Source organism: Xyrauchen texanus, chromosome 41 (genome assembly GCF_025860055.1).
Source record: "Xyrauchen texanus isolate HMW12.3.18 chromosome 41, RBS_HiC_50CHRs, whole genome shotgun sequence".
In the NCBI taxonomy this organism is placed as follows: domain Eukaryota; kingdom Metazoa; phylum Chordata; class Actinopteri; order Cypriniformes; family Catostomidae; genus Xyrauchen; species Xyrauchen texanus.
The window spans coordinates 8,516,718-8,632,888 of NC_068316.1; the positions used below are offsets into that span (position 1 = coordinate 8,516,718).

The 116,171-nt window shown below is 37.2% G+C and overlaps 2 protein-coding genes across 3 annotated transcripts; one reads left to right on the forward strand and one right to left on the reverse strand.

The window, feature by feature from the left end:
• Positions 1-6,258: 6,258 nt before the first annotated feature.
• On the reverse strand, positions 6,259-78,731 carry plppr5b (phospholipid phosphatase related 5b). Of its 2 annotated transcripts, XM_052113564.1 has the most exons (8): positions 78,642-78,731; positions 77,397-77,464; positions 60,400-60,588; positions 37,114-37,246; positions 27,099-27,349; positions 18,437-18,613; positions 12,355-12,489; positions 6,259-6,883 (listed from the first exon to the last, which is right to left on the reverse strand). In XM_052113564.1, the coding sequence occupies exons 2-8, from the start codon at positions 77,442-77,444 to the stop codon at positions 6,854-6,856; spliced, it is 963 nt and encodes a 320-aa protein (XP_051969524.1). In that variant the 5' UTR covers positions 77,445-77,464; positions 78,642-78,731; the 3' UTR covers positions 6,259-6,853. The 2 variants fall into 2 exon arrangements, with proteins under 2 accessions (XP_051969524.1, XP_051969525.1); XM_052113565.1 differs by lacking the exons at positions 77,397-77,464; positions 78,642-78,731 and having other exon boundaries at positions 60,400-60,777.
• A 4,983-nt stretch (positions 78,732-83,714) lies between these two features.
• Positions 83,715-107,563, forward strand: LOC127634439 (phospholipid phosphatase-related protein type 4). Its single transcript, XM_052114008.1, has 7 exons — positions 83,715-83,792; positions 93,999-94,184; positions 97,842-97,971; positions 100,985-101,180; positions 102,425-102,482; positions 104,086-104,259; positions 106,163-107,563. The coding sequence occupies exons 1-7, from the start codon at positions 83,715-83,717 to the stop codon at positions 107,561-107,563; spliced, it is 2,223 nt and encodes a 740-aa protein (XP_051969968.1).
• Positions 107,564-116,171: the final 8,608 nt, after the last annotated feature.

Sequence of the window (116,171 nt, forward strand, 5' to 3'; positions counted from 1 at the left end):
GCCTGCATTGCACCAGACCCGGTGTTGTGATCCGGAGAGTGGCAAGGCTAAGTGGAGGCTATAGAGGGACCCAGGTGCAGGACAGCCATGCGGAAAGGAAGCTCAGCCCCTTGTACTCCCACAGACTGGTAGCAAATCACAAAGACCTGCAGAATAACTATTACAGCCTGTCAACCTCTGGAAAATTGACTCCCAACCAAAGAGTGTATGAATGCCTCTGTAGTCCTTTGCCACCACAGATGAGAAACAGTCCAGGAAGCGACCAAAGAGACACCACACAGATGCTTGACTGGAAAAAGCAAGGACAGCAAAGAGAGTTTTCAGATTCAATCAGGATGATGGTAATAGTATATATTTTGCTGTTCTCAAACTAAAAGGTCAGTCCTAGTATCACTCGTTCACTTGTTTCCCAGCCAAGCCATTCAATCAATGTCCTTTCTTGAAATCTCCCTTTAACGTGAAAATGCCAAATTTTATGATTGCAAAACAAACACAAACGGAAACATTTTGTGACACAATAAGGCTGATTGTCCTTGCTGTGAAATCTACTGTGCAGATTGATTGTTCCATGAGGATATTGATCCGTTTCACGGTAGTCAGAAATGAATGATTTCTTTATACTATCAGTCTCCATCTTATTTCAGATGAATGCTGGAACATATCCTGGTAGCTACTGTATTGTTAGATTGTTTGATGTGACAGGACCAATTTTAGAGTCTAAATTGCTCCTGTAACATCAAACAATCTAATGGATGGCTTGATTTTTTTAAAACTCATGATAACTTCAACAATTTGTGTGCATGTTTGGTAAGTACACACTAGTAATAGAGGTGTAAAAATGCAGCAATCTTACAATGAAAATGTAATGCAATGATTATGGAATTTAATAATTGATCATTACTATAATAGTACCATATAATAGCACCATTTAATAGCATATTACAAATTAATTTCTTATGCAAAATTCAGTCCTTAATCTTTTTTCAAAACAAATCTACTTCAAGTGTAGACTGGATAAGTATTAAGAAATTATGAGGTATTGTGTATTGTTTGTTTTTTCACCATTCTAGTGTAAAGTTTCCCTTCAGTTATATTTGTTTAATTGAAAATAATTATGAATTGAAAAAATTGTGATCAGATCTATTACATGATGCATTGCATCTATTAAAAGAATTGTAATCGAATCAAATATAATCATTGTCAGAGCAAATATTTACACCCCTAACTAGTAATATCAGGAATTGGCTTGTTATTGTGTCACTTCAAGGTCTGCTTGAAATTGAGGACACTATGTGAACATATTTTACACCAATGCACCAATGCTTTGTTGTTGTCAGTTCTTGTCCAAGAAAATCTGTTAGCAGTTTTTGGAAAATCAATTTGCACTCTTTAAGGCAATACATTTAAAGGAATATTACAGATTCAATACAAGTTCAACTCAATCGACCGATATGGGTTATTCATAGGCCGATACAATGCAGATATATCACACAATTTAATATAGTATATAACAAACATTAAATTGCTGATAAAAAATATATAATAAACTCTTATTTAGCACTATATTTACTCAGTTTCACACAAAACTAAAAAATAATACAGCATGTTAATGGTAGATAGCAGTTTCTTCTGATTTCTGTTTATTCATTACATTTTAGTAATTTATTTGCACATGAAGAACTTGTTAATTTATTAGAAGGAAATAACAGTACACACAGAAGTCCAGCAACCATGGATGGCACGTCCACATGAGCATTTACTAAAAAATCTTGAATCACACCAATTGTACATACAGTGATAGTGAATATGACATTTTCTCACAGCACACGAGAAGCATTTTTACCTTGGGCTGCATCCGAAAACGTAGGCAGCTGACTTGCTACCCTAATCAGTTAATGGCTTAATTGGCTTAACTGACAGCTGTTTTGAATGAATGGATCTTTTAAGGAAACTAATCTCCAAAAAGTTTGAAAAGCACCTTATTTTCATCCTATCTCCATATACAGCCTTCAGAGGTAGCATTTTCCTGGTGTCGGACGCAGCGTGCGTGCGTGCAGGATCCACTGCGAGCCTCAATCTTCTGACAGTTTAAATGGCCTGGATCGCCTACTTGGATTGTTACAGACGGACCATCATGATTTGTGAATAAGAGGAACTGTTGATCCTGAGGTTTTTGATTCTGGCTGATGGAATATGCGCTTCAGAGTAATATATTAAATGAGCACTCGATAGGAAGAAAACGCTGGATTTTCTTGAGGTTCGTGAATGACATCTTTTTAAATGAGATATCTGCATATTTTCAGACGGTATTTAATAGAACTTTTATTGATATTTTCCTTTTATCATTAGAAAAGTTACAGGGAACCGTTACGGAGAGGCTGTTAGAACACGTGCTTTAGAGGTAAATAAATGAGCACTCCACAGGATGCTGGATGTGCTTAAGTTGTGTGAGGTCGGTTTATTACATCTGTTTAAATGAGATTTGCACACATATGCAGACAGTATATGATATTACTTTTATTGATATTTGCCTTTTTCTCATTAGACAGTTAAAGTTACAGGGAACTGTTGAAAAGAGAGAGGGAGAATGAAACAGGCGAGCACTTTAACATTATGAGCTCAAACGCTCATAATGTTTAAATGAGACTGTGTTGCACACCGGTTTATTATTTTAGTAACACGATGGCACGTAACAACAAAACGAACTATGACTGGACGTTTACATGTCTCAGACGCTTCATATGCAAGCAGGTGATTTTCGGCACCCTCAAGAAAAAAATCTGCCAAGTGGGAACATTTATCTCCCGATAATTAAAAAAGCCAGAATATCGGTCGACCACTATTGTTTACATCTTGTGGGTATACTTTTGAAACAGTGAGTATTTTAACATTTACGGATTGGCCCCATTCACTTACACTGTAAGTACCTCTCTGGAACCCAGATTTATTTTTTATTTTTTTTAAAGAAAAGGAGGGACAAGTCAAAATGTATTTTTGTGGTAATCACCATACAAATGATGTCGATTGAGCTTAACTTGTATTGAATGCAGTATATTCCTTTAATAGTAGAATATACACCGATTAGAAATACCATAGATTAAAAAAAATTTTTTTTTACATGAACCATGGTGATACTATTGTATTCTTTGAAGTACCTGGAGAACCATATAAATACCATGGTATATGCATATGTTAATAGTTCACATCAAAGTACCATGCTATTACCATATGATATCATCAATATACCATGGTACAGCCACAGTACATTTTTGTAAGGGTGGTTAAGAGTTAGCTTCAAACAGGCTTTACTGAATCATGAAGTGACCAGACCAAGTAAAATATCCCTCTTAATGTGGCACAGAAATGCCTAATTAACCTTTATTAGTGTGATGTTTGTACACTGCTTTGGAATGAGCAATGATGAAACATATTTTTACATGTACCATTAAAAGAAAGCTCTAAAAAGATGAGAGCCTTTGTGAAGCCTGAGCAGTCCGTTTCTCAGTGTTTTTCTGTGCTTTCAATCTGCACTGTGAGAAACTGGGGAGATCAAGTAGAAGGGAAGCTGAGAGCAGGAGAGAACATATTTCCCTTTGGAAAGGAATCCATCCTTGTGATGTTGGAGAGTGCGGGGAGGAGAGAGAAATAGAGAGACTTTCCACTATGTACCATAAACAGTTATAAATGTTGAATGGTTGAATCGCTACATCTTTTTTGATTGCTTGTTTCTTTGTTTGTTGCTCCTCAGGATATACAGTGTCAGTCAGGATGTTTGAGTAACGCAGAATCCCCTCCAACTCCCCACCAGGTCACCTTCTCTCACATTCTACAGGTTCTGCAGAGGAAACCAGACAATTTTCCAGAGGTCAGGGGCCATAGACATCAAGGGCTCTTTAAACGCCACTGAGAGCCTTCAATATAAGATGTCTTTCATTTTATAGTCTGTACACATTGGTGAAGTGCCTGTCAGAAAATGTGCCACAGGGGTTTAGAATATATTTTTTATTAAAACTTTAAATTTCATCATCTCTACAGTGTAAAAGGTCATGAATTCAAGAAATCCCTAGAAGCACACAGAGATGGATTCATGTAGATTCAAAACGATATCCATCTGCAATATTCAAAAAATCCAACAGTGTGATGAGGAATGATTTTTGATGAAGAAAATTATAGAAATCAGAAGCTTCTTGAGGTTCAAAGAACATCTTTGAACAACCCAAAAAATCTATGCAAGATATACAACAGTCCATGATCGAACATGACAAAAATATAAACACTATTAAAAAAAAAAAACCCATCAATTTTGTAAGTAGTAATCCAATGTAATAATACAGCCAAGATTTAAAGAGTATTAATCATACAGTACAATATGTACTTACAGTTTGCCATTGTATACCCATACACTCCCACGCACACATACACGAACAGCACAAACATACGAAAATAAACATCAATAATCTGTCAAAAATTATATCATGTGCATTTACACTGTACACACCATGATTTCATTATAATACTGTTGCAAGTGCTGTGATAATTTTAACGCTTGTTGTTTCGCAGGATTGTAAGAAATCCTGATTCTTTTTCATTTTTACATAGCATGTTTTATTTTTTCCTTTCTGCATTTAAAAGTTTGCATTTTAAAGTGCTGCAATCCTTGTGTCCGACGTAAAGACCTCTGCGATAAGTGCTTTAGCGTTAATATACCATTTTTCACACCAATATACGTAGCTACTATATGACAATAAAAAAAGAAATGGATAAGTTTCTCATGAGATATAGTATATAGAATCAAATGTTATTGCTCAAGTATTGGCCACATCTGTGGGAAATTCATGCTTACAAGAGGAATACACCGTTTCTAAAAACTACTAAGGAATTTAAAAAATAAAATGCAGAACTTCAAAACCTTTAATTCTGGGTTATTTTGAACTAAATGTCTATAGACACTATATGTGGCATGTTGTCTCTTACCACAGACAAAAAGACAGTAACATACTTCACGCAAGTATTCGTACACAGATGTAAGCGCTTAGTCAGCACATTGCCAATACATGGCCCATTTAAACACACATCTAGTGCGTTCTCTTGACGGTAACCTCAGTACTCAAGGGGGCGACAGAGCTACCTTCAAAAGTCTGTGCCATTATACTGGATTTATTATTCAGTTAAGTTGTTATAAATTTATATACTTTAAATTACTTGCTCAGCAATATGCATTTCAAACTGTTGCTCTGCCATGAAAGTAGTTGACTTGACAGGAAAACTCACATTCAAGCAGACCGTCCACTATAGCTCCCCTTGTGGCAATGTTGAGAATGCAGCATGTACTTTCCTTTTTTTATGAATTAATATTGGAAAGCAACTATGCATGAAACAGAGCTTGCGTAGCTAGAAGCATCTGAATTTACGTACTTGTGTAGAGTTTGCTTTGGCGTAGACTAGAGTATGTTTAAAACACTGGACCAGAGATCTCAACAATAAATATGTATAGCATTGTATCTTTTGTATTTTCCAAAAAAAAATGATATTGCTGACTAATAGCACTCTTCAAAACACAGGAGGTATCACGGTTTGTTTTAAAGATCACAGGTGATCAAATGTGGCTTTCTAAATTAATTTAGTCCTTAACGGTTAGAATATTATTAATAAAATTAATAAAGTTAAGATATGCTGGCCATTAAAATAGAATGGACTGTTGTAAAAAACATAATGCCTATGAGTATCTTTATTATGTTGAGCTCTAGTTAAATGGACCCATCTGAACTGACCCATTATTCTACTGAAATGGCTGGTGATTTCCTTTGCAGATTACTCTATCCTTCACATCAGACTGATCTAAACTCCTTAGGGTTCACACATAGCTTTAATGTGATTGCCCACAGTGAAAAATTGAGTCATGGCTCATGAATCATCTAACCAATGTATTTTCACTGAATGTGTGAGGCCAGTACTGCAATGAGTTGACTGTAGTTTTCATCATGAACTTTGGTAAAAGTTTTTTGGTAATAATGTTCTATACATTAACATTAGTTGATGAATTAGGTATCATGAACTAAAAAGAACAATATTTTTTTACATTTATTAATCTAGGTTAATGTTAATTTATTAATGTACCATTGTTCTCAATATATTTACTAATGTTAATCTATTCTTATGATAATACATAGCTATAACTTGTAATGATAAATTAAATTTATAGTTATTAAATTCAAATTCTAATAGCACACAGTATGTAGAAATTAACATAAACCGAGATTAATCAGTGCTGTAGAAGTATTCTTAATTGTTAGTTCATGTTAAATATTGTGTTAACAAATACATAATTGTAAATGTATTGTAAAACAAATGTTATGCCTTAGCGGATATTAGATTGCAGACACAGTGTATTTACGTGTGTAATCATCCAATGTAAGCACTAAAATAGAAACAAATGAATACAGGAATTAACACTTTGCCTGGAATATATGCATATGAAAAAAACACATAGGTTTAGTCCATTTTGAGTTTCAGAGGTGGATATTAGCATCAATCTGCCAGATACTCCTCCAAAACTCAAATGTGCCCTCAGGATACACTTGAGAAGTTCTTGCAGAACACTCTTGTTGTGAGCAAGTAGAATCAGTCATGAAAAGGTATAAAGAAGATTCAGTCATTAGTTGCGTTATTGTACATTAACAGTTGACAGGACAAACATTTTTGCGTACACACACACACACAAAGCGGGGGCAGGGCAATCCAAAACAACAACATTGAGCGTATGAGCACTGTGTTAATGCAGAGCCGTGATTATCGGGACTGGATGGTAAACAGCGTGGATGTCCAGTGTGTCTGCCACACCGGCGACTCAAGGTCACGTGATCTCAGCGAAGGTGATGTGATTCTGTTGACGAAATGAGAAAGAGCAGAGGAAGAACATCAGCAAAAACATGAGGGCATCAAACAGGTCATCTCACCTGTATGAATCTGCTTTGAACTAGAGAAAACTTTGGTATGCAAAGGTTTTTCAACACCTTGAACACCTTGGTTGAGGAACCAAATTATTGAAGTTTTCACACTTGGTTCAATTACTTGTTTTGAACCCAAGTCTGATTCCACCCCCCTCCCCTGCATCTTATAGGTCTTTCAAATTGTATTTTTGGCCCAAAACCATGGTACATTTGCATCGCCATTGTGAAAGCTAGTGGCAGCGGTTTATAATTGTAGCTAGTTAGCAAGGTGTTTGCACCAATAATGGAATGTGCTGTTTACTTACTTGGTCATGTTTTGTCCCTTTGGTTTTACAACCAAAACTTAATACACAGAAAAGTAAACGGTACCTGTATCTGACTAACGCATAAGACCCTCGTTTTCAAGCAGACCCGCATCCCTTTGACATCCCTTTTTAGGTTTAGTTTGTTTGTTTGGTGTGAGTGCAGTTTTCCAAACACAGATGTGCATTGGGAAATGTATTCTATGGTCAAAGAAAAATTTTACATCAGTAGTTCATTTTCGTATTTGACAGCAAGGAACCACAGCCGAGACACCCCAACCAAACAAATCAAACTGATTTGAGTTGGCAACAAAAGCTCTTGTTCTCCACAAATCACTTTAGAAATGTAATGAAACACATACTGTCATGCACGAGGGTAGAGGGCTGTGTCTTTATTAGGTTCTACTTGGTGTAAGCTTAGGTAAAATATCCATCTGCAGATTTGCTTGAGCCCAGTTTGATTGCCAACTCCACTTGCCATTCTACAAGCAGTCAATAGTTTCTGCGTGAGATTGGACAGAGGAACTAGGTAATAGCAAACACTGATGGCTTTGTTCAACCTTGATATATTTATGATTTATGTTATTTACTCCATATCCAAGTAAATGAGTCCCTGTCAGAGCCGATTATTTGTACATAGGGAGATCAAGGCAACATATTGAGCTAGTCAGGACTGATTTAGTTTTAAGGATTGATTTAAAGACATCAAGGGTTTGAGAGGATCTTATATGGAGCGGCAAATTATTCCAAAGCCGTAGGGTTGCAACATACATATAAATGGGTGTTGAAAGGAATTTAGTTGGAGTTGTGGTTGAATTTAGAGTGATTTAATGATAGGCAAGTACACAAAGTACCTGTACTGTGCTGAAACAACATAGTGCATTAGAAAATTCATAAATAATACAGCTGGAAATTAAGTGAGTTCATCAGGGATTCATAAAACCATTTCGTGGGTCATATCACTGATATAATGTGACCTCAGCAGAGAATGCGGTGTGGCTTTCGTCAAACAAATTACTTCATGCTTCTAGTGATATTTGCTGTGATATGTGAATCTCTGTGATTTAAAGAGACAAAAACAGATCTGTATTTTCCTCGTCTTCTCACTCTGCTTTTTGTCAGGCGATATGGGTTGTGACAGCAATCTGTCTAGGGCATAATTAATCAGAAATCTGAGTGGAATACTCAGTCCTAGAAGCCACACGGACATTATAACATCTAACACTTCATCTACATAGACTTTGTCATCCAGGATGAATATCGTTCTATTTTAAATCAGCACCCTTGACTAAAGAACATATAGGACATTAGCATTTTTATTGGTGGAAAGAGCATTTTATTTGATGCATTCCAATAAAGCATTTGTGCAACTAATACAAGTCCCAGACCACAGTTTGTTTTAGCTGAATAAGCAAACAAGACTAACATTTAATCCCTCATATAGAAGGCACATACCATGAATATGGTACAAGTTGGTGTCACATTACATTTATAAAAGCCTTAGGAGGTACAAATTCCATGTTTTTGTTGTGAGAACTATTGTCAAATGTCTAATATATCTATCTATCTATCTATCTATCTATCTATCTATCTATCTATATATATATATATATATATCTCTTCATAACAATCGTGAGTCTCATGGAATAATTTATTTGACTTCTGAATTATACTTTTGCATTTTTTTGAAGCTTGAATAGGAAGTCACCGTGAACTGCCACTGTATGACATCACTGAGCAAAACATTTATTTTATTTTATTTTACAATTTCTCCCTTTGTGTTAAGAGAAAGTCATATAAGGTTATAACAATGCAGGGGTGAGTAAACAATGACAGAATTTTCATTTTAATAATCTTTTAAGCACCTCCTTTCACTCTCCCTTTAATTTTAAACATTTCAGGCCCTATTCTATACCATATTCATGGAACGTACCAGAAACAAATCAACACTGCAGACTGGTTTGCTTTCAAGTAAGACCGTGAATTACTGTAATAATTCGTAAAGGTATTTCAAGGCTATGACATTCATATTTGCAATGTATTAATGAGTCTAACGGGCTCAGTGGTGGCTTGTGGTTAAATTAAACTGTAAATACCAGATATAACTCTCAGTTGTAGAAGGATAGTTTCAACCAGGGAACTAAATGCAGACAGTAGAGTCAGGAATTGAGGATTTTCAAACCTGTTTCAAGTCTCAGGAGGCTTAGTAGTGTGTTTTGACTTATATTTTAGGTCACACAGCTCAAACACCAACACCAGGTTTCATTTAAGGTTTTAAAATGAATTCAGGAGCTTTAGCTATGAAAGAAAGATGTCTAGAAGGAAATATACGTGCAAGGAAAACTTATTTGATCACAGAATCTTTGACTTGACTGGTGCTATCAGATAGATTAAAGGTCTCCTGTCACAAAAACACAACAACAAAATACCTTTAAAATGACCTGATTGTCCTACCAAAATTACCTGTTTGATTATCTGTTTTGTTTTTTTTGTTTTTTACTTAGTGGTCATATCAACTATGGTTTCCAGCAAATACATGGTTGCAATAATACTATAGTAAAACCATGGTTTCTATTGGACTACCCATTTTCATACGGCTTAGTCTCACGAGACTTTCGCGCTCAATCCCGAGTTCCAGGAGAAAGTCATCACTCCTATCAGCCCAGAGGAGAAAGGGAACGAGTGCGATCGACAGACCCCACTTACCCGGAACAAACCCTTCCCTCGACTCCCGACCTTTACTGTGACCAACTCACTTTGAGGATTTCAACCTTTATATGAATTTTTATTTAGAATTATAAGTATTATTAATACAAAATATTAAGAGTGGTGACCGGAAACAGGATGGGGAAAAAGAGTGGGACAAGGGGCGGATTCGAACACAGGTCGCTGACATGAAAAAGCACACACACACCATTGCACACACTAATGCCACTGAAGCTACACTTACAAGTAAAAGAGTTTCCACCAGACTATTGAAGTGCAAATAGTCCCTACGTTCTTTTTAACAAGATCCCTGATCATTTTAGACTGACTTAGGGGCCTCTCACACTGAACAATTTTTCCAGCCGCTTTCCTATGTATGGAGTGGTGGTGGTGTAGTGGTCTAAACCACATAACTGGTAAACTGGTAATCAGAAGGACGCTGGTTCAATCCCCACAGCCACCACCATTGTGTCCTTGAGCAAGACACTTAACTCCAGGTTGCTCCAGGGGGATTGTCCCTGTAATAAGGAACAAATAATAATAAAATAATAAAAGCGTCTGCCAAATGCATAAATGTAAATGTAACATGGGCTAGATGGACGTCTAATGTCACTATTATGTCACGTCTCTCAGAATGTTTTTTGGACAAGTATCAAGTTAAAGTATCGTGTTTCTGCATCTACCTTTTTAGCACAATGACACATTCAGTGTGAATCCATTTATGCAGCACATTTCAGCACAAATAATTGTTTTACAAATCTGCCACAATGTAATGAAGACTTTGCAAAGAGGCTGTCGTTTAAAGATAGGGGAATAAAAAAACAGTAGTCCCAACAATAAACCCGCAATGTGTGTGTCCTAGTGGAACAAAGTGCTGTCATATTTACAACACCATTAATTTTGCTAACAATATAGGTGGACATAATGGGGGGGAAATATTTGAAAACGTATGATATGACCCCTTAAATTTTATGTTTGACTGAGAAAAGGATAAGGGCATGACAGGAGATCTTTAAATAAGTTTGAAGTTCAGAAGATAAGATATATCAATGTAGAGTGAACAGCACTGGACAAAAACCACTCAGCCGGTGATGCCAATGCTCTGGGTACACTCTAATTAGGTACAGGTAATTGGTCTGTTCAGGCTAAATGAACATGATTGGGTTTTAACTGGGTTTTGAAGACAAGGCGGTGTACACCAGAGGTTTGGCAGGCTGAGTTCATCACACAGATGTGCATACGTTTATTGCCTTGTGCTCTGCAGGTGTTGGAAATGGCTGTTTTTGCCAGCGATCCAGCTAAAGAAACTCAGCAGACGTTCTTTCAGAGTTCTTTCCTCATCGTCCATTCTCAGATCTGTCGCCTGAGGGACAGGAACGCACAAATATACTAAGTGTTGAAGGGTCTTGATGATAGGAGCGATCAAACTGACACATTCAGGACCCATGAGAGCTGAATTAACAGACTTGCTCTTCAAACAGGACATGTACAAGGCAGTGCAATTATCGCTAAACTGAAACTAGAAAGACTGACAAAAAAATTAAAGCTAACAATGACAGAGTAAAGAACTACCAAAAACAAAATGGCATTAAAATGGACAAATTGAAAATAAAATATAAAAATGAAATATATATATTTTTTTAAACTATGATAACCCTGTTATGAGAAACAGCCTGGTTCCACAGGTGTCAGGTGTTTTTTTTAATTAATTAATTGTTTTATTTCCCTAAGGATAAGGTTAATATACATACTGTACATTTTTGCTTAATAATATTTATGTGGCTCTTTGTACATATCATGGCACTTTCCTAGTGAAATAAACACTAGAGGTGCTACAACAACAATAACTAATATACCCTTTCACCCGAATCACCAGTAAAACGGCAGATTTTAAATTCCTCCCTGCCCAGGTGGCGATATGCTCAAATAATGTGAATTGCCAAAAACAAATAAATAAGTGGAGATTTATAATAAAAAGGATTTAAATATTGATGTGTTTCTCACCCACACCTATCATGTCACTTCTGAAGACATGGATTAAACCACTGGAGTCATATGGATTACTTTTGCCTGTATATGCTTTTTGGACCTTCAAATGGACCTACAGAGCTGAGATATTCTTCTAGAAATCTTCGTTTGTGTTCAGCAGAAGGAAGAAAGTCATACACATCTGGAATGGCATGAGGGTGAGAGAATTTTCATTTTTGGGTGAACTATACCTTTAAATCCTCATCTGTCTGGGAAAATCTAACCTGCTTTTAGTGCCACATAGTGGACATTTCACCTCAGAACTACTGCGATACGTGTAAGAAACCACCTGATATCGATTTGCAAAAATGGCCCACAGTCACAATTTTCATGAAACTAGGCTGGTTTTTGTCCAATGTGCGGTTTACCTGTGATGCGATGTACTTCTCCAGTGGACTCTCCATCCTGGGTGAGCTGACCATAGGATTGTTAATTAGGTGATCCTGCGGGGGGTCCTCGTTCAGGAGCTGTTTGCCTTTGAAGTTGTGGACCACGCACACAACCTGAAATCATGAAAAACAGCAATAATGCGACATCATTATTTTTAGTTGAAGCATGTCATTTAAACAATCTCAAACTGTAAGCCATCTGTAAGTTGATTTCCTCTTAAAGTGCAAACAATTTGAACCCCTACTTATTAATAATGATTGATAACTCAAACCTCAAAGTATGAATATTTTTTTGTCATTTTTAAAATCAATTCATTCAACTCAGTATGCAGCTCTAAGATCTAATATGGCGCAGATTTGATCATGATGGTTGGTCACAAGAAATGCAAGAACAAATGATGTTTGATAGTATTGATGTCTAACCTGAAACATAATTTATTTGAGAACTGCATAAGGAGTTGCATGAATGGTTTAATTTGAGAGTGAATAATGACTTACATTTTTATTTTCACATACGGCTTCAGAAGACTTGGAATATGGTGCACTAGTCATATGGACTACTTTGACCATTTTGTATCTTGATAGAATTTTGAATGTTCAAAATTTCTCCTTTTGTTTGAAAGGGCATGAGGGCAAAGCAATCACAGAAGTTTCCTTTTTGGATGAACTATTTCCTTAATATAAACAAAAAGAATAATGAATAATAAATCTAAGCAATCAGACTTGTGATGTTCACTCTCTAGATGATAAAACAGGCAAAAACATCTCACAGACATACTGTACAATGAAAGAAGGGAAGGAGCTATATATAACATCCAGAATAGAGACTTGTCAGAGGGCTCTTCTGTCTTGAGCCAGTAAACGACCTCCAAGTAACCACCTAGAACACCTTAGCATCATGGGGGCGGGTTTTTTAATGGACAAGCACTACACACTACTAATCTAGTTTAAATTATACTCTTAATTTGGATTGTGCATTTTGCTGGCCTCTCAACCTCTGGTCTTGAAAGTCAAGCTTCTTCAATCCTCTCCAGTGAATATTGTGATTTATGTTAGCATTTAGCCGCCGTTTTGCTGGAGCAAACACATAAAGAATCATGTGATTAGATGACACGTGGCAATTATTGAAATTGCATGTGCAAAGCATTTTATCACATAAGGAGCCCACTAAAAAAAAACTTATATCTGCCTTATTTATACCACTGTGGGTCTATGATTCGAAGAAGCGCTGCATACATGATGGATGAATATAAACTACCAATAGACTATGTGACCTACTTTGGACCCTGTTTGCTGTGTAGGAGAGCTTTTTATTAACAGCAGCAGCTTTCACAGACAAGTCTGATAAAAGTGTAGCTCTGAAATATGCATGCAATTACACATTTTAATATATCTAGCTAGCAGTGAGAAGGAACAGAAGCAGCTTAGTTTGTCTTTAAGGAACCCTGACATGCCTACTTACAAAATTACTGTTATTTTCCTCTCTTCCCACTGTGACACAAGATTCTCCCTGACTGTGCAGCACACAGTGGCTTTGTACTAAGTTTGCATGCTTTTATATTGTGTGCTCCATTCATAGCACAGCTCATACCTATGCTACATGTTTACTGCACATTATACTCAAGAACTTCTCAAGTTCTAAAGATTGTGCATTGTCTCTGTCCAGCTCTGTGATCAATTTCTACAAGAGATGTTCTTTAAAAAATGCCCCACTCTACACTTTATTTTTCTCAAAGTCAATTTATATTGTCAGACAAGGTTTCTTGCACCAAACAGTCATAATTTAGTTACTTTATAACTCTCTCCTTTGAATGGCCATTAGTGTACCTATTATCCCTATTGTACCTTTAAGCTTGTTCGACCCCATGTGCATTTGCATAGATGATGTATTTTGGCTTTGATATATGCAACGCATAATTTTAATTCATGATCTCAGATCAGAAGACTATGTCAGTAAAGGGTTAAACGTTCGACATATGGAGTCATGTGACAAAACAACATGGCGCAGATCACAACAGTTTGTCTTTGGGAGAAAAGACAACAAAACTACATCTAGTAAGAAACCTCATTAAGTTTGCAAACTGAAACCTTTTTTAGTCAAATGATTAGAGTCTCTAGATTCAGCCATTTTTTAATTTTAGCAATTTGGAGGGCCTGGGTAGTTTAGCAAGTAAAGATGCTGCCTACCACACCTGGAGTCGCTAGTTTGAATCCAGGTTCTACCAATTGGCCTGGTTGCTAGGGTGGGTAGAGTCACGTTGAGTTAACCTCCTCGTGGTCGCTATAAATGTGGTTTTCGCTCTCGGTTGGGCACATGGCGAGATGTGCGTGGATGCCACAGAGAATAGTGTGATTCTCCACACATGCTAGGTCTCCACGGTAACGTGCTCATCAAGCCAAGTGATAATATGCTGAATTGATTGTCTCAGATGTGGAGGCAACTGAGATTCATCCTCCACCACCCTGAATGAGGTGAGTCACTATGCCGCCACGAGGAATTAAAGCACATTGGGAATTGGGCATGCCAAATTGGGGAGAAAAGGGAAGAAAAAAAAAAATGGAGCGATATATCGTGAAACGCAATGCTGCTAACCACAATGTACACTAATATGTACTTTAGTGCATTTTTTTCCTTAGAAATCCTATATTTACTGTGTGTAGTATCACATTGAGAATCAATTGATCTAGGGTCTCAGGAGGTTATGACTTGTAAATCTCTGTTATGATTGGCCAGCTTCCACCTACTGGCATTATTGTATTGCTGGCAAGGCCACACTATTGATATTCCTCAAACATTGTAGCAAAAGTCTTTTTTTTTTTTTTTTTAAACCTAAAGGGCAGATTTTGATGGGCAGATAAATGCCTTAGCATGTACTGCCTATAATCAAGTGTATTTATTTTGTTGTTGAAACAAGTTGAAAGCTGACATCCTCCAGCAATCTTGCAGATTTTAAAATGCAGCTACATCAGTTCAATTCCCTCCTCCCTGAACTCACATGACACCAAATTAAAATCCTCTGATACACAAGGCACGAGAAACACATTTTCACATTGTTTGAAGAGCATCAATACTGCCTGACCACAGACAAATTAATTGCTGAAGTCAATCAAATAATCATTAAAGAGCTCAGTGTGACAGTTTATTAAAACAGACATCAACCACTCTCTGGGACCACTCAGTCCTTATCTTGACAGGGGCTGAATTTAATTCAGACAGGAGTTATGCAACATTTTTAAACCATTTATTTATTTCATTTTCTGTTCTTAAATGAAGTCACATGGGCAAAATCTCTCAACAGAGTATGTTATTTAGAGAAATGTGAATCATTGCTTGAAATGACACAAAAAGTGTCACTCTTGTAAGGTCTAAGATGCCTTTCACAATGAACATGGAGTTGTGCTAGTTGAAGCACCACGAAGAGCAGAACGCAGGTGTCTCGAGACACGTTTTTGACAACTGAAGTTCTTTTAACTTGGCACGGCATCTAAAAACATGCTGCTCCAGCACAAGATGCTGAGAAACAGTGAGACGAGGAATAATTGGTCAAACACGTCCATCTAGCACACATTTACATTGTGTAGCTTGTTGAAGAGAGGCGTGCTTTTAATTTTCTAAGCGATCTGACTTTCCATCTGTAAAGCATATCGTTCCATTTTAAGTGTCATATATGTGTGCACACACACATCACATTTTAAATCATAAATGTCACAAAAACATGCTGAATACTTTGCTATCATCTGAACATTGAAGCAACGTATTGCAAACATTGTAAAAATCATCTAAACAAATGAAAATGCACACATCAAATATATGCCTTGCCAATGTATGAGTGCTTTTGAAGTTTCTTACTCAAGTCCAGAACTTAATAGAGAAGTTGTTCCATTGTGGCAATCTGACCTAATTAGCAGCTAACATGAAAAATTCAGTCTCCTGGCCAATGATATTCTGCTTTGAGTGCCAGGAATCGCAACTTGCTGAGGTTTCTGCATACTCAGGATGGAGGTAAGAGCTTAGGAACTGGTGAAATCGCATGCTGCATTTAACACATGTGAGGTTGGATTTCATGTATTTCCCTTCATGGCTACTTTTTCTCTCAAAATGTTGCATCTTTTTGGACCTCAGCATTCTGATATTCTAAAAAGTTGATCCCAAATGAATCCCTACCCAAACAAAGTGTCCATTTATATCTTGGGTAAATAAACTCAACCCCAAGCCAGCATGTTTTGTTGTAGCACTTTGGAACAGGTACCTTTAAGGGGTTAGACTCAAGAGGACACGAGCCATGGTTTCTACAAATGCAATACCATCTGCTCTTGTGCCTCAAGAGGAGTGCTATATCATAATGTGTCATATGTGGGTTGCAGAATGAGAGGGAAATCCATTTTCCTGCATTTGGCAGCTACACAACACAACTAGCTTTAAGGAACAGGAGGCCCAGAGCAGAGGTTTTTCAACACGGTTGATAGTTGCCATGAGCTTGGCTGGCCGTATAGCGCGAGTGGCAGAATCTGAGTGGCTTTTCATCTAAGCTTCCCACTAGCCAAAATTCCAGCTATAATAGGGATGCACTGATATTAAAATGTTTGGCCAATATTGATCTTCACAAAAAACTATACGCCAATACCGATTTTTTTGCCACTTACCTTATTTTGTCATCAGATAACCGTTTTACAGAGTTGTAACGACTTATTGTGGTATGATACATCACGGTTAAAAAATGTGACGATGTGCATCATGGAAATCAAGGACTTTTCTTTTATTATTTTAGCGTCTGTTCTATCCATTACACGCAATGCCCTAAACCTGCGTAATGCGTGCCTACAAATGGGAATCACTTAATTGCACACAAGGAGCAGTAAAATAAGACTGAACACTACTGTTCTTTCCCTGTTCTCGGCTGATTATTACCCCCAGCACATCTCTGATGGATCATTTAGCACTTTTAAGAACAGTTTTAAAGTAATAATAATTAAGAAATTCACTCTTAACTTTTCTGGATTCAGGTTTAGTTTAAAGAATCGTGAACTGAACCATGAGTTCAGTATCATGAACCGAACCATATCGTGAGATGAGTGAATCGTTACACCCTTAATCTTTTACTTATGAATTAGATTAGATATACTTTATTGATGCTGCAAGGTAAATTGTTAAAATAGCCTATGCTTTTTTTTATTGTTCCAACAATAAATCATTTTCATTGAACATGGATTAGATCTGTTGAACACATGACAGGTCAAAATATTAAAGAGAACAACAATGAAAGATAAATAGAAGATGAATGGATTGGTATAATGGATAATGCCGTCCAGAGCACTAGAGGGTGTCACTTGCTCCCACAGCACTGACTGAAGCACTGAATGCTGACTATATTTTAAAACACAGCCTTTTAAGGTTTAGTAAACAAGCAAAGGCCATATTGAGATTTCAATCTTAATTCAATCAATCATGCAGTATTAATGGATATTATACAGATGTCTCAGAAGTCAAAGTTTGCTGGTTTCAAAGTGTTTTGGATGGTTTTACCTCATCATGTAGCTTATAGATGTAAGTGTACTTTCACAACAGTCACGTCCATTTATGGTTGTTTTTCCACATTAACGTCAGATCAAGAAAGAATACAAATGTAATATTATATGTTCTTAGGAGTGCCAACGTTTCTACATATTGTGGCAATTATTATTTCTGAATTGTGCATTTTGAATTCACAGAGTTTTTACAAAGTGTGTTACTAAGTGATTATAAAACAAACCATAGTTTTTTTTCATACCGGCATTTTCATGCTCATAACCGATGGTTTTAATTTGGTCAATAATTGACAGATAAATATCGGCAGCCAATATATTGATGCAACCCTAGTCTCTAACATTGCTGTGTTATCCTTGCTCTCTACTCCATGTTTGTCACTCCCACAAAGGTCTTAAAGGATTATTTCAAGCAGAAATAAAAATTCTGTCATCATTTATTCAGCCTCACAGTCTGTGCCTCACACAAATATATTGTTTGGCATTTCAAGAATTGGAATATAGTGCACAAGTAAAATATAGTAAATTGAAAACTTACTAGAAAGGTAGCAATGGCCACTCCGATGATGAACCCGGCGATAACGTCAGACCAGTGGTTACGGTACTCTGCCACCCTGTTTATACCCGTGAGAAAGGCCAGGCAAATCAGGCCCAAAGACATAACTGGTTTAGCCAGACGAGTTCCTTTGGCTTTCACTGTAAATGTGATGTACATCTGAAACCAGAGATAAACAAAACACAAATAAGCTGTAATATTCTTCTTTTATTTCAGAACAGAGAATGGACCCTTTTGACAGACTGAAGCATTCCAGCTTTATTTTAATTATAAACTATTTAATTTTAATCATTTTAATTAGCAAATATTTAAACGGGTCATGACATGACTAATCAAAAATGTATTGATCTTTTGACATAAAAACTTTCTGTAAGTTTCAGAACTCAAAACGTCTTCCTCACTGTAAAAAGTGCATTTGTTGAAACCAAGCTGCCAAATGACTCGTTCTCTACTTCCTCCAAATTGTGATGACACACTGTGGTAGACCTTTGCATCTGACCATCTCAACAACAACACATCAATGCCTAATTTACATTTAATCACTTTCGTAGCCTGCCCAGTAGCATTTACGCCACTACAGTTTACTTCTGCATTCCAAACCAGGAAATGTGAAAAGGATCCACTGATATAAACATGGTGGTGGATTATTGCGTAACAGATATATTTTTTATGGATAATTTTCAAATGATTTGCAATAAACTGACATTAATCTTGTGCACCCTAAATTGTTTCATTTACTTTTTTGTGATTAACTTGTCATATGTAAATCTATTTGTGATGCTGATGCTAATGCTAAGGGAAAACGATTGAGCAGCCTCCTGTTGTTATGGTTACCTCCTCAGGCGAATGTGGGCTGTGTTCCATTCAGAAGTGATCATCCCTATGCCCTATAGCCTTCAAAGTCTTTACCTTCCTCTGTGAGAGTTTCAAACTCACTTATTTAATCTGTTTGAAACGACCCTACATCATGGACTATTAAGATTGTTCTCCCTTCAAAGTGCCTAGCGAAGGCATCATTTATACTATATGTATTTGGCCTTACGGTCTCTGAACTCTGAGTCAATTAATGCATTTTTACTTAGAAAAGCAGTATGAACAGAAATTTTAGGCTGTATACTGTATTGAAGTAAACAGCTTTTCTTCACTGTTAATCTGGAAGGCAAACCAGAGTTCCCAGTGGAAGCCTCTCCATCAGGAGAGAGATTTGTGTTATGACTTTGAAAGATAATTTAATGCAAAGTGAAAAAAGTAAGACAAATGTGGGACATTCCTGTTAACTAATATATGCGCAAGACTGAAGGTCATTGAGGAAATAGCATGCAAAGAAAGTAATCGTTACAGTGTGTGAGTCTGAGATATTATACAGCACGGTCTCACTCTTTTTCTGTTTATTTCTCTTTTCATTTAAAGATTCAAAGGTTGTCATCACACTGTGACCTAGTTTTCTTCCGTCTCCAGAGAGAGTTGGGGTGAGCAGACCATTTCTGTGTCCTCCAATCTCAATATGTACAGTATCTACTGTATGTGTGTTTTTGGAACATAAACCAGACAGATCTCGTCTCTAACGAGGCTCAAATCTCTTAAAACGAACCATCAATTATTTTCGGTGAATGCCACAAAAAATGGCTCAGAGATTTCCTTGGCCTGCTGTTTTAAAAGGAAGATATTGGATTTTTAATTTAATACAAATTTTACAAGAATATCAAAGAATGTGTACAATGAAAGTCTATGAGGCAAGGCAACTGCAGAAATATTGATATTAAACAAAAGGCGTTATGCCACTCACACAGTCCTTTTAATAGTTAATAGGAATAGTTCACCCAAAAATACAAATTGTCATAATTTACTCCCCCTCATTATAACCCATTATTATCTACATAGTCAAAACATTGGCTGTCAAAAGTGCCAACATAGTATAAAGCTTAAAACGTTATCCTACCTCTTCTGCATTACATTCCCTTGCACTCTTTTATTTTGTATTATTATTATTATTATTATCTCTGTTTTGTTGTTGTATTGTTTGTGCACTTGAAGCTTCTGTCACCAAGAGAAATCCTAGCATACTTGGCAATAAAGGTCCTTCTGATTCTGAAGTTTGATGCATACCTGAAACAGCAGTGGCAAAATCTCAGGCCAGCAAAGCCTTCTCTGCTGGCCTAACATGCCAAATAAATAAATATTTTTCATCATTTCATTCTCAATCACCTTTTTGCCAATGTATTTTTAATCGCTTTCCACTCTTAATTAATATTCAAATAGAGAAAAAATAAACGTTTATCCAGTCAGAAATTATTCCTTGATGCTTACAAGTAAAGCTTGACAACTGTTTCACAAATCACATGCCCAAAGCCAAGCTCATTAGCCAAAGCAACATGTGAGTTTAAGCTCCACCCCCTCAGGCCATCAGAATTTCCACAGAATCCCTAAACAGTGCAAATGAATGGGCAATTAAAGTCAGATTGACACTTGGTGGGTGTGATCTTTAGGATATGTCCTGGTCGGGGCCTTCTAGCTGGCCTTGAGTGACGCAGGTAATTTGAAAGCAAAGAGCGCGAGATCTTGCTTACGAGTCGACTGTCATTACTGCCGCTATCGCCATTGAGAAAGATGTCCTCATGGATTTACAAACACAAGATCCTTTGCATGACCGTGTGATTTCTTAATTTATGAGTTGCTAGGAGACATCACTAATGAGAGTCAAACCCCTGCTAAGCTAACGGGAGTGTTGCAGTTTCTTAAGCGTCATCTTCCGAATATCAGGGAATGGAATGCTTTAATGTTCGGAGATATCAAATAGGAATATCTCACATCCAACTTGAATGGAACGCAGCATAACCGTGTACCCTGACGAAACGAAATTTATTGCAAGCAACATTTAAAGCGCCAATAATATTAGATCGATTTTTCCAGGTATTATAGACCTCCTTAGTAGATTCATATGAAAAATTATGATTTATGAATGTCTGTTTGGGAGGCGTTCATTTCACAAAACAGTGATGCTGCAATTAAAATTAGGCTTGCTTGAGCATTAAGTGACTTTTCAAGTTCTGGCTTTTGTGCGTTCGATGTCTTTTTAAAATGTCAATTGGTATTATTAGTTAGCTGCGACATAGTGTATGATGCCCAAAGGCATAGTGTGTCTTCTTCATTGTGAAACTGTGTTTTCTTAACGGCATGAATCACACTTTAAATGCACGACCCACCACTGTGAAACAGGCATGCATGTAGCTAAAATTGCAGATGTTTCAGTGTTTTACACAATAAATGTTCATTGCTTTTATGTGTCCTACATTCTGCGCCCACGGTTTAGTAGCTGATTGAGGCATCAGTCATCTCCCTTTAGGGCATCTGTCAAAAATCATGTACAATGGTCTCTGTCAATGCAACAAATCGTCATCTCTCAGGTCAAGGGCAAAGCTTATGAAGGCCTGAAGGCTTCAGAGAGTAAGTTGTCAAAATATACATTTTACACTCTGTTGCACAGTAGCAAAGTTTTTAATGGAGAGAAACTGTATGTCCTTCCTGTTGAGTGGAATGGAAATCAGGATTTACTTTGATTTCCATCATCTGACACTGTAAAATGCCCTTTTAACTTTATTGATGACAGCCATTGTGATTCAGAATTGAGAACATCACATTAAAAGTTCAACCACTTTATCAAACACTAAGTTTTCCTAAATAGTTTTTGGTGAAATCTCATCACATACAAGTCTGGCAAAGATGTGAAACACTGAAAATGGATTTACTGACTCAGAATATCTTAACAACTATTCTGACTTAATTTAACAAACATCTGAATATTAACCAGAATGATTATGATTTTTATTACCATACTTTTGGTTTTCCTGTATTATTATTACAATGGTTTTACTACAAATCAAGGTAACTGGTACTAATATGGTAACTGTAGTAACAGCATTGTATATTTTGTGGTTATGGTTTTAATACCATAGTTGAACTATGGTTACTGTAGCATAACATTTTTTAATTTTCGTAAGGCATGGATAAAGATATTGCAAGGGAAAACAAAATACTTGCAAGGGAACACAAAACGTTTTGTGAGGCAATGCAAAAACTATTACAAGGGAACAATAAATTGTGAAATCCACATGTAGGGAAATAAGTTTGAGGTTATTTTAGCACAACAGAACAACAAGCCTCCTACACAAAAAATGAGAGTGATCCGATATTCTGTGTGGAGGAATTAATAGAGATGGTAAAGTATAAAGAAGAATCAAACTAACTTTTGTTCTTCAGAAACAAGATTGTGACTGACCTACACAAGTGATTGAATGGATGTGCTTCTCCAATCAAATTAGCAGATCAAAGACAACTTTCAGGAAGTCAAAAATTCAAAGCTTCCTATCATAGTAAAGTAAATTGTAGACACTAATCAGATTAGTCTACACTCCTCTCGAGTCTACATTAATATGATACAACAGTACATTCAGGGGTCTAGTCATCAGGGCCCAACTCGACTAAGGACTTGTTCAGACTGCCACTTAAAATCAGATTTTTTGCATAACAAGATTGTATCCAGATGAGTTTGTGATAGTCTGGACAGCAAAAAAAACACATGTAATTGGATTTTTTCCAATCTGATTTAAACCACTTAGGGAGGTGGTTTCAAATGAGATTGAAATCAGAATTGTTTAGATGCGTCTCAGTCGGATTTCAAATGGTCTTTTGCCTCACGCTTAACGCGACAAACAAAGATGACATAAAAAATTGGTGACCGCAGCACGCAACTTCACAATATTTACTCTCCTCCATCGCTGAGTTTTTCTTGTGCGACAGAGTAGTTCTGCACCGCAACTGTACAGGGCGCTTATTTGGAGAGCGAGATGATACACCTCCATTTTACCCACATGACAAAAGCATTGTCACGTGGGTACGCCTATATCGTTACCAAAGCGACCCATGCAGATAGGTTGGTTATGTCTGAACACGCAAATCTGATTTGATCACTTGCAATTAATAGTGCGGACAGTCTGCCTGAAAAGATCTGATTTGAGAAAAAATCAGATTTGCCTGCAGTCTGAACTTAGCCTAACAGCCTGGTGTGAAATATTCTCTCCCAGCGGAGAGGGGTTCCTCACAGGCCCGGCGCACATCTGGAGTGGCATTACAGATAAGAAAGAATGCTAAAACAAACCAGATGCTCATAACTGGATTTTTGGGTTGTGTCCTTCACAGTCTCCAGTGTCTGTGCGATACGTCTCATACCAAAACCAGGTCGTGGTGGCTAATTAGACTGAGGTGAAAAATGAAGAGAGGCCATGAAAGTGTTGATTATAATGTTGCCATGAATATTCAAAAACGCTTGAATAAAAGCTCATATGTTTTACAATTTTTGGGATTAGTGCTTGACTTATGGCCCACATCCAAACTGATTTGTGAGATGTACAATTAAATATAGCTTGATAATTAAGTGTCATTTCAGAGTTTTCTACTGTGTGTTTGAGAGTCATTGGGAGAACCAGTGTTGCTGTGTAACAATTTATTTAAAGCGCCACAATTCTGATAACTCCACAATGATCATACTTTTCGGGGAAATCAAGCTAAAGTGGTTTAATAATTAGGGCTGGGTATCAATACAAATACACGGTTTGATTCAATTCCAATTCACAAGACTTAGATTATATGGCCTCATGATTCGATTGCAATTCAAAGATGCATCTTGTCCTTCAATATCTTTCTTTTTTCAGTTTCTTCAAAATGTATTTTTTACTCTATTTTTTCCCTTTCAGCGTTTTAAAAAATCAGAATGAGTCACATTACATAAACTGGCCTTTTACATTCAGTATGAGCTGTGAACAAAGCATGGAGCATCCACAAGATGAACAAGCACAGCATCACTGGTCCAGGATGAGGATATATCTGCTTCTATGAGAGTGCAGCTGCCAGCTTCTCCTCCGCAGTTGTTACTTCAGCAATGTATCAAGCATCCCGTATGCACTGTTCTATCTGTAGAAGATCAGTAGAAGATAAAACCTTTATCAAGTGTGCGCTCTGTCCTGACAAGTGAGTAAAGACTTGTAAGGGGGTGTTAAATGAAAACATCACCAACATCTCCCGAACCCCTGCCTGATCATTATTTTCTTCTGTGTTTTCACCCATTGTGTGCAAATCAGTGCAATTATGGGTGCGAGCTCATCTTTCATGTTGTTTGGTGGCTCGTTATCATGAATAAACTTTCCCGTTGCTATGTGCGTGGGTTTGTGAAAGAATGTCGGGATTGTAGTTTCACTCGTGCACAAATGTTCATCTGTTTGATACAGCTGGTCTGCAAACAGTCGTGTTCGTGCACTTGACTTGAGTGTATGTACTTAACTTGCGTCTTAGTTTCCACATCTGTCTTTGGCATGCACCACTGCTCTGCCGTGATATAAACTGATCTCAGAATTGATTCAGAATCGTTTGAGTATGAATCGATTTTTTTTTCCAACAGCTCTAATTTTCAAAATGATAATAAACAAAAGGGCCCAAACTACTGTTTGCAGTTCAATTGCTATTTAATAGATCAACACAACCAAAACTAATTTGAAAGTAAATGATTGATTCTGGAATTTAAAGAATAGATTTGTCGATCATTCAAATGATGTTCACAATTAACTGGAAAATCTATATTTTTACACGGCTCTATTATAGTGGTTTCTGCATATTAAACTTGAATAGGAGAAAGTATTTTAACACAAACAAGAATAAACTACCTTTAAATAGAAGCCTAGCATAACAAAACATTAAACACTTAACAAGTATCACCCTCATATTCATCTTGCACAAAAACACATAAAATATCACTTAATTTTAAAATTTACTCTCCATTTCAAGTCCCATGCAAAAGCATGCTGGGAAATGGAGATCCCTGCCCAGTTTCATCAATGCTACATTTACACCAAAATAAAGCCCCAACTCAAATGGATTAAGTAAACGTTCATTTTACAAATTAAAAAGGATAAAACACAAGGAAATCAATTTGTGACTAAATGTTCTAGAATTGTGTTTAATTTGAATTAAGTAAACTGGACAAGCAGCAAAAATCCTTTGATTTAAAAGAATAAAAATCAAAGTGGTGCCAAAGTTACAAACTGCAGTGATCATTCACTTCTTCGACCGCCTTGAATTTAGACTCAAGTTTTAATTTGTGTACAATTTTACAGAAATTATTGTGAAAAGTTAAATAAATGAAAACAAAGACACAATTAATTATAACAATGATGAAAATGTTTTCATGTTAATCCTCGCTCTTATTTCCTATCTCATCTGCAGCACTTCCTGTGTGGATTGGTGAGGGTGACAGCAGCGTTCATGGATAAAATAAGAGCTCCCAATTTTCCCTGTTGCACATTACTAGAAAAAAATACTATTTTGCCACAAACAATTGTGTTCGCTTTATACTGCTTTGTGCCATATCTGTGCTCCGTCAGGCTATGGGCAGAATCCAAATGAAGCAACCATGACTCTGCATCTGCATTTCAAAAGGAGCGCTGCGTGGTGCCATCTCCCCTAGATGCACTAGAGATAAGCATGCTCTGTGAGGATCACTTCAAGATGCTAAGATATACATATCAATGCGCTGGCCATTAAAAATGCAAACCTCCTGAACACCACGGAATGAACAAGTGGGGCTCATTGTAAGAGCAGTGGAATTAACCTTCATATACCTGAGGCATCTGAAAAACAAGAGCAGACTGCAAAGTCAAAACCAGAGCTGCAAAGGACGTGCTATGAACATCCTTCTTTTTACAATCAAGTACTGGTAGGACTTTACATTACAGTGTTTATGTTATACTTAATAGAAATGAATATAATTAACTAAATTGTTTTGAAAAATAACAGCACACCTCTTCTTAACAAGCTAATACGTCATACATGTTCTTATAAAAGTGCAAGACACTGTACGTGCCTTAGTTCAACACAGTGTTAGGGCAATGTTAAAATCCAATAGCTTAAGTATGGGAAACAGCAAGAGTCCTGATTTAAGAAACACCAGAAATTGCATTACGAATAACAATATCTTTAACTTCCGTAACGTGGCATATCTACGAATGAAACCGAACATTCAGCAAGAAATAATGAAGGACGGAACTTGATTTTAGCCTGCAGAATTTCGATAGGATGGAAACATGATAGTGGCTGCACAGACGGAATCTGTTTCTGCGCACTTTTCAATTGTTTTCCTAAATAAATATGCACTAGACGAACGTCACTGGTGCATTTTTTAGACGCCGTATCAAGCTAAAAAGAACATCAACTGTTTAAAGTGCTTCTCGAGACACCTTCGCTCTGCTCTATTTGTGGAGATGCATCGAGCATTTTTACATTTACCATTCACCAAAGAACGTGTTCGGTGTGAATGGCCCCTTAGGCTATGATTTTATTGGTGGCTATGATTTTATTGGTAAATATTATTTTTCCACACCCAAGTGTCCTTGGTTAAGTCAGCAGAAATTTAATTTTTTGATAAAAGATTATACAAACTTTTTCTCTCTCTCTCTTTAGAAAAACATACACTGATAAATCATGCACAATAAGACTAGTGACATTAAGAAAGCACAATGGTTCACAGCGCTAATTTCGTGTTGTCTTTTAAGTGCATCTGTATAACTTTTTACTACTTGTAGATTAATGGATTACTCACAGCCAGATAAACAGCAGCGTATACGCTGAGAGCCGCCTCTTTGGAAGGGAAAGTCTTGCGTGCACGCAGAATGTCGTCCTCATTGCCGGTGCAGGCTTCCTGATGGCTGATATATCGCAGAGCCTGCTGGCACCCCAGAGCTGTGTAGTTGGGCCTACAAACAGTCAGGAAATGTGGGGCCAGGTTCCCAGTCACCACCTGACCGGCATTCACAAAGATGTCAGTGGTGAAAAGGCCAAACATGTACACACCTGTGGAGAATGGAGAACATTGATTTTAGGAAGTACAAGTTCACACTATAGTGGTCTACAAATATATTGATCAGACCGATTATTTGGATGATAATAATTAGCATTTTCAGATGATCAGCATTATTCTATAACAATGCCTGCTTGACCGATTAACAAACAAATATCTTTTTCATATTTCGGAGTACATTTTGAGCAAATACTTTGCAAAATATATATGTTCATTTAACAGCAATTATGAATACACCTCATTTAATTGTATTAGTACAGTACATGGCTCTCTAGAATACTTGATTCTGATTGGTCAATCGCAGCATTCTGCAATCAAATATTTTTGTACAACATAGATATCACCATTGGGCATTCAAAAACCCATATCATCTCGACGAATATTGCACACACTTTGTTTGATATTAAAATTCAATGCCTGCTTTAAGAATATGTAATCCTTTAAAGAGAATTCATAAGGTGGGGATTCAAATATGTATTTGACAAACACGGCCTGGAAAATTGGTTCAATAATTGGTGCTTTGCTTGTTTATATGGACTCGGTTTATTACAGGGTGTACTGAACCCAAATTTCCTGCTTAAGAACATTAAGGCGAGGGATATGACTGAAGATTAGGTGATCTCCACAGTGGCACTCATCTCGCTGTTGAGCTGTGAGGACACATTAGAGGAGCTAATGTTCTGAGCTGATGAGGTAATAACCAAATCTCATATAATTGAACTGGAGTATTTCTCGTCGCTGCTCTGTAAAACAAACCATAATACCACAAGGAAAGGAGCTTAATACGCTCCCATTATAGTTGAACCCCACAGGCCACTGGGTTCATAGACTATTTGTGACCAAAATTATCTGAGGGACTTTACTACAAACTGCTCCAATCAAGACTATCTTAGGACATAGTTAGACCTGTAGTTAATTTTCTTTGTTAGAAAACAGGGACTAAAATCTTTCGATGTTGCATTTTGGTTTGCTTTCAGGAGGCTAAATTTCAAAACAGACCAAAATGTGTTAATAAAAGTCACGTGAACAAACTGTCCCCTAACTGGTCAGAATGTTTGTGCACCGTTTATGTTCTAGGATTTAGCTCAATGCAGCATTTTCGAATTTCAAAATGAATGTACAACAGCTCTGCAAGCTTATCGTGGCATACTTTCTGTTAATCAATGTTATTTATATTTATCAGTTTGAGCAGGAATCAAGGCTGCGTCTAGAAAACAATATTGCTCTTTTCAAACTATACTATTGGGTGCTAACCGCATTGCGTTCGCATCATCAAAGATTCCTAACAGCAGCTGTTTACCACTGTAACTAAAAAGTTATTTAAATGAATTGTGCCTTTGAATTTACCAACAAAACATTTATACACACAGAACAAAACATGCATTTGTTCATGCCATTTAATTAGAGCCAATAGTTCCTTTTAGAAATATCGTTATCGGCAAAATTGAATGACATTAGTTCATCAACAGTTCGCCTCCAAGGGTGTTTTAATAACACCTGATTACCAGACTTTTATAATTGTATTTATTTTTGTAGCCTCTGTGTGTGAGCAACCAGTCACAGTTCGGAAAAACCAAGAACATTTTTCAGTGTATAAACAGTTAACACCAATGTTATCGGGAATAATCCAACATCAGTTGACCTCTATTTCATACCAACTAAACATACCGAACACAATGTCATCAAAAGGTCTACAACCAAACCTCTATTGTGAATTATGCTCCCTAAATAATAAAAAGATGCAAAGAGGAACATTAAGAACTTCATATTATAACCTTCTCTTTGAGGAGTTTTGCAACAGCAGATATTAGCTGAAGAACACAAAGTCATAATTATTTTAGAGAAAAGGCTAATTTTTTCTCCTTTACTCCAAAATGTCATGTTCTGCTTCCTTAGAATCATTTTTTCAGCAAAACAGACTGACAGATTTGACAAGGCCATTGTCATTGTATGCTACTGAAAGACTTGTCAACAGAAAGTCATTTCTCAACTGCTGGTAGCGGAATTTAGACAACATGAATCTAACAAAGCACCGCTTAGCACGTTTCCGTGTAAATACAGTCACTCATATCAACACGCCTCACTGCAGTTTTTACGTGACATACAGCAAAATGAGTTTGCCACATGAATTGGATGGCAAATCATGTCTTATTCGAGTTGAGGCGTCGCATTAAAAAAGGTATACTTATAAGGTCACCGCTGGCAACAGATCAGTCCTGTTCTCTGTCATGTTGGCAGAACTGCCAAGTGGCAGCAGCATGATAACTTAATAGAAGTTATAAAATAAATAAAGGGAAAGGAAATAAAAGCCTATTATAGAGCCATTATTTTCAGGACAATTAAGCACTCCCCAACCACCAAATTGTCTTTCTTGTAATGTGTCTGATGTTTTAAAATTGGATGTCTTATTTATCATTATATTACTCTAAAGAATTTTTTTGAGTATTACAATAAAAATACTGTAATAAAATAATTTTTGGCAGTAAAAAAAAATACTACAATAATCTATAAATAATCGTTCAATTTATAAAATTCATTATTAATATTATTTTGCAATAGAATTGAAAAATAGCTAAATTGTTATAAAATTCCATTTAAGAAAAAGCCGCTAACATGTAGACTCATGAACAGAGGTGTTAACCAGTTCCAATGAATTCAAGTCTGTAACTGTCACTCTAGGGTTCTTTTTTACCTCACTGAGCATTCTGCTGGACAGCCACAGTACTAAATCATCTCCATTTACAGAGATTGTGTGTAACTGAACAGATAAATATCGAAGCTCTGAGATAATCTTGTAACCCTTTTTTAAGCAAAAGCAACCATTCTTGATTATAGATCTTCTGTGATCTCCTTTTGGCGAGGCATGGTCCACGTCAGCAGATGCTTGTTTTGAATGGCAAACTCAAAATGTTTGAGTGCTTTTTATAAGTCAAAATGGCTCTAACCCACACATCTTGTTTTACTAATTGGATGCCGGGTTTGCCAACTCCTGATTCTAATTAGATTTTGTCATTAGCATACAGGTTCACATACCTTTTCCAACCTACACTGAATGATTGAATGATGCATTCAATATGTAGTGAACATAAATAATTATTTGTGTTATTAGTTCAATCAGATTGTGTTTGTTAATTATTGTAACTTACATGAATATCAAACCAAATTTTAAGACAATTTGATAGATAAATGCAGGCAATTCCAAGGGGTTCACATATTTATTTCTTGCCACTGAATTCATGTAAAATATATTTTTTTCCTTCTTTTGATTTTGGGGTGAAATACAACCTGGACATGAATGTTTGTGAAAGTTTTGTGAGATTCCCCCATTTAGCTTTTTCTTTAGGCTGGAAAATGCATTTTTACCAATATAAATCATAATTGGCTTAGCTGAATTGAAAATGAAGGGAGAAATGTATCCTATGTGTGCCTATTTTTAATAAGGTTTCCCATTTGTATTTCATTAGTTTCATAATGATACATCCAGCTTGACAAAATGGTTTCGGGAAACGTTTCTTGCATATTTAGCATATCATTTATATAAACTGGAGGTAAGACAGAAGCTATATAACGACATTTTAGGGCACACAGACACAAAGCTTTGAAGTGTCTTCTGATTTCATTCATGATCATTTTTTGGTATCAAGAGTCAACACTTACTAAGAGTTCTTCCCAGGCAGAGATGAGATCTCTGAGCTAAACACGAGTGCACCATGACCCATAGCCATTTTCTAAATTTGATCTCTCTCAAAGAACATTGCTGTGTGAGTCATTATGCAAATAACAAACCAGTGACTTTAGGTCACGAAGCAACTGGTCTCATTTAATGTCATTTTTTTTTACCTTCAACCCTCAAATAAAACAGGTAACAACATCATTTTTCAAAAGGTTTTAATTTTTTTTTAACAGCTAGAAATGCACGTGGCATCATCTAAGTGCTTTATCTTTTAAGTTAAATTGGATTTTTAACCCTTTAATGCATACCTCGGGTCTTTAGTGACCCGGGATCTTGTTACACCGCCTGTACCTCATCTCTTTTTTGAAAGTTTTCCCACACTCCTATATTCCTCAACCTTTTTCTTCTGAATATTGTAACAAATAAATAATAAAACTGCAAAATTGCAACTGCTTAGTTACCATGTGTTTAGGGTCCTTAAAGACCATAGACATGTAATCGTGTCATCCAAATGACTATATCACGTTGATTTTCCGTGTGAAATTATCAGTATTCCATATGCGTGTACACATATCTATTATACATGCTATTTTTCACACAAGGTGGCACTGATGTGTCAGTGATTGACTTAATTTACATTTGACTTTGCTATTTGATGAAGCAGCAACATGTAAGTAAACTATAGCAAGTGTAAAAAATTAACAGTATGATTTGGCTATTGTCATTTGAGTGTACCACAAAAATTGTGTAAGTTGTGCATATTTTTAGCCTCAAAAAGTACCTGAGAAAATACATATGTGCAGCTTATATGTAGATTAATTGTTATGTGTAGCTCAATATGTGTTTGACAGCCAGTTGCATCTCATGAAATTTCAGTCTGGAAGAAATTAATCTTGTTCTATATGCGTTGCAGCAGGGGGTAGAGCAGGTCGGCTGCTAATCCCAGGGTTGGGAGCTTGATTCCCAGCCCACACGACTCCACATGCTGAAGTGTCCTTGGGCAAGACACTGAACCCCAAGTTGCTCCCAATGGCTGGCTAGTGCCTTGCATGGCAGCTCTGCCACCATTGGTGTATGAGTGTGTGTGAATACACTGTGTCACAATCACCCAAAGCGATTTGGTAACCTCTAAGGCTATATAAGTGCAGGCCATTTACCATCATCTTTTTGATATATGAAAGATAAAACATCATATATATATATATATATATATATATATACACACACACACTGTACAACAGTCAGTTCAGGTCCTCAAATCTGATTGGAGGAGAGACGTAAGAGTGCTGATGTCTCAGAACAGCAGTTCTCAGATGTTTTGCTGTTTGTATCACTCCGCTAGTGTTCATGGTGTTCTAAACTAAAAATGTAAGAGCAGCACTCTTATGTGTCTCTTTTAATTTATCCCTGTGACATTAAAGATTTTAGCCAGCAGGTAATGACACAAAAAAAAGTAATTTTTGTGTGTTATGAAGTGTGCAAGTTGAACTGATGTTCATTGGAGTCAGCGAGCGGTCTTTGAAGTTGTCTGCAATTGCCTCTCACTCCATGGTTGCTCGGACTACTCCTAGAAAACAGCTGGGAAATATAGTTAAACTAACAGCTTCAGCATCAAGGCTTATCACAGCTGAGAGACACAACAGACGAAGTAATCACATATACTCAAGATGCTTACCTACCGGAATTTCCGCGTTGGTAGCAGATGTAAACATTCAACATGTCGGAGGAGAGAAACAAACCAGCTACAGCGAAATACTCAGGGAGGACTCCGCATGGACAGCTATTTTTACACAGAAAATACGATGTATTTGAACAATTACATTATCTTCAGCAACTGACTAACACTACAGATGAGGAATAGAGTTAAACAGCTATAGCTTTACTGTTCATCTCTGCTTGGGAGTCGCGACACAGATAATTGCACACACTCAATTGTTCTCTCTCTCTCTCTCTCTCTCTCTCTCTCTCTCTCTCTCTCTCTCTCTCTCTCTCTCTCTCTCTCTCTCTCTCTCTCTCTCTCTCTCTCTCTCTCTCTCTCTCTCTCTCTCTCTCTCTCTCTCTCTCTCTCTCTCTCTCTCTCTCTCTCTCTCTCTCTCTCTCTCTCCTCCAATTACTTGTTAAAAACAGCACAAGCCGTTGTTACTAGTTCTAAAGTGACATTTTCAAATTTGTAACGGAGGATTGGGTACATCGTAAGAAAGTACAAATGCATTGTGACAGTCTTTAGTTTTTATTTATTTAATCGTTGAACTGTTGTATTTAAGCAATATCACCCTCATAATCATGCTGTCATGCAATCGTGCTGTATGGCCCTAAATCGGCAGTCGAATCACAGCCATGCTGATGTGCATACAGCACTCTTGCATGTATCTTAATAGAATATTAAAGCAATATCACACATGTTATTTTCTAATTGTCTCAATAATTTTTTACATTTGATACTCTGGGCATTCTGTAGATCCATTTGCGATAGACATACGTGCTAGGTCTTTAAAGACCGAAGTATGTAATAATGTTTGGGAAACATCTGTGCATTTGTTAATAGAAATAGCCAAAAGAAAATACATTTGTGAAAGCATTCCAGTTGTGCCAAAATACACAATATAGTAACAACTATGACCAGTTATGATGTTAAACTCCTATTCGCCTCGCTGCTGCTTGGTGTATCACTGTATTGTATATAAACTGCTCCTGCAGTTTAAAAAGAAAATTGCCTCAAAGAGATACAATTTCTTCTGGGCCACATTCATTGCTTCTGAAAGGTGACAGATGCTCTTAGTTGAGTAAAGGTGATCTTCTCAGCACTCTGTAGGAGGAACAATTCTGCTTATCAGATTTGTCTTTTAAAACCGCTAATGTAGTCAGATGTCCAACAATACTGCTGCTTGGATGACTAGGCACTGACTATGAAACCCTGACTAAAGCGTAATCTGCCTAAGAAAAAAAATAAGAAAAAAAGGGTGTGTGAGTTGAATAGAAGTCCATTTAATGAGAAAATTCAGAAATTAATGGGATATGGTGGATTTCTTCTGAGGATGAGGCTAATAATCCATAACGGCACTGTTCCCATATCTCTTGAAAACACTAAAGCATTACAGAGAGAACATTTTAGTAAAAGAGCACATGACCAAGAGAGAGAAAAAGAGCACATGACCGAGAGAGAGAGAGAGAGAGAGAGACTGTAAAATGCATTAAGATCAATAGACTTAAGTCAGAGAGGCTTTACCATCATGATTTTGTAAGGCATACGAGGTTATACAAGGCTTTGGTTCCTTTAGTCACTTTTGTGAACAACCTACTACTACTAAACATGTCAATGTGATTCATATAGCAAAAGAAAACCAAAAAATATGATGTCATTTTCTCACCCTCATGTTGTTCCAAACCCATTAGACTTCCTTTCTTCAGTGGAACACAATAGTGTAACAGTCTGATTCAGGAAGTTATAATCCCATTCATATTCTCCACAGAGAAATTAACAATAAACAATAACACATGAACCATTAAAGACCGATCTACTGTGAGTTCCGAGGTTGTTGTTTTTTTTTTATTATTCATCCCCTTTTCTCTCCAATTTTTCGAATGCCCAATTCCCACTACATAGTAGGTCCTCGTGTTGGCGCAGTTACTCCCCTCAATCCGGGTGACGGGGGAAAAGTCTCAGATGGCTCCACTTCTTTATTACCCCATGTGTCTCTACCCTCCCTTGCAACCGGGCCAATTTGGTTGCTTAGGACACCAGCCTGGAGTCACTCAGCACACCCTGGATTCAAACTCACGACTCCAGGGGTGGTAGTCAGCGTCAATACTCACTGAGCTACCCAGGTCCCCCCGAGTTCCGAGGTTGTTCATCAATGGTACATGTAAATGATTTTGGTGAAGTCAACAGTCCACATTATTGAATCTACATTAAAAAAAAATATCCCTTTTTGGAGCTTGATAGCACCTACAGTAGTCAGTATCAGCTCTTTAGTATTTAGCTGTTAGTAACATTCTTCAAAATGTGTGCTCCACAGAAGCAAGTCAAAGTTTGCAACAGGATGAAGGTCAGTAAATAACAGAATTTTCATTTATGGGTTAAATATTCCTTTTAGGAAAATAACCTGGAGTGCTTCTGACACTTCCATAGCCAATTCTAAACTGAAACCTAAAGGTTTTTTGACATCAGTGCACTTACGGTTGCTGCAACCTCTCTCTGTTGATGGAGACAAACCATTTTCAAGTAATTCCCATGGTTTTACTGTAAACTGAATGTAAGAGCTGAAAGCCTAGTTTTTCCCCAAGGTTTATCACCGTTATCTAACATCTTATGGAGTTTTTGTTTCTTGCCATGGTTGCCTTTTGCTTGCTCACTGGAGGCCTTAACCCTCCTATTGCATTCAGAATCTGCATACGCCTTTTGCAGTGGCGGGTCAATTGTGACCCAGTGGAATTCAAGCTTATAAATCATTCATTACCTGATGGTTTTCATCTAAAACTATATTGTAAGACATTTATAAGTTCTTAACTGTTCATACATGACCTACAGCAAAACCAATATGATACATGTGAAGACATCTTTTTTTAATCAACATTTACTCGCATGAACTGCCAAATGTGGATGCGCGAGTATGCTGCATGCTGGTTCGGCATCAGATGGCTGCAGATTAATATGTGGACAATTTCATCTTTCAAGTCCTATTTAGATGAATGTGTCAGTGGTGGCCTGTGCATTTTAAGTCTAGGCCTTCAGAGTGATTCAGAGTGAATAAGACACTGTATTATACATATGGCAGTCAACTAAAAATACCAATTGACATTTTTAAAAGATGTCCACACATGAAAGCCAGAACCATGGAGGTCTAATACAAAGAAAAAGCTCTCTAATAATATTTGTGCTTTTAAATTACACTTGGAATAAATTTTGTTTCATCAGGGTACAGGATTACTTATCAAAACTTGAGCTGACACTGAATGCTCAAGCAGCCTAATTTACACTTAGAAAACTCCTGATGTTGCTATAACAAACCATTCACCAATCAGCCCTCCTTTCATGTTTAATTAATCAATCACATGGTCATGCAGAACATCTCCTGTTTTTAAATCCATAAGGATACATTTTTCAATGGCAATAATAGAAGTGATGACCGCAGACTCATCAGTAATATCTCACGCTCTTCGCTTTCAAAATACGTACATCGTGATTGCGTCACTCAAGGCCAGCTTGATTGCCTGGACCGGGACATATCCTAAAGATCACACCAAACAAGAACAAATAAATCAATCTGATTTGTTGATGAATCTGAAAATCTCACTTTAGATGCCTATTCACTGCAGTGTTGAGGGATTCTTTGGGGATTCTGAAGGCCTGACGGGGTGGAGCGCAAATTCATGCGCTGCTTTGGCTTTGGGCATGCGATTTGTGAAACAGCCATCGCACTTCGCTTGTAAGCATCAAGGAATAAAATCTGATTCGATAAAGTTTTTGTTTTTTGATATTCGTTTGTAGATGAATTAGGACTGGAAACAATTGAAAATGCATAGGCAGAAAGGTCAATGATAAAAAATATTTATTTATTAGGTATGTTACGCCAACAGAAGGCTTTGCTGGCCCTGAGAAATCGCTACTGTAATGTGTGCATTATTGCTCTCACCATACCCCTTTAGAGAATAGTACCTTTGATTTAGATTATCAGTCATGTCTGTTTTGCACAGGAATGTGTGTGTGCAACTGTATGTGTGTGTTTGTAAACAAGATGCAGACCCAGTGAGAGACAAAAAATAAAAAATTGCAAGAGAGACTATGGAAAGGAGGATAAATGTAAGTGAAGTGTTTAGAAGAAAAAATCCGGAGTCAAAAATGACCCGAACGCAATAGGAGGGTTCAGACAAAAACATTAAGGCATGACTTTTCATGAAGTTTTCAATGCAAATGCACAATGGGGACTTTAAGATATTTAAGACATTACAGAAACTAAAGTATGATGTTCTGTTAAGCTGCTTTGAAATTCTGTGTATTGTGAAATGTGCTTTACAAATTGACTTGAAGAGCACAATGTTCCATAAAAAGGATCCATAAAATGTAGAGGAATTGCTGTGACATACCAAGGAAACGGAAAGTCCTCCGCACTAATGGGTTGAGGTAACAGCAGTCCCCGGTCACAATAGTCTTCTCTCGGCTGTCAAGGTCTTTCGATGTGTACTGTATCAAGAACAACACAGTCTCTGTCACTGTGATCTGAAAGAGAGAAGAACACCAGAAAGAATCAGAGATCTGAAATGGAATTAGCAACTAAAGTTTTATGTTTTTAGAAACATGCAAAACTCGCCACCACAATGATAGTGTTATGGATGGTTGCCACAGTGTTGCTTTGTAGTTGCTAAGGTATTCCAAATGGATGTTTATATTGCTAGGTTATTCTAGGTTGTTGCTAGGCGGTTACTTAAAGGTCCATCCCCATGCAGGGTTCCCACTCTTTTCAAGGCACAATTTTCCAGGATATGTTATGCACCCTAGTGTAATATTAAAGCAAAAATGCATGCGTCCATTTAAATCAAGCTTTTATTTTGCCATGTCTGTGTGTTTTTGATAGTAGTTTCTCACCTCCAGATAAGCAGTTTGCCCCATGACCAAGTGTGATTATTAATCCCATACAGCTGTGATTTAAATAAATAAATAGTCTGTATGCGCTGCACACTTCCGAGTGCTCTCTGTCATCTCACACACACACACACACACACACACAAGCGCACAAATACAATGCATTAGTGGAGACGATGCACTGTGAAATGTGGCTGCACTGGAAAGCGACACCCAGTGTTCAGAATATTCATTTCATACTTTCTCAATAGCGAGCCAAAACCTGTTCTATTTCTAAAATCTCTCACGGGCTGCATCAGCGCAGTCGGTGGGCCACAGATGGCCTGCGGGCTGTAGTTCGGACACCCCTGCACTAGGACATATCACAATTGTAATTTGATTAATTGTACATTCAAACATTAATTTTCATCCAAACATGTCCTATTCCATGATATTCTGTGTTTTATTCCCAATGGCATTTTTCTGGCTAGATTCCATGTTTTCCACATACTACATATTGAAACCACGATTAAGGAGACACGATTGTTGAATTATTGAAAATACCTGGAGGTATTAAGGTCGAATCACCAAGCTACCGACCCAGTGTGAATAAAGTTTTTTTTTTTTTTAACAGTAGACCGACTGTCATCATTGTCTAAAGTTTAGACTCACGGGGATGCAAACTCATGAAAGGGGCGAAAAAGAGACAATCACTGATCCATGGACATGTTTTCTGTTTTTTTTTTTTTTAAGAATAAGCTAAAAAGCACCAACTTAAGCTATTATAATGATTCAAGTATAGAATATTATCTGCACAACTGTGTAGAATTAGCTGCAAAAATAAAGTGTATTTTGTTGTGTCTTGCTTCTGTTTCACAAATTTGTTCATTTTCATTAATTGATTAGTTTAGTGATGACTTAACCATTGATGTGACCAATGCGCAGCCCTGGCACTGACAAAACGGCACAAATTTGTGTATTTGACTCCTATTCCGAGTCCTGATCGTTACCATGTTTTTGTACATGTAAAGAAAACCTTGCTCACAAAACACTGTCAAACCATTTTATTATATTTAAATATTTACAAGGACAAATAATTATTTTCCAGGACATATAGGTATTTTTCAAATTTTCCATGACTTTTCCATGACTGGAAAACTGCATTGCAAAATCCCAGGTTTTCCAGGATGCGTGGTAACTCCGGCAAGTCTTTGTGGTATTTTGGTCCACAGACATTGGGTCCCACCTTAACTAAGTCTTTTAAACTTTTTCACCAATATTATCATTGAAAATCCTGTATAATATCATCTTTCCTAAGGTTTTGAAAAGTTGGTTCCTCATTATAAAGACATAATTCAATTGGCTGAGTAATTTCTTCAAGCATCCTGCAATATCCAGCATACTGAGAGATCAGCAGTTTTTCAGGGCCAACACACAGAACTGTGTCTTCCAACACATTTGTCAGGAGTTTGTAGGTAGATGGATGATGAACCGTTAGATATATCCTAAGGCTTTAGACTTTCACAATCAGCCAAGAACGCAGTATATTTTTTCTCTCTCATGCTGAGATGAGTCAAGAGAGGTTGTCAAACAGGCTGTATGGTACATGTGGTACTGTATTAGTTTGATGGGTGTATTCTCATTTTAGAGAGCATTTTATTGGACAAAACTGCGCAAATGCCCCAAGAAGAGACGACGACGACATAAAATGTTTTGGTCCTTAATAAACAACTATTTTAAATGCATTTATTTGCTAAATTATTATGGTCAACTTTTAAGCATACACTAGCATATAGATGGCTTCAAAGCTCATAGACCGATTATAATGCCACAAATCTCTTTAAAAGGTGCACTCAGTAATTTTTCCCTCATTAAAATTGTTTTACTCCTTAAGAAATAAATGGTTGATTTATTAAACAAGGCCACAAAGTTGCATAAATTATATTCACAACTGATTTCATGTTCAGCAATAGAGACAAAACGACAACTTGAAACTTTATTCACAGTGTATGTAAGGTCAAGAATATTTCACGAGAAGTAATGTAGGGTTGTACTTGATTTTATCTTCGCTCCCAGCTAAAAATAATTTTGAAACAGCTGAGCAATGGAATACTGCTTGCGAACATTCAGACACTCTGGCTCTCCCGGGTATGCCACTGGGGGAGGTGTTTAGAGGAGGCATTTAAATATAAGGACATGCAAGGCTACATGTAAAACCTACTGTGTAAACTAATGTGACATTAAAACGAGTTCTCAATGACTTGTCTCATGCAAATTCTACTCATAGAATACCAGTAAAAGAAGTTGTTTTAGCCAATCAATGAGGTTTTAAAGTAGTATTTTGTGGCAAGGAAGAGGGCGGGGCAGGGACGGGACATGCCAGGCCCCTAATCAAGCCCACGAGAGGGATAAAGGTGGCCGGAGTTCGGCAGAGAGAGAGCTACAGGCAGCTGCCCTGTATGTGTGTGTGCTATATGTCTTTTGCTTTAAAGGATTAGTTCACCCAAAAATTTAAATTATCCCATAATTTACTCACCCTCAAGCCATCCTAGATGTATATGACTTTCTTATTTCAGCCAAACACAATCAGAGTTATATTAAAGAAATATCCTGACTCTTCCAAGCGTTATAATTGGAATGAATGGTACCTTAGATTTTGAAGCCCAAAAAGCACATCCATCCATCAATAAAGTAATCCATACGGCTCCAGGAGGTTAATAAAGGGCTTCTGAAGCGAAGTGATGTGTTTTTGTAAGACAAATATCCATATTTATAACTTTATAATCTATAATCACTCGCTTCCGGTAATGGCCGTCTGCACGTTCACTAGAGAGTTGAGTTCCGGCATATGGACATGGCGTAGTATAAGCTCCGGTGACAAGTGACGAAAGCGCAGAGGATATAGGAAGCCAGTGAACACGCAGCCGGCAGTTACCGGAAGCCAGTGATTATAGTTTATAAAGTTGTAAATATGTATATTTTTCTTACAAAACACATCGCTTTGCTTCAGAAGGCCTTTATTGACCCCCTGTGCTTATTTGGGCTTCAAAATCTAAGGTACCATTCATTCCAATTATAAAGCTTGGAAGAGCCAGCATATTTTTTTTATATAACTCCTTGTGTTTGGCTGAAAGAAGTCAGTCATGTACAAATAGGATGGCTTGAGGATGAGTAAATTATGGGATCATTTTAAATTTTGGGTGAACTAAACCTTTAAGTTAATCAGGTTATTTCTATTGTCAAGCCGGTTCTCGTCTCTTCCTTTCCCTTTTACACTGTTACATATTTATGTCAAAGATAATGTGGAATTTGTCATGTTTACATTCTGCATTCGTGGCGCTAATGTGCTAACATGCTATACGCGGCCATAAAATGTGCCGATTATACTCTTTATTATAACTAGTTATTGTATTTTATGATGACACTGATCCTACTGCATAGATTGGTGCATGCAAGAGTGTTGATAGGCAGAATCCAGACAAAAGAATGATAAGAGAATCAAAACTCTGAAAAAAAACATTTTGTGGTGTACTAGTGTTCAATGTTCAATGTTCAATTTATTTATAAAGTACATATTAATACAACAGAAGTTGACCACAGTGCTGTACATAGTATAAAATAAACAATCATAAAATCATAATTAAATGAAAAACATTGTCACAGACACCTCAAAATCTAAGCGGTGTCAATAATAAACTATTACATCACTAGCACAAGACTCATGAATGATCAAAACGCCAGAGTGAAAAAATATGTTTTTAAGTGTCGTTTAAACTCTGTAAGAGAGGAACATTCCCTGATATATTGAGGTAAATTATTCCACAGCCTGGGAGCAGCCGCTGCAAGGAGCGGTCTCCTCTCATTTTCCTGTACGTCGTGCGGGACTACCAAGAGATTTAATGATTCGGAGCGCAATGCTCTCTTTGGTTTATTCACATGGATTAGATCAGCTATATATGTCGGAGCAATGCCATGTAGCGCTTTAAAAACAAATAAAAGTATCTTAAAATTAATCCTGTAGAAAACCGGCAACCAATGTAGTTCTCTTAATACAGGAGTAATATTCTCATTTTTTCGAGTGCCTGTCAAGAGTCTAGCGGTCGCATTTTGGATTAATTGCAATCTGTTTAAGCCATTGTGTTGGACACCATAGTACAATGCATTACCATAGTCCAATCTTGAGAAAATAAACGCATGAACTACCTTTTCCAGGTCCTTCCGTGTTACAAAGGGCTTAATTTTATCGACTAATCTTAACTGGAAGAAACTCATTTTAACTACTTGATTTATCTGTTTATCAAATTTCAGTGCACTATCACAAATTATACCTAAGGTTTTTACTTGACGCATCAGATAAGGGGATAGTGTACCCAATTCAGTTTTAGATGTATCTGCAGACTCTGAAGGGCCAAATAAAATCAATTCTGTTTTTGATTCATTTAGACACAAAAATTTGCAGACATCCAGCTTTTAATCTCCCCAAGACACTCTACCAGCCTTTCAACAGCAGCAGGGACAGTTGGTTTTAAGGGTAGATACAACTGGGTGTCATCTGCGTAACAGTGAAAAGAAACCTCATATTTACTCATGATCTGACCTAAAGGAAGCATATAGAGTGAGAAAAGAACTGGTGCTAAAATAGATCCTTGTGGAATACCGCATGATAAAGTCAGCTGTGTTCGATGTACATTCTCCCATTTGCACTGCAAAACTTCTATTTTGGAGATAAGACTTAATCCAATTTAAGACATTACCTCGAATACCTACATAATTTTCTAAGCGTGAAATTAAAATATTATGGTCGATTGTGTCAAACGCTGCTGTAAGATCTAATAGCAGAAGTAAGGTTGAGTCACCAATATCTGTGGCCATAAAAACATCGTTAAATACTTTTAATAATGCAGATTCTGTACTATGTTGTTTTTTGAACCCCGACTGGAACACTTCACCAATAGTATTGTCAGTAAGGAAGGACTCAAGTTGAATAAAGACAGTTTTCTCCAGGATCTTTGCTAGATAAGGAAGCTTTGAGACTGGTCTATAATTGCACAGCACACTCTTATCTAAATTAGTTTTTTTCAGCAAAGGATGCACTATAGCATGTTTACAATAAGTTGGAACAATTCCAGATAGTAGACTCTTATTAATTATTGATAATACAAATGGACCAATCAACTCAAAAACTTTCCTAAATAGCACTGTAGGAATAACATCTTGTGGAGAAACTGTCGGCTTTAGCTTACAGACAATGTCTAAAAGTGTGGATAAGGAGATAGGCTCAAAATCGGACAGCACAGCATGAGTTACAGGTGTATCCATAGGCTCATATGAACACTGTTGTATATTCCTTCGGATGTCCGATATACGTCCGACAAAGAATTCCAAAAGATTTTCACATAAATTCATAGGTATAACTCCAGGCACCTCTAATCTGGGGTTCAAAAATAAATCAATTGTTGAGAAAAGAATTCTTGAATTTTGACGATTCTTCTCAATAATGTCTGAAAAAAATCTGAACCTGACTAGTAAATATAGCCGAAAAGTATGTGTGAATTTGAAAGTAAATTCAAAATTCAAACATGTAAAAATGAATACTCTAGCTTATAAAGATGATTTATGATTGTTATTTTTTCAATGTGTCATCATGCATTAATCTTAAACTTTTTCATATTTATTTGCTTATGTTAGTCAGTTTCACTGGTAAATTAAATAAGTCAACTTTACTTAATTTTTCAAAGTTGGTGTTCAGCATGCACTGGGCTTAAATAATGAATGAGCTTGCAGGGTTGCACTTGCACATTTATTAACATAGATTTTATTGTTAATTTTGTTTTAACATTTGGTAACTTCTTGTTTGTGCAGTAATTTTCTACTCAAAATAACCCGTTTATGATAAACAAAAACAGATCTGTTGACTGTCACAGTCATGATGTTTTGTGCACCAACTACTTAAAACTTTTATAACTACGAAGTCTTATAGACTACATAACATGAATGGAGTTTCCCTGTGGGAGGCTTCCATATGTCATTTGGTACATGATTAAACATGTTTGAAAGGAAAATTGTTGTATGTTGAAATAAGGTGTTTATTTAAAGTTTTTTCAAGCACTCTGTATATCTTATTTCTAAGTAAAAGTTATTGAATTTACTAAATTGTTTGTTAAATTTACTCACTCACTTTATATACAATAGTATGTCAAAGTTAAGTAGGTTTATTTCATTTCATACCATTATGAATTACTTAAAAAAGCTTGCAAAAATAAATGACCAATACGATTTACTTAAGTGTGTATATCTCACTTTGAGCAGATGTGGGAATGGCTTTCGATACAAATAGCACATAAGTGAGGAGCATTTAACAAACATAGTGAATACTTTAGGCACTTTGAGTATTTGTAAGCAATAAAATAAAAAAACGTTATTAGCAGTAAGAAAGTGTTTAGCAGCCATAAGTTACTGGTAAGCTAATACGAACCATCGAAAACACCTTCGTTTTGGCCAGATTTAGTTCTAAATTACGTAATTTCTGCTGTTCGTTCTTTGCTTTCATATGAAGTATGCTGGGGACTTGAGGTAAGATGGATAGCACAGATCTGAAATCTTAGTGAGAAGTAACACAGATTGGTCTTTTTCTCTGGCCCAGTTCACGAAGGCTGGGATTTGATAAGAAAGACTGAGGCAAATAAATCAGGGTTAGGATGCACATAAGGGACTCTGGGGTCTTTCTCTGGGTTCTGTCAGAGTGATTTATGAAATGGGTAAATTTGGTTTTGAGGCTTAAGCATGCAGAAAGGATCTTTTACTTCAAAAGCTGAGAGACCAAATCTCACTTTCTCAAACACACACATACAATGAGATGAAGAGAGGTGTAAAGTTCAGCAGTACCCATCAACCCCCTCCTCACTTCAAAACAGAACAATCAGTGAAGAGAGAATGATAGGGAAAGACAGAAAAAGAGAGAAATAAAAGGTGCAGGATAACATAACCACTTTAGAAAGACATCACACTCTCCAAGTCAACATGAAATAGAACCACAATCAATTATACTTCTATAATGTGACATATTCTATATTAAAACAGGATATTCAACAAGAAAAAATGTGGGGTGGGATTTAATTTGATCTATTGACAGAAAATTTTGTCTGGAATAACGTGCACAGATGAATCATTCACAGTATTGATTACATATCGACTTTAAACCAATGGACTGTACTTTATATTTCTAGGTAATTAATGCATACAACATATTTATCTTTATCACAGCCAGAAAAACCCTAATCTTTACATTGCATAGCTTTTGTAAATCATCTATGAAAATTAATCTTAGTAACTATAATACAGTCTTACTGATTGATATGATTTTAACAACAGAGGGTAAAAAATACGTCAAGTTGGCTAAGTGAATTTTGTTTAAACTCTGTGTTTATAATGTCAGAGGTTAAGGGCTGGATTAGACCTACATTATAAATGACTATGTACATTAAAACACATTTGACTGCAGATGGATCAGAGCAAACAGCGGTATAAACAAACAACTAATCTGCATTAGAAAACAAGAGGTTAAATCTTTGCAGTTAAGCTCCAAGCACAAGGATACACACCTCCAACTCGTGCCATTACAAGAGCTTGCAACCTGTTGCCTGTTGATCTTAAGAAAAAGGTGTAGAAAACAGGCAGTAAAGCATCCTAAAGATACAATTGAGCTAATTTCTGTAGATTTAGCGACTATTGGAATAGCATACAATGAACTACACTCACCTAAAGGATTATTAGGAACACCATACTAATACTGTGTTTGACCCCCTTTCGCCTTCAGAACTGCCTTAATTCTACGTGGCATTGATTCAACAAGGTGCTGAAAGCATTCTTTAGAAATGTTGGCCCATATTGATAGGATAGCATCTTGCAGTTGATGGAGATTTGTGGGATGCACATCAAGGGCACGAAGCTCCCGTTCCACCACATCCCAAAGATGCTCTATTGGGTTGAGATCTGGTGACTGTGGGGGCCATTTTAGTACAGTGAACTCATTGTCATGTTCAAGAAACCCATTTGAAATGATTCGAGCTTTACGACATGGTGCATTATCCTGCTGGAAGTAGCCATCTGAGGATGGGTACATGGTGGCCATAAAGGGATGGACATGGTCAGAAACAATGCTCAGGTAGGCCGTGGCATTTAAACGATGCCCAATTGGCACTAAGGAGCCTAAAGTGTGCCAAGAAAACATCCCCCACACCATTACACCACCACCACCAGCCTGCACAGTGGTAACAAGGCATGATGGATCCATGTTCTCTTTCTGTTTACGCCAAATTCTGACTCTACCATCTGAATGTCTCAACAGAAATCGAGACTCATCAGACCAGGCAACATTTTTCCAGTCTTCAACTGTCCAATTTTGGTGAGCTCTTGCAAATCGTAGCCTCTTTTTCCTATTTGTAGTGGAGATGAGTGGTACCCGGTGGGGTCTTCTGCTGTTGTAGCCCATCCACCTCAAGGTTGTGCGTGTTGTGGCTTCACAAATGCTTTGCTGCATACCTCGGTTGTAACGAGTGGTTATTTCAGGCAAAGTTGCTCTTCTATCAGCTTGAATCAGTCGGCCCATTCTCCTCTGACCTCTAGCATCAACAAGGCATTTTCGCCCACAGGACTGCCGCATACTGGATGTTTTTCCCTTTTCACACCATTCTTTGTAAACCCTAGAAATGGTTCTGCGTGAAAATCCCAGTAACTGAGCAGATTGTGAAATACTCAGACCGGCCCGTCTGGCACCAACCATGCCACGCTCAAAATTGCTTAAATCACCTTTCTTTCCCATTCTGACATTCAGTTTGGAGTTCAGGAGATTGTCTTGACCAGGACCACACCCCTAAATGCATTGAAGCAACTGCCATGTGATTGGTTGATTAGATAATTGCATTAATGAGAAATTACATTACATTACATTTATGCATTTGGCAGACGCTTTTATCCAAAGCGACTTACAGTGCAATTATTACAGGGACAACCTGGAGTTAAGTGCCTTGCTCAAGGACACAATTGTGGTGGCCATGGGGTTCGAACCAGTGACCTTCTGATTAACAGCCCTGTGCTTTACCCACTATGCCACCACCACTCCGTTTTTGAACAGGTGTTCCTAATAATCCTTTAGGTGAGTGTATATTATGCAGTGTATAGCATATATACTGTGCACAGTTGGCAGATTTTGTTTATGCATATAATACTCAGATGACCAACTGCATTTGCAGAACACACTAGGCCTTGAACTTCCATTTCCATTGTAATGGATATGAAGAAATATCTTCTGCTTAACTTATTGGAAAAATTCTGAATTGCATACTACCTTACTACTCATACTATTTCTGGCATATACGGCAGAAAAAGTAAGAGTAGTATGGTAGTATACGATTCTTAATTTAGCCATTATTTGTTCAGGTGTCAAATTAGCATGCTCCTCAAGACATGTATCCCAGTCCTTTCTTTGCATTGCAAGTGCAACTCTATCAGTTGAGCTACCACGCAATTCCATCGTACACGAACAAGCTTTTTTGGTTATGTAATGCAGACTTTAAAATGTAACACCTACTGTAACAGTCACATGCTGGTTTACCACGTTTCTCTAAGAGAGTTATTCTACTGCTTACCACTAGGAGGCTCTATTGACTGGTGTATAGCAAGATAGGTAGTAGTAGTTGTCTTCTGCATTGCTACAAGCCTCACTGAGTCCTGATTGGTAAACTGGTTTCAAGCTCAATTAATGACTCTTAATACATCGCCTTGTGGATCTCTTGAGAGCTCATGACTAAAGATGTATCTATGTTGGATTATCTACATGATGGATTATTTTTCAATTGGATTCTTTCACAGACTTCAATACCACCATATCTACATCTTGGCCAGACTTTCTTTATAATCATCAGATATATCAATCCGATACATCAATATAAAATAAGATTTTCGAGAATTTCAAAAACCCAGTACAATTTTGCCTTACTGTTTTATCGATTTAATTTATGTGAATACAAATTGGCGGGCCCTTCCCTTAAACAGATTTCTAACATTCGCATACTCCGTGTTGTTGAGGTTGTTATACTACACTTAAAATGTTTTGATGTCATAAGATTGCATTGTGTGAGGAACAGGGCAAAATTAAGTGTTTATGAACTGATAATCTGCTGTTTTATTCATGATTTGTGTGAAAGGGAACAAAAGTCGTTGCTGTTTCAGCACCTCTAGTGTTAATTTCACCAGGAAACTGCCACAAAATGTACAACGAGCAACATTTGCAAAAATGTAGGTATAGTAATGTGTTGATACCATTGTAAACATAACCAATGGCTGATTAAATAACAAATTCACATATATCTGCATAATGCAATGCCAATAAACAACACAACAACATTATTTTGAAAGAATGCCCATTTTACTAATGCCAAACCCTAGACCAGTAAAACAACCATCTCCAGCCTAATAGGTTGAGACTCACAACCAAATCAAACACGACATCTTGATCACTCATAGACCTGAACATATGTTGGTTTCTTGCTGGTATGTATGGACCAGATGATCGCTGTCAACAGAGGAGAGATGTTTGTTTGGACAAGGTTAATGAACAGCTAATTATTTGTTCTCGTGCTCCATTTTCTCCAGATAATTTTTTTCCTATCAGACATTTTAGCATCAGCTCAAGCCTGTTTACCTTCCATTGTTGAGCGACCGAAAGTGCGTTAAATCTGCAGCGTCAAAAATCCAGTTTGAGGTGCGTTGAAACCAGGAAGTAATTGTTACATGATCAGTGTAACTAACACTCCGCTGACGGTTAGGTTTAGGGTTTGTGCTTGGAATTAAAGTATATAAAATATACATTCCTCTTCACTGTTTTACAGCCTGTACAGCTGAAAACAATTAGCTTCACAACTCACTTTTGATGCACCTCTGTGGATTTCAGCCAAACAGCCCTTACCGCATTGGCCACTGGGGGCAGTGTTTCGAATTTTGGTAAGCACAGAACGATTTAAGCTAAATAGACAAATTCTTCATAAAGGAATCGTTCACCCAAAAATAAAAATGTGTTATTGTTTATTCAACCTCATGATGTTCCAAACCCAACACTCGTTGGGTTTGGAACAGATGCGTTACTACTTTGACCAAAATGTTAGAGAAAAGTCAAAATTTCAAAAGACAACTTCCTCTATTTGCTCGGCTGTTTCCTGCTGCATATTAAAATCAGCTGCAGAAATCATGCCAGTTTGATGTGTATACATTCTGCATCTATAATTCATGACTGACTGACATTCAAAAATGTTTTAAATAATAATAAGAGTGGTTTCATCACTTTCAAGTTCTGAAAAGTTTCATCCAAACCAAACTTGAGCACTGAAACATTTACAAGTCTGCCATCTGTTTGCTACACCTGTCAATAAATGTAGGGCTGTGGTAGAAGATGTACATCAAAGTGTTTTTATCGTTGTCACAACTATAATAAATCTTAATCCACAGGGGGAATAAAATATGAAAGACAAAATGTTACTCCTGCACAATGATCTTTGGATAGTACAGGCAAAGTCTCCACACATAATTCGACCACAGCAGAATACGAATGGATTTCGCACTGCACTTTATTAAGTCGCTCTGATCGAAAGCCTCAGCCATATACAATAAATTAAATATAATGATTAGGATTCCTCATGAGTTGTGAAGTTGTATGTAGTTTTGCTCACCTAATGATAACATAAATGAAATCTGAATCCATACACCTATATATAAACCTAGAAATGCCTAATGGGTCTGGTTAAATGTGTTTGAACGCATATCAGTGAATTGTGCTGAAATTATATGAAACTGTTTGTTGACTTGCCTCTGCTGGCTGTCAAAACTCAGTTGTGAGCTTTACTTTGATGTACAAGTGTGTTCCAAGACTTATAAGAAGTTGGGGGTTGTTTATGAGATGGATAGCCTGAAGGAAAAACTTTTCCTGTGCCTGACAGTTCTGGTGCTCAGAGCTCTGAAGTGTTGGCCAGAAGGCAACAGTTCAAAAAGGTAGTGGGCTGGGTGAGTGGGGTCCGGAGTGATTTTTCCAGCTCTTTTCCTCACTCTGGAAGTGTACAGTCCTTGAAGGGAGGGCAAGGGGTAACCAATAATCCTCTCAGCAGTCCAAACTGTCCTTTGTAGTCTTCTGATGTCCGATTTCGTAGCCAAACCAAACCAGATAGTTACTGAAGTCAGGAGGACAGATTCAATGACTGCTGAGTAGAACTGTATCAGCAGCGCCTGTAGCAGGTTTAACTTCCTCACCTGGTGAAGGAAGTACAACCTCTGATTTGCCTTTTTCACAATGGAGTCAATGTGGGTCTCCTAATTCAGGTCCTGAGAGATGATGGTGCCCAAGAACCAAAATGACTCCACTGCTGCCACAGTGCTGTTTAGAATGGCGAGCAAGGTCAGTGTTGATGTGTTCCTCCTGAAGTCAAATATCATCTCCACTGTTTTGAGTGTGTTCAGCTCCAGGTTTGTTTGACTACACCAGTGAGCCAGCCGTTCAACCTCTCTTCTGTATTGTTTCATTGGCATTTTGGATGAGGCTGATGACAGTAGTGTCGTCTGCAAACTTCAGGAGCTTGACAGAGTGGTCCTTGGTAGTGCAGTCATTGGTATACAGGGAGAAGAGTAGTGGGGAGAGCATACATCCCTGGGAGGCACCAGTGCTGATCTTACATGTGCTGGAAGTGAATTTACCCCGTCTCAATAGCTGCTGCCTTTCCATCAGAAAGATGACAGATAGACGTGGAAACAGAAAGTTGGTGTAATTTAGTCTGGGGAATAGCTGAGATGGTGTTGAAAGCCCACAAAAATTATCCTTGCATATGTCCCTGGTCCATCCAGATGTTGCAGGATATGACGCAATCCCATGCCAACTGCATCATCCACAGACCTGTTTGCTCGATAATCAAATTGAAGAGGATCTAGAAAGGATGAAGTGATGTCCTTCAGGTGGGCCAACACCAGTTTCTCAAATTACTTCATGACCACAGACATCAGAGCGACGGGTCTGTAGTCAACAAGTCCTGTGATTTTAGTTTTTTTTTTAGGATAGGAATGATGGTGGAACATTTGAAGTAGCTGGGAACTTTACACTGCTCCTGTGATCTATTGAAGATCTGTGTGAAGATGGGTCCAGCTGGTCAGAACAGGATTTTAGACAAGTGAGTGAAACGACATCTGGGCCCTATGCTTTGCTTGTCCTTTGGTTCCGGAAGACACAGCACACCTCCTCTTCACAGATCTTAAGTGCAGATTGAGTAGCAGGAGGGGGGTTGCAGGAGGTGTTGATGTTTAAATGAATTGAAGGTGAGACCAGGTGTCACTGGGCCTTTCAAATCTACAGTAAAACACATTTAAGTCATCAGCCAGTTGTTGCGGGATGATGTCTTGAAGACTTTTAGGCCTCTCCACTGATGCAGGTTCGTAAACTGAAAACTTGTTTTTCAGCTTATCAGAGTAGCTTCTTTTAGCCACTCTGATTTCCTTATTCAATGTGTTCCTGGCCTAACTGGATCCTCTTTGTCCTAAAGAAGCTTCCCGAGTTTTGCTGTAAACCATGGTTTGTCATTGTTGTATGTTAAATAAGTCCTAGTAGGAATGCACATATCTTCACAGAAACTGATATATGATGTCACAGTATCTCTGAGCTCATCCAGATTGGTGTCTGCAGCCTCCAATACACCATTTCCATTCAAACATGAATGGAAAGCCTCAACATTTTCATCCAGTTGATATGAAGATTACCGGTCACATCTTACTGCTTGAAATCTTTTGAGTTTGAATGCGTTATAAAAACAAGAATGCTAGAAGGAAGTTGTTAATGTTACATTTTTGGTTCTTCAGATCAGCATATTGGTTCTAGGTTAATTATTTAAGCACCAGTGCATAGATGGTTTAAGAACCTAGAATAACAAGTTATTTGTGGGTCAGTCTCACAACACCTGTCAAGAACATGTCTGGGTCAAATTTCAGCCCACAATCAAAAGAAATAAACAGAAAATTTGTGACAACATTGTGAGTATTTTCATGACAATTATGTACATTCCCCAGACTCCTCAATAGCCCGCCCAATCATTATTACTGTAAATAAAGATGTATCATTTACATTTTTAAATATTGATAAAACAGATTTTTTAACATTACAGTAATGAGATTTTGTAAAGAAAACAAGCTTATGTGTCATGAAAATAATGTCACAATGCAAACATTCTTAAAGGGATAGTTCCCCCAAAAATGAAAATTCTCATAATTTACTTCACAATATATGTTGCAGCTTAGTTATAGTTATTAGTCATGTAGTAATTGTTTTCTTATGTGACACAGACAGTCCCCTTGGAGCAATCTGGGTTAACTGCCTTGCTCAGGGGCACATGGTGAGGATGTGTGAGTGTGTAGGAGTATGCATTTGTTACAGAATAAGACACGTTTACATAAAAGTTAACAAATCCACTTCAAATCCATCATGAGCTGAAATGACATTGGTGCTGTGAACTGATTTGCCAGCACATTAAAACTTAATCTAATCACTTCATTTGTCATGTCTATAACACTGACCTTTTGCTATAATAATGTGATCTGCAAAAGCCATCATGAAAAGTCATTAAAGAAATAATTCACTCAGAAATGAAAATTCTGTCATCGTTTACTCACCCTCAAGTTGTTCCAAAACAGTATAACTTTCTTCTGTGGCACACAAAAGGTAAAGCAGATTCTGCCTACGATCTCCTTTTGTGTTCCACAGAAGAAAGTTAAAAGGATTTGGAACAACATGAGGGTGATTTTATGTTTTAATCCTTTTTAAATGAAAATATAATGGGCAAAAAAGTCCAAGCGTTATCCAAATGTCATAATGTCTAGAGGTTAAGGCAGACAATTTTAAGACTGCACATAAATAATGCAGTTTCAAATCATATGCTGTATAAAAAAACAAAACATTCTCCTTACCATGGCATGCACCCTAACAAATAACTGTCCATTTTGCCAATATCAGCTCAAACTAGGTAATATCTCTGTCTAGGCGGAGCTCATATCTTTGCTGCGAGCCTTTCAGACTGCAAATCAGAGTCTGCTAGCTTCAATAGTAGTCTGTTGTAGAGTTTATGAACAGTAGTTTGTGGAGACAGGGTTCACCTCTCTTTGCGACAGCTTTAGTTGGGGTCAGAGAGTTGCTACATGGCGGCTGGATTGTTATTTTTTGTGTCTAGAAAAACATGATCCAATATCTGTCTGTGCCACTCTGCTCTGAAAGGTGTCATGGAGAAAAATAACCAAGCTGCCATGTATCAACACTTTTAACCTGTCTGCACTATACTGTAAATGAAAAATGCTTTATCTTTTAGAGTCTGGTAACAGTCCAGGGGGATTAACTGAATGGAAGCTCTCTTTATTTATACCGTTCTTTTTTCTTCTTCTCACTCTGTACACATTATACTGCATTCTCACTATGGTACTCAAAGCCAGAACCACCTGGACTTGTGTTGCCAGTCTTTACTATTAGCATAAAGTCTGGTCCACATTGCAGCTTATTCTGGCCAAGAATGGCCCAGTTAGACATAAGTAGTGCCCGACCGATATTATCGGCTGATATCAGCATTTCACAGATATATCGGTAGATATATAAAACTTTTTTCACAATATATAATGCAGAAAACAATGCTTAGGGTGATTTAGAATTGGTGGCATGACATAGTTTGTCGCGCAGAGCACGCTCTGACTAGGGTTGCAACGGTATGATATTTTCATGGTACGATAACTGTCTCAGAAAATATCACAGTATACGGCATTACATAATTATTATTATAAGTTACAATTAAGGCTGTCCGATTTGAACTGCGATTATGATGGTAATGTTTTCCACATGTTCAACTGCAAAAAGGCTACTGGGGTTTTCACACTTGAGCCTTCTTAAAAAGACCCAAACTGAGACCTTTTTTCAGTTCAGTTCTTGTACTTTACTTGAGTGTTACCATGGCATTTTCAATTACTTTATACTAACACTCCACTAAATAATGTACTTTTTTCAATGTTGACAATGTTTAATAATAAAGTCAAATATTCTTTGATAAAAATATTTAAGAAAGCAGCCTTCCGAATACCTTTCCTTAGTCATATCGGTGCACAATCCTCATAGAAAAGGTCTGTTTTCATTCCAGCTCAAATTAAATATATCGGCCACCATATCGGTAATCTGTGAATTTTCCCCTCTAAAACCTGTATCGGTCTCAAATCCCATATTGGTCAGGCTCTACTGATAAAACATGCAAACCAACTACAGCTGTCTTTTTTTTTTTTTATGTGACATTTAGAGCAGTGGTTCTCATAGTGTGGGCGAGGTATTAGGGGCACAGAAGACATGATTGTGACTGTAAATGAAATATAGGGATAGTTCAAAATTCAGTCAATCTTTACTCATCCCTGTGTTGTTATAACCCTATATTACTTTCTTTTTCTTAACACAAAGGTAGAAAATGTAAAAGAAATGTTGTGCTCAGTGATGTCATACAATGGCAGTTTATGGTGACTACATCTACAAGCTTCAAAAGAATGCAAAAGTATAATTAAGAAGCCTAATAAATTCTTCCATGAGACACATGATAAGCATAAGATAAGGTTTGGTGAGAAACAAACCGAAATCTAATATATTATTTAGTGTAAATGTTCATGTACAATTGATCTCCTGTGCGCATTAATGATGGGGCACAAGAGCAACAGTTCATGTAGCCCCCTGGCAACATTGGGAGGGGGGGTTCAAGCTAAAACTTGTTTATCTAAAAACAGGTCCGCCACAGCGATAGCAATAACAGAACGCAACACAGCTGCACATAAACAGAGAACAAAACTACCTAATCATGTCTGAAGAGTTTATAGTCGAAGAACTTATGCATTTCTGTCTTTTTTTGTTTGTTTTTGGACCAGTGAAGAGTTACCTGCGCAATGCTGAAAATAGAAAACAAACAATCGCTCCTCACTGCTGGTTAGGACAAAAAATCTGATTACCACACAAAAGAAACCTTTTATAGCATGCTGTTTGTCGTCAGGTTAGTAAAGTATGTTAGTATGTTTTTGTTTGATTTCAGAGTGCTCCGTTCCAAAAAAATAAGGCTGGGCATAGAAATGAATCAAACCTTGGGGTGGCTCGCAACCTACAGTAGCAACCACTAAGAACACACTAGTTACGCCTACCAACACCCTAACAACCGCAACAACCACTCAGACCACTTTAGCCACCACCCAGAACATTGTCTTGATCCCTGTATATTTAGAAGAGACAATGAAACACCAAAATGTTAGGTGGGATCTAAATAAAACGAAAGGATCCCAGGATTCATAAAAAAAATGATAACAGACAGTAATGCGATGTCCAAATATCACATCTGAAGCACATCTTTCCATCTGCTGCCATTCATCGGTCATCCATATTGGGAGGATAAAGAACCAAACTGAGAGCTGACAGAACTGCAAAGGTCGAGCGTGGTGGCACTTCAGATTGAGTCACTGCCCATGATGAAATAATGTGGGCTGGAGAACACTAAATTACAGACAGTGAGATGTGAGGTGTCTGTACAGACAGTTTACTGTTCTGCCTATTGAAAAAAAAAAAAAGTAAGTTTTCAATAAACAAGCTTCATTCAACAACTATGCAGTGAACGGTGACAAGTCAAGCTAATGAAGACATTCAGTGTGGTGCAATGCCTGATGTAATCTAACATCAAAGGCTTCATTTTGAGTTGGATATGGGGAAAGAGGGTTTTTACGATTTGGAGGCTTAATTTATGCATGCATAGGAAATGAATAATCTCATTATGCTTATTTATGAAGATGGAATACATGCAGTAAACATGGCTAGACTATTAGATATTCATAGTCATCCATACATGATAATGAGTGTAAGTCACTTTAATGGTTTTAGAAATTACCTTTAATTAGCATTGGTATGTGATGTTGCTCCCCTGCCCTCATAAATGTACAAATGATGGAAAACAACAGTGTGCACTAAATGCTGTTATGACTTACACACAAATCTTGTTTTAAAGATTCTTGGTGTGCGTTATTTCTGTGCCTCTGACAGCCTACCAACACTGCACAAAATTGTTGCACATATTAAGAAGTTTTATTATTATTATTATTATTATTATTATTATTATTATTAAAACCTCTCCTGTTTGCATCTCTAGCTTGATCTACTTTCAGTGACATACCAATCAATAACCATAAACATTCAAAATCACACAATGTTTTAAACTTTTCTTACATATGTCTGAGCTGCCTTCATGCAATAAATCAAAATGTAGGACTTATCCACATTAAACTTAATATAAACAAACAACATTTCTTAATATAAAATAACTGGTCAATCATGACACATCAAATTAATTATCAACAAATAATACTTTCCCATCAAAAACATATCCACTTAAAAATAGACAACCTACAGGACAGATTGTTATACATAGACTGATCTTCAGTGGTGGACAGTAACGAAGTAAATGTAATTCGTTACTGTACTTAAGTAGCTTTTTTGTGTATCTGTACTTTACTGAAGTATTTAAATTTGGGGAGACTTTTACTTTAACTCCACTACATTTCAAAGTCAAATATCTTACTTTTTACTCTACTACATTTTCAAAATCAGTCGTTCCTTTTTATTTATGAGTGGATAAAAACGTAACTGGTCAAACGAGCCACCAATCACAGTACAACGCGCGCGCTATGTTTTGAACTTGCCTTGGCGGCATCTACTATGCGCGAACCAGGGGTGCATTTCCCAAAAGAATCGTTAGCCAACTATGGTTGCAAGTTCCGTTGTTATCATCATAGTTCAACGAGTCGGTGTTTCCCGAAACCATCGTTCCAACGAACATTCGCAAACAGCATCGCAGAGTTGTGTGGTTGGACCGACAGCTCTCGACCTGTGGTTAGAAGCAGAGTTTCTTGTTATTATAGCATGTGGGCTTAATAAATTATTATCTTGAGCCAAATAAGCAAGATGACATTCAGTACAATCAGTATCATTTATTTAGAAGACATTCAAATGTACTTTATGTCTTTTAGTTTGTCAATAGATTTAAAGCACCATTTTTGAAGAGTGCGCATGTGTGAACGTTCTCTAGTGCGTAAGAACGAGCCTATGATTGAATCTGGAAATAAAGCAAATAACTGAGAAAAATATGAGATAGTCCTCAGATGACATGTCCGTAATTTATAGCAAAACATCTAGCATTAATTCGATCGCAAACAGATTCATTAAAAGTAGTTTTTACTCCACCACATGTGTGACATCATTAACCAACGTGGTTGAACAACCAATTTGCGGTTTCGGGAAACAGTCGTGACTAGCAAGTTGATTTCTTCAACAGTGCATCGTACTACGGTAGTGGAGCAGCAAGTTACGTCGTTGTACGGGAAACGCACCCCAGAGCCGTTAAATATGAGAGTTGCGAACATAGACGGTTGCGACAGTGATCTCTCCGCCGCGCGGTCAAGTGATTCGTGTAGCTCTCAATAGTTCCAAACAAAATGCGTTGCCAATGATTTTAATATATATATATAAGAAACAATATATATATATTCTATGTATGTGTGTGCACGCGTGTGTCTGTATATATATATATATATTTAATGGCATTGTGCAGGTTTATGTGAATGTATCATAACATTAGGATGTTAATAATTATGACCATAGACACTCGAGAAAAATATATACAGTAAATACTGTAAATGTATTATACCTTATGGGAACAGTCCCCTTCCCTCCAAAATTAAACACACAAAAAATTTATTCAATTCAAATATACATATATATATTGTCACGAACCCCGCTCCCTCGCTCCGCCCCCTCGAGCTCGCACGCTCGTTTTGCTCCCTCGAGCTTCCACGCCCTTTCTGCTCCCTCGAGCTTCCACGCCCTTTCTGCTCCCTCGAGCTCGCACGCTCGTTCTGCTCCCTCGAGCTCTCATGCTCGTTAGCAGGTCTCCCTCCTCGGGCTCGCAAGCCCGCTCTCAGTCACCACATTAGTTTCACCTGTACTCGTCTGATCACCCATCATTGTTTACACCTGCACTCGCCCCTATATATATATATCACAACCTTTCGTCTCACTCCTGTTGGTTATTGTGTTTAGTTTCCCGTGTCTTTGCCCCCCGCTAGTCCCGTCTAGTTCCGAACTCCCCTGTGAATAGTTACCCCTTAGCTTGCCAGCTCGAGTGTTCCCCTAGTTCCCCTGTCTTTGATCCCGCTAGTCCCGTCTAGTTCTGCGCCCTAGTTGTTAACTGTTTTCCCGGCTTCGACCTCTCGCTCTCGTTGACCACTCTCTCCCAGATTTGCCCCTTTGTTCCGTTCTGATTCCCCGGCTTTGACCTCCCGCTCTCGTTGACCACTCTCATTGGATTTGCCCTTGTTTGTACTTTTGCCTGCTTTGCTGTAAATAAAAGCAGTTTCCCACCGACATTGTGACTGTCTCGTCTTGTGTGTGTGTGTGTGTGTGTGCGGGTTACATATATACATACATCTGACTAATTAATGTCATTTTATTAATAGATTGGTGTGCCAAGAGTGACATTAGTCTTCATGTAGACTGAGTTAAGCAAGAGTCTTGTGACAAATTATAATAGGACATTATGGCCATAAAAAATCATAGTACTTGGATACTTACAGGTGAAACTCGAAAAATTAGAATATCGTGCAAAAGTTCATTAATTTCAGTAATTCAACTTAAAAGGTGAAACTAATATATTATATAGACTCATTACAAGCAAAGTAAGATATTTCAAGCCTTTATTTGATATAATTTTTATGATTATGGCTTACAGCTTATGAAAACCCCAAATTCAGAATCTCAGAAAATTAGAATATTGTGAAAAAGTTCAGTATTGTAGGCTCAAAGTGTCACACTCTAATCAGCTAATTAATCCAAAACACCTGCAAAGGGTTCCTGAGCCTTTAAATGGTCTCTCAGTCTGGTTCAGTTGAATTCACAATCATGGTGAAGACTGCTGACCTGACAGTTGTGTAGAAAACCATCATTGACACCCTCCACAAGGAGGGAAAGCCTGAAAAGGTAATTGCAAAAGAAGTTGGATGTTCTCAAAGTGCTGTATCAAAGCACATTAATAGAAAGTTAAGTGGAAGGGAAAAGTGTGGAAGAAAAAGGTGCACAAGCAGCAGGGATGACCGTAGCCTGGAGAGGATTGTCAGGAAAAGGCCATTCAAATGTGTGGGGAGCTTCACAAGGAGTGGACTGAGGCTGGAGTTACTGCATCAAGAGCCACCACACACAGACGGGTCCTGGACATGGGCTTCAAATGTCAAACGTCTTACCTGGGCTAAAGAAAAAAAGAACCGGTCTGTTGCTCAGTGGTCCAAAGTCCTCTTTTCTGATGAGAGCAAATTTTGCATCTCATTTGGAAACCAAGGTCCCAGAGTCTGGAGGAAGAATGGAGAGGCACACAATCCAAGATGCTTGAAGTCCAGTGTGAAGTTTCCACAGTCTGTGTTGGTTTGGGGAGCCATGTCATCGGCTGGTGTTGGTCCACTGTGCTTTATTAAGTCCAGAGTCAATGCAGCCGTCTACCGGGACATTTTAGAGCACTTCATGCTTCCTTCAGCAGACAAGCTTTATGGAGATGCTGACTTCATTTTCCAGCAGGACTTGGCACCTGCCCACACTGCCAAAAGTACCAAAACCTGGTTCAATGACCATGGTATTACTGTGCTTGATTGGCCAGCAAACTCGCCTGACCTGAACCCCATAGAGAATCTATGGGGCATTGCCAAGAGAAAGATGAGAGACATGAGACCAAACAATGCAGAAGAGCTGAAGGCCGCTATTGAAGCATCTTGGTCTTCCATAACACCTCAGCAGTGCCGCAGGCTGATAGCATCCATGCCACGCCGCATTGAGGCAGTAATTAATGCAAAAGGGGCCCAAACCAAGTACTGAGTACATATGCATGATTATACTTTTCAGAGGGCCGACATTTCTGTATTTAAAATCCTTTTTTTTTATTGATTTCATGTAATATTCTAATTTTCTGAGATTCTGAATTTGGGGTTTTCATAAGCTGTAAGCCGTAATCATAAAAATTATATCAAATAAAGGCTTGAAATATCTTACTTTGCTTGTAATGAGTCTATATAATATATTAGTTTCACCTTTTAAGTTGAATTACTGAAATTAATGAACTTTTGCATGATATTCTAATTTTTCGAGTTTCACCTGTAAGTACATTTGAAGGCAAATACTTTTGTACTTTTACTCAAGTGAATGTTTAAAGGCAGCACTTCTACTTTTACTTGAGTAATATTTTACCTTGAGTATCTTTACTCTAACTCAAGTACATGGTATGTGTACTTCGTCCACCACTGCTGATCTTCATGCAATCACTCATGTTTTTAATCAATGATGCAAATCACAAACTGACATCAATAACAGTTCCAGTATCAATGAAAATCAATCTTAACTCACACTTCAAACAAAGGCACTGACCAATGAAAGGCAATATCAAGTAATCACGTAAAATCAATAACATTATGAAGTTTCTTATCAATCAGTAACACTTAACACAAGTGTCTTTACTGAACCCATTCCATGCCTCTTACACTCATTATTGTCATTAATGTATTATTCAAGTCACTTGCAAATATATTTATCAATGAAAATTAATATCAAGTGAAAGTTTAACAATCAACAACAATTCAATTTAATATAAAATCACGTATCATTCTCTAGCCTTCACTCCCAATCACATTCTTATCAGTCACAAACTCACCACCAGTGTGGGGACTCCAGTGACCACCGCGTAGAGCAAGGCGGGCGGGATCGCACTCCTATCATCCGGTCCGAGGTAAGGTTTCGTGTAGGCAGTCTCGTAGCAGAAGAAGCCCTGCACGTGCACGTTGAACGTGTCCGTGTATTCGAAGTAGTACGCCAGCATGACCGTGCCCGCCATGATCACCAGCTGGAAATAAAGCATGGTCGTCAGAGGTTGGGGCAGGAACATTTACCAACAATCCACAGGAGAACCTTCAAACACCTGTTTTAGTGCAAGTACAGTCCCCGTTAGACTTCCCGCATCTCGCCAGGGTCTGACGCTCCGAGCGCACGCGAGGTTGTCACACGAAGACGCACGCGCTCGCATGGCATTCCGCTCGAGCCGGAATGAGAGAGAGAGAGAGAGAGCGAGAGGCTAAGCGCGATATGTTCCCGTCTGTGAGGTGCGCGCTCTTCACTCCAGACTGATTATGAGGAGGAGAACAGACGTCAGGCGCCGTGCACGCGCCTTTCATCATCATCATCATCCGCTCAGATAGAAAAACTTTTCCCTCAATCACCAAATGACAACTCTGCTCTTTAATCACGCAAGTAGGGTAACCCTTGAAAACTTGTTACATCAACAAAACTTTGGTAACTTGATATTAGCCGCCATACGAAAACGCACTGAAATCATTCGAAATTATAGAAATATTCTGAAAGCTTCTTACACATCTGTGAAGATGATGTCATATTAATTGTATTATGATGACAGATAGATAGATAGATAGATGGATGGATGGATGGATGGATGGATGGATGGATGGGCAGACAGACGGACAGACACATAGATAGATTGGTTTATTCAGGGCCGTACCAAGGTCATCTGGGCCCTCTGACTGTATATTGCTCTGGGCCCCCTATTAAAAAAAGACTGTTTTGAATTTGTTGTGGGGGTCCCCTGGACCTTTGGGCCCCTAGAATTGTTACCACCTTTCACACCACTAGCTACGGCCCTGGATTCAAGATTAAATTCTGGTGACTTTGAGAGAAGCATTTTTTTATTAAATTTCTTCCAGTAACCGTAAAGAAAAAAAGTGTTCTCGTGCAAAACAAAAGAACGAAAAATGAACCACAACAAATAGAGCAGGTGTTTCTGGCATTTTTATCAGTTGAAGAATTTCTTTTTAACTTGACGCTGCATCTAAAAATGCAGCGCTCCCGTGAGAGATGCTAAAAGTGAAAAGTGACACAGTTGTCAAAGACATCCATCTAGTGAATATTTACATGGAAAACGATTGAAAAACAGCGCGAGCGGACGCAAAAACACTTGTAGTTTGAACAGCCCCTTGTTCACATGACACATCACTAGCTGAAGTTTCTCAAAATTACCTCTCAAAAAGACTGCCTTTTGTTTCAGTTGATTGTAGATACATTTTCACTGTATCCAGCGCTGTATTAGTAAATATCCCGTTATTGTTTTACGGTGTGAGAAACCGCTCCAAATGATTCAGTGAGAGAGCGCTCTGAACGAATTGTACCGAATCACGAATCAATTCAGACAGTTTTGCGAGCCCGTTTGACCAATTCACTGAAAAGAACCAACTCAAAAGATTGATTCATTACTCAAGTATAATTTTGAAACTGTATTTTAACGTTTACAGGTTTGCCCATTCACTTCTATTGTAAGCAAGGCACTTAAAATCAGGGGCGTAGTCCCCCCCCCCCGAAACTACGCCCCTGATTTTAAGTGCCTCGCTGTGCCTTCTTTTTAAGAAAAGGATGGACAACTAGAAATAGTTGTCGATTTAACTTCTATTAAACACAGAATATTCCTTTAAAGGTGCACTTGGTAATTCTCTCAGGAAATCCTATATACACCTGAATTGTAATTTTGCAATATATGTAGGAAATCATGACAACTCACATTCAAATTAAGATATACAGTCATATCTGTAACCTTATATAAGCTGTTTAATTCTGCATGGAGAGGATCCGCTTATGGAGGCTGCCATGTTAGAATCACATGACCAACCGAATACTACTCAATACTTAATCTCAGTAACTGTCCTGTTATTTGACACTTTCACTCATTGATTAAAACAATCATGGCTGACAGTCAATACTACATTTCTACAATGACATCTGAAACTGAAAACTATTGATTATAAATGATGCTGCATCCAAGCCGCTAGGTGTCAGTGTAAGTCCAAGATGACACAAAGACAAAAGTATTTTAGGTAAGAGTCCACCTTTAAGTTACAGAGATCAATCTTCTACACTTATTTTCAGAAAAACTATTATCAAATATGGTCTTATTCAAATTGATGTCTTCTATGATGCACAAAACTGCTAAAAAATAAATTAGGAACCAATTGTGAACAAGTCATTGTGTTTTCTACAGTACTGCATGTGTCAGCATAGCGTTGCTCTCTGATGAAAAACACAGATCTACATAAAAAACATTTTTCAATAGACAGCCTGATTAAACATCTTTTCATTGGTCGTTTCGATGCACAATTCAAAGAGTAGGAAGAGGTCATTCGGCACATTCCGTCTATGGTAAAAGTCAAAACTGCCAAAAGTGGAGTTATGTGTTTTTCATCGGATAGCAATGATAAGCAGGTCACACAGTTGCATTATTGGATAACAGAATAAAAAAGCCCACAATTTCATGACAACTTCCTGATGAACTGCGAAACTGTTTAATTAAAATAACCGTGAACTTATCTTAAAAGCTTTGCCATTTGACCTTCTCAGTTATCACATTCCTTTTTAATAACACACCTCATATATTAAAACATCAAACAGCTGTGATTAAGTCTTATGTGGATTAATGTTTTCTCTTGTCTAAAAACATTAATAAAACGTACATACTTATGAAATCATATCCCCTGCTGGAACCCCCTCAGATGTTCACATTAACAATGAAGAGAATCAATTACTGCGCTGGCATATGTGTGACAGGGTGATGCGGCAGAGCTGTACATCTGTTATAAACTCTAGGAAAACTAATCATGATTATTGGGCAGCTGTTATTTACATTACTGTAACAGCGCTGATATTTTTTGTCTGAGTGCGTCAGAGCAGAAAAATGGCAGCTGCGCTGATAAATGTAGGTGTAGATTCATTTGTTTTTTTCTTAAACGGATCATATTTGTATAATTTTCAAGTGCACTTGTACTGTATTATAAACAGGTAAAACAAACATAATTCAGTTTCACATGATGATTTTCTACCTTCTCTGAGCCTTTTAAGGGAGTATTCACCCAAAATAAAAATTCTGTCATCATCATGAACACCCTCATGTTGTTTTAAATCTTTTAGACTTTCTTCCGTGGAACAAAAAAGACATTAGGCAAAATATTAGATGGAGTCACAATTCACTTTCATTGCATGTTTTTATTTTCATACAATGGAAAGAAATTGTTTCTGTGTGTTATATAGTGTAACATACTGTATATATTACTTATTATATGTTATTCTGCATACATACAGTATCATTTCATCAAAATTGCTATTCATATTTCCAGTGATCCTTTCCAATACAGAAACTATTAGTCTTGCAGAGACCTTTCCTTTAACATGTGAGCTCAAGAATATGATTCATGATCCTAGGGATCTTGTTACTATATACGAGAATGTTCTGTGTATGATGTATCACCGAACACGAAAACCCTATTCTACACTTTTACAGTTTCGAAGCAGTAAGGAACCGACTGACCTATATATTGAGTTAGCAATGACCTAAAGACAATTAAATCAGATCGTATCAAAGACATAATTTACAGTAAAGTACCACATTTACTGTAAGTGGAGTGGTGGTGGCATTGTGGGCTAAAGCATATAACTGTTAATCAGATGGTTGCTGGTTCGATCCCCACAGCCACCACCATTGTGTCCTTGAGCAAGGCACTTAACTCCAGGTTGCTCCGGGGGGATTGTCCCTGTAATAAGTGCACTGTAAGTCACTTTGGATAAAAGTGTAAATGTAAATGCATTATCAAGTGAAGACTAGAAATGAATAAAACCAAATACATACTAAAGATCTAAAATACATACCTCTTAAAATAAAATGCTTCTGTTTGCACATTTGACTTACAGCTTCTAAATAAACAGTATTTATTAAAATGCAAAATAACAGAAAGACGCTTCAAAGCAACTTGTGAGCATTATCCTTTACAATATGCTTCATGTGAAATTCATGTCCTGTCTTCAATGTGCTTGAGAAGATCTGAAGGGCTTCTCTATGCTTTTTTTATTTATTATTATTTCTTTTTTCATATTTGTGTCAAGCTGAGAAATACTGAAATAAATATCACACTAGGAAAGGAAAAATAAAACTTTTATACACTGCATATAAGTAGGGTTGAACAGCTTCTTATTCAGAACCAGTTCCATTTTTTTGTATTATTCTGGAATCTAATGATTTTCATGACTTTGGGTTCCATTAACTGTTCTCGAATGTGCATTCTTCTTAAAATACTCTGACAGTGTTTTCTGCATTAGCATTCAGCAGGACTGCAACGGCGCTATTAAATCAGTAGTAGCAGAAATATACAGCATACACAGTGCAGCCCGATTCCATATAAATGTACTTATTATAAGTCAGTTATTTTGAATCTAAAGCACGAAACATACAATGTTACCTCCTGAAAGAATTAAGAATTATTCAATTAATAAAATATATTAATTAAAATGTTATGTAAACACCTTTTGCATGAATCTGGGCTGTTAAAATAGCTACTGAGGGCAGCAAATCCTATAAGAATTAAATTTTTTATTTCCAAATAATTCTTCCTCAAAAGTATGAGAATGGAACTGTTTAGGAACCAAAATCAGAATCGTTAAATTCCTTACAATTCCCATCCTTACATATAAACTTATAATGGCAACCTTTTATACTGAACAATGTAGGGGGTTGAAAATTCAATTACAGAATAACTTGAACATTTCATTTGTACGGTACATTATGGTAGGATTTTGGTATTTGTACGTTGGTTTTGTCAACATGAAAATCAAAATTGACCGTATTTACTTTAATGCATGTTTCCGGTCTTAAATTTGCATGCGTTATGAGTATCTGTTAAAAAAAACAAACAAAAAAAACAATAACAAGTTTTAATAATAAACAAATTTTTTATTCTGTTATGAGACGATCAATTCCTGGTGGAAAGAGCATGTTTACATTTTTGTCATTTTGAAATCTGTGCAGGTGTGTTACAATATTAGATTTGATTTGGAAGAGTTAGCATGCTGAATTTAAAACTTGTATATTGCATTATTAAAGAAAGGACTCCTGGCAAACAGACAGCAAGAAGAGTTAATTAGTGTTTCAGGGCCACAATACTAACGACTAATTAAATAAAGTTCAACTACGACATCTGCATGTTTAATTAAAGTCATTTAAATATAGTCTGCCTAAACATTAGATGTCTGAAATGTAGAATAACAATGTTTCCTGTTAGGAACAATAGTTATGATGATAACTTCCTGTTGTAATTGCTGTGCGCAGGTAAATAAAGGAGGTATAATGGTTGCGTGTCGAGACCTGTATGTCATGCAGAGAAGATTATTTCCTGGCAAATGATAATAGATAGTTATCACTACTTTGTAAAGATAATTACAAAGTAGATAAAACTCACACTCTTAACCCTAATGTTCAAAGTCATTCATTGTATTGAGCAGGAAGAATTAATGAGACCTTTTAAGTAACATGAATTGTTTGTTGTTTTGAATTTAAATAACTTTTCTTTTTTTAATTTACATGAAATTAAATTGTCCAATTGAACTTAAAGATGTCCAGTATGTCCAGAGTTGGCGAAACTAAACCTTTCTCCAAAAAGCCTTGGTTTGCTATAAAAATTATTTAAGCTATTGGGCATTCCTTGTTCCTCTTTTTTAAGCTTGGCTTAATGTTTTTGTGTTGGGACAACATGCATATTTTTTGTTTGGAAACTGAAACTGGGCAGGGGATTTCTAATTGATGTATTTAAGTTGAGATTACATGTTCATTTTAAGTTAAACATTTATTAGTTAACTTACACATCATTTCAAGTTAAAACCCATTAACATGCATTTGTAGCACATAATTAAAATCTGAAAACTGTATTAACTTTATTAACGTAAAACATTTGATGTAGCTGATTGCCTCCCTTTTTTTTTAATGGTTTACACTGTATCGAAGATCCGCTTAGTCACTATCATTTTAATTAATAATACATGCAAATATGTTCAATGCTACAAGTAGAACCCAGCAGGTTTACCTTTTACCTACATTGTCACATTACTACAGCAAAACTGTTTTCTGGGAACATCCAAAGATGATCTAATTAGTCTGATCTCATGAAATGTATGTGACAATGGCAACATTTTTGGAAACCAAAATTATGTGCTTCATGACATGTTTGACTGCATTTTTCCAGTGAAATGTCCAGCGGGGGCACCAAAATCAAGTGAAATGTTGTTGTGAAACTTGTAAAACCATACAAGGTTTTAAAGGTAAATATTAGATGGATGTTTTAAGGAGTACAATGTACCTACCTAACCTGAAACTTTAACCTAAACATAACCGATGGTGTCCTAAAAGATAAATAAGAGGTGAACAAACCAGACATCCTTAACCAATACCTAAACCTAACCGCTAGTGTTCAAAAAGAAAATTCAAAATGAAATGCATATTTACTGATGCAACCATGTCATATCGTGTCGCTTCTATGGCTTTTCTTTCGAGCCTCCTTGGCGGGGTTCGAGGCTCGGTCACTGAGTCCAAAGTCCAACACTCAATCAGGTTAGCTACCATGAAAGCTAATAAAATTTGAATAAGTGTGTAAATGTACAGTAGGTAAGTCTGTGATACTGTAGTACCATAGCACAGTGTAAGTAATAGTGTGAAAAATAAGTCTTTATATAGTCATAATCAGCAAAGACCAAGCAACATATATATTCTTGCATGTCCTGCAGCTCTAGAAGATAAATTCTTTGTCGGTAACTCAGTGACGATATTATCTTAAAGGCCTGGTCTCCTCTGAGCCTGCAGAATGTTCCAGATAGATATAACTAAGACATAGCATCAAAGCCAACAACACTAGTATTTGACTGTATCGGGCGATATAAAGAACAACGGCTCTCTCTCTCTCTCTCTAATGGGTTGAAACTGTTCGTGAGAGGCTCTATCACTTATTCGTCAATTTTGTGATTCTTTAAACACTACATGGCTTTAAGATAGATGCTCCACTTTAACTATACACTTTTTCCATAGAAAAGGTGCAGATTTAATGAAGCATTAAACTCAATATTAATGGAGATAATTTAGGAAATAAGAAAGAGAGAACCCGGAGGATACAGGGCTTTTCCACTGAATACATCTCTCTCTCCACTCTTCACAGCAGCCTTCCTTGAAGCATTCACTTATTTTTATGAATGTCATTGAGAATAACACAGCCACACAAAGAAGTCTCATTACCTAAGAGGCAGAAATCTCTTGTCTTTTGTTAAGACAGTGGGAGATTTTTATTAGAAAACACTTGGCTATGACATATAGATGTTTGATTGAGAGTTAAATGAAAGGGGATATCTTGTATCTCATCAGGTGATTTATGCATCTATTTCATGAGTGTGTTAATATCTCCTGGGTATCTATTAATATCACAGCATATGTTCAGTACTACACCACTAGACACTCATACATTCATTTTTTCAGGTATCATTTCTTCTGTCATGTTTGTTAATATGAACAAAAATCAACCAAGCAAATAAATAATTAGCAGAGTGTTGCTGTTTGGCAGACTTTGAAATGTTCTCAAAGCTTCTACCTCCAAATATAAATTTTTAAAATCACTTTTGCTCAGTTTGAAGTTATAATACTTTGGATTAATATGCATGTTTTGGGAGGTAAAATAACTGACTAGTAAGTCCATCTTTTTAATTAATTAGATTTTTTAAGAGGATAGTTCACCCAAAAATCGCAACCGTTGCTCATGCTGTTCCAGACCCATCCGACTTTGTTTCTTCAATGGAACACAAAATAAATGTACATTTATAGGTTAACTATTTATCTAAGTTGTTGACTTAAGTAAAAGAGATATTGGATAATGTATAGTCAGCCTTTCATTATCGCAAAGTAAATCCTGACAGAGTTATCAGGATTAGTCTTGTATTACCTGCTCAAGGTTATAAATGACTGTAAAAAAGAGACTGAAATTGAACATAAACTAAGAACAGCTATGTAGGAAACCAGTTGCCATGGACAACAGTCTATTGTACAGTTTAGCGGTCATATAAAAAAATATTTGATAGCAGAATCCAGCGATCAGAATCAAGTATTCTATATGTAGTAAAGTAAGAAAAATTATGGAAACTAAATATCGATATTTCCATTGTATGGAAGCACACGGCTGGCAGACAGCCATGTGCTTCTATACCATCTTAGAAGTCTAAATGATTGCACAAAACATATCATGCACAAATAATTTGCTCAGTACCCTTTTTGATAATCTGTTTTGTTCATGGGTGAAAATAAAAACAATCTAAACATTAAAAATAAAGGATGTAGAAATGACTCTTTCATGTACTTCCTTTTTTTACATCATAGTGCAATGCGGATGTGATGTGCCATCTAGTGGCACTTAGGAAAATAAAAACAAAGTTCACTTATTCACACCAATATGATGGTCAGTGTAACATACAATGTCCCCAAGTATTTAGACACCTACACTATAAAATCAAAATCCTGTTGTTTTTACAAAAAAAAAAAAAAAAAACTGTAAAATTATGTAAAAAATACAGTAAAAATTTTAACAACATTACAGAACAACCTGTAAATATTACAGTTTAAAACTGTTGTAATTTACATGACCACACTGGCACTGTACAAAAAATCTTAAATGTTAAATTTACAGTAAAAACCATTATAATCTTTATAATAACCTTCTGAAACTGAAAAAAATCTGCTTATTACTTTGTAAGGTATTGTTAATCACCGTAAAAATTAGTTAGTTCACCAACAGTGGCTCTTCCAGAGCGATGACCAATAAACATGTGGAGACAGTGCTCCGTGTCACTCACACAAACACTAAACACCATCAGTGTAACACATGGGAAATTAAAATAATGCATTTAACATTAACTAAACTACATTAAATATACCACAGAACACATGTATGTAACGTATATTAAGATATAATGAAATGTGATGGGTCATGCAAAGAATTGTGGGAATGTCTGATTATTGTTTTAAATGTAATTTTAACAAAAATTTACTGTAAAAAGTACATGTACGCTCTTGTTAAACATAATGTACATTTTTACCATTAATTATACAGGAAAATCATACTTTTTACATGTAAAGAAATTGATTTAGATTTTATTGTAAAAACTACCGTATTGTCTTTTAAAACATATAATAAATGTCACTGTATATTTTACAGTTAATACTCAATAATATACATAAATTGTTTCTGTAGCGTTCTTACATTATTTTACCATTCAAATTGCAGACATTTTTTAAAGTAGTAAGTCTAACTTTAAAATATATGAATGCCATTGAATTAGATAACAAAACATCAAAACAAGATGCATCTGTAAACAAATGATGCAAGACTTTTTTCAGACCAAACTCTTTTATTTGCTGTTTTTGCAAGTGCTTTTAACCAACTGGTAATTTTTAAACCTATAAAGCCTGACATACGAAACAATTTTGTACCTATAGATATTATTTATTTGTATTTTTTTAATATGTGATTTTGAATATATATATATATATATATATATATATACTGTATGTATATATATATATATATATATATATATATATATATATATATATATATATATATATATATTTGATATATATAATTGATACGTGTCTCACTATTTTCTCATTATTCTCCTTAGACCCTGCAATTCATTTTGACTGAAATGTTTCTCGTGATCTTAAAAATCTAATAATAGATAAATTGATTAATAATAAATAATAAATTGATGACTTGGACCAAATAATAAAGAAAAGCTGCCAACCAAATAGATGAGAACTCCTTGAATACTGTTTAAAAAGCATCCCAGGGTGATACCTCAAGAAGTTGGTTGAGAAAATTTCAAGGGTACATGTCTGCAAATTCTAGGCAAAGGGTGACTACTTGTTATCAATGCTAAAGTATAACACAGTTTTGAATTATTTTGGATTTTATTTAGTCACAACATTATACCTATAGTTCCATTTATGTTATTCCATAGTTTTGATGAAATTACTATTATTCTAAAATGTGAAAAAAATTATAATAAAGAATGAGTGTTTAAAAACTTTTGACCGGTAGTGTATGTGTTAGAGATAACAAATGTTTGGGAGTTTGGCCAAGACAACATTCTTTTCTTCATCTATAGAAATGTATATTTATTGTTTGTATGCACCAAAAATTATAGTGAAGTTTTAAAAGTTTTTTTTTTTTTTTTTTTGCTAGGTCACAGGAGGTTATTACGGAAGACCTGTACCGCAATGTAAAAAAAAAAAAAAAAAATTGTAAAAAAAAAAAATGCTATTATTTCGAGATTAAAGTCGAAATGTTTCGAGAATAAAGTCGTAACATATATTCTTAGTGAAGTCAAACTGCTTCTGACATGGATCTAAACATAATAGTGGCTTTTTACTTTATGTGGCACGATGACTCGTATGACAAGCTTAAACCGTACGGCCTCTGCATTAATGGATGTGTTGATGGATTCTCACGTAATGTGATGTGGTTGAAAGTGTATTTCACCAATAATGACCCGAAAGTCATTGCAACATATTTCATTGAGACAGTAAAGAATAGAGATGGTTGTCCTAGAAGAATCCGTGCCGATCGTGGGACTGAAAACTTTGCTATGGAGCAGATGCAAATTTTTCTTCGAAGAAATGCTACTGATGAATTTGCTTTTAACCGGAGTTTCTTATACGGTTCAAGCAATCATAATCAAAGAATCGAAAGCTTTTGGAGCATACTTCGGAAATAGAATATTCAGAATATATGTTACGACTTTATTCTCGAAACGTTTCAACTTTAATCTCGAAAAGCTTCGACTTTATTCTCGAAACATTTCGACTTTAATCTCGAAACATTTCGACTTTAATCTCGAAATAATAGCATTTTTTTTTTTTTTTTTTACAATTATTTTTTTTTTTTACATTGCGGTACAGGTCTTCCGTAGGTTATATACTAAGATGACATCATAATAGCTTGAAGTGTAAAACAAAGAAAACTTATAATGACAGAGCAGGCTGCATATAAAAACATACAAATAAATATCAGTTCCTACTTCAAATATATCTTATCAAATTTATGTTTCAGTTTTTTCAAAGCTCTTTCGTATTTATTGTGGTGTTCTGTTCAATTTTTGATTTTTTTTATAAAATAATGTACGAAGTTTTATGCAAGTGCAATTCAGTAAATACTCATTTTAAAATATCAGTAACAATGTAAACGTTATTGTTACTTTATCAAAATCAGCAAAGATTTTACAACAAAAAGACAAAAGAGGCCATTTTGGAAATGAAATTACAACAACATGATCACACAGGATGTCGGCATGTTGTTTCTGAGACTTCCAGTACCCTAGGATCAGCCACATTATGCCGACTCACTGACAAACACCCTCTCCCATCTGGCATTTTTACCTTCCTTTGTTAGCTTGTTGCATCAGCTGCACCCAGGTTCGCAACCCGCATTGAAACCAGGAAGTTATCGCTTTCGCATAATCAGTGACGAGCACGATTCGGAGATTCCCCCAACATTACATTTTCACTCCTCTGATGGTTAGATTAAGGTTTGAGGTTTGGGTTGTGGGGTTCAGTTTAAAAAACATGCATTCCTCCTTTACTGTATTACATCCTGTACAGCTGAAAACAACTCACTTCACAACTAGTATTGGTGCCCCTCTTTAAACATCAGGTAAACACCTGAAAAATGGAGCTCACACATACACATCTACCCAACAACACTTACCAATTTGGCCACTGGGACCAGTGTTTTGAATTTCAGTGAGAACAGTCAGATTTTAGCTAAACAAAAGTCTATCTACCAGGGGCGCAGTTTCCTAGGGGGTGGAGGGGAGGTAACCCACAAAAACTAAAACAACAAAAAGTACACCATGAGATCAATCAACATTTACCAGGAGGCAGTAGGCATCTAATATATTACATACAACAGGTGTTGTTTTTTTTTAACTAAGTATTGATCGTGTTGATTATGTACAGGCTTTAAACATTTCTGTTATTTATGTCAGGTGTCTAAATATGTTTTAGTGAAATTGTGAAAATGGCAACAGTGTTATTTTGTGAGTTTTATCAAGTGGAAATCTGAGCTAGTATGACTGAATAATCACTCAATTGACTCGCCTGTTCCTACATCACAAAAATGCAATTATGCAGAAAATCTTCATACTGCTTCAAGCAAGAGAAAACCCAGAACAGAAATTCTGTCAAATATGCTTCTCTTCTGGGATTGATATTTCCAACCAAAGCCCCTCTATGATCCTCTTCTCCAGACTGATCTCAACAAGGCATCTCGGGCCACTTGCAAATATTTGCAGACTGCTATGTCACTGATTGCTGTCGCACTGCAAACATCCGTTTCATTTGCGCGGCCCTGTGCCAGCGTCAGCCCTTCAGATTAATGAGGACGGCCCTGCGGGGAGCGATGACCAAGCATTTCATTACAGGCTAACAATGAAAGCTAATTCAGCAGGGCCCCCCATAACCCTGATCCCTTCGGACAGCAGTAAACACCGCTGCATCGTTGAGGGATTTTGCTGCACTCCACGAATGAAATTAAGTTCTTAAGACACCACTGACAAGTACGATGTGCGAAAAGCTTCTTTGACAATCTCTGCCACCCAAAAAGTAATTAAGATCTAGGATTTATTGGACAAGGTCTATTGTGATGAATACAGATTTGGCTGCAATAATAAGCTGTAAGAATTATCCCTTTAATCAAACTTAAATCAAGAAGTTAAAAGCACACTTTATATGCTTCCAAATGCCTCCAAACAATACTAATGATAAAGCAGAGAGTCTCCTGACAAAACCTATAAAATGAATAAGAAAGTGCCATAGAGAAATACAGATGAAAAACCTCGATTTGAATATCCCAAAGTAAATACCAGTGCTTGCAATGCGGCAAATAATCATTTTAGGTAAGTTTAGGTTTTAGGCTTTGGCTCTGTGTAAATGAAATGCTGCATCAAAGCCACTGTGCCATTGTCATGACTCAACACTCAGCAGACATTTTGTTTTAAGTCAGCTGTTCATCAAGGAGGCGTTCAAATCAAACTTGTTCTCAGTGTAAACATGTGTCAGATGGACATCTTGGCTATTGCGCTGAATCTCGCCATTTTTGAACGTTGAACATTCAATCGATGGAAATCAATGGCAGAACTTTTATCTTAAATTCCTTTAAAGAGTATAAAGCTTACAAAAACCAACAATAAATAGCACCAAGGCCTGAAATTATCTACACATCCAAGTTTAAAACAAGTTAGATAACTGGTTTGGACTGAATTAATTGCAGAAGTTTAATACTTAGGATTAAGGGTTTAGCAATTCCTAACCAGAATGTTTGAGAAATGTCAATACAGTGCTGCCTTGCAAGCGCTGTGAAAATGGATAAAATGATTTAAAAGAAAATGAGACTTTTAGAAACAAGAAAATTGAGAAACCTGTCTTTCGTGATAAATCTGCCTCCTGTTTTGGAGTGTTTTTCCCCCTGCATTATGGGTGAAGTGAGGGTTGATTGACTGCTGTAACATATGATACAGTGTTAATGACAGATGGACTGAAAATGTTTCTTTATTAACTTTTTATTTATTCATTCATTCATTTTTGCAGCAGTGGAGTTCATAAATGGATGGATCCTCACTCAGTATGATGAGAAATGCTTCAGCTGCCTACCATAAGCCATACAATGCCTCAATATTGTGTATGTGAAAAATCCACAAAGAAAAGTTTTCAAAAGTTTAATGAAATTCAGCTGGAGACATGCCCTCAGGTACAGTGTGCTCTAAAACTATAATAACAAATTAAATGCCTATATACTGTAATGCATTCAATAACTATACAATGCATCTGTGAACAACAATTTTCACTTATATGCGCAGGAGAATATATCACTCTCATAAAGGTATAAAACATTTAGAGGCCCATAAATGCACTGAATAACCCAATTTAGATCTAATAGTCTTGGTGATGGCTTTTTTGCAATCCATCAGCAAATTAATGTGCTAAATATGAAGGCTTTCTGTGCCTTTAGGTCTAAAATCAGAGGGATGAGTACTGCTGTAACTCTGGGTCCCTGTAGAGGCACTAGGATCTCTCTCAGTGAACATTAGTACAACCCACACACACATCAGACTGCAGTAGAACACCTCCCTCTGCAGTGGAGAACGAACGAGTGGGCGCCTCTCTTCCTCTGCCTACTCCAGGGACTTACTGATGTATGTAGAAGAGTATAAATCAGTATTTCTGCTTGTATCATGCTATACTGCACTTGAGTAACATGCATTATTAGTGGTGCTTGTTAAAACTATTGCTCAAACGTAGGGTTAGGGATTAGATCAAACGCCTAACCATTATTATGCAACAAGCATTACATTTTGGCTCATGGCTCTTTTAGCACCATTTGCGATATAGACATAAATGATACCACAAATTGTGCACCTTGTTGAGGAGAGGGGTGCTATTACTTTTTTTAAATTATCTGACTAATGACTAACTTTAACGAGGTATGATAAAATCAGCAAAAATAACACATGGACTTACATTGAAGGAGGGACCCGAACCAAACAGAGACAGAAATATCATAGAGACTTGGAGGCGGGCTCTTTCTAGATACCTTGACATTATCTAGAAGACACTAAAAAGACTCTATCACTCAAAACACAGATTAGTGATGGAAATTTATGCACAGGCATATACCAAAATATTTGTTAAAGGGATAGTTCACCCAAAAATAAAACTTCTTTCATCATTTACTCACCCTCATGCCATCCCAGATGTGTATGACTTAGTTTTTTCTGCAGAACACAAACAATGCAAGAGAATGGTGAGCAGACCTTTCAAGCTCCAAAAATCACATAAAGGCAGCATAAAACTAATCCATATAACTCCAGTGGTTAAATCTATGTCTTCAGAAGCGATATAATAGTTGTGCGGAAGAAACAGATCAATATTTAAGTCCTTTTTTACTATAAATTTCCAATTTCGCTTTCACGTTCTGAAAGTAAAAGTGAAGATTTATAGTGAAAAAGGATTTCAATATTTACCTTTTCCTCACCCAAAGTGATTGCATCGAGTTTGAAGACATACTGTATATTAAACAATTTGAGTTTAGATTATTTTATGCTGTCTTGATGTGATCATATGCATTGATAGAACCTACAAAGCTGAGATATTCTTCTAAAACTCTTTGTTTGTGTTCAGCAGAAAAAAGCATGGACATCTGGGATGGCAAGGAAGTTAGTAAATGATGAGCTCATTTTCATTTTTGGGTGAACTATCCCTTTAAAATGTTTATTTGCAGGTTATTTTAGACATTTTATTTGTTAAGACTGTCCACCGCAAGTTTTTTTTTTTTGCGATGACTGAATCAGACATGCAGTGATGATGGCACAAGATTGTACACTGTAAACCCTAATGCACTGGAAAATCAAGGGCCTGGGTAGCTCAGTGGGTAAAGATGCTGACTACCACCCCTGGAGTCGCAAGTTCGAATCAAGGGCGTGAGTGTCTCCTTAGCAACCAAATTGGCCTGGTTGCTAGGGAGGGTAGAGTCAAATATGGTAACTTCCTTGTGGTCGCTATAATGGTTCTGGCTCTTGGTGGGGTGCATGGTGAGTTGTGTGTGGATGCCGCGGAGAATAGCTTGAGCCTCCACATGCACTAAGTCTCCACGGTAACATGCTCAACAAGTGATAAGATGTGTGGATTGATGTCTCAGTAGTAGAGGCTACTGAGATTCATCCTCCGCCACCCGGATTGAGGCGAGTCACTATACCACACACTGGGAATTGGGCATTCCAAATTGGGGAGAAAATACCCCCCAAGATACCCCCCAAGTTTTAATGTTATTCTATGACCTAAATTTGAGTCCATTCAATTAAAATGATTAAGTAGAAACTTTTGAATAGCATCTTACGTTAACTTAAAAGTTAAGTTCAGTCTAAATTATCATGAAGAAGTTTTGGAGACGCCCATTACTCAATACAGTTGAGAGAACAACTTCACACAATCAATTGAGTGAAGTCAACCTATAAGGGTTTTCAGTGTATTTGACTGTGGTTATAGTTCTGAGGCACACAAAAGCATACCTTAACAGTAATCAAAACATACGCATTTCTCACAAATATCACTTTTCATTGCAGAATATATAGTGCTCATAAAGTAGGTTACTTGAGGTTACAGGGAAAGGCCATAAACAAGGAAACAAGGAAAGAGTCATTTCTCTCCAACATCACCAATACAATCACTGCACACTCAATGCAACAAATACAAGCTGACTAATATTTGTGGTGTTGGAGGATTGTTTGCAAAGCCATAAGTGGCTTTATCTGCTGTCTATTTGTATTCCTCGCACAGTGCGAAAGTATTGAATTATCAGATTGAATTATCAGCTTTTAGCTTGTTGATGATGCTCCTATTTTAGAAGAGGCTAATTACAATATTATTACAGCCATCATTGCTTTCTGCTTGCATTATCAAAAATCGTATCTTCAATAATATACAGAATAGACTTGTTTAATCACCTGTGACATTTCCCCCCTTTTACATTAAAGCATTTTTCACCCTGAAAGCAGTGGAGTTCAAGGGCAAAATGTGTTTAATACATTTAAATATCTCTAAAGAATTTACACATAAGAGAAGGTTCTTTCTGTCAGATGAGTTCAAGGTAGGACAGCTTTTGTTCTTCACTAGTTAAGGCTGTGTATAAGCTTCAAGATTATAACAACATTAACTTGTCATTATTATGCAGATCACTGTAACTGACTTACCTCCACGGTGAGATATTTGTAGAATTGCTTGCGACTTTTTTGCGGCATTTTTTCATTTATTTTGATGCCTGAAAGAAAGATATGTGAATTAATTGAATGCAAGTGCAACTTCATAACAAGAACCACTGTGTGGCGCAAGTGGTCATGTTTTTGATGACTGCTCCTGCTCTCTTCAGGCTTGGTAAAGTGGTTTGTATTTTAGAAGTGTTTTCTTAAAGTGGACTTCACAGTTTTTTCTTTTCTTTCTTTCTTTTTTTTTTTTTTTTTACATTCTTCTATAACAAGCTTGATAAAAATCTTGAGTTCACAAACTTAAAGTTGATAAGTGCACTTTTCCTTCCTTCCTCCTGTTTATTTAGCAAAAATGACCATCTGACTGCTCATTATCCAGCTTATTACAAGACTACTTGACAAATAAATAAAGAAATGTACATATCTCTGTCATATTTTGGAATGAAAATTTTGAGTGAACAAATCATTCTCGTTCACTTCCATTGTTTAGGCCGTGAACGACTTTGTGTTTTTTAACGAATCAGTTGAATCAGTGATTCACTCTAACACATAGCTAAAAGATGCTCATTTGTCGCTGTCTATGTTTACTGGCCAAAAGATGTAATTGCTGAAACATTGACTGAACAAAATCTAAAATCTTGAGTCACTGGGATGAATCAAAATTCCCACCACTTAAAAACACAATAATCGTGTGCCCTATTGCTCTAGGCCCCCACAGGTTAAAACCCCCTGGGCTGCACCACCACTTAGAGTTTAATTTGAATGTATTAATTTGAACATTATTCTTAAATGCAGAAATGTTACCAGACACCAAAGTATGGGTGAATAGTGCAGTAGGCTTATAAGTCTTTAAGTGTAAAATATATGCACACTGTTAAATGACTTGAGCAGCTTTAGCCAGTCCAAGTCGTTGATATAATAGCCTATCATTTACCTTCTTGTGCTTTAGCGATTCCCTGAAGAAATCAACACCTTAAAGTTTCAAAACTTTAACTTGAGTCGACAGGATATCTTTACTGTCATAAAATCTATTCAATGCTATATCTACCCAACACTCTGTTCTGTTCTATGAGCCGCAATTACTCCATAGACTCTTCTGCCTCTATCCATGCAGTAAACAGTGGCGAGGGAGTTCTGCGCAGTGCTGTATTATAAAGCCATATATGAAATGAACACATTACAGGATGTTCAGTGCGTGCGTATGGTGCGACACAGTGAAATATAGAGTCCTACCTTTGCCAGTTTGATTTTATAACGGCATCAGTAAGGACCCTCCTGGAGGAGGAAGATGACATTTATTATGCTCTGCTTCTCGCCGCTCGTATTAAATCGTAGTTGTCTTCGCGTTTGTTGTAGGCTTCAGTGAACTTTTAACCTGTTAAGCTGCAACCCCACTTTTGAAAAATCCCCAGAAATGGCATACCCAAACTGAAACAGATACAGTTCATAAACCATTTGTTCTAAAAGCACAAGTATGATCCCATTTGAAAGCTGACACCTGGCAGTTTATTGTAAATGTAGAATTAATTATTGTCATAATGAAAAAAATAGTTATAAATAGCTTCAAAGTTTTGTCAAGTTATTAGAAATTTATTTTTCATGAAATATTTTCATGAAAATAAAATTGAAGTTGGCATTGCAGCAATCTAGAAATGCACTGCAGCTAAAGCCACATGTCTGACCATGTTATATTTAAAATCTGAAGATGACAAGTCTAAAACTCTGTATTTAGTTAATTGTTTTTCAAGATCATGTCATACGACTTTATTTTGATTAGACTCTAAAATGCAAACTGATGTTTATTTTCATGTTCTAAGCATCTATTCAGTCTATTGTCTCTGTTTATTTATGTGGTGTAAACGATCTCCATTCAGTCTCAGTCTCCCCTGCACACATTCACACCTCTCCAGCCTGGTTATGGCTCTAAATATGCTTTTCTTTTGTCTGCATTATAATTACTAACGACTGGCTATTCACACTGTTTCAATCCCTAATCTCTTTAAGGGAAAGTTTCAAAGTTCTCACCTTACATTTTAAACTATATAAAATGACCTTCTTGAAAAAAGAAACATTTCAGCAAGCAGTCCAATTTAAAAATATTCATAAAAATAACAGCTAGGTAGCAGGCGCACCAAGCTAGCTAGCATATTAGCTTAGCACAGCATCAATACACGACAATTTATGAGATTAAAACCATGTTTGTGCTCTAAAACTTACTTTATAGCACAAGTCGAGTGTTTTAAATAACCTTTTGTGCTCTGATTTGGCTTCAGATAAAAAAATCAGACAGAAAATATATTATTTTATAGTATTCTGCACGATGATAAAGTCTATATCGATCAGCATTACATTATCAATATAATCTATTATTATGAAAATACCTGACATGGCTCAAAGAACACAGATAAATCAAATATCATTGCAATCATGTTTATTGTCTTCAAAACATCTTTATCTGCAGTTACAGCGATCTCTGATAGCTTTGTTGTGTCAGGGACTTCCTGGAATGTCAAATGATTATGGCACTTCTTCGTGTGTTCCATATATGGAGTTCCATATACTGTGCACTGAGCGCCGGCGCCCTCAGGCTGCCAGTATGGATTGATAACACAATACATCAGAGTCTCCAGCACTCATAATGATTACATCGACGCATTTGGGTATATATTCAATAAATATGATTCCTGTCTATATAAATCTGATGTAAACCTATGAGAATCTATCAATATTTCTCCAAATCTGCACATTTTTGAGCTAAAAGCCCTGAGGGACGTTGTTTTGTCAAGCGCTGTCATGACGATCTCACAGGAGTTTTTATCTGAATGAGAGCGGCTGACGCTCATAATTCATATTAAAGGTATCGACTAATTTTTGTGATTACATAACTCCAGACACAAATTAAGACATAACTGTCACTATAAGTTTCTCAGAATACAATAGTGGTCAAATACTGAACCTTGAGTCTTATATCTTTTTAATGATGTATAGTTTGTCAAGGTAATAACATTAAATCTGATAGTAACTTTGAACTATTTAAAAAAAAAAAACGCTTCAGAGCGCCAGCGCTCTGGCAACGGTTAACAGGTTAAGACAGCTTTCGCTTTGGCTGTTTAACCCAGCGGTTAATGAGTATTATCTCACTGACTCCGTGCTACTGTTGCTGTTCTGCGCAGGCGCGTCTTCAGGCTACTTGCGCACAGCCTCTGTTCCCTTTATTCCATTTTACCTCTATGATGGCAGGTATCTTCATTTAGGACATGCACTCACCTGTAGGGTTCGATTTTCTTACGATTCCAGGTATAGCGACACAAGAGACGCGGTTACAGTAGAAAGGACCAAGATGTCATCATCACTATGGAATGAATGGCAAAGTTAGGCTATTAGTGAGATTTGATTTTCTTATGTTTGATGCAAAGAGGTAGCCTAACTAATTCACCCGTGCTGAGTCTATCTTTTTCATTTTTATGCCCAAAACGAAACATGTTACAAGTTAAGCTCAATCAACAGCATTTGTGGCATAATGTTGATTACCACAAAATATAACCCCAAGACCTCCCTCCTCTAGGTTACAGTGAGGGACTTAAAATGGAAGTGAATGGGGAAAATATTTGGAGGGTTTAAAGGCAGAAATATGAAGCTTATATATTTATAAAATATATTCATTCTTCTGTTAAAGCTCATGTAATATTTGAGCTGTAAAGTTGTTTTAGTTTCAAAATTGGCTACAACTTTACACAGAAAAGGTTAGTAAGCGATTTTATTAAAAATCATGTTAACAAGTATTGTTTATGTCTTGTGGCTATACTTTTGAAACAGTGAATATTTTCACAGACTGCCCCCATTCACTTCCATTGTAAGTGCCACACTGCAACCCAGATTTTTGCTTATTCTAAAGAAAAGGAGGGGAAAGTCCAAATTTATTTTTGTGGTAATCAACAGTAAAACCCAAAAGCCCAAACCCTGTCGATTGGGCTAAACTTGTATTGAACCCAGAATGTTCCTTTAAACAGTAAGATTTTTTGTTTTTTGTTTAAGGAATATTCAATTCATGTTAAGATAATCAACCCCATTTGTGGCATAATGCTGATTACCAGAAAGAAAAAAACATTTAGACTCATCTCTCCTTTACTTAAAAAAGAAATTAAAAGGGGTTACGATGAGGCACTTACAATGGAAGTCAATGGGGCCAGTTTTTGAGAGTATAAAGCAGAAATGTGAAGCTTATTATGTTATTAAAGCACTGTACACACATACAGCACACATTACTTATTCTGTTAAAACTTGTGTATTATTTGATCTGTAAAGTTTTTAAGGATTTTAGGGTGTACAGCATCGCCATGGCTTCAAAATAGCAAGATTGGATATAACTATACACATAAAAGTTTAGTAAGTATTTTTATCACATATTTAACACATATTGTTTACGTCTTGTGGCTATTTACTTTTGAAACAGTAAGTATTTTAGGGTTTACAGTTTGGCCTCCATTCAAATGAAGTGGTCTTGTGTTGCATATACTGTCTAAACTAACACAGCGCTTATATTTTCATCTGATAGCTATTTGGTTAATAAGCTAAATAATATCAGACTGATTGCATATATTTAACAGTAATATATATCATATATACACTCACCTAAAGGATTATTAGGAACACCTGTTCAATTTCTCATTAATGCAATTATCTAATCAACCAATCACATGGCAGTTGCTTCAATGCATTTAGGGGTGTGGTCCTGGTCAAGACAATCTCCTGAACTCCAAACTGAATGTCAGAATGGAAAAGAAAGGTGATTTAAGCAATTTTGAGCGTGGCATGGTTGTTGGTGCCAGACGGGCCGGTCTGAGTATTTCACAATCTGCTAAGTTACTGGGATTTTCACGCACAACCATTTCTAGGGTTTACAAAGAATGGTGTGAAAAGGGAAAAACATCCAGTATGTGGCAGTCCTGTGGGCGAAAATGCCTTGTTGATGCTAGAGGTCAGAGGAGAATGGGCCGACTGATTCAAGCTGATAGAAGAGCAACTTTGCCTGAAATAATCACTTGTTACAACCGAGGTATGCAGCAAAGCATTTGTGAAGCCACAACACGCACAACCTTGAGGCGGATGGGCTACAACAGCAGAAGACCCCACCGGGTACCACTCATCTCCACTACAAATAGGAAAAAGAGGCTACAATTTGCAAGAGCTCACCAAAATTGGACAGTTGAAGACTGGAAAAATGTTGCCTGGTCTGATGAGTCTCGATTTCTGTTGAGACATTCAGATGGTAGAGTCAGAATTTGGCGTAAACAGAATGAGAACATGGATCCATCATGCCTTGTTACCACTGTGCAGGCTGGTGGTGGTGGTGTAATGGTGTGGGGGATGTTTTCTTGGCACACTTTAGGCCCCTTAGTGCCAATTGGGCATCGTTTAAATGCCACGGCCTACCTGAGCATTGTTTCTGACCATGTCCATCCCTTTATGGCCACCATGTACCCATCCTCTGATGGCTACTTCCAGCAGGATAATGCACCATGTCACAAAGCTCGAATCATTTCAAATTGGTTTCTTGAACATGACAATGAGTTCACTGTACTAAAATGGCCCTCACAGTCACAGATCGCAACCCAATAGAGCATCTTTGGGATGTGGTGGAACGGGAGCTTCGTGCCCTGGATGTGCATCCCACAAATCTCCATCAACTGCAAGATGCTATCCTATCAATATGGGCCAACATTTCTAAAGAATGCTTTCAGCACCTTGTTGAATCAATGCCACGTAGAATTAAGGCAGTTCTGAAGGCGAAAGGGGGTCAAACACAGTATTAGTATGGTGTTTCTAATAATCCTTTAGGTGAGTGTATATTAAATAGGTTTCATTAACCTACACTCGAAAAGAACAACTCCTAATGTCTACAAATACTACTAGGTCTACTATTGTCCACACTCCGAGATTCTTGATCAGCAAACACAAGTGACTAGAGGAATGCTCAGAGACTGCGCATGCGCTTTAGTACGCAAGACCCTCATAAAAAAAAAAACAAATCTGACGTCATCTTGCCGGCAATATTTCTGTCTCCTGTATATTTCGTTCCAATCAAATTCAATTGCAATACAAATAGGTGCACGCTTGTAAATCGTTAATATGTTAAGATAGACTGCTGTACGCTTCTGTATGCATAAATGCTCCAACATTCTTGTCTTATTTGGAGCATGCAGCGGCTGATCTAAGCGTCTTGTTTTGCTGGATGAAGGTGGACGTTTAGGACACAACAGGTTATTAGCGCTTCTTTTAAGAATAGGAGAAAAAGAAGAGACTAGCATGTCTTCGAGGGAAAGACTTAAAGAGAAGATGATCAAAGAAAGCGTGTCTCTGCTGCCATGCTTTTATTTCGTTGAGGTGAGTGACTGTCTGTTTACCTTTGTGCATTTGATTTACTTCGCCAGGTAACAACTTATGCGATCAGAATGCAATTCTCTTTCAGTGCTCAGGACAAATAGATTAGTGGTACAATGAAAAGTTGACAACATTGGAAAACTATTTAATCAGTTTAATTGAATCAATGAATGTAACATTGAAAGCTATAAAATAGTCTTTGAAGAATTTGATGAGAAAGCTCTTTTGCTATCTAATTTTTTGCCAGGGAGAAACATTTGATATATTAAAGTGATTTATTAGGATTTATCTTTCCTATGGACAGGCATGCCACTTTGATCATATTGTTAAAAGCAATAAAACATTTTTTTAAATGTATTTATAGCTAGTTATTGAACTGTTAAAAGCAGTAACCTAGTATCAGAAAGTAGAAACGAGAAAAAGAAAGTCACCTAAAAATATTCAGCTTTCATTGCATTTAAGTTTTGCAAATAAAAGTTACTCTCATCAATATCATTGTTATTTGCATTAAATATTATCATCATGACTTGGCATAGAAATGAATGAATGACCATTAGAAGAAGATCTGAGTTTTACTGTGCATCCAGGCTTTTTAGTCAACATTGTTCACTTCTATGGATGGCATCCCAGATTTTCCAAACTGATGTGTCCTGAAAGAGAGTAATGCCAGCATTAGAATGCTGTGCTTGCTGTTAGCCAGTGGTATGAATGCTCTCTTCCTTGCATGCTCTCCCCAGGAGGTACTGCTCCACTCTCCATGCATCATAATGTGGTAGTGGAATATATTGTATGTAGGTCAGTGTGACATAAAGAATTGAGGCACCGCTGCTTTCATGCTGCACACATGTACAAGACACACGTGATGTAGTACTTAAGAGGAAGATCTAAGCGTGCACATGCATACATTATACATGGTTGTGCTGAATCTGACATTTTCATTCATTCATTAATTTATTAATTCCTTGACTTATTTTTTGTCAGTCAGGTTTGCAATATTGTTAATTTAATATGAAAAATGTCACGCTTACAGTCAGGATTACAAATATCAGATTTGAAGGTTTTAAATGGATACTAGAATGCTTTATGTTTGAAAATGAAATGTGTAATTATTTACACCACTAGTGACACCAAACAGAACTGTAAAATAATCAAACAGCTTTCAGAAAGTTTTCATCTGCCATTGGTTAAACAAACAGATGGTTCCGCCCCAAACTCATGGCATTGGTTGAGCCAATGTTGCAAAATTACACACATCACCTTTAACTTTAACTCAGAAATAACGCAGAAATACTTATGATTCTCAGAACATCGTTTTTATCTTCCTTGGGTCAGAGAAACTTTCTCACATAACCTCATGAGGTCTCTGACCCAAGCACATCTCTTCAGCAATGAGATAAAGTGCAGGGTGCTCTTAGCATAATGGTACCTTTACCAACAGGACACCATCTGCAGCTGCTGTGATGGTGTCTGTCCCACATAGATCTGGAAATTGCCAAGAAATGCTATCCTTCCCATTTATAGCCATCAAGTATTCAGACTTCTCTGTCACCTCTTCTTTTAATTTGCGATTGTCTTTAAGTCAACATAAAAGCAGTATTCGGAACCCATTTTACTGCCATAATGTGGCATATTCCTTAGTGAAACTGGATATTCAATGAGGGAAAAGAATATAGCATGGGACTTGATCTAGAAATGACTGAATTGTGAAAAGTGTGGTTTCCATACCAGGGCTTAATTTGTGAAAAGCACGGTAAGCCTAATTAGATCGTAGAAACCATTGGCACCAATGGTCTCTACGATCAACTTAAGCTTGCAATGATTTTTTGGAAGCGCAGCCCTGAATTGTAATAGTGACGGACCTAAATGTGATTTGCAGTCAGTTGTGAGCTACTCCCTATCTATACGCTATTAAGCAGAATAGCTATTTGGCTATTCAATCTTATTTTGTTGAGATAACTGTAAGTAAGCCATTAGATTAGGGGTGTAACTCCTGTGTTCACTCAAGATATGCCCATAGGCCTCTATCCATCATGGCTTTCTAAGAATCCCCTAGATATATGAATTGACTACATCAATACTCTCCTCTCCACCAATAGCTGGTGTGTGGTGGGTGTTCTGGCGCACTATGGCTGCCATCGCATCATCCAGGTGGATGTTGCACACTGGTGGTGGTTGAGAAGATTACCCCTATAAAGCATCTTGAGTGCCTATAAATGTTCCTATGAATGATTCATTATTAGAAGGTTGATTTCCCAGAAGAGTGTATATATTAGTGTATACAAAATTGCTTTGTTTGTTTAAGCAGCCTGGCCAGTTTGACAAAGCAACATCAGCTTGCTTAACCAGCGGTGTGAGCTTGGGACAGACCCATCTGTTTTTTCCATCAAATGAGAGACGTAGGTTGTATTCGGAAATCTTTTTGCAATTCCGTTTGTTGATGCTTTAAGAAATACATTGTATTAATGTGTGGTGTCCTTTGGGATCAAACCTATGACCATGGCGTTTCAAGCAACATGCTCATGCACCAGTTGAACTAAAGAAACACTATATAACACCCACTCTTTGTGTGTATTTAGCTATTTAGCTCAGTTTAGTTCCAGCTGCCTAAGTGGAAAACAGATCTATCTATAGTTTTCCAAGTGCATGTGTATGTTCCCCCATCGTCTGGATTTATATTGTGAATAGTCAAGGTTTGATCATCCTTTTTCAACCGATCACTAAAACATCAAGACATCGGACATCAGGTGTAACCACATTTTTCATGCTGATGGCACACTGCATGAGTGTTTGTTTGTAGCCTGCTTAGGCTGCTTAGCATTGCTTATTCTTATTCTCAAACGTTCATCGTGATATTCATCGTTATGTCCTTTGTCATTTTACCGCGTTTCAGGTTTTTCCTCTTTTCTACTGTTTCATCTGCGTGTATTTTACCTGTTGCTGCTGGCACCTAGCTAGAGTCTGTGTTTGTAGCCTGCTAGTTTTTTTTAGCATTGCTTATATATCTGTTTTCAGCCTTTAATCCTTAACATCTGCCATTTTTTCCCTTATTTTATTCTCTTATCGTGATTCAACTGCGCGCATATTCCACCTGCATACGCGTTCTATTTTTATCGTGATTAAACTGCATGCATTTTTTCAGAGCGCACCTGTTTTTTTTCTCCTCTGTGGTACACAAATTATTGCATCGATCTCAAAGCACCGCTTATCAAGAACAACCAACAATAACAAACTATTGCGTGAGGGATTCACATCAATCTCAAACCCTCACCGCTCAGGAACAACCAACAACAACAAACAACTGCGGTAAGTCATGGCATCCGCTCATGTTATTTCTTATGTCACATGTTTACAATGGCCTCCTCCATCAGCAGTGAGGGATTCACATGTGATATATGTAAGGAATTAGTCAGGCTTACGGAGAAGGTCAATGAGTTAGAGACTCGCATCCGAATGCTAGTGGAGGTCAGTGAGAAAGAGAAGCCGGCAGATAGTGTTTCTGATGCTAGTAGTACAGAGAGCAACATACACATTTTGGTTCCGGATGTAGAGCCCCTGGAACAGGGCATTTGGGTGACGTCTCGGCGGCATACTCGCTCAGCAAAGAGACACCACTCTCCCTTTCCTGTTAGGGTTTCCAATCGATTCTCCCCACTCAGTGATACACCCACTGAGAATCATGTTAAAAGAACCCTTGTTATTGGTGATTCTATTGTAAGAAACGTGGAAATAGAGACTCGAGCCATTATTGTTAATTGCATTTCGGGGGCCAGAGCATCTGACATCAAATCAAATTTACAAGTGCTGGCTAATGCTAAACGTAGATTTTCTAAAATTGTTATCCATGTCGGCACCAACGGTGTCCGGCTTCGCCAGTTGGAGATCACTAAAGATAATGTTAAAGAGGTGTGCGTATTTGCAAAAACTATGTCAAACACTGTAATATGCTCTGGTCCCCTCCTTGCTCATCGTGGTGATGAGGTTTATAGTAGATTAGTGTCACTGAATGGCTGGATGTCTGAGTGGTGTCTGAAAAATAAAATAGGATTTATAGATGATTGGAAGAGTTTTTGGGGTTGACCTGACCTGCTAAAGAGAGAGACGACTCCATCCCTCCAGGGAAGGTGCCGCTCTCCTCTCTAGTAATTTGGCTCATAGTCTTAATAGTGATAGTATTTGACTAACTGGGGCCAAGGTCAGGAAGCAGACAAACAGTTTAATCAGAACGTCTGCTAGCTGCCTTGAGACGTCACACAGGTCACATAAACTACAACACATAGACACAGTATCTCCTAGATATCTCATGGAGACTGTCTGTTCCCCGAACTACCAAACACAATACCGTCACTAAATAATTTTGAAACAATTTGATTAAGGTCAAATTAAACAAATTAAAAATACACATCATATAAAAATAGGGTTACTAAACATTAGATCTAGAATTGTTAATGAAATGATTACAGATCATAGATTGAATGCGCTCTGTTTGACTGAAACCTGGCTTAAACCGGATGAATATATTAGTTTAAATGAATCTACTCCCCCAGGTTATTGTTATAAACTTGAGCCTCGTCTGAAGGGTTGAGGAGGAGGTGTTGCTACAATTTGCAGTGAAGTTTTTGGTGTTACTCAGAGGACAGGATATAGATGTTAGTTTTTTTTAATTAATAATGCTTAATGTGACACCGTCAGATATAAATAAAAAATCTCTGTCGTCTTTTGTCCTTGCTACAGTATATAGATCACCCGGGCCTTATTCTGATTTCCTTGGTGAATTAGCAAATTGTTTTATCAGATCTTGTAGTTACTGTAGATAGAGCTTTAATTGTTGGTGACTTCAACATTCACATAGATAATGAAAATGATACATTGGGATTAGCATTTATCGATATTCTCAACTCTCTTGGAGTCAGACAAAATGTAACAGGACCAACTCATCGCCATAATCATACAATAGATTTAATTCTGTCATATGGAGTTGATGTTGATAATATAGAAATTCTGCAGCAGAGCGATGACATCTCGGATCATTACCTCATCTCTTGTATGCTGTGATCAGCTAATGTCACTCAATCTACACCAAGCTATCATTCAGGTAGAACTATTCTTCCGACCACTTAAGATAGCTTCACTAATAATCTTCCAGATCTATCTCATATACTCAATAAACCCCAAAGCCCAGAAGAACTTGATGATATAACAAAAAATACACTCTTGATATTGTCACCCCACTTCAATTAAAGTAAATTAAAGAAATAAGCCCTGCACCATGTTACAATAATCACACTCATGCCCTCAAGAGAGCAGCTTGGAAAATTGAACGCATGTGGAAAAATACAAAATTAGAAGTATTTCGTGGTGCATGGAAGGATAGTGTCTGTAGCTACAGACAGGCACTAAAAGCTGCCAGGTCAGCATATTTTAGTAAATTCATAGAAAATATCCACAACAATCCTAGATGATTATTCAGTACTGTGGCTAGATTGGTTAGGAATAAAGCCTCAACAGAACCAGATATTGCGTCGCAACACAAGAGTAATGACTTCGTGAATTTCTTTACAGATAAAATTGAAATAATCAGAAATAAAATTGGAATTATGCAATCATCTGTCATAGCACCTCAGAAAAGAGTGTCTAATAATTTTCCTCATGTGCAACTTCAATCCTTCTCTGTCATATGTGATGAAGAGCTAACAAAACTTATCGAAACATCAAAAGCCACAACATGTTTGTTAGATCCTATACCAACGAAGCTCTTAAAAGGGGTATCTCCTGTAATATCAGAACCTCTTCTTAATATTATTAACTCCTCGCTATGCTTAGGACATGTCCCAAGAAACTTTAAAAATGGTAGTTATCAAACCACTTATTAAGAAGCCACAACTTGATCCTGGAGAACTGGCTAGTTATAGACTGATTTCAAATCTCCCGTTTATGTCAAAAATATGAGAAAAGGTGGTATCCTCCCAAATATGTTCATTTCTACAGAGTAATTGTATATATGAAGAATTTCAGTCAGGATTTAGGCCTCATCACAGTACAGAGACTGCACTTATCAGAGTTACAAATGACTTGCTCTTATCATCTGATCGCGGCTGCATTTCTCTTCTAGTGCTTTTAGATCTTAGTGCTGCATTCGACATGATAGATCACACCATTCTCTTGAAAAAGCTGGAGAATTATGTTGGCATTTGTGTAGTTGCATTAGCATGGTTTAGGTTATATTTAGCAGACCGCTACCACTTTGTCTATGTAAATGAGGAATTTTCAAACCAAACAAAAGTAAAATATGGAGTGCCTCAGGGATCAGTTTTAGGGCCTTTGCTTTTCTCCTTGTATATACTTCCCCTGGGAGATATTATCAGGAATCGTGGAATAAGTTTCCACTGCTATGCCGACGATACCCAACTTTATTTTTCTTCATAACCTGATGAGATTTCACAATTCTCGAAATTAGCAGTGTATCAATGAAATAAAAGATTCTACTCAATTCTGAAAAAACAGAGGTACTAATTATTGGACTAAAAATCTCTAAAAAAATAAGCCACTACAATATAATTTGACTCTCGATGGATGTACTGTTACATCATCTTCAACAGCAAAGAACTTAGGTGTTATATTTGATACCAATCTGTCCTTTCAAAATCAAATTACCAATGTTTGTAGAATAGCATTCTTCCACCTAAGAAATATTGCTAAATTAAGACACATGCTCTTTGTTGCTGATGCCGAACAACTATTACATGCGTTCATGACCTCAAGACTAGATTATTGTAATGCATTACTGGGAGGATGTCCAGCAAGATCAATAAATAAACTTAAATTGGTTCAAAATGCAGCAGCCAGAGTGCTAATGAGAACCAAGGAATGTGATCATATTAGCCCCATTTTATCATCGTTACATTGGCTACCTGTTAAATTTCGTATTAATTAAAAAATTCTGTTAACTACGTGCAAAGCTTTGAATGGACTAGCTCCACAGTACTTAAGTGACCTTCTACCACGCTATATTCCATCAAGTTCATTACGATCGCAAAATTCTGGCCTGTTAATAGTTCCTTGAATATCAAAATCCACAAAAGGAAGTAGATCCTTTTCATATTTGGCTCCTAAACTATGGAATAGTCTCCCTAACACGGTTCGAGATGCAGACACATTCCCTCAGTATAAGTCTAGACTAAAGGCTCATCTATGTAGCAAGGCATACACTTAATTTATCCTCCAACCCACAATTAGGCTGCTTTAGTTTAGTCTGCCAGAACCAGAAACCAGAAATATTGATCATGATTTATAACTCTGCAATAAATTGAATGGCATCTATGCTTATATTATTTTATTTGTTTCCCTGTCTCAATTTCGGGACTCCTATCCTGAGGTCACCAGAACCGGCTGGATCCAGCTCCATTCCTGCTTCATGTTGGACTCCACTGCTACTTGTCGCTGTGTGATGATGACTAAATGCAGCCGGTGCCAGCCAAACATCACTTCAGTCTATTATGATGGACTTCAGAGGATGAACTGATGCCAACTCCAACCATAAGACATGGGATACTTCATATGTCATTGGCTGAACCTTGGATTTAGGATGGACCTCACCAAACCTCACCGAAAATACCGGCCAGGTTGAACTGCGTTTCACATCCCTGATCTCTGCTTGCATCACCTCGGTCTATTGATGGACTATGATCTTGAAATGGAAAGCATAGACTAACAATTGCCAACAAAAGCCTTCATCAGCCAATTAACAAGGACACTTGCATCTATGTGAACTTATGCAGTTAATCCAGGATGGACTTCAAAGAGATTGGTCATTTATCTTACAGTTCAAACAAAATCGATGTTTAAACACTGACCCTTAACACTTACTTAGTTTAATCATTTTAAACCATGACTTTAACTATACATAAGTAATATTTACATTATATTCATGATGTTAGTCAGAGGGGAACTGGCCCCCACAGTGAGTCTGGTTTCTCCCAAGGTTATTTTTCTCTATTAATCAACATCTTCTGGAGTTTTGTGTTCCTTGCCACAGTCGCCTTCAGCTTGCTCACTGGGGTTATTAATACAATTATTATTTAACTACTTATTTTTAAACACGATTAACAATCGTATTTTATCTAATTACACAATGATGATTCATTACAGTTTTATCGTCTGTTAATGCCTGATCTTCTGTAAAGCTGCTTTGAAACGATGTGTGTTGTGAAAGGTGCTATAAAAATAAAATTGACTTGACTATTTTAATTTTTTTATTAGAGTATTGAGAGAAGCAGTGAGATTGCCCAATTGTGTTTGGAACAGAGCCAAAATCATGTCCATGTTTGTACGGTTTCTTGTATTTAGTTCAACTTAAATTATTCACATAGGCAATCACAAGTCTCTCCATTTTCTACATACAGTATAAGCATATTTATATCATTACCCTGTGTCCAGAGTTCTTATTTGGCCATATTCAACTTCACAGGTCAGTAATTAATGAGCACTCAGTGAAAGTTTTTTACAGTAGAGTGACTGGGTCAGTTCACAGGCATTTGATATGCAGATGGCTACAGCAAGCAGCTGCTGTTGTTTGCTGATTCTGCAGAGTTGCACTGTGGCCGCACTGATACCACTGACCCATATCCATAGCGCCAGCACTTGGGAGATACTGTAAGAGATGTACTGACCAGCCCACATCATTAAAACATACAGCACATGATGAAACCCCTTGAAACATTTTTAGAATTTAAAGGAATATTCCAGGCTCAATACAAGTTAAGTTCAATTGACAGCATTGTTGGCATAATATTGATTACCACAAAAAGTTGTATTTACTTGCCCCTTCTTTTCTTTAAAAAATCTAGGTTCCAGTGAGGCACTTACAATGGAAGTGAATGGGGCCAATCTGTAAACATTAAAGTGCTCACTGTTGCAAAATGCATGTTAACATGATTTTACTGTGATAAAATTTCATGCCAATAATCCTGTTCGAAAAGAGATACCTACATTCCTGACCTGCATGTCCTTAGTAAAAGTAGTGGTACCATGATACAGTGATTGAATCAGATGGGAATACCATGGTATTTGATATACAGTATACCATGGTACTGAATAATTACCATACCAAGGTTTTTGTATTGTATTTCAAAATACTTGAAAGATAATGTTGGTAATACCAAAAAGTGAGAAATATAAAGAATACCATCTCCAAAAACATGGCATTTCTTTGGTACATATACCTAAAAAATCTATATAATACCATGGTATTTTAAGTCCTTTTTTGTTAATGTGGATTTAATTTGACCCCGAACAGACACAGCATAAACTTGAACAGCAAAAAAGGCACAGATTTGTTCCAAAGCAACATACTGCTTTCCTGCTCATAGTGGTGGCTTCATCACTCTTATTTTAAGAGAGGCTGTACATTTACGGTGAAAAAATTTCATTATATTGATTGAAGACCAATATGATTATATGAAGTGTTCAAATTCTGCTCAATCAAGAACATTTTAGTTTCACTTTGTTGTCTAAGCTGCAGCAGCAAGCTCCATCTTTAAATCACTTAAAATCACCATGTTTGACTGTATATGAGTTTCATAATGCATGAATTGATTTTAAGACCCTTCTTCTTACTGTTAGCCTGGTTACAGCTACAGCTTTTCTGCAATTCTGGGAATCTATCACCATTGGTCTGTATTGCAACCTCAAAGACCTTCAAATATCACCATGTAAACCAGGGCCTGAACTCAATTTTCAGCTTTTATTTACCTAGTATATTATTATTTATTACATGGCTGTCTGTAATATGCTGTATGGATTTGATTGGTCTTTCTCAACAATCTGCAGATGTTTTTTATTTTTTTTTGTATAATGAGCACTAAGCCACTATACACAGCTATGATGATTTGCTATGATCACAGCTATGATGTTTCATGTCAGTCCTATAAACCTTTCACATAATACAATAATTATAACTCAAATCAATATTTCATGTCCATTTATGTATTTATTTGGTAAGCAGCCATATAATAAGTGGAATAATGTACAGTCAGCAGGTCGTTATTGGAAATAAACCCCTTCAAGGTCATACAAGGCCCTCCATTTCACTGAAGGTACATTATCCCTTACATGTACATATATTTCCATAGGGTCATGTAATGTGGACAATAAAATCTTTTTTGATAGTTTTTTTTTAATAGTGATGTGATATTTTCTCCTCTTCTCTACCAGCTTCCTCTTCTGGTCTCATCTGTGGCCAGTGTGTATTTCCTGGAATGGACAGACATTTTCAAACCGGTCCGCTGGGGTTTCAGCTGCCAGGACCGCAGTTTGAGTCTGCCTTATGTTGAACCCACACATGAGGTCATTCCATTCCTAATGCTCCTCAGCCTCGCCTTTGCAGCTCCTGCCATTATGGTTAGTCCAACCGGTTACTGCTATACACAAACATACACATACTGCAAAATATAATTGTGCTTACTATTATTGTACTATATTGTACAATGTCTGCAATAAAACTCCTTTTCTCATCCTAAACCTAAGCCTAAAATCTGATTGGTTAATAGGAATTTGTTCAGGGCCAACAAGGAAGTTAATGCATGATCATTTGCTACTTGGGTAAATCACATTAAGAGTACCGGTAAATAGTGTTAGCCTATTATCACAGCTGACTCATACCAACTGGCCTCCCCATCGGGTACCTTCGAGTAAAAAACTGTGGGACAGTGAGAAGTTTTTCCATGAATTTCTCACATACTCAGTGAGCTTCTCTCTACTCCATGAGCAATGAGCTGTCAGACACCATCTTTCTCCCCTCAACTGTATGACACCTCAGGTACATCGCAACACTGCCAGAGCATCTCCCAGCCCTTTGAGGATGCCCTAATGACACAGTGAATTTGCATCTCACTTCTGGTACCTAGTGAGGTGTACTCAGGTTAACTGCTAGTCATGAAGCATATGAGTGTAGTTTTGCAGGCTTTGCTGTTGATTTACAGTAGATTGGGGGTTGCCGTGCAGACTGGTCACTCATGCGGACACGGATGATTTCACACTTGAATACATGTTGAGTTCCTAGGGCATATGACTCTGCTGTCTTGGAAATGACAGGATTGCTAAATGGTTTTGCAAACGGTAATGGGCACTTTGTGGGAATGAGCTGCTTGTAGTTCCTTTCTCGCTGATCGTCTGCATTTTTTGATGATCATTACTTTGTAGTTAGTATCAATTTGAAAAAAATTACATAGACTTAACTCTTCTTCACACTGGATAATTCCATAAACACAATGCAGAAGTTTAAATTTTTTAGGTCATAAATAGCTATCAAGTATTTTCTTTTATTATTAGTGACACTGGCATACAGAACACCCCTGCAGCCCCTCTAATTCTGTGTTGGGCCATCCCACGGTGTTATGAGCCAATTAAATTCTGATTAGATTAGGTCTTTTTCAAAATGCCTATAGGACTGTTCACACCAAGGCTGATTTTTAGGTGCAAATGTTCATTCTGAACAAGCTTTTGAATTGGAACGGTGGATTCCCATGCCGCTATTCACACCAGGTCTGACAGATTGTCCCCTGACAATCCCAAGGTTTTTTACGGAGAGCAGTCACATTTTGTTTCTTCGGACTCCAATGAAAACTGACTGTCCAATGAGAGTCGCTGCTGCTGCACAACCCAGCATGTTGGTGGTGATAATCAACTGACAAACACATTTTACTCATCTCATGCACAAAAACTCTGAATTCAATGTAAATATGCAGTAATTAAATAATATACAAGCTGTAAAATGTTTTCTTTTTTTAGAATATGTATCTAATGTGCTGATTCCTCATAATATATAATATACCTGGTGTTTTGTCTTAATATACATTATTTAATATTTATATGACTTCGGCTGTTATATTATCCAGGCATTACAAAATTGGTTTGGCAGTTCGTTTGTCTACACTCTTTGTTTGCACTAAGCTTGTAGTAAATTATTTCATGAAAAGACTCTTTACATGCACACAGTGTCTACAAGTGAATTCACTTGCTATTTTTATTGCAAGGATAAAATAACACAAAGTATTCCTGTAACAGTGCTCTTTTTCTCTCCACGCACAAGAAACCCTGAATTCAATACAAATATGCAATAATTAAATAAAATAATTAAATAAAGACCAAGAGGTTGTATCTTCTTTTATGTTTTTTTATATTTAATGTTATGTGTAATGGTTTATGCTATACCTGTTTTACTTGATGTACATTATTTTACGTGTATTCAGTTAAATATATTAATCTCATGCATTGATAGCTGAAAGCTTAAAGATCCATGCTCCAGAATAAGTGTTTGTAGAACAGTGCAACCTACTGTACAGGGATGAAATTGTTTTTAATTTGATTCATTTTGGTCTCTGTGTGAATTTTTCACAAATTTGTCACGAATATGGTGTGAATAGGGCTTTAATCTACATATTAAACTTTGTCCCAAAACACATGTCGTATCCCTTGTGCTACAGACATGAATGATACCACAAATTGTGTGGTTTAAACTGTAGATAAAAGGTGTGCTATTGCTTTTCTAAGTGATAGGACTTATTATGTTGGCATTGCCAATTTGTGTTAAACTGTTATTTGGGTTAGTTTTTTTATTTGTATTTATTAATTTTTTTTATCCTTAACCATGGCCATAATTTCACACGATCTCGACAGACTTTACTTATGTAGTTTTTGCTCTATTATTTATATGATATTTAATTTGTATACCATATTAGCATGAATCAAAAGCAATCTATGTAATAAATAAGATCTAACGAATACCAACAGGAACGTTTTATTTCTCAGAGGTTGCTCTTTCATAGCTTAGGAGACGTTATTGAGTTCTCAGGTTGTTCTCAAAAAGTGCTCATTTAACTTTTTAGCCTACTAAAAAATATAAGGGTACAAAGATGGCTAGTCTGCTCCTTTTCTCTGTGGCATGTGGCCAGCTTGTCAGCTATTTCTGTTAATTAAATAATTTAGTTTGAATTGCAGGCGTAGAGAGCTCTGACCACATTTGCATCTTATCCTAACAGGTTTCAACAGCATGAAAAATGCACAGCAAAATATGCGTGTCTAAAAAGCCATTTTAGCTTTTAGTAAAATTACTGACTCTGTCTATTCTTTAACCCATTATTGGTCTACAGTCTGTTTACCTACATACAGTAGGCCAAATTTAGTATCAGGCAGGAAAGGACCACAGGCATTGAGGTCCCCTGTGGTTTGTCCAGGTGTCATTACACAATATGTGTGTCTGAGGGGATTGAGTTGGTCAGATGGGGCAGGATGGTGCGATCTGCATGCTTTCTGGGATTTGATTCAGGTCATGGTGTGGCGCATAATCTTTCCAATGTCAGATTGTTTCCTTAGCACCTCCTCCACCAAGTCGGAGTGTGGAGCACAACTGACATCAAACCCATCATCCCACTGGGATTTAAACTCTTCACCTGGCGATCTATGTAATATAGAATAGAAGATTGCCGGCTGTTGAGTCTATATGGTCTACTCTATATGGGGCTCTAGTATAACAGAGAAAGGAGAGCATTCCTCTTTTAGCCTGTCAGGCCCTGAGGTCTGAGACACCACTTGTTTATAGCTAGGGCTCTCCATCAAAGCAGCATTGCACTGATGTTTGTGTAGAAATCAGTGGGTGTGGGATTCTACAGAAGCTAGGGAGGTAAAATGACAGGGATAGATCTGGAGCAGATTAGGGAATGATGATTCATTGTTAATACATAAGTGTGCAGTGATCAAAACGGCCGCCTTCCCAACCCAAGTGAGCGCAGATTACACTCATCAAAACTGTGCATTTACAAGTAGACAAAAACATTATGGCTGTTCTGTTTAAAGTCATCTTAACCTCTGTTGGTAGAAGCCCCTGCAGTTTAGATCTGGTGTCTTCCTACTGTGGATTTGGTAACACGGTAAGAGAACCTTGTGAAAAGTTAGTAGAAGACTGTTGAGTGCAATCTGAGAGGAGAGATATCCACAGTTTGGAACATTTGATCTCTTCATCTAGTCCCACCTCTGACCTGGTGCATTGCATGTCCGCAGATCATGATCGGAGAGGGGATTCTGTTCTGCTGTCTATCCCGAGCGAAATGTGGGGGCGGAGCTGAAGCCGATATCAACGCGGCTGGCTGCAACTTTAACTCCTTCGTCCGGCGTGGTGTCAGGTTTGTGGGTAGGTCACATTTCTACTATAGATATCTTTCTGTCATCCTTAATTAGCCTTTATTCCATTACCTATGTTTAGGCCCACATGGAATTAGCATTTTCTGTGCTGAATGTGGGGGGGAAATCAGAAAAAGTGTTTAAATGTGGTAAAATATGTTTTTTACATGTTTAAGGGATTTAATGGAATAGTTCACCTAACTGGGGCTCTCCAATCTTCTCTGTTCTGCATATTTAAACTGTCACGCCACATTTGGTTTGGACACAAGCAAGAACCAATGCTGTTTGGTGTCAATGACTTCACAGCTGGCGTGGAACGTCTAATTAAAAGGTGGAATTTTTAAACGACACAATCTCAAATGAGATTTGTGAGCTCTGGAGAAAGGAAAGATTATTAGTGAATAATGACTTCATTTTCTGTCTGTTCTGCACACAAAGGTAATACTACATTATATAGCTTTAGAAGACTTGAAATATAGTATGTGTGTCATATGGCAAATTCCAGCAGCCATCACTCCAACACCTTATGCTTGAGTAATCATCCTAAATTACTAACTAGAAAATAACTTGCCATTATATCAAACACAGCTGAAAGCTATTTGGTTTGTTAAATTAAGCTTAATGTCTTTGTGTTTGTTTTTGAGTTGCCATAGTATGCAATAGACTGGCATGTCTTAAGGTCAATATTAGGTCAATATGGCAAAAAAGAAACTGCTTTCTCTAGAAACTCATCAGTCAATCATTGTTTTGAGGAATGAAGGCTATACAATGCTTGAAATTGCCAAAAACTGAAGATTTAGTACATCAGCACATCAGACTGTCTAGTTTGAGAAATAGACACCTCACACATCCTCAGCTGACAGGTTCATTTAATTCTACCCGCTCAACACCAGTTTCATGTACAACAGTAAAGAGAAGACTCAGGGGGGCAGGACTTATGTGAGGAATTGCAAAGAAAAAGCCACTTTTGTGGGATCAGCTAGACTATAAGGTGCGTGAGAAGTGCCCGACCAGACAGCCACATCTGGCAAGTGCTACAGGAAGTGTGGGGTGAATTATCATCTTAGAATCTGGACAAACTGACAAAGCTGTCATTGCGGCACAATGAGAACTCTTTGAGTAGTTCTGATAATTGTTTTCATATTTTTCACGTTATTAATGTCCTGACTATACATTGTGGTCAATTGAATGCCACTTTGCTCAATAAACGTAACAATTTCTTTCCATAAGAGCAAAATCTGTACATTATTCCAAACTTTTAGCCACCAGAGTATGCTCCAACTCTCTCTCTGCGGTCTATGAACTAGCGATGCCTGGTGGTCCCATCACAAAGAGGCTCAAAGTCAATTTTACAATTGTACACTTTCTCTGTTCCTCTGTGGTGGAATGAACTTCCAACCTCCACATGATCTACTGTTATCTCCTCAACATTCAAGAGCCAGCTGAAAACACATCTGTTCCACGAGCACTTAACCAACCCACACTAATTGCATTTACCACTGCATTTAACATGCACTTAAAGGACAAAAACAAAATCCTTTTCTGTCTTTTCTTTCTTCTGTGCTAGCATGTTTACTACTCCAGACACTGTGAGAACTTGGCAGTCCTGTACTACAGATGTTGTTAAACTTTGTATGACAAATTTCTTGCTATGTGTCTCATTTGTAAGTTGCTTTGAATAAAAGCATCTGCTAAATGACTAAATATAAATTATAATACATAAAAGAAATAGCCAAAAATGAAAATTCTCTCATCATTTACTCACCCTCATGCCAATCCTAGATATGTATGTCTTTCTTAAGCAGAACACAGACGAAGATTTTTTGAAGAATGTCTCAGCTCTGTAGGTCCATACACTGCAAGTGAATGGTGACCAACATTTTGAAGCTATGGAAAGCACACAAAGGCAGCATAAAAGTAATCCAAAAGTCTCTAGTGGTTTAATCCATGTCTTCTGAAGCGATCCAACTAGTTTTGCCTGAGAAGAGACTAAAATGTTAAAACAAAATGTCACTATAAATCTTGACATCTGCAGTTTTGATTTCAAGCTTGATTACACTTCCTAGCACCATCTAGTACTATGAGGGTGCTTCTCATTTCTAAAATTGTGCATCCTCATTTCCTTTCCTTGCTTCCTAGCTCCACCCTTTTAGGAAATGAGGAAAGGGTCCAAGGAAAGGAAACAAGGATGGAGGAATCAAAGCAAGACAGATTTGCAAAATGAAATGTCCTGCACACTCAAGCATCACTTCAGAGCGTGTATTTTCGCCGCTGCAGTACCTCAGCACGCTTGCTGTTTTGTTATTGAAACATTTTTGGTGAATATATTCATAATAAATCCAACTCATTCAAGATGCACTGTTGCAATTATGGTTTATTTCTAAGGTGATACATGAATTAAAACTATTGTGTTAGATTCGAAGGGGGAGGAGAATTATGATGTGCATCAGGTGCTTCGACCAAAATGTTTTCCGCATAGTATGCTGCATGCATCATGGCAGACTTTGCTTGGTTTCGGGATCACAGGCTCGAGGACGGAGGAGCGAGGAAATGAGAAGCACCCTGGGCATGCGTCAGGCTCTAGGAAGTGTAATCGAGTTTGAAATCAAGATTGTGCCTTGAGACTGCAATGGCAAAGTGTACAGTAAAAAATAATTGTTACATTTTGGTCTGTTCTCACCCAAAACCGAATGTATTGCTGCAGAAGACATGAATTAAACCACTGGAGTATTATGGATTACTTTTACGCTGCCTTTATGTGCTTTTTGGAGCTTCAAAGTTTTGGTCAGTTGCATTATATGGACCTAGAGAGCTGAGATATTTAAAAATGTGAGTAAATGATGAGAGCATTTTCATTTTTGGGTGAGCTATTCCTTTAAATACACGAAATAATTGCACCAAAACATGCCCTTTGTCAAAAAAGCCTTTTAATATTCCTGGCAATAAAATTGATTCAAACTCTGATTCACATGGTTTTACGACAATTCTTTTTAGTTCTATGAGTTTGTTATATTTCTTTTTAGGGGTTCACGTGTTTGGCCTGTGTGCCACGGCTCTAATAACTGACATTATTCAGCTGTCGACGGGTTACCCCGCACCTTACTTCCTGACTGTCTGCAAGCCCAATTACACCCACCTCAACACCTCCTGTGATGAAAGTTCCTTCATCTTGGAGGACATCTGCTCAGGATCTGACGCTGCTGTCATCAACGCTGGCAGGTACAACTCACATTGTACCTGATTCTACAAGAGCAGACACTAAGATCCCTGTTGAATTACAGTGATATAGTCATGTAAAAAATTTATTAACTTAACACCTGCTGACACAAGCAAGTTGATATAAAAAAAATCTTTAAAGGTGAAGTATGTAATTTTTTAATGTTAAAATACTTCTTCTATCCTGGTTAAATGTGCTATAAGTAACCATTTGAACTGTAGGTTGCTTTCCCTCAAAAAGTATAAACTCCTTGGCTCTGTGGTGCTAACAGAACATTGCTCTGTTTGTTTGAGCATCCCAACCAGCCCGAGACAGCAATATTGACTCAACCAATGGCATGAATTTGGGGAGGGACTATCTTTATGTCGACCAATGGCAAACAAGGGGAGTGTTTGAGAAATATGTTTAACAGTTTTGCAGTTCCATTTATTGGTGGCCCTAGTGGTGCAAAAATAACACACTTCACATTTAAATAGTCCTCAAGTGTGAACTCCTGTTATTCAGGATTTCATACCAACGAAACGGGCACAAGAGCTTGTACAAATCAGAGCCAAGCATCAGTGCAGCAGCCTAAGAATTGGTACTGTTCTTGAGAATGACCATAACTTCAGCTCTGTTGGCTCTTCGGCTCTGGGTAGCCCCGCCTACTGTGAACTCTCATTGGTCCAAAAATTCTGCTTCTTAAAACAGTACATTACACATCAAGTATATCCTGATTGGCTGTCATTATGTCACATCATGCAGAAGTTTTGTGTTCAGTGTGGACAGTCAAATTGCTTGTCGCTGGAATCTTATCGGAATTCAAAATCTAACTGCCTCGTTTCATTTAAATGATTGGTCTTAATTAGACATATTAATTATATTGATTATATGGTTTATTAATTGAAAGTGACCCGTAATTCACTTTAATTTCAGTCAATCTCTCTGTTTCTCCTTCTCTCCTTCTCCTATATTTGGGTTTATAACTTTTCAGACTATCAAACCTTCACTATTTTGATGCCTTTCAAGCACTGGGATTTCCTTTAGGAAATACAAATTTAGTTATTCTGGAATCATTGCAAGCACCCGCTCTTGTAAAATATTTATATCTGAGCTGAAACTTTAGGAATGTGTATGAATTTCACACTATATCTAAACCTTAAGAATTGAAATGTTAAATTTGATGAAATGTTACATTTGATGTGAAGTGTCTCACATGTGTCTGCGTTTTGCCAAATCTGATCCGAACTGCTTTCATTTATTGCAGAAAATCCTTTCCGTCTCAGCACGCCACACTGGCGTCCTTTGCTGCCGTGTATGTCTCGGTGAGTAACTGCCACATTCAATTCACTGTGCTGTTAAAGGTAAACAAAAAATGTAACTGCGCTCATGTCACATTCTGTGAAAAACTGACCCTGTGAGGATAAAGTGACTACAAGCTCTTTCACTGCAATTTGTGCTGCAACATCAGGATGCTTTTATGTAGTTTATAGTCACTGGTCAAAGTAGAACAATTTAGTATTGGCAACTTTGATTTGCATGTAATTTATGATTGGCCGATGGCTGATATAACGGCAATATGTAGGTCTCCTTGCAGAGGCAAAACACAGTAACAATAGCAAATAGTTTTTTTCTTAAAGGGGTAGTTCATCCTATTGCCATTCCAGATGTGCATGACTTTCTTTCTTTTACTGAACACACACATAATCTGTAGGTAATCACAATGCAATTGAATGGATACCAAAAATGTTGAAGCTCCAAAAGCACATAAAGGCAGCATAAACGTAATCCATATGACTTCAGTGATTAAATCCATATCTTCTGAAGTGATATGATAAGTGTGGGTGAGAAACAGATCACTATTGAAGTCATTTTTTTACTATAAATTCGGAAAATAGGAATGTGAAAGTGAAAGTTAAAGTGGAGATTGATAGTAAAAAAGGACTTTAATATTGATCTGTGTCTCACATCATATCACTTCTGAATATACAGATTTAACCACTGGAGTCATATGGATTTATTTTGAGTTGCCTTTGTATGCATTTTGTAGCTTCCAAGTTTTGGTGCTCATTCACTTGCATTGTATGGACCTACAGAGCTGAAATATTCTCCTAAAAATCTTTGTTTGTGTTCAGCAGCACATCTGGGATAGCATGAGAGTGAGTAAAGGATGAGAGCATTTTTCATTTTTTGGGTGAACTATAGGTAATTCACCCAAAAATGAAAATTCTGTCATCATTTGTTCACCCTCAAAAATATATTTGAACTATATTTGAAGATGAAAATTTCTTTTAAGATTTGAAAATTTAAAATTGATGACAAAATTCCATCAAATTGAATTGTGTAATTTTTATCAAATTAAATGAATTAAACTTCAAATATTTAGTTTTTTTAAATGTAATTTTGTTAGATTATTCAGTTCAGTTTGTTTGGATTTTGTTATGAAATTGAAATGTAAACTATAATTAAAAAAAAATAATTAAGTGCACCTATTTATTTATTCCAAACCTGTATGACTTTCTTTCTTCCATGGAACACGAAAGGAGATGTTAAGCAGGATGTTTAATCTCACTCACCATTTACTTTCATAGTGTGGAAAAAAAGATGCAATGAAAGTAAATGGTGACTTGAAGCTATCAGCTCCTAACATTTTGCCTAGCATCTCCTTTTGTGTTCCATGCAAAAAAGAAAGTAATACAGGTTAGGCGACATCAGTCAGAGTAAATGATGTCAGCATTTTTCATTTTTGGGTGCACGATCCCTTTCAAGTGTTTGAATTTTATAATAATTTTGTCTTTTATCAAATTATCAAAGTGATATTATGCCTGCTATGATTAAAAGGATGGTTCTGGCTCTCTGCCTCTGAAACTACTTCACCCTGGAAACATCACAGCATGCCTCTGCTCACAGTTATCTTTTCTTGTGCAGATGTACTTCAACAGCACGCTAACAGACTCTTCCAAACTGCTGAAGCCTCTGCTGGTATTCTCCTTCATCATCTGTGCCATTATCTGCGGCCTGACCCGCATCATTCAGCACAAGAATCATACCATTGACGTTTACTTGGGCTTCTTGCTTGGAGGCGGCATTGCTGTTTACCTAGTGAGGCTATTTGAATTTGTTCTGTGAATATATACAGTGCACCATATGTGTAGTCAATTTTAATAGTAATAATAGTTTTTAGTAAATTTAGTTGAATAATTTTTTTCTTCAAGTAGTCCAATTTTAATTGCCCCGTCTTTCAATAACAGTTCCTTTGCAAAGCTTGAATCATGTTGTGACTGTTTCACAAGCAGTTCTCACTGAAATCTTCTGAATTCAGCTTCAACCGGTTTCAACAGGCCAACACAAAGATGCTGGTCTTCACATCTCACATTTTCCCGGTTTGTTTACACACACGTCACTGGAATCGCATCAAAAAGATCAAAGATGTTTACAATTAAAAATAGCACAGATGGAGGCAAAAACGTTCCAGGATGCTTTACAAACAGCACAACAGCAAGAGAGCGCAGCTGAATGAAACACAATGGGGGATCCTTTTTAGAGTTATAACTTGACATCGCGTCGAAAGCGGTGTGAGATATATGATAATGGTCAAAGCCGTTTATCTAGTGCACGTTTATGTAGAAAAACATTTAAATCCAGACAGGCACATGAAGGTGTCCTGTGTAAGGGTGCAATGATGGAAAAATAGTCGTTGCATATGCAGATGTATTTGGTCCTTGTAATGTCACAAGTGCAGCCATTTTTGCAGCTTGGTTTAAATAAATGCTCTTTTTCTGTTGAGGAGGAAGTTTTCAGTTCTGAAACCTACAGTATGCTTTTATAGTACAATGACCTCTTATATGTCAAAAGATCAAGGAAAATTGGATTCCTCATGTCATGACCCCTTTGATAGTAAATTTCATCAGAGATACTTGATAATGTAATTTACTTGAATTTACATATATTTATATTTATGCATTTGGCAGACACTTTTATCCAAAGCGACTTACAGAGCCCTTATTACAGGGACAATCCCCCCGGAGCAACCTGGAGTTAAGTGTCTTACTCAAGGACACAATGGTGGTTGCTGTGGGGCTCAAACCAGTGTCCTTCTGATTACCAGATTACCAGTTATGTGCTTTAGACCACTACACCTACACCACCACCACTCCGTACACCATTTCACCACTACATGAAATATAATTAGGGTTATATATTTACATTTATGCATTCGGCTTTACAGTGAATTCAGGGTACACCCTTCCCCCATGTTGAGATCAAATGACCATCTTAATACTACTAATTCTATATATTTAAATATGAATTAATCACTAAACAAATATCCATCAAACAGGGTATTTCTACAATGTTAACTGGAATCTTTAGTATTATACTGCAATCTTTCTAATATACATTCACTGAACACGAACATCCTAATAAAGTGCCTGACGAGGTCTTCTGCTGTTGTAGCCCATCCGCCTCAAGGTTCGATGTGATGTGCATTCTCAGATGCTATTCTGTTTTCTACAAGTGTGAGTAGAATAGAGTGGTTATCTGAGTTATCGTAGCCTTCTCCGTTGACCTCTCTTATCAACAAGGCGTTTCCGTCTGCAGAACTGCCACTCACTGGATGTTTTTAGCACCATTCTGAGTAAAATCTACAGAACGTTGTGATTGAAAACCCCAGGAGATCAGCAATTACAGAAATACTCAAACCAGCCCATCTGGCAACAACAATCATGCGACAGTCGAAATCACTGAGATCAAATGTTTTTCCCCATTCTGATGGTTGATGTAAACATTAACTGAAGCTCCTGACTCATACCTGCATGATTTCATGCATTGCACTTCTGCCACATGATTGGCTGATTAGATAATCACATGAATAAGTAGCTGTACAGGTGTTCCTAATAAAATGTTCAGTAAGTGTTCATGTATGTCAGTATAAAGTACTTTGTGCACTTCTGAGTACATTTTGAAATTCTAATAACAGGAGAAATACTGTGTTTAATCCATTCAGGGATTGTTTGCTGTTGGAAATTTCCAACCCAGCGAGGAGAACCGAAAAAATCAGCTTCATGTTCGGGATTCTCACCAAACTATGACTGACCTCTGCCAGCAGGGTCACCACCACCCTGCCAAGAGCTGTAGTGACAGTGACGGGCTCTCGTCAATGTGCTCAGAGGGCATCTTACACCGCAACACACAACAGCACCAGGCAAGATCTCTTAGCAGCCTGAAGAGACCCGGTGGAAATGTAGAGGCCATCACTCCCCGCAGTACTCCACACAAGGAGAACATGGTGACCTTCAACACCCTGCCCAGAGTCCATACGCCCGCCATGGACGAGTCTGCCTTCCGCAATGCCACCATCCACTCCTCCTCTGTGGATTCAAGTAGATCCAAGCTGCTGTTGTCGCAATGGAAGAACAAAAATGATAACCGTAAACATTCCCTGCATACCAACGAAGGTGGAGCCGGGCAGTCTCCGCCCAATAGCATGGAGGTCCGCTGCAGCTCTGAACCAATGGCTGTGGGAACCAACAGTGAACACCAGGCACCTGCAACGCCGTACCTCAAACTGGCTACTGGAAGCTCGACTCTACCCAACAACCCTAGCGGAATCACTGGTGGCACTCGGATGCCTGTCCAATCTCGTCCAGGTTCTTCGCAGTTGGTGCACATCCCAGAAGAGACACAGGATAACATGGGTGGCTTGCCAAACAGCAACAATGTTCGAGACAAATGGCTAATGAGCATGGAAAGGAGCGTGGACAAGGGTGAAGTACCGGTGGTTAGGACTAACTCTAATGGTCAGCCACGAATCATGCAGGTCATTGCAATGTCCAAGCAGCAAGGTCTACTGCAAGGAAGCTCACCCAGTTCTGAAAGTAGTAGTCACACTAGCTCCACAGCACCATTGCAGCGCTACAAGAGCTTGACCGAGGAGACTGGAGGCCAGAGCAGCACAGGGGCCATCATAAGAGTGGAAGCCCATCCAGAAAACGACCAGCCCTTAATGCATGCACATTCCATAGACGGAAGTGGCTCTTGGACCTGGAAGTCCCAGAGTAGCTTTAGACAGTCATTTGAGCTTAATGACTTAAATCGAGATTCAGAGAGCTCAGAATCCGCTCGGGACGGGAATAGCTCTACAGACAGAAAGAGGAACGGTCCTAAAGCTGTTGCTGTGCCAACTGTTCCCACCATTTCCACATCAGGCGGGGACCACCACCCCAACCAAACCATTTCCACCATCCGGGTTACTCCTATGGAAATGACCGAGTCTGGGCCAGGGAGCTGCGAATCTATCTTGCAGAGAAAAAACAGGATCCTGATCCCTGAAAGAGGAAACAGCCCGGACACCACCAGGAACATTTTTTACAAGGGAACATCAACCACACCAGCTTTCAAAGAGTAGACCTCTAAAACAAAGACAAAGATAAAAAATCTTTAGAGGTTGGGTGTGTTTTCGTTGAAAGGTTTTCTGTAACACTTTATGTACAATAAGGTTCTATCTATTAATATTAGTTGACAAATAGTGAACATAAACTAACAAGGAACGATACTTTTACAGCATTTATTAATCTTGGTTAATGTTAATTTATTTAGTAAACAATGTTTAACATTAAAAGTTGTATGCTCTACATTACCACAAATAGAGATGCATTATGAGCTAACAATGAACAGTAGTATACAGCATTTAAAAATTAAGATAAAACTAAAAATGAAGGTGTCAAAAAAGATTGTTCATTGTAAGTAAAAGTAATGCATTGAATAATGTTAACAAATAGAACTTTTTTATAAAGTGTTACCATTTTTCTTTCACATATTCATTCCTTTTTTTCTGATGATTCATACCATTACGTGTTACGCATGAGATGATTCAGTGAATATATAAAATATATAACAGCAGAAAAAGCACAAAACCCAAGTTGTTGTTATTCTGATAAGTTTTGTGATAATGCTGTGACATATACTGTCATACTACTGTATAAATGTATAGCAGCAGTAAAATGATTTTACCCTCACTGTGAACCTAGAACTGTGATCAGTGCCAAGTTTGAATTGAAACACATTAAAGGAATATTCCGGGTTCAATACAAGTTAAGCTCAATCGACAGCATTTGTGGCATAAAATTGATTGCCACAAAACATTTTTTTGACTTGCACCTCATTTTCTTAAAAAAAAAAGCTAAAGTCTGGATTACAGTGAGGCACCTACTATGGAAGTGAATGGGGCAAATCCGTAAACGTTAAAATATTAATTCTTTCAAAAGTATAGCCACAAGACATAAACAATATGCATGATAACATGATTTTAATGTGATAAAATTGCTCACTAACCTTTTTGTGGAACGTTATTACCAATTTTACAACTTCGTTGCCATGGCGATGTAATGTCAACAAACCCTAAAATGGCTGTAAAATGTATGATTTAAAAAACGTTATGTCTCAAAAATAGATAAGTTTTTACAGAACTAATGTATGTGCTTTTATATAATTGTAAATACAACTGCTAAATAAAACAAATGCTGTCGATTGAGCTACACTTGTATTGAACCTGGAATATTCCTTTAAGCATTTATCATCTCAGATATCTCTATAGTTTGTGATTTTTCATATGGTGTTAATAAACCATACACTCATCCGTACACTGATAACTATGCTAGCTAAAACTCTTAATTTTTGTATTCTGTAAATAGCTTTTAAAAATGGTGCTGCCCCTATACAAAAAGACAGGTAAGAAAAAAAAAGACTCTTGGAAAAATGGAAAATGTTATTGCTTACCTATCTGTTCACTCTCAAAACTGTGTCATGTGAACTTTCTAATGACCGTAAGTGCTTAAAATATTCTTTGTAGCAAACGATAGTCTCTAAATGACATGCACTTCACGTTTACTACTTGCAATACAAATATTTATTTCTTCCATTGTCACTGTATCACAATCAGGTGCAATGTGATAACCTGTCAGCGTCAATGCTATGGCACACTACACAATGACAGCCAAACTGTCAAATATATTTAAATTCATGTTAAATATAAATGTATGTAGAGCAGAATTTTGGACCAATGAGATTTCACTGTGGGCTGGACTACCCAGTGCAACTAAGCAACCTAAAATATGTCCTGTTGCTTTATCACATTGTGCCTGATTAGGACACTATGTGAGAGTATTATAAAAGTTCATCTAATGTTTATCTTCCACTCTACTCAATTGTATATTTGCATACAATTTTCCTATTGACAATTCTGACAATTACTTTAGCTCCATTTCCAGTTTTTAAAGCCAAACAGATATATTATGTTTTATATTCTTATATGTAGCCCACATAAAAACATTACAATAAAAAAACAAACAAACTTATAAATGGCTTTACTGTTCAGAGATTTTTAAATGTAGGCAACATGAAAACAAGTGTGGCTTGTTAAATCTAGTGCCATTTTAGCTACTACTAACTATAGCAAACATTGAGTCCATGTTAATAAACTGTGTAACTTTTTACAAACTGTATATTTATGTGCCAAAGGGTATTTTGAAGCAAAGATTCTCCGTTTTAAAAAAATATATATAGAAGTCTGTATTCTTATAAACTGATCCACAAACTGTGTCAATGCATGGTAGTTTGATATTTCACATGTATTTTTTGTTTCCTTTTTGTAAATGATGCATTTATGTAGCAGCTGCAAGTGTAATTATTTGTACTGAATATAGAACACTTGCTGACAATCTTTATATATATTAGGTTATTTTAAATCACATCAGAATGCACTGTAAAATGTTGCTGTATCTCTAAACACGGCAGATATTGTTTAGGTTAATGTGTAATGCTGATGTTAGAAATGCATTAAGCATGCTGGTAGCAGTGCGTGTGCGTGTGTTAAAGAAAAATGTATTCTGTTGCACTCTGTAACTCATCAACACAGTGATGTGAGGTTCAGTTTGGATCGGAATGAATCCAATCAGACCTATTACAGTGATGTTATGTGTTAATGTTACAGCAAACTGACACAGAACAAAAAACATAAAGCTCAGTTTAATGTACGTCGCCTCTGATAATACAGTCCTTTTCTAACTTTACATGTTTCTGTTTTATTCAAGTAACAGTTTGGATGAAGAAAAACTGTGCTGTATTAGTGGTTGAATAAACATTTGCTACTTAACCTGATCTTAATCTGTCTTTTCAACTTCAAAATGAGTTTCTGCTAAAAGTTCAGACATTTTATTCAAAATTAGTTCAAAATTAGATACTATTTTAATTTGCAAAATGACAACTGGAACCATATAATCACTGCAAAATGCACTCTGTTTCGCATCACATTTTTAATACATAAGCAGTATACAGTGTATACTTTGCAGTATTCACAAAGCAGTATGCTTGAATTCCATTCCAAACATTTGACTGCTGGTCGACCGCTCAAGAAAACAACGAAGGCATGATTCTTAAAAATGTTGCCTTCGTCCTTTTGTCCATTCTCACAAATTCACTCTGTCAGAAAATTAGTCCGGTCAGATAACATGCATCCCTTCCCCTAAACCATCCGACATCTCTTGAATTAGCCAAACCAAAGCTGGCATGCAGCACTGTACCCATGGCTATTCATTTGATGAGGGTGTTTTTTACAGAAACATTAATTTCAAACCAGATCAAGAATGCAAAACACCACACAAACACACACTGAGCTCCATTCGTGATTGTGAAATGCTCGTCTCGTTAAAGACTGCCATGTGTAATTATCATCTTAGAATATAAAGTAGGTCAGTGAACTGACCTAAATTGAATGTGAGTGCTGCCAGATACAACTCTTCTCTAAGGAGCATATGAAGCAAACTAAAGCAAAATAAAACAATGACAGGATCACATATAAACTGAAGATTCCCTCACTCCCTTAATAGATAGGCTTGTAAATATTTAGTATGAAAGATACTACAATTACCTTCTTGGTTTGCTGGTATTAGATAGTCTCCCAGCCTGGTCACACTGGTTTTCTGGAGACCAGCTAGCAGACTAAACCAGCTAAATACCTGCTTGGCCAAGATAGGACACCAGCTTGGTCTGTCTTAAGATTTTCAAGCAAGGTTTAGGCTTTCGGTTCAGGCTAACACTTTTTAGTTTAGGCTAACTTAATGAAGCTAACTTCTTCAAGTGCAGCCTATCCTCCTTTTTTAGCCTATAACTTTAGTTAAAATAGGATATTAGTCTGTACTTACTAGTGTGTTTAGTTAATATTATGGATGACCAAAAATGTATTAGACCACACAGCAATCTTGGAGTCTGAGAATCTGACATGGTAATTCTAATGCTTTGGGTTCCCAAGGAAATCACAGACCTTGAATGTAATTTAGAATGACAGGAAAACAAGTATTGCCTTTTGAATTATTTGGCATTCCCTCATGTCTGATAAATCAGGAATTTAGTATTTTGATAGGTTATGTATCTTTGAATAATATATTGTATATAAACTATACAAACTATACAAAAACTTACCCAAAGGTTTCCAAAGGAAGATAAAACATTTATAATTAGTAGATGGAAATTAGTATGATTGTAAAGGTAATGGCAGAAAATTTCTAACCTATCAGCACATCAGAAACAGTTTAGAGGGCAAATCCAAAATTCCTTTGCATGAGAGTCAAAGGGAATGAAATTCATAAATAGGGGATGTAGATGACCCTTGGAGTTGTCATGAAAATTACAATGAACAAAATTAAAACTCAAAAATGACAGTAAATGTATTTAAAATTAGCTGTAAAAATTTAGAAACATTTTAAAAAAATCCTTGCTAGTTTTCTGGTCTTAGCTAGTTTTGATACTTTTGATAGTTTTCCCATTTTGGTCTGACTGGTTTGTTTGCTGGTTTTAGATGGGTCTTGTCTGCTGGTCAGGCTGGAAGACTAGCAGGCTGACTTGCTAAACCAGCTAGACCAGCTTAAACCATCTAAGAACAGCAAACCAGTGTCAACATAGCACTTTAATTTATAAGCTAAAAATTTCAGGTACTGCTCATAAAGTACTTTTATTTAACACCTGGTGTATCGTATTTCTTGTGTTAAAACAGATGATGCAACGTAGCATGCTATGTAGTGACCAAATTTGAGGTAAATGGAAGTCTCAGTGGGTACTAAAGCTGCAGCCTTTCAATGCTAATTAATGCCCTTTTAGTGTCGCAGTGACCTTAGTGAAATAACCATGTGTCAGCACCACCAAGTTTATTTATTTATCACTGATCTCAAATTTACCTCATAGTATATGAGCACTGAAAGGTCAAAGCCTTAAGTCATGCTGTATAGCAAAATATGGGCAGCAGTGACATAAGGACAGTCAGACAATAATTATATAAGCTTTGAACATAACAGCCAGCAGTCAGTCCATTTTGTAATGCACAGGGGCCTCAGATCAGGCTCTTTCGCTCGGTTTCATTACACTTTAGGTGACAATGGTATGTGTGTACAGTTTGTATGCAATGATCAGTACACAAGGGGCAGATATTTCCACAACAATGAAGATGCTCCCAATAGTTGTTGCAGTGCCTGTCCAAAAGCTTTTAGTGACATAGATCATTGCAACTGTCTGGCAATATCCAGGTGTGAAACCTTAAAGGCCTTTTCACATGTTGCATGTCAACATTCCCCAATGCATGGAGCAAATGCCCTTTCACGTGGCTAACAATCAGGGCTTCAACACATCTTTCCCTGCTTGCACCAGCCTAAGCTGGTTTGCTGGTTTTGCCTTAATTCTTTTAAGATGATCAAGCTGTTCTCCCAGCCTGTTCTAGTTGGTCTCCCCTAGCTATGCTCTTCTAAGTTCAATGCTTTGGGGAACACTGACATGAATCTTTGACAGTCAACATTGAAAGTCACCACTGTTTGGCAAACTCAACAGTTTTTGAGCACAGTTGTTTAAAAGTGTAATGTAATCATTGTTTGCGGTGCAAAATCGCCTAAAATCTCCTTTTTTATATGTAACAGTAACAGTGCAGTTTTGCCATAGTAACGAGAAAATGGATATTAAATGTAACTACAGAACTTAAAGGGTCCATAAATGTCCCAATTACACAAACATTACATATGATGCATGGTTCAGAAATGAATGTCAGTCTCAAATTCTGGGACCAGTACACACTACAAAGCAATTTGGCATTGACGAGCTGTAGTCCCTGGTGCAAACAAAAAAGCTTGAATGGAAGAACAAAGGCATCATGGAGCTTTCATTTGCAGTTTCCTCCTCCCTAAAGATCATGTGCAATTCTCACTCTAGTTGACAGACTACAGTTAGTTTGCAGGATAGTGAGAATATATATTCATTATAGCCCTCGGGGAATTACAGCATTTCAACACATCCAGCTTTTATGAGCTGCACTCTCAACAAACAAATGCAGCTTTAGGAAGGCAGGGGAACTTTTTCATTCATTTTATGGAAAGAGTGCTCTTCAGACAGCCTTCACCTCTCCTAGCTCCATTCAAATTGTCTAGATTGCCGCTCCATCAAGTATAGTTATGCACCTAAACAGACAACAAATCTCAAAAGCCCCTTAATATGCAGACATCTCTTATGTAAATGTCTTATGTAGATCACTTATATGTTCCTTACAGAACAGGTACGATAGAGCTCATTGTTTTTGTTGTACAATACTGCACTGTTGCTGTTTTTATTGCAACCTTGAACAGACTTTGAGTTTAATTAAATGTGCAATTAATTATGCAAATATCTTTGCAATTTTTTGGCCTTGTTTCAATGAAAACTGCTAATAAAATCACTGAGAACTTAATTAGGAACCCCATGCTCCTAATAAAGTGCCCAACGTGGTCTTCTACTGTTGTAGCCCATCCACCTCAAGGATCAATGTGTTGTGTGCATTCTGAGATACTATTGTGCATCGCAGAGTTACTGTAGCCTTTATATCAGCTCAAACCAGTCTGGCCATTCTCCATTGACCTCTCTCATCAACAAGTCATTTCCATCTGCGGAACTGCCGCTCACTGGATGTTTTTTGGTTTTGGTCCATTCTGTGTAAACTCTAGAGACTATTGTGCATGAAAATCCCAGGAGATCAGCAATTACTAAATAATCAAACCAACCCGTCGTGCACCAACAAATATGCCACTGTCGAAATCACTGAGAAAATATTTTCCCCCTTCCTGATGGTGGATGTGAACATTAACTGAAGCTCCTGACCCGTATCTGCATGATTTTATGCACTGCACTGCTACCACATGATTGGCTGATTAGATAATCACACAAATAAGTAGATGTACTGGTGTTTCTAATAAAGTGCTCAGTGAGTGTAGATCCACCCCAACAACTCATCCATGCAGCTAAATTCCTTTGCAAAAAGTGTGTAATTTTGTTAGAATAGGAAATATGTGTTTCTGATGCTTATCTCTGGATAAAACTGCTTTCGAACAGATATTTACACACACTGAATGCTTTGAGGGCGATTCTCAGGAGAGCTAACACTGTTTGTTAGTAGCCTACAACTGAACCTTTAGAAACATCTGTTCCGCCTGCTCACCATGGATGTTCTGCGAATAACATTGTTTCTGTGCTGACTGCAACACACAGCACTGAAATCTGACGATCTGACAGAGATTTGGTCCTTAACAATGCATAGATAGGAGGTCTTATTTGATCATTCTTTCATATATCGCCAACATTATCAAGCCAAAGATTGTGCTGTACAAATCATTTTGGAAGGAATTTCTGAAATGTGGATATACACTGAAAAAATTTCTCTGTGGCTGATATTGACTCAGTCATGGACAGTGGTTCCATGAGTTTGAAATTAGTTTTCTTGACTTTAAATTACTATGCAATCTCAACACAAACACTTTGTGTAGAAAGAACCAAGCTGAATTTGGTGGACCAAACAAAATTAGACGTGTCAATGTAACTCAAATGAAACTCCTTTATTTATTTATGTACTATCTAGTGAAAGTGAATGTTAGCATGGTAAATACATGCTGGTTAGAAGCTCTACAGACTTTAGTTTAGTAACTATGCTATGGATAGAAAAGCATTTGCTCAACAAAGTATACCCACACACATCATAAATGCTTGACTTCATTTTCGACACATGATAATTTTTCATGCGTGGCGTTGCACAATTAGCAGTGCACTGAGCCGTAAAGCTAACTGCTGCAATATCCTCAACCACCATGCTGACATTTAGAGAGAGACAGGCAGACAGACATTTCCATGTTGATGAAAGATTTTATTTATCAAAGTTGCTTAACAGCTTGAACAAGCAGTATGGTACATGGGTTATTTACTATTAAAGGTGTTGTAAAAAAATGTATGGAATGGTTTGCCAAAAATGTTCCTACTTCCTGAAAGATATCACTAAAGTGTCCTGAGATATCTCACTGGTCTCCATGATAGCACTAGACTGTGTTAACAGCTAATGAAAATGTGACCGCGGGCTGCGGACAAATTCTTTGATCAGACTTTGATGTGCTTTCTCCTTCTCAATTATTTTGCATGTTCTCATAGTGTAGTAGTTGAAGCGGTACATTCAGGTGTAATGTCATATTCAGATACAAATCAGTTGTCAGTCTTTCCATAAAATGAATGAAAAAGTTCCCCTGCCTTTCTAAAGCTGCATTTGTTTGTTAACAGTGCAGCTCATAAAAGCTGGATGCATTGAAATGCTGTAATTCTCCGAGGGCTATAATGAAAATATATTCTCACTATCCTGCAAACTAACTGTAGTCTATCAACTAGAGTGAGAATTGCACATGATCTTTAGGGAGGCACTATTTTGCTACACAGTTAAACATCCATAAGAAAACGCACTTGTATCAATGCTATCTTTGGAGGGTGTCTTTGGAAAGAGGGTTGCGTGTCTCGTGGAAGTTCCAGAACGGCTAAAATTGCTTACAGCACCTTTAAATACACCAGGATTATTAGGAACACCTGTTCAATTTCTCATTAATGCAATTATCTAATCAACCAATCACATGGCAGTTGCTTCAATGCATTTAGGGGTGTGGTCCTGGTCAAGACAATCTCCTGAACTCCAAACTGAA

Bases quoted from the DNA above. Each gene is read 5' to 3' on its own strand.
- LOC127634439 (XM_052114008.1), top strand. From the start codon at position 83,715: ATGTCTTCGAGGGAAAGACTTAAAGAGAAGATGATCAAAGAAAGCGTG. The intron at 94,185-97,841 runs GTTAGTCCAACC...GCATGTCCGCAG, and splicing joins TTGCAGCTCCTGCCATTATG to ATCATGATCGGAGAGGGGAT. The intron at 101,181-102,424 runs GTACAACTCACA...CATTTATTGCAG, and splicing joins GCTGTCATCAACGCTGGCAG to AAAATCCTTTCCGTCTCAGC.
- plppr5b (XM_052113564.1), bottom strand. From the start codon at position 77,444: ATGCCGCAAAAAAGTCGCAAGCAATTCTACAAATATCTCACCGTGGAG. The intron at 60,589-77,396 runs GTAAGTCAGTTA...CTTTATTTCCAG, and splicing joins ACAAATATCTCACCGTGGAG to CTGGTGATCATGGCGGGCAC. The intron at 37,247-60,399 runs GTGAGTTTGTGA...TCTCTCTTTCAG, and splicing joins CTGGAGTCCCCACACTGGTG to ATCACAGTGACAGAGACTGT.